Raw genomic sequence first — 131,462 nt, 5'->3', positions numbered from 1 at the left:
ACATCTTCAGCCATCAGTAAATAAAACCGTGCGTTCCTCTCTCCTCAGCAGAGCTCACTCCTTTACCCCACTGGATCGCAGTGTGAGATTAGTGCCATAATAAAATCTACTTTAATTGCAACATAAAATGCCAACTTCCCAGCAGGGAACGATTTGTTTGAATTGTTTGCAATTAAAACAAAGGCTTACATAAATTTCACTTTGGTTCTTTTCGTGCTCCGCGTCTGTAGATCGGGGCTGGATGCGATACAAGAACAAGATTTATGATAACCGCATTTATTTGTATAACAATTGTGAAAAGATGTTTTAAGGGGGTACATCATATATTAAGATAAAATAACTGTTTTCTGACCAGCACCGAGTCACGGCCTCCAACATGCCTCGTGGCAAAGTACAGCAGGTACTGGACATCCCCGTGCTCCACCTCGCATCCGCTCCGTCCCTTTGCATTTCAGATTCCTCCCACCAGCAGGGTCTGAAATCAGCCAGCCCGGAGCTGTGCGCTGCCAGCAGAGCCCCTCCAGCACCAGGGCCCTGGGGCTCCGCGTGCCCTCCCCAAGCCCTTCCCGGGGGTCGGGCAGGACGGAGCCCCCCTGCTGCCGGCGGGGGTGCAGGGGAAGGGGCAGCGCTGCTCACCTGCCGTGCTGGTGGGCGATGCTTTCCTGGGCATCCGTCTTCCAGGAAATTCAGACAAAACCCAGCATGGGACTGAAACTGGTGACTGTTTTGTGTTGTGTTTTTTTTTTCACGCTATTCCAATAAAATGTTGACATTTGAGCAGGGATTGGCAAAGATGTCATTAAATGCCCTTTTTACAGTGCTGTCATCTGAGATGTCCCAGCCCCAGTACCCCTGACTTTCTGCTTGCCCCTAGGGCTGGCCAAAGGGTGCTGCCTTTGCCCTTTTCCTTGGCCTCAGTGCCAGTTCCATGAGCTCCAGGCAGGAACAGGGCTGCCTCGTTTCCCTGCCGGGGTTGCCAATACACCATGGACCTGAAGATATGTTATGTAGTACACAAATTAAAATAAATTCATAAGTGTAGGCATTCCACTCATCGGTGTAACGGGAGGAGTGGGAACCAGAGAGCTCCTCCAAAGGGGATTAGCAGTCCATCGATCTCAAATGCCTGCGCCCATGGCACAGCCTATGGAAACCTGCTGAGAACTGAAACGGGCGGAGGGGTGCCTGGGTAAATAGTCCTGTTCAATACTTCCTAGGCCTGGCACGGCTCCAATTCATAATTAAGGATATTCTCTGAGGTCACAACAGGGAACTTTAAGTTTAAAAAATAACAAGTAAGTGGAATCCTTCTAATTATAGGCTCTGTTGATTCAAGATTAAACCACATGAAAAGACTGAGGAGAATCTGCTGATGCAGCATTTAATACGGCCACTAATTGCGTTGCTAATGCGATAGGACAGGGGTTATACTTTCTGCTTGATGTGAGACGTGCTGAAGAAAAGTGACCCATTGTGCCCAATTAAGTGCCGTGGGCATGACCACGGGGCTGGCTGTAAAGGACCAGGAGCTGCAACCGAAAGCGCCTCGGGGCGGGGGGAGCTGGAGCCGGCCCAGGCTGCTGCCAGAGCCGCGTCCGCTCCCCGCGCAGCTCCCACAGCCCTTGCCTTTTCTTTCCCGTCCCTTTCCCTAACACTTTCTGGGAGGTTTCTGGTTTGGGCTCACAAGGGGATGTCGCTTTGTGTTCAGGACAAATGCTCAGCAGCGGGGCCCCCCCGGCAGCCCCCTCCCGCTCAGCTCCCGGCCTCGCTCCGCACGTTCCCCAACGAGCTGCAGCCTCCGCACCAGGGCACACATCTGCTGGGTGAAACGTGCCCGACCAGCAGCCCGGGAGCAGCCTTTCCCAGCTCTTCCCATCACACTCAGCCTGCCCTGGCCTTTTCCTTCACTCGGGTGAGACCAACACCTGTGACACCCACACCTGGCTGGGAGCAGAGTCAGGCCGGAGCGCTTCGCAGCCACACGGATCCACACGCACACACACACACTTAGGTGTGCACATGTACCACGGCAGGGGGCTGGAGCAGGGTGGTTCTTGCAGCTCAATTAATTAATTAATTACCTTGGTAGAAACATGCCACATTAGTTCGAAGAATACAGTGAACAGGCATTAAAAACAACGAAGCCCAGCTCGGGTACAAATGCTGACCGCAAAGCGGCACAGAGCGGCCGGGACGGATGGGGCTCGAGGTGCAGCAGCGGCAGGTGATCCCCCGGGGTGAGAACAACGCTGACCTCATGAACCACGACCCCACAGCCTGGAGCACCCCGGGACTGCCTGCACGAGGCTGGTGGCACCGCCAGCCCCACACGGTGGACTTGATGTCACCAGTGCACTAATACAGTAATGAACCTGCAGAAACAGAGCCTGCCAAGGGAATCGGGAGCTCTAAAACGTTAATATTTGTCCAATAAGCTATTAAGAAGCATTATCTGCCTAAATAATGTTCACAAATAGTTTGACAAATATTTTTCCTTTGCCAGAAGTACAATTCTTTTGCCATTTTTCCTTATATATGGCCTTATTAAAGCTGCTCTACAAATGGTCACCCAGCATTTTTCGAATCACTTAGCCATCAGTCACGCTTTAATTGCAGCCGTGCCCTGCTTGCAGCAGCACTTTGGGAGGGCTGCGGGGCAGAGAAGTGCCTCCACCACGGGGCCGCGTGGCTGAGCCCCCTGTCCCCTCCCCAGGGACCTGCCTCGGGTGCCTTCCACACCACGGCTGCTGTTGCCCCCCTGCAAGAACCGATCCTAAGTGCGAAAGTCGCGATGCCACCCCAGCAGTAAAAAAGTAAAGCCCCAAAGTGCCCAAACCCCTCAGCTGGAGCCAGAGACCGATCCCACAGCTCTTTGCTGGCTGACGCAGCGCGGCTGCAGCCGGGGTGCAGCAGGAGGCACGCGTGGCTCTCACGGAGCAGGAACGTGGCTCCCAGGGGGGCTCGGGCCGGAGCAATTGCCAAAATCACGGCAGCGATCCCAGCCCCTGCCCTGCGCACCGCACCTCGCGCACCTCGCTGCCGCCTGCCCTGGCAGGGGCTCGCTGAACATAATGGGTCTGAAAGAGCTCAAAGCTGCTGGTCTAAATATATCATTGTTGCTGGGGAAATAAATAATAAACAGAGGAGTGATTATAATCTTGTGGTTTAATTGGTTCTCCTTGCTGCGGCTGGAGGGCCGTCCCCGGGTGTTTCAGAGGTCAGGCATTTCAGGTACCAGACCAGCAGAGCGCAACGTTAATTTAACAAAAAGCCAGCCAAATAAAATAAAAGGTGGTGCAGGCCAGACGTGGCACGTGCGCTTCCCAGCCCCAGAATATTTAGTACGGGTTATGAATGAAGCAAAATGAACGAGCTCTGTCTGAAAAGGCATGTGCAGAGTGGCCACAAGCCCCACCAGGCTGGCAGATAAGAGGTGGCCGCAGCCCCCACACGCGTTGTCCCGCGCCTCTCCCCTCACTGCAGGTCCCCGAGGTGCTGCAGGGGCTCGGGGCCAGCCCCGGGGCTCCGGGGGGAGGCAAAGCAAGGCAAGACAAGGCACACAGCACCAGGACCAGCCCCGTTGCACGAGGGCAGCTCCGGCAGCAGCAAGAAAAGACAACGCGAGCCAGAGGGGCACAGCGTGCCCCCAGCGCAGGCCCCGGAAAGCTTTCTTTTACACCCAAAAGTCCCGTGTAACGCTGATGTTCCCTTTGGCTAGTAGGCGAACCTGCTGAGCACTGGGCTGGCCCCGTGGCAGTGGGTACAGAAAGGGCAAACCGCGGAGCCCCTTTGCTTTCTGAAGGCTTTTTCTGAGGGGTGCTGAGCCCCCGGCCCTGCCCAGCCCTCCCCGCACCACCGCAGCCCCGCGGGAGCTTTCCCAGCTGCCCGCCCGCTGCGGCTTTTTGTCTCCTTCCTGAGTGCGTCAGTGAGTTTTAGAGCCCAGGTGCTATTTTCTAGACACCTTTGTCTGAGGTTTAGGAGCAAGAATAAGCTTCATTAACAGAAGGGAGGATTTATAATAGGTAATAGCTAGGTGCTACCTCGTGAGCCGTCAAACAGTTGTGCTAAATTACAAGCTGCTTTGCTGTGCTTGTCTTCAAATAATCAGCTCCTCGCCCAGAGAATAGGGCTTTAAATGCCTATTTTTTTAAAAAAAGTTGTTTCTAATTTTTATTTCCCAAAAGCTAAAAAAAATTGAATTAGCCCAAATGCACAAACTATAATTGCTTTGAGATTTCTGGTTCATTAGAATAATTAAAATACTATGCACTTTCTAAGCAGAACACGTCCCTTCAGCACTAGGTTTTCTCTCTCTCTCTCTTTTTTTTTTTTTTTTTTTTGCATTAACTTTCCTCAGTTTTACACCAGTTTGCCTTAAATCAGTGCCCTATCGAGATGGCTAAAATTTCACGGGTGCACCTGCTGCTTGGGCTCTCACTTAGCGACTTCACTCTCAGACATCCCCCAGACCTCAGGCAGATAAATCAGGGCCATGAAAGCGTTTTGCTCTGCCCCAGGTGAAGGCAATCTTTGGGACTGCTGCTCCAGGGCAGCTTTTCTCAGGTTTCCTGCAGGAGCAGTGCTCTCAGCCCCGGCACCTCCTGCCTGCCAGCAGTGCAGCTACTGGTACTGGGCTCACTCGGCCATTAAATATAAACAGCTATCAAAATAAAATTAAAAATTCCTCCAAGCAGCCTGTGTCTGCCACTGCAGCAGGCACAGCTGCCCCAGCCCCGGGCGGCCGTCCTGGCCACGGGGCTCTGCTGGCTCCGCGCCCTTTTAATCCCTGTTAAGAGCATTTTGTACACGGCCTGCTCTGACCCACTGACACGCTTTGCCATCTGAACAGGCAAGCACCACTTTTTTTTTTTCTTTTTTTTTTTTTCATGCTGGCATCACCTTCCTCATGGGCGCTTCCATCCACATCTCCAAAGCAAGTGTCAAAGTTGAAATGCTGCTGGGAAATACATAAACAAATAAAAGGGGAAAAAAATGGAAAACTAGCAACTGCCATTCCGTGTCCCATGTGGCAGATGCCTCTGCAGAAGGGGCTGGGGGTGGTGGGGCCCGGCAGGGCTGGGGAAATGAGAGCGCCGGCCCCAGAACTGCTGACAAACGCCTTCCCGGCCAGTGGAAAAAAGCTTATGTGTAATCAAGCCTGCGCCCGCATCCAGGGAAATAAAGTTTCCTTGTTTTGAGTAGAAACACAGGTTTGCTTTTCTATCTGTATCTGCTTCCTGTGTCCTGCAGCCGGGTTGCATTCACAGACACACAGCGTGCACAATCAATTAAAAGCGGCCCTGTCAGGAGGATATTTCTGGTCCGTGTATTTTATTACCAAGTGCTATTCCAGGCTGGCCGTGATTTACTGCGTGCTGCTCCAGAGAGCACTGGAATCACGAGTTTTGTGCTATTTCAATCATTTCTGCAGGTCAGCCCAGACAGACACCCCGATAAGGAGCTGGGATTGGGGTTTGATTTCCCCCAAAACCAGGCAGGTTTGGGAAGGAGCAAAGACTGCTGGCAGAGGTAGGAAGCAAGTGGCAAATAATCTCTGTGGACGTGGGGAAAAGCAGAAGCCTCTCTGCATTTTCCCATGGCAAGGGCAATGCTGATTTTTCAGCCTTGGGCAGTGGCTGCCCCCCTGCAGCCTGAGGGGTGCTGCTCCCACCTTCACACGGTGCAGCTCTGCCTTCGGTCACCGGGCTGTGGAACAGCAGCTGGGCAAAGCGCTGTGCGTGTGGCAGCTCTATTTCCACAACAATCCTCTTGTAACTGCTTGTTTCACTTGATGTCCTGGCACTGGTGTGGACGAGGGGTGTGGGTGTGCGGGGCAGAGCCCTGCAGTGACGAGAGCTCCTCGGGGAGCATGAAGCGAAGGCGGTGCCGCTGCTCACGGCTGAGCATCACCTGCAGGCCCGCACGCTGCAGGCAGCACCGGCCACAAACCAAGGGAAGGCTCAGAGATGCCCCGGGAACTTACACAAATCCTGCACGAGCTGTTTGGATTTGTACCGTGAAATCTCTCAGATAAATCAGAATAACTCCTCTTTAGTATTTAAACAGAGCCATCAGCTGGCTAGTGCGGGAACCCAGACGTGACAGCGCTACGAGTCTCTAATGAGCATCTTCCTCTCATCCCTCACTTCCAGCCTCTTTTAAGCTGTCAGCAGAAGTGAAACTAAAATAAGAGCCACCATTCTTCAAGGGAAAATTCCAGTGCTTCAAATGCAATTTACAAAATAAAGTGGCAGGCAGAGCCTGAAATAAATATAACAAAACTTCTGCTCCAGGCTCACCGAGTTCAGCCCATTCCCTAGAGCGGAGGCGTTTGTCCTGCTGGTCCCAGTGCAGACAGACCCACAGCTGGGTACTGAGGAGCTCACACCCAGCCGGGTGGCACTGCCACAGGAGGGGCTCATCCCTTGGGTGCCCAGAGGCGCTGCCCCATCCTGCTGCGTGCCCACAGCCCCCGGCCCATGCAGCCCCCGGGGCCGCTCCGTCTCCCTCCGTGTTAAGCAGCAGGGACCAACAGGAGCCCGTCTGCAGCCAAAGTGCTGGTGCTGAGGATGCAGCACCCACGGATCCATGTGTGCTACAGCAATAAGCAGAGCACCACGAGCTGCTGTGGAGCACGGCTGTAATTAGCTGTAATGGACTGGGCTGCAATTCAGAGGCCACCGAGCTCGGCAGAAGCCATCTCGAGACAAGACAATTACCAGGAGGATGTTTTGTCTGACTGCTGAGCCAGATGGGAATCTGAAAAATTTATGGCCAGCGTCTGAAATTGTTGCTCTTACTGAGTAATAGCCTGCTCGAAAAAAAAAAAAAAAAGAGAAAAAAAAAAAAAAATCAGCCCAGCCCAGCCCAGCCCAACCCAACTGGCCCCAGCAGCGCACAGGGACCTGCTGTGAGCATTACCCAGCCCTCTGGGTGCTCCCAGACCACACGAGCTGCTCCACGTCCTGCTGCAAAACTCCATCAAATCAGTAAAATACCACCAGGCAGCAGCTGCAGGTAGGATGTGAGGAAATAGCCTCAATTTGCACCAGGGGAGGTTCAGACCGAGTCTCGGGACGAACTGCCCAGGTGGTGGAGGCCCCGTGCCTGGAGGTATTCAGGAGAGGTGTGGATGTGGCACTAAGGGACAGAGTTTAGTGGGGGACTTGTAGTGTTAGGTGATGGTTGGACTTGATGATTTTGAGGGTCTTCTCCAACCTACACAATGCTACAACTCTGTGGTGCATGCAAAAGAAAGTCAGGCCCCAATGCTGATGCCGCTGCTGAAAAATAACACCGAGGTATGCATTTTTATAAGAAGGAGGTCCCTAAGTACTGTACCCTCTAAATGTGGGGATTTGGATGTTTTATGTGTTTGAAATTCTCAATTACACGTGGTGTGCTTTCTCTTCAGAGGGCAGAGACCAGCTCACGCCAGCAGCCCATGCTGGGGGACGCTGCTCGGAGCTGAAAGCCTCCGGCTCCAGCAGCACCCACGAACGCAGGAGGCACAACGCTGCAGGAGCTGCTCGGGATGGGGAGGCCCCAAATACAATCAAGGGTGATCCTGTGTGAAACATTTACCCATTTTTTTCTCCTTTCCATTGATCCTTCCTGTCCCTCTCCTGTAATCCTGACAACACATCAATTCAGGGAGCGTAACACGTCACCCAGGCAGAGCACGGCGGCGTTAAAGGCAGTCGATAGAGGCAGGGGGGATTTAAAACGCAGGCGGTGCCAGGCACGCTGCCCCGGCTGCAGCCAGCCGCAGTGGGGAGGGAGTGGAAAGGGGGCAGCTCCCCACCGGGCAAGGGGGCAAAGCCCCGGCACTGGCATCATTTTCTGGAGAGGCGAAGTCAGCGTCTGCCATCTGCTCTGCAGCGGCTGCTGGGACTGGACGAAGACCAACCCCATCTTTTACTTTATGGGAATAAACAAACGGCACAGATACTCACTATTATAATCCGAGGGCAAACAGGAATCAGTGACCTGCTGCTGAAATGCTGCCGTTGATCCCAATAGACCTCTCGGCCCTTTTCACCCACACCTCAAAGTGGAAGGCACGGCAGATTTCAGAGGCTGAAGCCAGCGGCTTTGCTGAGCTCCTCGTCCCTGCCAGAGCAGCAGCAGCCTCCTGATGTGCCCGCTGTGGCCTCAGTGGGTCAGTGTGCCAGCCACAGGTGTGTTAGTCCTGCGAGCCTACCAGAAACCTCGGGAAATCAAAAGAATTACCTTGGGCCCTTCTTAAGTGCCGTGCACATATGAAAACTAAGATTCGTGGTTGCTGGGTGTGGTTTCTGGATCAGCATCTTTGTTCCTCCCGGGGCTGTTGGACAGTCCATTTTTTTCCTCATGCCATATCTTCCCTTACTCCACTCCACAGCTTCTCACCATCTGACCACGGCTGGTGCCCAGACGCAGAGATCTCTGCTTGCTCTGGTCCCCCTTGGTCATGCAGGGGCCAGGAAGGATGGGGCAGGGCTGGGGCTGCTGCGTCCCAACACAACCGAGCAGGGGGCACGGGGCCAGGGAGCAGAGGGACCCCCATGCTGGGGGCTGGCAGGAAGGGGAGCAGCACTGCCATGGCCCTAGAAACTAGGAAAAAAAATGGACTTCTTCCTATTATTTTTTTTAAGACAAAAGCCCAGGAAATTTAATTACTGTGAATGAATCTTAAAGAGGTCTGAAATTTCAGTTTCTGTCCTTTCTGTGACACCACAAAGCACACAGAGAAGCGAAGGCCCAGAGGGTGTTTGTGGATGTGTGTTTGCAAGGCTTTTTTTTCTTTCTGTAGTCGGTTTCAAATGTCCTTCACTTCTCTTATTACAGGTCTTCTAAAAATATCAAATATAGCTCTTTCCCTCATTATATTTTAAGATACTCTATTTATACATTAATTCTTTCAAAAATAAAAAGTGACACATACAGCGATTCAGTCACTCAGAGTCTTTAAAATTATTACAAAAAGACAAGACACCCATTTTCACCAGTGTGCGATCGCGTCACTTCTACACAACAGTCTCTCTGCCCACAGGCTGCATTTTCTTTCAGGATTTTCTATTACAAAATATAATCATTTCAGCTCCTGACAGGGTACCTGGCAGGTCCAGCTCTGCAGGCACACAGGGCTCTTTCTCCCCCCCTAACTCCCTCTTAAAAACGACCCGAAACAGCGAGAGGTTTGTCCACGGAGGCACGAGCGTCCTTTTGGAGGCAGGCGCAGTGGGGATGGAGCCGAGGGGCTCCTCCTTTGTTTGCTGCAGGTTGGCTACACCAGCGATGGATGTTCCGGGGGTACGGCAATAATTTACCTCGCACAGCCAGCACTGCACAGACTTGGCACAGACAGACGACACGCCAGGCTGCAAGCACAGAGACCACCTAAAAAGCAACGGTGGCGAGTAGCAAATGCAGCTCCAAAATGGCACGAGAGCGGCCCGGGCATTCGCAAAGCTTGGATGTCTCCCCCTGCAATGTGCATTGGGAAGCGGAGATACAAAACAGCCAGTCAGACAAAAGAAGTAGTATTTATCTGGAGCTGCATCTTGCCCTCCAGGAAGGAAATGCCGGTTGCACAGATCACAGATGTTTACCCTGCATAAATCTAAATCTAAAAAAAAAAAAAAAAGAAAAAAAGAAAAGAAAAGAAAAGAAAAAGAAAAAACTTGAAAAAGTTGGAGGGGTTTGGTCCCAAATGTCCCCTGGTGGGGACCCGGCCGCCCCCAGCCCTGGCACCCGGTGAGGCTGCGCCCAGGCGGGGAGGGAAGCTGGGTGTCACACAGGACGCCGCCGCAGAGCAGCCTGCGGTCTGCTGCCAGCCCCGAGCACCTTCCCCCACCACATCGTGCTGGCTGACGGAGCGCGGGGAATGGCTGGGGAGCAAAGGGCTCCTCAGTGCTGAAGGCTCTTCCTTCCACCGGGCAGGATCCGTGCCGGCAGCTCCAGCTGCTGCTCCTCCGTGGGCAGCCTCACGGCAGCGGTGAGCGGCCAGGCGGGGGTTCACACTCTGTAGGCATAGCCCCCCCGAGCCTGCGGGCTGCTGCTTTGCTGCTTTCCTCGCTGCTGCAACAGCTCCGGACAGGGGACGTGGCCTTCAGGCACCGCCTGCCTCTTCACGATGCTGGGAGAGCCGAGCGACCTCCCCGAGCCTCCTGCAGGCCCGGGCGCCGCGGAGCACGGAGGGACCCGCGTGGTGGCATCCACGCAGCCGCCGGTGGCCGTGGCCGTGGGGACGCCCTCGGAGGCAAGGAGCAAAACGGTCTGCAGCACGCGAGCCAGCGCTTGCCATGGATACCATGTAACGCGCAGCGGGGCCGCGTCCTGCGCCCCGAGTTATAGGAACTCCACGTAGTTTTCGGGGATTAATCCCGTCTTCCCGTTGAGGGTCCCTTCCAACCAGCCGGGCTCCTGGGATGGGTGAACTTGGGGAGAGAAAGAGAACAAAGCGCGTTACCACACAGCCTGGCTCCACCGTGGGCTGTGCAGGATCTGTCCCGGCCGCCTGCCCCTTGTCCCTCCTGCCCGCAGCCTCTGGGCCCCCCCGGCCCTGCCCCAACCTAGTGTGACCCAGGAAGGGCTGGGGACAGCAGCGGGATGGGAGAGGGGTTGGGATTCTTATCCATGAATCAATGCAGTGACCAGTCTGCACCAGTACGGCAAAGTCCATGACCACTGGAGATGCCTGCAGAGGATTAGTACCACCTAAACGCACCACCTCCTGCCTGCCACCAGGAAAGCCCCTGGAAAACCTTCTCTAAAATTCCTTTGGCTTCACAGTGCCCCTGCCAACGTCCACCAAGAGAAAAGAAATTGTAAATGGTCTGTGTGCATCTGAGCAAGCCCTCTGGTCGCAGCAAATGGCTTGGCAAAGTGCTTTAGCGGAAAGTCATGTGAGTTCCAGCGACTGCTGTCCCTTAAGGAATCGCTCATGTCCCCATTTATTCCTGCCTGGACACTGTCAGATAAAGCGGGGCACGCAAACAGGTAGGGAGCAGAATTTTATTCTCTATTACAAAATTAGGAAACGAATGCAATGCAGCTTCCCTACAGGCCAGCACAAAGCCTTCGGTACCTGTCGGCAGCGGGGGCTCACTGCTTCCGAACAGGGAGCTCTCCACGGCAGGGGCGCCTGCAGGCTGGGAGCAGCCCCTGCTGACCCCGTGGTGCCCTCACCGCCCCCAGTTGTGCCCAGGGACACCTCTCCCAGCAGCACTGCCACGGGGGCAGGCAGCGATAGGTGCCCGAGGGCTGCTGGAAGCCTGCGTCTCACAGAGCTACAGCAGAACGGTGCTGGGAGACTCCAACACCTCAACGCTCGGCGGTAGGCACGGCGTGGGCACGGTGCGCCTCGCGGCACCTCACCTGCCCCGTCAGACTTAGATGCTGCCCTGCCACGTACAGCCTCAGGGAACCCTGAAGCCAAAATCCAGCTCTCTAAGTATTTCTGAGACCCATTTGCTGCCACTGGGTTTTGTAACCCCCCTCCAGCACAGTAATATTCTGGCCGAGCTGTTTCGAACTCACTTCCCCCAGCTAACGTGAGCCCCGGCTACGCTGCTAAGTGATTAGAACATGCTGTATATTTTTTCCCCTGAATAATCCATTGATTTTTATCTAGCAAACACAATGTATTTAATTCAAACTTGTTCCCCTACTAGCTGCTCTAATTCCCACGGGCTCCCAAAGGGGAGACCATGTTTATTTATGAGATATCTATGGTGCTGCTTAGGAAAAGTATTTTCTTGAATTCGCATGTATTAATTCTCTTCCCTTTTCTGCCATGTTCTCAGATATATCCCAGGGCAAAAGCAGTGCATGGGGTAGCAGTTTCCCAAATGACAATGCTTAGCATATAAAAGCCAAGAACTACTTGGAAAGTAGCAAGAAGACTTTTCTTTACGTTGGGATTATATCTAAACCAGAACTTCTTGTCCATGGGGCACAGTCTCTTTCCCTTGATGCAGGAAACAGAAAGTCTATGCTCATTAACGTCGTCTCCAAAAACCTGACTAATCAGAGGCCACCTATTCCAATTCTCAGTATCCAGAGGAAAAAAACGCTCACTACTTTTCCATCTCCCGTACGAAACATCACGGCAACTGCATAGAATATTTCCGGTGCTGGTACTTGGAAACTGATCTCTCCTACCCTGAAAACTATCAGGGAACGGTTCCCTGGTAAACGCTGCTGTCAGTCAGCCACCTCGTGCTGGTATGTGGCACTTCAGGTCACAGCAGGCACTTCGTGCTTGTGAGCACAGCCTGGGACACCTCGGCGTGCCCTCCGTGCCACGGAGCCACCTCCACCCAGGTGGCAGAGCGGGCATCTCGGCTCACCGGGGTCCTGTGCCCCACAGGGGACAGGAGGAGGCTCCCGCCCATTCACCCCCCTTCTACACATCTCCCCTAGGATGAATTAAATCACGGTCTTGAAAAAGTCGTTTCCACACTGAGCCTAAAAAAGGACTGGATGGCCGGCTCTTTTCAGCACGGATACAAAAAGGAAGGCAAGATACACCCTGGATTTAACGCCTGTTTCAAGCATTTCTGCTTTCTTCTTTCATGGGACTTCTAGTGGTGGAAATGGGATAGTCATTAGGCACAGGATTGAAAGGAAACCCATGAACTTTGAGTACAAATTATTCCCTGGGTCGCAGGAGGAAAACCAATAATTTGCAAAACTCGGTGCTAAAATAACCAATAGCCAACTGGCGTTCTCTGCAGCTTTCTTCACATTACTGTTAACACTGGCTCTGCAGTTTCTCACATCTCCATGAAATGAGAGATGCTGTCAGAGAACGAGTCCATTCGGAAGCACGGGACAGCCTCCTGCTACCTGCTGCCCAGGCTGGCAGCCGCAGCCTCAGTGCTGGTGGACACGAGCCCGATGGCTTCCCGCAGCGCTTCTCCAGCCCAAAGGCTGCCAGCGAGGGGCAATGCCACATTCATTAGAGGGACACGAACCTCACAGCATGTCACCAATGCCCCAGTTCACCCGCTGCCCTCCCACTGTGCCCTGCCCTTGCTCGGGGCTCAGCTCTGGCAGCCGGCCCCCCGAGACCCCAGCCCCAGAGCCGCCTGGCCCCGCTCCCCGGGGGCGCAGCGGGCACTCACCGTTGTCAAACACGGTGCCTGCCGTGAAGGAGAGCTCCGAGTCGTGTTCTGCCTTGCAGGCGTACAAAGCTCGCGCCTTCCTCAATGGCGAGCTGCAGAAAGAAAGCATTTACTGACATTAAAACCGTACGCTGGTCAATACACAAAAGCAGCCCCTTCCTGCTCCTTGTGGGGTCCCCGGGCCCCTGCCCTCGAGGGTTCCAAGGTTGCCACGGGGAGGAGCGAGAAGGACCCCGTGGAGGTGAAGCTCTCCTCTGAGAGCTCCAGGCCCGGGGCAGGAGTACGTGGAGGGCTGGCAATGCTTCGTGGGTCCCTGCGGGGAGGTGAGGGCTGCCGGGCAGGCACTGAGTGGAGGCGGGTAGCAGGGGCCATCAGCGACCCGCTGCAGACCAGAACAGGGAGCTGCCGAAGCCCAGCACTGCCGGAGAGCTCCTTGTCCAATTTCAGGAGGAAGAATTAGCACCTGGGGAAGGGTATTTCAAAACGGAAAAATAACTAAGTCCGTGAAGAATTTGCTGTGCTTCTTTAGAGACTGTAGCTGAAGACAAAAAAGATTTAACAACCATTAGGCTCCACTGGGAAGGAGTCTGCGTGCCCACGCTGAGCAGGGGAGCGCCTCAGAGCCGACGGGGACAGAAGTGGAGGCCGATTGCTGGCGAGTGCAGGGGAGGAAGGAGCCCAGGAGTGCACCCACACGGCAGAGCTGTCCCCGTGCCCCGGTCCCCCCCTGTTCATCCCCGGCCAGTGTCCCAGCAGGGGGGGTGGCAGCTGAGACACCAGCAGCAGGTCCAGACCGCGCCGTCTGTCTGTCCGCAGCCAGAGCCGCGTTGGGCTGTTTGGCTACAGCCTGCCCCAGCGAAGTGAGGGAAGTGCCCCCAGCACTGGCATAACCAGCAAGGCGCCACCATTCCCAGCCGGTGGTTTCGTGGTCTTTTCTCTTTCTGAGGACTACACAGCGCTCAGCTTTCTCAGGGTGGGCCCCGTATAACCGGCACACTCTCACCTCGTGGCGAAAGTGGTTCTTGCTCACACAGAAACCACAAACCAGGGGAGCTGCGAATGGTTTTGGTTTTGCTGTGAGCACAGCCCCTTAGTCGAGGCTTTTCCTATCTGAATTCCAGCTGCCTGATGCGAGCAGCAGCAAAACGCTTTGCAGCCTGGTATGGGCACTGCTGCCTAAACGAGGGGCCTGGGCTGCCTGGGAGGCTCTCCTCTCCTCTCCTCTTCTCCTGCATAGCGTTTGTGGAGACCGTCAGGCAAAAAGCCATTTTCTGGCTTCCTACCTCACACTGTTCCAGTTAGTGTTTCTCCTCCCAAAGCCCCATGCAGCACGCCGTGCCCCAGCCCCCTTCACCCACTGCGCTCGGGGCTGACACTGGTGCTGCGCCCACGCCCTGCGCAGCCCTGCCGGGCTTGCAGGGACCGAGGAGCTGGGATCCTGGTGATGGCTCGTGTTGAGTTTTTGCCTCCAAGCATGGCACGCAGCCAGCAAAGCACTCAGAGGAGTATCACCCATGTGCCTCTGTGCGGTTTCGGGGATGATGAGCCTCTCTCCCCCAGAGGAAGAAGGCTGTTGGGATGGTATTACACCGCTGTCAGCCTCTGCAGACGTGTACCAAAACACATAAATAACCCTGCCAAACAGGCAGACATTGTACAGGCAACGTGTATGGCTGTAGGTGTGGGGGAAGAGCTCGGTCTGTGCCTGCAATGCACAAACAGGTCTGACACGTCTCCCCACGAGAGGCTTTGCTGTGCCGTGCCAGGAGTGCTGCTGCGGGGACGAGGCAGCCCCTCGTTCTGCTGGGCCAGGGATGGGCTCAGGGGAAGGACACCCTGTCCGAGGGCACCACCCCGGCTTCCCCCGTGTGAGCATCCCCGATACCCACAGCACAGGCACCAGGGAGCTGCTCATGGTGCAGCTCCAGTGCCAGAAGCTCTGGGGCAGCGCATGTGGCAGCGAGCTGCACGCTGCAGGTGCAGGGCTCTCGCTGGTGAGTCCTCACCGCTGCTGCCCTGTGCGGTGCCAACCTGCTCCAGGGAACCCACCCCGGTCCACCCATGGCCTGCAGGATCAATCTGTTCCAGCAATGCCCCAGCGCCTGAGACATGGGCTAAATGCAGGCAAACGTCTGTGTTGCACCATGTCCTTTACCCCCCTTACATTCCAGCTAAGAAAAGGAGAATGGCCAGAAAATGTGGTATCACGGCATTTTACAGACATCTGCACCTCCCGGCAGCAGCTGGGATGACAGTACCTCGCTTACCTGTTGTAGAGACGAACGAAGCAAGCTGCAGGGAGCTGACATGGCTGGGCAAAACCCACAGAAACCACAAGCGACTCCATTCACCGTCAGCATGACCTGCCAGTGCTGACTGCCGCCAGCCTGAGCATCGCACGGCCCAGGGCTGCGTGTGCTGGCGGCACCCACCGGGGGCAAGCGGGTGCCACAGGGGTGCCAGGAGCCTCTCCTGGGGCAGGAGACGTTTGAAAGCTCCTCTCTTGCTGAATGCAGATAGCTGCACTAGGGGAGTTTGAGCAGGATGCAAAGGGGGAAGGGAGGTGAAGTGAGGGAAACCAAGTAAATTACACAGAAAATAGCAAAAGCAACAGAAAGCCAAGCAAATTCCGCAACAGACCTGATGGGGGATGAGTCGCTGGACGTAGAGGAGGTGGGCATAGGACTTGATGGCGCGGAGAACATGGGCCAGGACGGTGAGAGGGGTGACGTTGGGCTTGGATTCTGAGGGCTGCAAGACATAACCAGATACCTTATCAACGTGCAACCACAGAAACAAACAGCAACCGAGAGACAGTCAGACGACATCCGACGATAGCGAGTGCCTTGGGAATATTCAGAGCATGAGACACAGCTACGAAATGAAGTGCCAAGACCTTGGGAAACGTTTCAAGGCCAGATCTGCATTTCTCTGGACAACAAGAGCTGGATCTTCCAGTTAACCCCTGCTCCATCGCCACATCCAGGCGAGCCCGGCACCTCGCGTGCGGAGGGCTGTCGGGTTGCTCGCCACTGCTGCCTTCCCAGCACCTTACCTGCTTTGGTTTGATTCCCCACTGCTGCCAGAAAGGGCTGACTGCATTTCCATACCTGAATGAGGCCTGCGAGCAGCCTCCACGCTCCATTTTTATTTTGGTTGCTGCTGTGTCTGGCTCTAGAAGGTTCTTCTCTGGACCACCACCTGCAGTGCCAAGCACCGCTGCCTGTTTGCATGTCTCAGAGGGTCCCAGCTGCACCCCCTCAGCAACGAGCAAAGCCAAGGCAAGGACAACAAGGACAACCTGCCTTCTCCTGGCAGAACGAGGGAAATGAGAGAAATCAGCCGCAGGGCACTGGCTGCAGGGGCTGTGTCTGTGCACACCCCCTGAGCACACTGGGGTGCACCCATCATGGGGAGCACTGGGACCCCGCTGTGAACCGGCTGCTTCTGCGGCCACATCATTGGCTCACGTCGAGGTGACCGGTGCTTCAGTGCTCCTGTGGTGCTTATAAAATGGCAGCACTGTAAAGGTTTAATTGCTTTGTTTTCGTGTTTTACATCAAGGAGCTCTCTTCCCCTCATCCAAACTGCTCTTGATGGTTAGCTCTAGGTTCTCCGCTTCCCCTTTAAGCTCCTGCCGTCAGCTGAAGTCAAATCAAGTTACTGGACTAGCAATTGCATGCAGAAGTCAAGTGAGAAAAGTCTGTTTCCTGCAAAACTGTTTTATTTAGGTCATTTTCAGGTTCACTGAAAAGCAATTATTGTACTAAAACACCAGTTTGAGTCTGATTCATCTTCTACCGTTTGTACGTTTTTCAACTCATCTGTATTCTCCATCTAATTCAGATCGTAAACTCTGTCCCCGATAAAACACCAGAAAAAAATTCTCAGCACTGCAAATGCCCTGGAAAAACAAGAAGTTTTGTAAAAGCAATCATGATTGATGCCTTCGGGCTCAGAGCGGGGTGGCACCCCGGGTCAGCAGGCCTGCGGCCCTGCGGGCAGCCCCCAGCCCAGGCCGTCCCTGTCCTCGTTCCCATCCCTGGGACAGATGAGCCAGGCTGAGGCCACCCGTGTGGCTCCTCCACCCAGACACCTCCAAAACTTTAACAAAAAGATGAAGTCTCCATATAACGGGTGATGGGTTAGCCATAATCCTTCAGTAACTTTGAGATCCCAGCAGCAGAAGGTCGCCGCTCTGGGGCCTGGCGGGCTCCCGGGCCTACCCGGAGCTGAAGGGACAACTCTGTCGGTTTGGCCCAACTCCTAGGGAGAAGGTGGCCGAGTCATAAATACCCCACCACAGCTGGCTCCGAGAGGACACTACAGAAGGTTACATTTTTGGCCTGAACTCCCCTGCAGTCCGTATCTGGTTAAGGGCAAACTCTTGGCTTCTCTGCTGCCTGCAGAAGCCGTGGCACCGAATCGAACAGAAAGCAACCACGTCCCCGTGGAGCTACAGGCAACTCCTTTATTGCGTCGGAGGGTTACAGGTGTACAGACATACAGCAGTGCATCACAGCTTGCACCGAGGGTTGTCATACAATGGGCAGAATACTAGCAGGAGTCCTCAAATAATTCACCTCATATTTAGTGTTCACCCCGCTCCTCAGATCTAATCAACGTCCACATCATAATTATCGGTATTATATAATATATAATACAATCTTTTTGTATTTTTCTATCAAAATCGTCAGTCCTAGAAAAATAAGTCATTACCTGCATAAGTTAAGCTTTAACAAAGCTGCTAGACATTTGTGTTTACCATTTAGGAAGCCTATTTCCAACTTTTAACAGAAGGAGGTGCTACAAAGACCACAGAGTTATCCCAAATCGCAGAAATCAACCCTTGATGTGCCAGTTCTTCCTGCTGCTTTTTCTTTCCAGCAGGCATAGTTGTCTGGCGATCTGTGACGATGTCCTACCTGCCCTTAACACAAGAAGTTATGTAGCACACAGGGCAGGTAATTTGGTTTTATTTTATCTGTGCACAAGCATGCTTCTGCCCTCTAATGGAGAGAGCATGTTAGATCCATTTGAAGACATGGAGGGCCCAGTTCCTCTGGGCATCAGGAACCAGAACATCTCCGTCACTGTATTGCATGAGGAGCCGGTATTTTGGAAGCCAAAGTCCGTTGGTTGTTAATACCTGTATGCAACGACTGCTGGCTCTATGCAGCCAAGCTACCGTGCAAGCCTCTCAGACGGTGCACGTCTGCAGTGCAAATGGAACGAGGACGTGTGGGGTTAGCACCTGGAAGCAGAGGGCCTGCTGGCTGTGCCCTTCATCGCTCCATGGCTACTCACCATTCACGCAGCCTCCTCCATCCTGGTGATCCCAAAGAGCTCTTCAGAGGTGCCCGTGACCTGCTCCATACATGGACTTACCCTTCACAAGAGACACGGACCTCTCAGCCCCCAGCCCCTGCTTCAGCGAGGTTCCATCTTCAGGGCAGGATGAGTCCTAAGACAGCTTGGATGCCTCCAGCCGCCAGCTCCTCTTCTTGCCGGAGACAAACCCGTCAGGCAGACGTCCCCAAGGGACCACAAAGGCCCCAGGCAGGGCAAGACAGAGCAAGCAAACGCACAGCGTAGCCTTTTCCACAGAGGAGCTTTGTCCATGGTTGGGAGGAGCCCTGGAGCAGTGACCGAAACACAGCCAGGCTTATCCCCCTGCCGGCCACCAACACCAGCAGGTGGCCCTGCTCCGTGGGCAGTGGGCTCCGGGTGCAAGAGGACCTCTCGCTGGGTGCAGACGCCGGGCAGCCTCCACCAGCGGCCCCTGCTCCTCCTCGCTGCATGGTTGGAAGGGCACCCATCCAACTGCAGGGCCAATGGGACCACAAATTCCCAAGATGCGTTTTGAGATGAAATCATTTTAAAAGAATGCGGCTCTTGCTACTTGCAGAAGTCAGCTCTATCACAGCCTCACCAACTGCTCAGTCTACTCTGATTACGGTGCATAATGCAATCAAATGATTCTCAGTCAAATGAGAAGAGAATTACTTCTGCAGCGTTGCAGTAAGAACCTGGCTCTCAGGCCAGCCTTTATCTAAGAAGCTATCAATAATTTGCAGCAGGATTTTGGTAGCTTTGGGTTCTGGGTGGCAAAGAAAACACTCTCCATGCCCACCAAAACAACTGAGAGATACATTAAATAATGACATCATGCAGGTCCTTAAGTATGAAGATGATCCTGTTTCAGTCGGGTTACTCACAGACGAGATGGTCCCATGATGACTGAGCCACCTCTGCTCACCTCGTCATCTCCCTCTGTAAGTCTTTCCAGTGCATTGCCCCAGGAAGAACAAATGGACTTCTCAGGATCCTGCCTGAGCTGGCCCTCCCGAGCGCCTACAGACCTCGTGTCTGTGATGAGCACCAAGGGCTTATCTCCTTCCAGTCAAACACTGGCATTTATTTTCAAAGATACTGCTCAAGTATCACCTTGCTGAGTTACGTGATTGCAAGGCCTAAGTCCTGTTTTGTTGGATGGAAGTAAGCGCACTCGAGTGATCAGACTAAAGAGGCCTCTGTATCTGGAGAACCATTTTCGTGTAGGGTCCAATTTCCTTTCTGTTTCTCATGGAAATAGCAGAGGTGGTGATGGACTTTTTGGAAATGTTGGCTGCTGCCTGTTGTCTGCCGAAAGCAAATGTCATCTGGACCTGTTTTTTCCCTTCTTATTATTCTTGAGGACTTTGCGAGGGGCTCTCCCTGTTGAGTGCATAGTGGGAAACAAAACAGAAAAAAAAAACACAGCTGAGAACCAAAAATACCAGAAGCAGGAAACAAAGAAATGGCTAAAATTAGAGTCTTCAAAGCAGCTTTAGCCAAGCAGAAGCAGCAGAGGGAACTCCATCAGTCAGTAGCCCACAACGTGCCGAGGCTTTCACCTTTCCTTCTGGCCCCTTCTGCAGCCCCACGAGGCGCAGGGTTGTGTGAGGAGCCCAGGGGGTGGCAGCAGGACGGAGGAGGTCCCCAGTGCCCCTCGGGCAGTCCCCCTGCACCCACAACCAAGCAGGGATGAGTGGAACGAAGCCTCCTCCTCGCTTCCCGTGGCTGCAGCACATCTTGGCTTTCCGTTCCGAAGCTCAGCTTGTTGCCTGAGCATGCGAAAAACGCAGCGCTCCTTGCTTCCAGATACTGCTCTGCTTTCCAGTCGCTGGACCTAAAGAGCTTCTTTTCTACCCCCTTCTCATTACCTCTCTTTTCTCCCCCATTCTCAGCAGCCTGCCTGCCCAGACTGTCTCTGGCATTTTCTTTACACTTCTCAAGTCCTGCAGGCATTTACAGGGCTGAAGAATTCTTCTCAGCAGGGTTTCCAGACAGCTTTTGCTGCTTTGTTCTTTTGGCTGAGAGGACACCAGTTCCACTTAAAAAATGTTTACAACTTGTTTATTTTTGTGGAACTCAGGGCTATTTCTGGCACAGAACATCTAACATCTATGAATGGGCACAGTCTACCGATGAGCTAAAGCCCTTTGATGAAATCACCTCAAGAATAAACACAATATTCCCATCCTGACGTTACCGGTACCTGACTGCATGAAACTAAACCAAGAACCACCCACCCCTCGATCTTCTATTCCTATAAAACAAAGCTGCTCAACGTAAGGCTCTTCTCAAAGCTAACCAGAAAAAAATATTACAGCATCATTTAATGCCAGGGCTCTTCGACTTGCTAACACAAGGCCAAGATTGCAGCTCCCTGGTGGACACGGCTCTGTTGCCTAAAAGAAATGGGAGGCAGCTTTGGGCAGAGAAGCTCATGAAGTTCATGCAGCGCTGCACATCCCAGCAAAGCGCGGATTGCAAAGCCAGATGGGCTTGAGCGAGCAGCTCCCCAGGCTCTGGCTGTACTGCAGGTTAGTGATGGCACCAAGCACGATCCTGTACGTTACCATGAGCCCACAGGCTTCTGATTGGTAGGATTCTTCCTCTCTTTGGTGCTTTAAATGCAAGAAAAATGATGCCAAAGCTCTCTCCGGTAATATTCTCTCAGGAGCTAGCTTGTTGTATACAGAACTCGGGTGCAAATCAATGAGACTTAGGGAAATAAGCAGCCAAAATACATTGTGGGCAACATCACTTGACCAAATAGGTCCAAAACAGTTCAGCTTCTTCAGCATGGACTTTTCCCCATCTCAATTTATTATTTCCTCTGTCTCGATGAGCACAGCTTACGTGATCTTCTTTACAGTAATCTGGAAGTGTCTCTCTGTAATCTTCAAGACACCCAGCACATCGGTTTGTCCTGTCACTTTGCTGTTTGCCTTATTTCCCATAGAGAGAATGCTATGGCTGCTGTAGGAACGTCATACAGCATCTAACAGCTTTTCCACTTGAATAAGAAGAGAAGTTGGGAAGAGTTCTGCCTTTGGGGAGGAGAGCTGGAGGTTTTGTTGTCCCACTTAACAGACGTTGCCATTTCCAAACACAGCTTACACTCAGCGTTTCACAGTGATGCAATGACATTGCTGGTTTGGTGCAGCCTTCTGGCATGCAGCTTAGCGACTGATGCTACTGCTGGAGAAAGGTTGAGTGAATAAGCAAAGAATCAGCAATGGATGCATGTTCAGCATGACTAAGCGCAGGGAGGCACCGCGGGAGGAACCTGCTGGAGTGGGCGGACGCTGGCACAGCCCGTGGGAAGGTTTTATCCACAGCAGCGGGGTCCAGGCGGTGGGAGCACCGTGCTGGGTTGGTAAGGAGCAGCTCCTCAATGGGAGCCCAATTCCACATCCAAAAATCGGCAGTGCCACCAGCAAGTCACCAACCCACCCGCCACTGCTCCGATGGGAACGGGGAAGGCAGGGGACATGGGGAACACACGGGTCCATGCTAACACGGCTCCAGGGCCTTGGTGGCACCTAGCCCCCATCTGCATTCGCACAGAGGCTGCGCTTTCTGCTCCACAGATAACCCCTCCCTGCTTCCTCCCTGCTCAGAAGGCTCTCAGCAGACCTCACAGCCAAGCCAGCAGATTTCACGTTGAACCAAGTGCGTTCAAACTGTGTTTGAGCTCTGAAGTATTAATAGAAAAGTTGTGCTGTGCCAGTAGGAAGCCAAAGAGCAGTTTAGGAGGGAAGTGCTGGTAAATCAGGAGCCAGCATCATAGTCACATCTTTTCCACCACGCCACTGCTTCTAATTCATGAGGTAATTCTGCAAGTCTAGATGCATTAGTCACCAACAAATTGTACTCACACTTAAGGAGAACTCGACAGGCCTCCAGAAGCTCTCATTTTAATCTGGCATTCCATCCACTGCCATCTTACGTCCCCCAGGAAAGAAAATTCTCCCATCTGCCACCCCAGCTACCATAAGGGATTCTTGCAAAATGAAGGAAATTGAAGTCCCTGGGGGATCACAGCCCCCAGGTCAGTGCGCCATGACCTCCCAGCCTACTGACCAGCCTCAGCACCTCTGTGGGCAGTCAAGGTGAAGATGCCGCTTCTTCTCCCTTCCCGTTAATCAAACACAGTGAAGACAAACACATGCAATTCACTGTTTTTTTGGTAGGCTGTTTCTGCACTTCCATTTGGGACATTTCACGTGCTCCCCCAGATTCCCCTGAGGGATGCACCCACAGGAGGCAGAGGGGATTCTCCTCTCCTGCTGCTTCCATCCGTGATTTTCTACAGACAACAACAAAAGATGAACGGGGCACTCCTTCCCCTGGGATTTCCTTCCCTGCTGCCCGCCGAACCCAGCCGGGACCCCTCTGCCTCAGGATGCCCACGGCTGCTCCCAGCCAGGCCGGCGGCCTCACAGCACGGCGCCGGGCGAGCAGGGGGAGCGATGCCAGCGCGCGGGGGCCGGCGAGTAATTGGCCGCGGTTCTTATGCTACCGATAATTTCCCAGCTTAGCACAGCCCTGTCAACGGTGTCTGCACATCGGCTTGTGCACGGCCAGAATGCAGCTGGACGGAAAGCGGGCGAGGGCCAATTAATCGGTGGGCAGGATCCCTTACGGCGGCAGAAAGGGCCGCGCCGATCGTGTTACCTCCGCTTCATGTCGAAGTGGCGGCCTTACGGCTCCGGCTAATTTATGAAGTTAATTAGGCACCAGGATCTTCTTTCAGAGGGAGACAGGATGTCTTTGTGACTGAGCAGCCCTGTTCCACCCCCCTTGCCCTGGGGGGGAAATTGTCAGCTTTTTGCTGAGAAATCGGATCCCTCAGGAGGGGCACGGCCGCCCGCGGGGGTGGTCCCCATCCGCACCCCGCTCACGCAGCCCGGCCGCTGGCGATGGGGAGCACGGGGAGCACGGGGAGCACGGGGCCGTTTTGTGCCTGTGTGGCACGGCTGGGAAGCGGCGCTGCCTCCAGAAAGCAGTCCCACATTCGTCAAAAGGCTTTTACAAGGGAAAGTCTAGGCTGCATCCTCGGTTTTGAATTGAATCTGCCGGCAGAAAGAGGAACCAAAGAATGCATTCAGCTGTGGGTTTTTTTTTTAAATATTTTGTCTCTAGTGACGTTTATAGGTGGCAGAGAGACCTAATTTACTGCCATTTTGCTTTCAGCTGGCTCAATAAAACTGTTGGCTAGGATCGTGCTTGTGAGACTCGGCCCAAAAGAAGCCCCAGCCCAGCACGAGCAGAGGCACTGGAGGCAGAGCCGAGCTGTGCAGGATGGACCCGGCTGGACTGGGCAAGGGCTGCAAGGCCGGGAGAGCAGCCCGTGCACCGGGACCCCGAACCATGAACCAGAGGGGAGAGGGAAGGAGAAAGGCAGGAGAGGAAAAGGCGAAAAAGAAAGCAAGAAGATGAGTCTGAGATCTACCCATCAGCTCCTAACAGCACACACACTGTTCTGTTAGCTGCCCCGGGGAAGGCTTTGTTGTAGCATCTTTGATTCCTGCATCCATTTCCCCACAATGGCCTTAATGTATTTTCAAATACCGCTTTATTTGAAAGTGAAATTTCCATTAGCCAATATTTGTCTGAGGCAGTTTCTTTGAAGAAAATACAGCTATGCAGCTATCTCCACACTAATTATATGAATTAAGAAAGCAATGAAAGTGCAATGTCTGTATTTTCTTCCCCAGGCTTTCAAGAAAGCTGTCTTTTAAGCATATGTGATGCTGAAGTCAAAGGCACTTTTTTAGATCTCTTGGAGGGAGTTGTACAATTCTAATTTAATTCAGTTTGCGAGAAGCACCCTTAGATGTTCCCAGAGCAAATCACATAAACAGAGCAGTGCAGTTCAAAAGCAGAAACTTCTGAAAAGTCTCCTGGGAGGCAGCTCTGCAAAAAGCTGCAGAGAGCAGGAGGGAGGTTGGAAAGAGCTGCAGAGAGCCCTGGGGAGAGGAGCCTGTGAAGAGGCTGTCTGTCTGTCTGTCTGTCTGTCCATCTGCGAGGGCCCGCACGCCCTGCACAGGCAGTAACGTCCCCAGGAGCAGGCTCCAGTTAACTCCAAAGCTGCGGATTCAAAGCAACCACATACTTCATTCCTGCTGAGAAAAGGAAGGTAGGCTTCTGCGTGCATTAGCGAGAAGGAGGCTTGACCTGACAGATTATCTTTGCTGTAATGGATGACCATGCAGAAAATATTTTGACGTATGACTGATGGCTCACATGGGGCTAGCCACAAAACTGGAGACTTTCTTTGGAAGAATATTTGGCCAAATTTTCAAGTTCAATTTGTGGAAAGTTTCTAGTCCAGGAGCCAACTGAAAACTGAAAGAGCTAAAGCTTTGAAAAGTTGTTATGCCAAAGTCTTGGGCAAATGAAAAGCCCACACAGCAGAAAAACAGATAAACCATCCATCTTCGACCTTTTCCTCCTGCGAGCCCAAAGCAACAAGCCCACGGAGCAGAGATGCTGGGAAAGCTGGCGGCCTTTCAGCGCTGGACTTTTCCTCTCGACCAAGCAGCTGTAAATATCTCTCCTCAAACGAAAGTTTGTAATTTCCCTCTGCCCTCCCCAAACAAGATGACTGCTCTTGTGGCCTACAGGCATCTTTCTTTTACACGTATCTGAAAATACCTCATGGAAGCGCACAAACGCTTCTAAAATAAATCCAGGATTATTTAAACACAACATAGGAAAGAATTATGAAATACATACACATAAATATACATGTGTGCGTGTGAATTAGATATATGCAAGTTCTAAATCGTATTGCCATCAGCAACTGGGCCTCCCCCACATTTATCTGTGGAGCCTACTGAATATACTGCTTGTATTTTTCATGAACCGGGTTTGAAGATGTTTGCCAGACCCTTGAATCACTGCAGCTTATGGAGCTCCTAACTGCAGGCAGAATCCGGGACTCCCAAGTCAAAGCTGCTTTGCGAAAAACACACAGACACCCTTATAACAGTCTGAACCAAAAAAAATAAATAAGTCATGAGATAGCTGGAATATTATGTCATCTGGAATAAGCCAAGCAGCAGACTGGGAACTTGAGGATCTGTTCTCAAGCAGGAACACCAGGAGATCCTGCTTGGAGCTGTGAACGAGCCCTGCTCCTCCCGGGCCCAGGCCGACCCCATGGCCGAGCCACACAGCGCCGTGCCCCTGGGGCCGCCTGCCCAAATCCCCTGCCCAACCCACAGACACGGGGTGGGCACAGGGCAGTGCTGCTGGCACTGGTGCAGCTGCGGAGGACGAAGCAGGGCGCACGGTGCTGCTGCTCAGCGGGGCTCCGTGCCAGCCCCGGCCGGGTCGGGGCCCACCCCGCGGTGCCGCCCGGTGAGCCTCCACGGAGACCTCGTCCCTAGCCTCGCTCTCCTCGTGTTGTAGTGCTTCCCATGACCCCAAACAGAAGGGAACCAATGCTCGTTTGGGCTCACTTCACCCCAGACCCATACCAGATGCCGTACGTGTGCTTCTGCCGTCCCGCCGGGTACCCGCAGGGCCAGGCAGTGCCCGCCTCGGAGAGCCTTCCTCCCCCAGCAGCTCATCTGCAGGGCCGTGAGCAGCCTCCCACGGGCTCTTCCCCCATCCAGGAGCAGCGTGGTGGTACCTCACAACTCCGACAAGAGACACGAGCCGTGCCAGGAGGTGCTGAGGGAGGAGAGCTGCGATAATTGCGTGCCGTGGCACCGCCTGGATGGACGCGCTGTGAGCAGCACCGTGCCACCACAGCCCCGTGGGGACCAGGCAGGCCGAGTGTAAGAGCCCAGTCTCAGCCCACGACCACAGACAGGACAGGTCCAATATCTTAAAACTAAATTTAGATACAGCTTTTCACGATGAGCTACCACTGAATGCCAGGCTGGGGGAGAGCGGGTAAGCACACGGGCTCCTCAGGGACAGCTCTGCTTGACTGAGAAGAAAATTGCTCAAACAAAAGCCCCAGAGATGCCATTCAGAGAGACGGTCCCCAAGTGGCTGACAGGAAGGCAGGATGAGGGTGGGACCCGCCCCGGTGCCTTCTGCACCTCCAGTTGCCATTATTCTTCGCGAATATAAACAACGGCAGCAGAAGAAAGCGGAGCCACAAAAGCCTCTGCAAAACAACTGCGAGCGAGCACGAGAGAGGAACTGCAGAGGTCACGCAGGTTAAGGGCTCGTTTCTCCCCCCCGGATGGAGGACGGACGGACGGACGGGCGGACACGGCACGGCAGCCGCCTGCCCCTGTCCCCGGGTGGCTGCCACCCTTGTGGTGTGTCCCCAGGCACGGGCAGTGACCCGCAGCCAGCCCCGAGCCGCAGCCCCGAGCCAGCCCGTGCCCGCGGCGATGTGCGGGCGTTCCCCCTGCCGGCCCCTGCCCGTTTTGACCTCAATCTGTGTTTCCTTTTTTCATTTTGGAGCCATCGCGCAGCCTGCAGCTCCTGACCTCTGCCCGTCCTTCTGAAGCAGCACGGGGTAATTAATAAATGGAAAATGCAGCCTGAGATCACGAAGCGCGTTGGTTCCGCGCTTCGCTTACATCGTTTGACCAAAGGGATTATTTCAGAAATATTCTGACCTGTCTGCCTGACCCGAGAAACAAAGAAGGAAACAAAAGCTCAGAACTTCCCGGCCGGTCGCTGCTCCGAGGCTCAGCCTCTCCCACGGCCCCACACTGCAGCACTGGGGGCACGGGGAGCTCCCCCCCAACCTCAGAGGGCTTTGAGAAGCACAAGAGGAGCAAACAACTCGGAGGCACTCAGCAGCACGTGCACCTTTCTGCCCACCTGCAGGCAGCAGGATGAGCACAGCTTCCAGTGCCCAAGCTCGGAGCCCAGGGCTACCGGGGCTTTGCAGCAAATGCAGGATTTGTTTGTACAGTCGCAGCAGGAGGCTGCAGGAGGTAGTGCAGAGGGTGGAAAAGGGGAAGAGGCCTTCGATGTGGATGTTCCTGATGGCTCCCAGAGCCCTAAGAGGATCAGGACACGCTGACCAGGGCAGCACCACCCTGCGCAGAGCCCTGGACCTCCCCGTGTCGCTGCCCCTGGGGGCCTGCGTGCAAACCTGCGGGGCACGACCCTCTCAGCACACGTTTTGCTCCCTATTACCCCGAGCAGAAGCACCCAGCTGACAGGGATGTCAAATCTTTTTGCCAAGTCAGCCAGATACTATCTGATGAGCACACCATCGCTACCAACCATCGTCATTCCCTTTCCAAAGGTGTGAAAATGCAGCAGTGACTAACACGCATCTCCCAAGCAAGACTGGCCGGTTTCGCTGCACCCCGGCGACTCACCCGACACCCGTGTGGGGATTAGTGACTTCGGTGACTTCAGACATTTTCCTAGCCTGAAACCGAACACCCCGAGCAGCTGCCATTCCAGCGCCGGTGCGGTAGGGGTGGGATTGCGTTTGGGCTGCAGGTCGCAGCGCAGCACGCAGGGCACGGGGAAGAGCTGCTGCTGGCCTCTTTTTGGCCAGCTAGGCACCCGACGTAGCATACCCCCCTTATCTGTAAAAAAAACAAACAAAAAACAACAAACGAAACTAAAACGCAGCTGAGCACTCTAAGAGCCTCAGCTGGGAAGGCAGAAATGACAGCATTTGTGGCAGCAGCGGACAGACATGAGGACTGTCACCCCTAACCACGGGTTACCGCTGCACCCACGGGAAATATCTGCTGTGACAGGGCTGCGCCGGCTCACAAACCTTTTAAGGCTCTGTGGTTTATCGGAAATAACCCCATTCTCGTGGGCAGTTTTCTCCCACCTCACGCCTTCAGCTGGCTCAGAGGCAGGGCTCTGGGGCCGCGGCGCTCGCTCAGCCCTCGCACACAGCCCCTGCTCCGCGGCCTCGTCAGGCGCTGCTCGGAAAACGAAACAGCCCTGGCTCACAGCTCCTCTGCTGCGAAGGAAATAAAAGCTGTAAAGAGTTCCCGGGCATTCACAGCCGGCGAGTACCTCCCCGTGCTCTCTGTGCTCCTTCTGGGGGGTCCTGCCACAAATAAAGGCAGGCTCTCCTCGCTGCCAGCTTCACACGGCATCCCGAAAACGAGTTTTCCTCCTCGGAGCGGCGCCGGCCTCCGCTGCCCTTCACACCTGGCTGGTCTCAGTGCTGGCAGTGGGGTGGCACGGCTCCCAGGGGAGGCAGGATTTGTTCTGACAATAGCTTGACTAATGAAGCACAGCACAGAACGAGTTCACTTCTCTCCTGTTACTGACATCTTCACAAAAGTTAAAACTAATCCAACCCCCCCAGCCCCTATTTTTGCTGCCTTCTGCCCAAGCGGAGCTGCTGAATAAGGCTGCGTCACGTTTATGTGGTTATTTTTCAGAGTGGAAAAAGTGACATCAATTCTGCAAGGACCCAGCAGCATTTACAGATCCATTTACTTCTTGGGTGTTTTTGCTTACGTGTGTTACAAGTGGTAATTGCGAGGCTGTTTGCATTGTTAGGAGGTTATTTATTCCTGCACGTCCCACCTTACGCCCTTCAATACGCCCATGATGCTCCTGGCTCTCAGGCCTTTCGTTTTTGGGAAGGGAAGGAGAAATGTAGTTCAAGTTTTAACTGGGACGCCTAATGAAGATTTATTCTGGTCTTGTAAATCAGAAGCACATGGGAGTAGCTTCTCCTCCTTACACTGACTGGGCTATTTTTTTCATGACCACTGGACCTCAGATCTGCTCCTCATTTCTTTCCATATCCACGGAGGGCAAGAAATCGCCATACTTGGTCAATCAGAAAATAAAATAAAATGCAAACAGACATGTGACGACTAAATCCAAGTTTCCCAAAGCTATCATCTCCCTAAGGCCGGAGTCCCCAGGGCAATGAAGGTACGGGATCGCTCGGCCACCGCACCTCCCCAGGGCACGCTCCTACGGGGCCCTAACGCAGGAACTCATCCGCACGCCCTGCTCAGTCCAACCCCACGGACAGCAGCTCTGTTGGGGAAACCACCCCAGGAGAAACCCCAGTGCCCTGAATGACCTCAAAAACCCGCTGCCCGTAGGTCCTTTAGAAACAAGCGAGCGAGAAAATAAGCACAATTATTCCATTTTGAGGGCGCAGCAGACTACGCTTCCTTCATCAAGTAATTTTTCTTTCAACGTTCATTATTTTTGGCTTGGTTCGCACATAAAAAGCCGATTCCAGGAGCAATTGGTAAAGGCCTTGATATTGTGAAGGGAGCTCTGTAATTATCACCCCGACACAACCCGAGTGCACGCAGACAGGCACGCGAACCCTAGAAGGGATGTGAAAGGTGCCAAGCCCTGAACTCCAAAGCTGAGGAGCAAGGCAGCAGCTGCAAAGTGCTCACAAAGCCCCCCTTTGGCTGCGTGGGACAGCCACCCCTGGGGGACAGCCACCCCTGGGGGACAGCCACCCCTGGGGGACAGCCCCAGCACGGATCCCCCGAGGGAAAGCACGAAGGATTCACGGATGCCCTGCCTGGGCACGAGGGCCTCGAGGCAACTCCAATTCTGGCGTTTCCTTGTGCGTGCAGCCAAGTTCCCAGCCCAGGGGATCCCGTCCCGTGCCCTGCTGTGCAGATGCCTTCTCAGGTTTTTCGACAAGCAAAGCAAAGCCAGGAGGATCCTCCTGCGGGCAGGGCTGAGCCTCCTGAGGCCGAGGCAAGGAGGCTGCTGGCTGCGCCTCCCCCGAGCTCCGTGCCTGGTATTTTTGGAGCCATCCCCGCACGCAACCGGCAGCGCCGTCCCGCCCCACAGAAAAATGTGTATTTTTGCGCCTGCTCTGCGCAGGTAAAACCTCCTGCCACACCTCCTGCGACTCCCCCCGGCTCTAATCGCCGCAGTTCCTGCTCGTCAGGCTTCCTGGCTTCCCCCAGGCTCTCCCCAGGGCCCCCAGTCCCACGCTCAGCCTCCACCCTCACCCGCCGGCAGCCCCAGCCGCAGCCTCCGCTCCCTGTGTGGGGGTCCTAAGCCAAGGGGGCTTCTCCAGGGCTCTCCCGATTCACCAGGCAGCATTTTTGAGCAGCCAGCCTTGCTTTGGAGACCTCGTGTTTGGCTGCTGCAGCCGGGCTCGCCCTGCGCTGCCATGCCAGCAGACAGGGGGCTGGCGTGGGAGGGATGCCCAGCACAGCCGAGGCGCGTGAGGACAGCCTCTCCCTGCCCCCCCGCCAGAAATGGCTGGAGCTGCGGTGTCCCTCCGAAAGGACAGCCTCACGGAGCTGCTAAAATTAGCCCTGAGATTGAATTGCCCTGTCACCACTCGGAGAGCCAGGGAGCCACGTGCTGCTTGCGGTGCTCCAAGGAGAGCACCGGGCACGGCATGGCACAGCACGGCATGGCATGGCATGGCACGGCACAGCACGGTCCCCCCGGGGCTGGGGATGAAGGAGGGGCACTGCTGCAGTGGCTGTGGGATGCCTGGGGCCAGGGCGAGCACCACCTGGGCTAGCTGCGAGTTCCTGGTGCTCTCCCACCCGCTCCGACCATCCTGCCTGTGAGCTTGGGATGCAAATCTCCCCTTCTGAGAGAAGGCAGAAGCCTCCTGGACATCGTTTGCATGCTCCTACTTCTGAGCAGGCCGACAACTTCATGAAGTCGTGATGTAAAAATCCAGCCCATCTAGTTACAGGGTGAAAAGTCGCCTGGCCTCACCCCACCTTCACCACTGTCACGCACAAGAAGAAATTAGGATGAGAGAGCAGACCGAAACCCTCGCTGCTCCATCCAGCGCACATCTCCGGCATGCATCACCAGGCCACCAGAGCAAGGTGCTGGCTTTTAAGGATTTAAAAATAAAAAAACGTTCTTAAGTCTTATGTACTCTGTGATCACACAGTGTTTGAATACTTTCCCCGTTTCAGCTGAAGCATCTATCCGTGCTAGAAATACAGGCTTTTCTGGCTTTTGTTTTGTCATGTTTCCTAAGGAAGAAGTTCTCTGCAATGGCGAGGGTAAAGAAAATCAGTGCCTATTTAAAAGAATTTTTTTCAAATCCCCATGTGGGGCGTTGGTGGCAGCAGACAGCCAGCTCTGGTCCCTCGTGCCCGCGGCCGCAGCGACAGCTCCTGGCAGGGGACAGCAGCCCTGCTGACTCACCAGAACAACTCCCGCCCAGAGCAGTTTTTCCATAAAAATAAAACCAGCCCTAATAAATAAACGCATTCCCATCGTAAAACCCTGATTGGTGCCTGGGAAGGAAGAGCCTTCGCCCTGCAGCAAAACAATTTCCCTCCTGGCTCGCGACGGAGGGCCAGGACTGAGGAAGGCAAACCTGGAAACGAGCGAGTTCCCCCGGCCAAAGGACGGCGGTGGCACGCAGAGCGCGTCCCATGCAGGCTGCTCGCACAGCACCCGGCACGGCCACCCGGCCCCGCTCACGTGCAGAGATCCGGGAGAGCAGCCGGAGCTGGGAGGGACCCCTGGGAGGATCTGAGGAGCAGGATTTGGGCTCGGCCCCGCGCGGAGCAGAGCTGAGCTACGCACCAGCATCTGCCAGAGAGCCGAGAAGCTTTGGAGACAAAGCTCAAACTTCTCTGCTTCCACAGACGGCATTCAAAACTCTAAGCATCACACACTGTAAGGTCACAGGGTGTATCGAATGTACCGGTGCTCACTGCGGCAAAACAAAAGCAAGGCATCCCCCAAACCTGCCGCCTTAATGTCTTTGCTCCAGCAAGCCTTGCGCTGAGAGCAGCAGGAGCTTCACAGCCTTTGACACAAACATTGGCAGCTCAGTGAGAAGCTTGAACTTCCAACCAACGCAGCCTCTCCTGGCAGCACCCCGAGAGCTTATGCAGACATTGAGTTGGGTGCCCTGGCGCCCTGAGGGGCTGGGTGCCCACCACGATGACACGAGGGCCAGAGATGTCGGTGACCAAAGGCACCAACCCCATCCATCTCCCAGCGGCAGAACAGAGCAAAAGGCCCTGGTGCACGATGGCCTGCATGGAAGTGTCTTTCGCTGGTGACTTCAGACACCAAAAAAAAAAAAAAAGAAAGAAATTAAATTCTGGTCTGGGTGAGTTTTTAATTTTCTGACCTTTGCTGTTGTCACATTAGGGAAGGAAGCACCAAATCCAGGATTCCTTTTTTACTGGTACTCTCAAAGAGTGCCTTGTTCAGAAAGAAATCCTTTTTTCTTTAAGGAAGGAAAGCGGGGCTTCCCGGCCTGCTCACACCTGGAATTTTACAGCTCCTCAGCTGCAGGGCTTGAATTCTTGAATTCTGCCAGCTCCGCGAGCTGCTGCAGCCATGGGCCGGGCAGCTCCTCCTGAGCGGGTCCCGAGATGGGACAGCCCTGGCCCACGGCCAAAATCTTACAGAAAATGGTGAAGAATGCAGGAAAAAAAACAAACTCCTGAAGCTGGGCTCAACGAGGGGTCTCACGGGACTGGCAGAGGGTTTGGCAGGGTTTTTGAAGGGGCGCGGAGAGCGAGGCACCCTGACACGCTCCCAACTCCTCATTGTGGGCCCGGTAATTACAGGGGAGCACTGGAAACCCTCGCACGGCAGTAACAGATAATAGCAGCCGACTCCAGCGTACAGAGCTGCCCAAGGCTTTGCAAAGCCGAAATTTCTCAGCTGGTTAAAGAAACAGGGACGGCTTTATGCAGGCATTATTTGTGCAGCGCCACAGGGCAGCAGCGACAACGCCGCCGGGACACTGGCACCATTCAGGCCGCGCGCCCCAACCCCGAGAGCGAAGCCCGTGCACAGCCACAGCTCCTGCCCAGACAGCACTCCTCCTCCTCTTCCTCCTCCTCCTCCTCCTCCTCGCCTCTGCCCATCAGCACCCACATGGGGCCGAGGAGCCCTGCACCTCCATGGGCCGGGCACAGGGATCAGCGCTGCCACCGCTCCGACCGCGGCTGGGAGTGACTCCAGTGACCACCCCAAGCACAGCAGAGCAACCCCAACCATCACCAACCCACAGCCCTGGTGTGGAACCAAACCCACTCGCGCCAAGCCCTTCCTTGTCTGAAAATGTGTGCTCCGAGCACGCCCGGCAGCCCCCCTGCACACGCTGCTCCCCCCGGTGCCCCCCAGACGCCGCGTGGGGGCTGAGCCCCATCAGCTGGCTCGAGCCGGCTGCAAATACACACGTGGAAACGATCTGGGTGTTTAACCACCCCAGCACTGCAGAGGAAATGCAGCAATCAAATTTTCATGGGACTACAAATTAGGTTAAAAGCAAATATTTAAAGACAAACTAATGCGTTTCAGCAAACATTAAAACCCAGCAGCACAGATAAGTATGGGAACAGCATGGGCTCGTGCGGAGCAGACGCAGGCTGATGGGTAAGCAGGCACAGAGGCTGAAGAGACATCTATACGTAGCATTAAGGGAAAATAAAATGAAGTCAAACACTTCATTTCTCATTGAAAGATTGGATTACAGACATTTGAGTTACATAATTGGGGTCATAGAGACGAAAACATTTGCTTTGAGGTATTCACTTCAGACTTACTTTTTAACCTTTAGCTCGACCTTGACTAAAAGCTTGCACATTTGTGTGTGTGTAATCACTGGATGTAAGGAAAAATGCCCAATGCCACAAACGTTGCCAGAGGCAGGAGTGCTGCCAGGGCTCCCCTGCTAGGCACCGCTTCACTTTGCACAAGTGTCAAGGCCCCTTATGGGTGGCAAGCAAATGGTTCTGCTCCAGTCTGCTCACGTAGCTCTGGGTGACAGCAGGACGCCTCCGCTCCCCAGAGCCCCACACGGCCTGAACTGGTTCATTCTGCTGCGCTTCTTTACGACTTTCTTTAAAAAATAAGTTATTAGGAAGAGCAACTCTTGGAATTTGAAAAACTGCAAATTTGGCAAACGATTCTTTAAAGTCACAACGAGACAAGTCAAATAATTTTCTTCCCTCGGAGGACAAATAAACTAAAAACATCCTGCTGGGGGCAACGGCATGTGACCGACCTCCAGGGCTTCCACCAGCAGCACGGGCACGAGACCCGCACATCCCAACTCAGTTCAGGGCACACAACTCACGGCCTGACCGTGGCTCCTGCCCTGCGGGCGCTGCTTTGCCCACCCAACACCCTGCTGGGTGGGCTCAGCTTACACGAGGTGGGCTGGGTTTGCACGCAGGGCTTTAGGGGCAGCAGTGTGATGGGAAAGAGATGGAGCTGGTGGGCGAAAGCCAGAGCCCTTCTCCGCCCGGGCACTGCCAACGTGCACCTACCTTCGCCTGTCCCAGCGCCGTGGGGATGAGCCCCCACTGAGGGGCACGGGCACTGCACCCCGGACCCCGAACCCATCCCCTGCCATCAACCAGAGGGACCACGGCCAGGGTCACCGGCCCACCCGGCACCGGCAGCGTGTCTGCTCTTGGCGTGTGCGGGAGGGGAGGGAGGTTCTGTGGGAAAATGCGGCGGGGCCCAGCAGGGCCGCGGCAGGAAGGAAATTCCCCGCAGCAGAGCGGCCACTGGTGCGAGGGCTCGGCTGTGTCAAGTCCAGGGGACTTCATAAATAACTCGGCCGTCCCCGGGGAGTCATTGCTAAGGTCGCTATTTTTTCCCTTGAACTTTCCAGATGAAGGAAGCAATAGCAGAAGCAATGGCACAGATTTGGCTGGAGATCAACTGTACTGACAACAGTCATAGGATTTAACTCAGAAGAAAAGTCCTTTGTGTTTGCTGGAGTTATCTCCAGATGGGTCAAGCAGTTCAAACAGCAACGCGGAGCCCTGCTTGAAAAATATCCCGCGTGCTCAAAATAACCCGGGCTGAGCTCACCAGCAGACCCAGCCCGCAGCCACTAATCCCACCACTTAGGCAGAGTTAAAAATGCAGGACACATGCTAGGCGCCCATTAAAAATTAAAACGTTAAATTGTTTTCTTCCACAAACTGCTGGGATTCAGAGTAAGAAACAGCCCTGATTAAAGATTAAGGACGGAGAGCCTATAAAACACTAATTACTACCGTACTTACAGTGAATTTGGCCTGTTGGGTTTAATTACTTCTAGTTCGAGATCACTTGAGTTCAGGTTGGGCTGGGGAGAGCTGTTGGAGTTGAGGAAGCTGTTTGCATTTGAAGATACGACGGATTCCAGGCTGGAGTTGATGATGCTGTTCCTGTTCTCCTCTGAAAAACACCGAAACCCAAGGACCATCAGACACCACACATAGCTGCTATTGCTTAAAAAAGAGCATACAGCTGCGAAGGCATATGGCATCCTATTAATAATCCCTGCCCTGCTGGAAGCAGGGCACTATCCCACCAGATCCCCAGCGGCAGGCAGCTAGCTTACGGCCACATTTTCTGTGTTTTACATCCATATACAATTATTACACCACTTCTTTTTTTTTATTGATGCAAATACATTTTAAATGAATGATATTTTAAAGAATTATTTTATCTTAAGGCATTAATATCTTACATTCCCAAAGATTTCCAAAGTGCTACATACCCTGAAAAAAATTAGAATGCAAACTATATACAGGAATGAATGTCTCTGTGACTGAAATCAGCAACTACAGGGCCGAACGTTTGTGTGAGAGGCTAGGATAACACTTCGGAAGGAGGAAAGGACAGATCACCCAGTGACAGTTTATCTCAGCACAGCAATGCTTCGGCCTAGGACGTGACAATAACTACTCTCAGCCTTCTCTGGCTGTGCCCAGCATCCCAGCACAGCCTTGTCACAGACGGGACTGAGGATGAAGGGGAAGGGCTCTCCCCTCCATTTCGTTGTAGCTGCTCTGAGCGCTCCCAGCTCCAGCCCCGTGGCTCAGCCCCGGCTCTGCACCAGCCCTGGCACAGCACCGCATGGACAGCGGCTGCACCGTGCCCACCAACACGGGGACACCTCCCTGCAGACTGCCTGGGGGTTTCCTGGAGTTTCTCATTCCCTTCATCATGCTCTGCTACGAGATCTTATCTGTGTAACTTCAGCACCGAGGTGTGGAAACACTACGCATCCCAAACCAACCTCTGCAGCACGGGTCCCCTCCTCAGCTCTGCGCTGAACTACCCCAAATCACATTAACTCCTTTTCATAAGGTGCCTTTTCCATACAAGCAGCGATTGTAGTTGTAACTGGGAGAAGCAATGATCATCACTGAAGGCAGGGAAAGCAGCTCTGTCGCAGAGAACTGCTCCTTTCCTGAAAGACAGGCACCTGCTGGGAAGCACACCGAGTGCTACCTTCACGAGAAATCTTCCAGAGAAATTATTTTTCCTGTGTACACCAATATGATCAAATTGCTACTGAAAAACACGAAGGAATAAAGAACCCCTCGTTCTCAATCCCTTCAAATTATACGTATATATACATCTGCTTGCATTAGAAGGCCAGCATGCAATACTCATCTACGTCCTGTGCATGTTTAAAGAAGGATAAACAGCAAGAGGAAGCCCTGAGCTATGCGGAGGGTTAAGCCTGAGCAGAGAGAAACCCCTCAGGTCTCTGTGCAATAGCCTGGAAGCTGTGCTGCCTCGGGGACAGGGGAACATGGCATTGTGTAAGCCCTTTGCCACCGTTTCAAAGAAAAAAGATTACAAGAGCCAAAGGTTCGTGGGTGCCAGGGCAAGGAGCAAAGTCTAACGCTCCTCGTCACGCTCGCTCCCCGGGGTCACCGAGTTCTCCTGGTTCCTGGGCAAAATCAGAGCGCTTGCGGGCAGCAAGAGGGCCCAAGCTCAGCCCAGGTGATCTTCCAAAGCTTACACAAAGCCAAGGGTGTGATATTCATGTCTACAGATGTAAACAGGTTCCTGAAATTGCACGTCATTAATCTTGATCTCCAACAAGCTGACAGGGGAGCAGGTATCTCCAACGCTTCTCTGTCCCCTCCGCTGTTCCCGTGATGCACCCAGCTGGATTTTTTTCCAGGCTGCCACCGTCTGTGGCGTTAAAGGAAAACACAGACCTCTCCAGCGATGAGTCACACAGCGGATCGAACAACGAGCCGTGCTTTCCCTAAACCACGTCAGAAAGGCTCACAAACAAGAGAGATTTCCCCGGAGTGCTGAATTTAAAGATATTTATTGGCCCATGGTTCCCGGGCAGCTCCAGCAGCAGGTATGGGAAGGCTGTGCAGGTGGAGGAGCCCAGCTCGTGGAGCTCCCTGCCTGCCCTGCCTCGGCTGGGGCAGCGATGAAGCACGGGGGTGCAGGATGGGTGGAAGGAGAGCACCAGCTTGCGCAGGGGCTGCATACAAGCCACACGGGGCAGCACGGTGTCTGGACACCAGACAGCAGGTCCCCGCACACCAGCATCTCCAAAACCATGCGTCTGAAGGAAAAAACATGCTTCTGAAGGTTGCTTTCAGCCCAGCACCTTGGGGAGCTCAGGGTGAGGCTGCACTGGGACAAACGAGCTGTTTCTGCGTGGCAGCACCACCGCCAGGAGCCGTGCACCACGTGCATCCCAAACACCACCCGTGCCCATCAACGGGGCTGAGGCAACATGCTCACGAGAAGCTTCTGCCCCCCAGTTGTGCTGAGGGAGGCGTAAACCCTTTGGGATGGAAAAGATCATCCAGAAGATAAGGAGAAGCAAGAGCGAAGAAAAGCAGAGGCTGGACTCTCCAAATGTTGACCGGGGGACAGAGCAGCCAGCAGATGAATAAGAGAGAAATCCACCTGCCAAAGGACCTAAAACCCCCCAAAAGGCCAATCCACCTCAGTCCTTGATCTTTGCACCCAGCAGTGCAGGTTTCCAGGCCGGTGTGTGCCTGGCAGCCCCTGGCTGTGCCGACCTCTCCGACACCGGCCCCGGCAGCGCAGAGCTGCGCCTGCAGCGCCTTCGGCCGCGACGTCCGCTTGTTTCCAAACATTTTCTGCCCAAGGCTGAAGTCCGAAAATAAGCTCTGTAAGCCTAACAAATCAGTGTCAATTGCCTGTGTAATCTCAGACGCAGCTACCAGCCAACATTGAATTAAAGTCGCTATCAGCCAAGGAACTGGAAGTGTTTCATCTGCAGAGGACGGGAGATGAATGGCAGAATCGGAAACCGTGCCTTTATTTTATTTCCTCCTTTTTAAGAGGCTGAGATTGTGTTTTGCTTCATGATTTTAACAGCTTAAGTGAAGGACTTTTTGCTGTGGTACTTAATTTGTCCTTAGAGCTCCGGGAGCAGGGCAGCCAAGCTGCCACAGCAGCGCCAGGGCAGAGGAGCCGCTCCGAAAACTGCCCATGCAGAGGTCCCAAATGCCAGGTGCCAGAGCAGCGACCCGTGGCTGGGAACCCAGCCCTGGGGCACCTCGATAACCCTTACAGGGACCACGGAAGGGATGACAAAAGCACCCTGCATAACAAAACACGAGCAAAGGGCCAAAACACCGCTGAGAAGGAAAACCTGATAAGGACCAAAGCGGTGCATTGTTGTGTTAGCCCCGCTTGTTGCACAATATCCACTCGGTTCCTGGGTCACACTTGACCCAGGTCAGTTGTGGGCAAAAATGTGAGCATTTAACAGCAAAATTATCTTTGTAATTATCTAATCTGCTCTCTTGCGTGATCCTGTGTGCTGAACATGATAACAAAGCGTTACGCACAGCTTTGTGTGATGAATCTCAGTGAAAGTTTCAGAAAGATATTGTACTCCAAAGAACAGATATCAAATAATGGAAAATTCACTGCCCCACTTATCTCCTTCTTAGGGCTAAATTGCCCTTGGTATTAAAAAATGTGCGCTCTGCTTTGGTTCTGGACATGCCTAGCTCCAACTGGGGCTCTCAGATCTCGCCGTGCCCCTGTTTCAGGGAGCAGAGTCCTGCGGCCGGTGCCCCTGCTGTGTTCAGGGCTGCTGAGCCCCCTCCACCTCTCCTGACACGGATTTTGGGGCAGGAGCACCCAGCTGCGCGCCCCTCCTGCGCGGAGCAGCTCTCCGTGGGGCGGGCAGAGCAGGCGGCTCAGGCACAGACCCCGGCCAGCAGCGAGTGAACCTCCGAGCACCAGCAGCACAGCTGCAAACACAGCTGGCGCTGGGAAGGCTCAGCGCCTGCCAAATAACCCCAGGCACCTTGCTGCATTTAAGGACGGTTCGGACAAATCCCGCCAGCCTGCATGGCTGGAAAGCTGCCCCCGCTCATCCCGTGATGCACGAGCGAGCCGCGCTCCCACAGCCCTCTCACCACCTTCCAGACCGTGAGCAGCTGTGGCCGGGAGCAGGAAGAACCGTGCTGCTTGGGAGCCCCAAAAGCAGGGCTCTTTCTGTGTCCCAGCTCTGGACAGGGGCAGCCTCTGCTGCTTCTCCTCGGCCGCCCTGGCTCCAGCCCCTGCCCCAGCCCTCGTGCTTCAGCCCACAAACACAGGAGACTGCAGACCGTCAGGAGGAAAGCTGAGAAAATATTGCTTCTCTTGAGGGTAAATAGCTACAGAAATAAATAAACGAACTCGGTTCCTCTTCCAGGCAAGCTGAGGACAGCACACGAAGGACCTGGCAGCCAGGTGACTCCAGCATCTACCACACATCTGCTGAGTTATCAGCAAATAAACTAATTAGGCTGAAATTTCCCCAAAGCAGATGCTGATATGCAGGGCTGCACTGACAGCTGGGGTACACGCCATTTCCAGCGTACATGTCGGTACCACCGCCGCCTCCTAAATCCACGCGTTATTACGACATCCTCCAAAATGGGAGTGCTTGGACCTTAATGGGAGCTCAGTCAGAGGCAGGGAAGCGCCAGTGTTTGGAGAGTCAGGAAAGCAAACAGCAGCCTCTCTGCTACAGCGAGGGGGCGAGGGGCTCACGCCAGCCTCGCGCTGCCCCCTCACCGCCCGCTGCCAGCCCGGCTCCTGCCCCTGCTGCAGCACTGGGGATGGCCGGGGACAGGGATGGCCGGGGACAGAACAAGGTGAGGCAGCAGCGTGGGAGGTGGGAGGGCACGCTGACTGCTTCACCTAAGTGTCTGGAGCCAATTAGTGACAGGACTGGAAAGACGATCTCCAGCATTTTTCAACTGCCGGGGTACCTAATCCGCGGAAAAATGCAGAACCTCCTGGCTGAGCTTGTTGTGTCTGTGAAAGGCAAAGTGCCCGTGGGCGTCCAGAGAGGATCGTCTGCGGGCTCTGCCCCACACACTGCAGGGCCTCGGCAGCTGGGGACAGTGGGGACGGGGGCCGTGAGGCGGGGAAGGCTCCGGGGGCCGGGGCAGCAACACCACACCGCGCCAACGCAGCCCCCCAGCCCTGCTTACAGCCTGGGATGCCAGGCAGTCTTTGCACTCCCTCTCAGCACGACAGCGCAGGAAACCGAGGCACTATCCTCTTACAGGATGCACCTCTCCTCGGTACCACGGCAGCTGCGTGTCGTGGTGCAGGAATGGCCAGCTGGCCGTGAGCAGCAGGGCAGGGGCAGCACTTACGCTTCTCGTTGGGCTGCGCCGTGTGGAAGAGAGTCAGGGGCCGCTCGCTGCACGAGGGGGGCTTCGAGTCCGTGCTCTTCTTGCGAGATAGCAGCAGCTGCGAGTTCGACGGTGGGGTCTCCGGCACAGTGTTAAAGATCTGTTAAAAATAATAAACAAGTTTCCTTGGCATCGCCCGCTCGGGAAGAACAGCGCCCCGCTGCCACACCAAGGAGCAGCATCGGCAGAAGACCCACAGAACGAGTGACATTTGGGTACAATTTCCTAAGTTCTACGTTTCTAACGTTTGCACTCTTGCATTGTTGCGGCATTTGACAGACCCTACAGTAGGCTTTTTGGTTTTCAAGGCTCTGCGGTGCCCTTGCAGGTGTTCGTGGGAGAGCGCCCGGGGGAAGAGCAAGCAGTGTGCGCCTGTCCTTGCCACAGGCTCGGCGCCCGGTGATGCAAACCAGCTTGGGAAAGTCTTCCCAGCTTCCAGCCACAGCTGTCAGAAAACTGAGTAATCACATTTTTCTCAAGGGGATGGAATTTTTAAACTGCATGAACCTAATGAGCACCAGTTCTGTTTGTCGTTGATATCTGGTTATTTATTGTTTTTCTGTAACCCCAGGCTCCAACATCAGCGTTCAGCACCAGTTCTTCCAAGGTCTCCGTTTGCAAAAATCTCTGAGACTTCCGTGCCGTGTCCGGCTGTGCCCAGCACCCCTGAGAGGTGCCCGGGGCTGCCCGGTGCTGAGTGGCCCTGCTGGGGTTTGCCAACAGGAGAACTGCTCCTGAGAGCCACCCGCTGCCCCCTGCCCTGGTGGGTGCTGCCCCAGCAGGCAGCAGAGCTGCAGGATGCCGCTCACCAGCCAGAGCGAGCCGCTGCCAGGAGCTAATTGCTCTTTTTCATGTAACAGCAACATAATCCTCAGGCACACATGAGTAAACCCTCCGTGCTGACTCTCACAAATAAATGCTAAATTGCCAAGATGCTTTAGCCAAATATTGTAATGTCACATCTCTCCCAAACGGCACGGAGAGGCAGGCACGGCCCCTGGTATAAAAACTGACAGACTGTTCTCAGCAAATCCAGCACCCCGTGGTGGAGGGCACCTCAAGCAGCGCTCCAGGCAGCCCTCCTGCTTGCGGGTGCTCGCTGCTCGAGCTCCACGGGTGTCTGGAGCCCCGGCGCTGCGTGAGGCCGAGGAAGCAGAGAGGGGTCACCACGCACAGCTCCCCGCATGCCCCGAGACCGGCACCGCTACCACGAGCACTGGAGGCTGTGCATAGCTGGACACGCCGCAGACAGATGGAGGGATTATGTAGCTGCGGCCGACCTTCCTCCCGGGGAATGAGAGCCCCGCTGAGCTCATTCGCACATTCCTCCCGTGCCCACGGATCACCCCCAGCACCACCAGCCCGAGCCGTGCTTTCTGCAGGCAGCCCCGCTCGCTTGTGCCGAGCCTGCCCACAGCCAGCCCTGCCCCGTGGGACCTGGGGACTGGTGGCAGCCCCACTGCTCACCCCAGTGCCATTTGCTCACCTGGCTGTGCCCCCTGGCAGCTGCTGGGCTCCAGGACCCGGCCCCGAGGCTGGAGCTGTTCCTTCTGCACCGTGCAGGGCACGGGACCCTCTGCAGCAGGCACCTCACTCACCTGCACTCTGCTCTCCAGGCCCAGAATGGCCACTTTCTGCTATTAAATGCTTTGCAAATTGCTTGGGAAAATGATGAAGTGTATAGTCAAAATATATGAAAATGAAATGTATAATCAAAGCAAATAAATGTGTTCATTTGTGAATGGCATCTCACGTGATGGCTTCCCACAGCACACTTGAAGTTAAACTTCCAGGTTTTTGTGTCCTCTTTTTGGTCTTCAGTCAGAGAAGGTATATCTGCATTAAAATTACAGACTGAGTGCCTGAAACCAGCCCCAACTTATAAGGAGCTTGTGTTGCTCAATGCAGCTGCATGAAACGGTTCAACTAAAACGCTTCAGCGTGTGATATCTTACCCCCTCCGACCCACCACAACCAACTCTATTTCAGTTACAGTGTCTGACCAGCCCAAATATTCACCCTCCAGACTGCCCACACCTCCCCTCGTGCCCGTGGAGACACGGAGATGCTGCTCCTGCAGGAGTGTCCTGCGTGCCACTGCCACCACCGCCTCCCCTCCGCCGCCCTTCCCCGCACGGGCTTTGATGTGCTCGCCTCCACTCCAAGCGCTCGCTTTACAGCCTCCACTTCACTCACTGACGCAACTGCAATTGTAAAGGCTCGGTAAATATGCTGCTTCCTGCTAGGTTATAAACTTCTTTTATTAAGCCACAAGGTCTTTTATGCCTCTCGTGCAGCACAGATTAAAGCCCTGAGGGCTGCACCAGCCGGCTGTCCTGGGCTGGCACGGCTGGGCACTGCAGGACGTGGCTGGGCACGGATGGACATGGCTGGGCACTGCAGGACACAGTAGGACACAGTAGGACACAGTAGGACACGGTAGGACACGGTAGGACACAGTAGGACACAGTAGGACACAGCAGAACCACCACAGCACCTCTCTGCTGCCCGGGGAGGGCAGGGCTTGGAGCAATGCCGCTCAGTGGCAGTGGCACGGCGCTGCCTCCCGGTGAAGCAGGAGTGCCCCAGTTTCTCCGGGATGCTTTCCAGCCCCAGACCTCCCACTGCTCCATGCCCACCCTCCCGCCTCACCTCAGAGAGGGCAGGGAGAGCAGCCCCACCGCAGCCCCCCAGCACCACCAGGAGAGGAGGCGCAGCAGAGGCAGGGCTGTGCCAAGCGGCCCCTCGGCCACCTCGGGGTGGCACGCAGCACCCCGGCTGCATTTAACTGCTCGCGACAGGGGAAAGCCAGTCAATAGCTCCATTTTAAAAAGCACCAGCGCTCATTCTGAAGGTCCACAGAGGGAGGAGTCTGAGGGCTCAGGGAGCCGTAAGATAAATAGTTCGTTCCCGAAGTGACTTGGCCAGCGCTACGCGCCCGGAAACTGCGCCGGCCTCCTCGGCAGCGAAGGAAACCCCCCCAGCCAGCCTCAAAAACTCCCGCTCCACTTCCCCCAGCCGAGGCATCGCTCGCATAAAAACCCCACTCTTCTTCACCAGAAAGTTTGTCAGGTTTGTTTCAGTCTCTAATTTAACGAGACTCAGCGAGACGTGTTCCTCGCTGTGCATGCCCGTGTTATAACTCTCCCGTCCCAGAGTCCAATTAACGGAGAGAGCGAGACAGCTTAACGGTCAGACGGGGAGAGGAGCAGCCAGGATTCATAAATTACATTTACAGCCCTTGTGCTCGCTCTGTCTGATGCAAGCGGGAACTTCGCTGCTCCACAGCCACAGAAGGGCCAGGCACCGGCAGCACCCCGAGCACCGGGAGCGGGAGGCTTTGGGAGCAGCCCCCACCCCTGAACGAAACCATCCGAGTGCTGCTAAACCCTGTGCTCCGCGGCTGCTCCAGAGGATGAGGAATCTGCCCGCTGACCTCATTATCTGGAGCTGGTTATAAACGACGGCCTCCCAGTGCTGACGACTGCTCCCGAGGAAGCGGTCCCCAGGCACGCGCGGGGTCAGTGCGCTGCAGAGAGCTTTGGTGCTGGGCACCCCTTACCCTGATCTCTGTGAGATGGAGAAGCGCCATGCCCCCTTATCACGAAGAAGCCAAAAAAGGGGCAGGTTGGGTTTCCTTCCCAGGTCAGAGGAGCACGATACCAGAGCACACAGACGCAGCCCCAGCTCCGCCGGTGGCACCGACTCGCCCCAGGAGCTGGCAGAGCCGGGAGCTGCCGCGGCAGCTCCAAATGGACGTGGGACAAACTTCATTCGAGGGCAACTAAACTGCTGCCAACAGCGCTGCTAAAAACTGTCGCTAATTAGAGAAAGAATAAAATAAAGATGAGGTGCTGAGGGCTTTGACTTCGGCATTAATTCTTACCACTGAGTAAGGCTGGCGTTTGGGTCCGTGCAAGTCCCTGCAAGGGCTGGTCTCTCATTTGTCATCACTACCGTGTGCAGAAACAATTCAGCTGGTGAATCTTTTGTCTGAGGGAACGTCATCAAGACAGCGTATTGATGTCTTAATTTTGTAACACTTCAGAACAATGGCCTTTTCCGGAGAGCTATACAAATAAAAGCTTTGGAAAATAAAGTGGATGGACAGCCACAATTTTCAGAAAATTAAATGCCACCAGATGTGATAATATTTCAGTATTGCTTTCTGCTAACATTTAATTTTTAAGTCAATTTATTGTCGATTTTTTAGAAATATAGTGTTAAATAGCACTCTCTTGAGTAACTAATAACACACAGCATCCTGATTTTTTTAGAGGATACCCCCTTGGTTTGCTTGTCATGGCGACATCCGGAGCCATAGGAGAAAAGTCATTTTATCCATTTAAAAATATACAAGGGGTGTGTGTTTTATATCACATCATGCCAGCGTACTGCATCCACGAGCACACACAGCAAAGGCTGACAATCGCTAACGGAGGCATCTCGCTAAGGAACGACTCCAGGCTTTGTCCATTCGCTGGGAGGTGCTGGGCAGGCGAGCAACGGGCACGTTTGCTCCAGTTCAGCTCTTCCAGGGTTCCTGTTTGCTCTCTTGTAGCATCTGGCATGCAAATGGTGCGGCCGCTAGGATATTTTGTCCCCCCCCTTCCCCAAGCCCTGACTCTACACCACCCCAATGCTACTCCACACTTCCAGAAGCTCCGGTGTCAGTACGGCCCCTGGGAAATAACCCAAAGTGCAAGAGTTCCCCCTGACAGCTGCAATTACAAAGATAAACGCGAGGCCTGCGATAACTCCATGCGCAGAGACCTTCTCAAGGAGAACACGCCCGAGAAGCCCTACGAACAGCCTGGCTTTATTGGTGCTATTGCGAGGACAACCACCCATTTGGATCCGAGACCTGGAAACCTGTAAAATCCCCAGGAACGATTCAACTCTTTGGATTGCACACAGAGCTTAATGGCCTGTGCCGGAGGCTCTGGCAACGCGGAGCAAGCCGTAATTTCCCAGCCGTTCCGGGAAGCCTCACAAAGACCCCGTTCTGCTGATCACCATCCCAAACTGCGCCTCGCTCCCGACACGCACCCAGACACCAGCCGGGGGCACGCTGTGGGCAGCACCAGCTCTGGGTAACAGCACTGAGATGGCACCATCACTGCGTGTCCTGCACTGCCTGCCTCTGCCCTTCCTGTGCCTGTGGGGTGGGTGCTGTGCCCCACGGGTAGCCCCAGGGGGTTCCTGCAATGCACAGCAGTGAGCAGAGCAGGGTGACTGCCCCCCCGACACCTTCCCCACGGCTCCAGCGATGGGCTAAGCCTGCTGGAGGGACCGTAAACAAGCTGCCAGCAGTTACTCAGACCAAGCAATGTCATCACCAAGCTTTTGTTTTTTTTTTTTTCTTCTCTTTTTTTTTGGTTACACAATGACGACAGTAATTTTAACAGGAGAGGCATCCCACTTACCTGAGGGAAATATAATGTAATACCAGACAGTTGCTGATTGCCAGGAACCATTCAAATCAATTACATTTTCCCTGCGAATGCACTTAATCATAAACAGTGTCTGTGAGTCACCAGCGTAAAACAATATAAAGCACCAGCAGCACCGGCACAGAGGACTTGCATATTGCTAATCACCTACAGCAGCTCCCGGGGGGAAACTTCACTGAGTTCCAATCAATTCAAATTAAGGAATACACTGAAACGAAGCAGTCCTAAAGAGGGAGCCGAACCAGCACCGATGCTGAATTTAAAACAGATTTTCCTCCCAGTAGTTGCCTCTTGCCGTCTTCCCTTCTTCTTGGGATCATTTCCCAAGAGCCCCTCGAGAAATGAGGGCAGGGGTCCACAGACATTGTGTGTGCAGCATCCTGGTGCCAAGGGGCACCCGTGCCGCTGTGGGCAGTGAAGGCACCATCCTGCACCACCAGCACCCGCTGCACGGGAGCAGACGGGGCGCACGCACTGCACTGGCCCCCCCACAGCTCAGCAGTGACAGCAGCACGTAACCCAGCCGCAGCTTCCCCCTCCCGCTGGGGCCATAAATTACTCCCCAGGCAGGGTGATCATGGCAGCGCTCGGCAGCCCTGCGCCACCAGGTGTAATTCTGCTGGGGAGCGGAGATGAGCACTGCAGCCCGCACAGACACGAGCACTGCAGAAATCTGTCATCGATTCCTGCAGGTGCCGACTGATGGCAGGAGGCTCGGTTCAGGAGGCTCAGTTCAGGAGGCTCGGTTCAGGCAGAAGAAGGATCTGTGTGTGACAACCTGCACCTCTAGGGACCCCCAGAGCTCAGCGGGGCCACAAGCAGGACGCTGGGGATGCAGCCAACGAGCCCGTCACCACCAAGCAGCAGGCACAGCGGCGAGGTTCCCCTGGGCCACTGCAGGGCCACCACGGAAGGACAGAGAAACAGCCACCGAGGGCCAACACGAGGCTTTGTGCCGGGTCGGTGCCTTGCCCACAACCCCAGGTTTGTTGCTGCTGCTCGCACGCCCCTCTGCGTGGCAGCTCCTAATTAAGCAATCACCGCCATTGCCCCCCACGCAGAGGAGAAGAAAATAGCTCCTCCGTGCTAAATAAATACCGTGGCGCTTATCTGCCCGGGGAGGCAGCTTCTCTGAGGACACACAGAGCACAGTGTCCCCATCCATCCCCGCTGGTCATGCATTTGCTGCCCCTCGGCAGACCACGCACCCCACTGACACCCATACCACACATGCCAAGGACTCAGCCTCACACCTTTGGTGTGAAATTGGGGGTCAAACGTCTCCAGAGCGAGCCCAGAGCCCTGGGTACCTCGCAGCACCCAGAACCAGCTCCTGCATCCTGCAGCTCCCCAGCCCACGCCGCTCTCCCCCCACGGGCACCCAGCGGCACCGCGCGGGGAGGTGTGGCACGGCGTCCCTTTGGCCGGGGCACCCGCAGAGCGCGGTGTTTGTGGTGATGCACCTCACTGCCTCCAGGCAGCACGGCGTGCCTCTCCCCACCAGCCCACGTACACGCAGGCACGCTGCACGCAACCTGCCAGCAGTGCTCGGGTTCACAGCGTCAGCAATCAGAAGCCCCAGGACAGAGCTGCAGTGCTGCCGGGCAGCGGTGCCCCCACTGCCCTCGGCAAGTCGCACTCCTTTTTTCAGCCAGAAGGCACAGCTCAGTACCTGCTCCAACCCAAACCAGACCACAGATTATAAGAAAAGAGCTGTTTGAGTTTAGAAGAAAATGGATTCTTTTAGAGCTGCCATTTGCTGAATCACACAGCCTTCCACGGGCAGTCAGCAGGCTTCTGCACCACGCTGAGGGTGGCCAGCTCCCTGGGGGGCGCAGCGAGCTCCCCGAGGGACAGACAGCGCCCCAGGGGGACATCCAGCTCCCCGGGGAGGAACAGGAGCCCCCAGCTGCAGCACAGCCCGCTGTGGCGCTCGGCTCCACTGGCAGAGCCCAGCAACAGGTGGGAGCATCCCTGCAACCACAGCCACAACCGCATCGCAACGCAGGGAGCGACCCTGCGGATAAAGCCAGGACTTGAACAAACACAGATTTAGTCAGAAAAGCAGGAACCAAGCCTAGCCCTTCGTGGCTGCCGGCCACGGAGAGCAAGGAGGGCCCCGGGAAAGTGGGCTGCAGCTTGCGGAGAGACGGATTTGTTTTAAGAAATGAACTGCGCTGAAGGAAGCACGTAAAGCCGTTACCTTCTCATGGTTTTCTATGAGAATTTCAATCACAATGTTCTGAAACTTGATGTCCATAATGGCAGCGACTGTTTCCTCTTGGGGTCGAAGCAGAGTTGGCCCAAACACCACACCCAGATTAGCAACAGTCATCAGGTTCTGCTTGTGGTTATTTGCAACTCTGCAAAACAAAAGCAATGCAAGAAGTGGGTGATAGGAAGAATCAGAATGGAAACCCCCTCCCCGCCTCATGGCTGGCACCAACCTTACAGTTCTGTTTGCGTTTCTGACGCTCCTGGTGAGCTCCTTGAAGGCTCAGCCATGTGGAAAAGTACAACGTTAACCATTGTGTTACTGGAGGCCCCGCAGCCTCAGGAATTGACTAATCCCATAAAAACCCCAACGCTGCCCTGGCCACCGAGTCTCATGTTGCAAACCACTCCCAGGAAAACATCTTGAATCATTAATGCTTGAAACCCTTCTAAAAACAAATTGTTGGACCTCTGACACACGCTGCTCTCCAGCTGAACGAGTGACCTAATATGTTCCAAAATCCAATTCCTTCTCACCCATTTCAGCCTTCGCCTTCCCCAGAGGTCAGCCCAAGCGGAGCAGGCTGCGGAGCGGAGACCTCGCGTCACCAGCGGGCGCGCGCCCGTCCCCGCCCCGGCCAGGAATCCACCAGCCAGGGATCCACGGACACCAGAGCCTTCCCCCCCGTCATCCCTATTTTTATGTCAGCGAGGATCACGGCCCGTGGGAGCGCAGCAGCTCAGCAAAACAAAGCAGCTCACGCAGGACCCGGCACCCTGCTGCTGGGCGCTTTGGGGGGTCCCCAGGAGCAGCTCTTGGCACTGCGAAGCATCAGAAGCACGGCTCAGCCCCTGAGAGCACTGGCTGCCTGCGAGGTGCTGCGGGGAGCAAACCCCACCACGAGCAGCGGGGAGCCCAGATGCACGGCTGCCCTTTGGCAGGACCCCGACCTCCTCGCCTGGCACCGCGGGCCCTGGCTGAGCCGCGCGCCCGCGCCTCGCCGCGCCACGTCACGCACCGACACGTGCGAGTGACACAAGGAGGCCTTGCGGTGGGAGCCCTGCAGCCCTATCTTCGCAAGCCTTTTTTGTGGTTTTCTCCTGACCTCTTCAACCAGGAAACTCGGTGACTTCAGGCTGTGCTGACACACAGCTTCAGCTGACACGTTTTTGTGAGCGCCTTTCCCCCGTAGTCTTTCCGTCCCGTTTTCCCTGGAAACACGCGCTAGGCGAGCACATCGTGAGCGTGAGGTTCTCAGATCTTGCTGGATCATCCCAGGATGTTACTGCCATCAGCCTTGATTACTGATCGCAGAGCCAAGACGATAGTGCTCGTTTGTGTGCGGGTGTAGCTTATTTCAGCACAGCGTAAACTAGGGCTGACTTAAAATCGGCTTTCCTCCTTTTCCATCCAAGTCTCACTTGAGTCAGTGAAGAACTCTTCATTCCTCACCCCCAAACAAGGCTCCTCGGGCCGTAGAAGAGGATTTTGTCACCTAGGGGTGCTCAGGGTCACCAGAGCTGCCCCAGCTCCAGCCCTGTTCGTGCCAGTGCGTGCTACATCCCTGGAGACCCCGCAGAGGCATCACCTCCACCAGCACACCGAGCACCTCCTGGGCTGGGCTTACAACCTTCCAAGGTGCAGAAGCCCCAGTGAAGGTCCCCGGGGTGTGCTGTAGGACCTCCCTCTTACCCGTAACCTCCCCCAGTGTCAGGAAGCCCTGAATATTTTATCACCAGTGTCTGAGAAATCTCCTCTGTCAGTAAACGGCGGCGCTGCGGGGATGGGCTGCCCCGGCGGGAGGCTCCGGTTACCCACACGCTGCTCTTCCCATCGCCGCTCGGTGAGCGAGGGCACGCCACAGCACGCACACAGCGCTCACAACACCTCCCCTCGGCGACAGACCCAGCAGAGTGGAAGCAAATCTGCCTTAGGAAGTCACAGCCTTGGGGAGCGGAGAGAAAGGCAGAAGTCTAACAGGAAAAAACCTGCTTGCTTACAGGAAAAAAACACCTACTTGCAGAGGGATGTAATTTTCTTTCCCTAGTGTCATCTCCCCAGGAGAAGCGCCTACCTTGGCAGTGCCCTGCTCGGGCCCTCGTGTCCCCACAGCCACGTCCCCAGGGACCCTCACTCCCTGCCCCGCACTGGGGGCACCCCAGCCCCATGGGGCACCCTGCAGGAGCCACCCCTCCGCTCACTCCAACACCCGCATCCCCCGCGCCGTGTCACGCAGCTCCAGCTCCACACCTGAACACAACACCAGTGGCAGGCTACAGGTTGCAGTGCCGTGCAGATAAATCGAAGCAATGTTTCCAAGCCTGCTCCCCGCCTCCGTAACGAGACATTTACCAGCGCCGATGAAATATTTACACTGCAGCAGTATCACACATCCACATGCTCCCGTTTGGATTTTGAAAAAATGCAGCTGAAACCGAAATAGTTTTGAAAGTCCTAATAAAATAATAATTCGAATGATCTTCTGTGGTTGCTAAAACAATGTTCATTTATATAAAAAAAAACACAACTGAATTGATCCAAGTCTTACAAAATTAGGTTCCTTCATTTCTCATTACCGTTATCACGTAATACATCACTCTAATAAATTGCTTTGTCATTGACTTATTACCAGGAGGCAGCTGTACACAGTCCTGTTAATTATTACAGACTAAAGCATTAACGGCTTCCCAGCGAGGGCAGGGTCCCGCTGCCCCCGCAGCAGACCTGGCTCTGCCCCAGCCCCCAGGAAGCCCCCCCGGTACCAGTGCCAGCCCTCGGCCCCGTGCCGCCGCCGGCACCACGCTCTCCTCTTTGCCACGGAGCTTTGACTCCGCGAAGGGTGAACGACATTTTGCAGCTGCACGGGGCTCGGTCCCTTCTGGAATAAATCAGGGTGGCACATGAATTTCTGCACTGTAACACGGGTACTTTTCCACTAGTAACCTTTATAGTGCTTGGTTACTAAAGCTATGCTACAAAACATGATTCACCTTTCACATCCTTCAAATTCCACATCCATTATCCACATGATGATTTACTATAAATTATACCTCTCCATCATCCTTTGTACTAGCAAATAATGCCCCAGTTTCTAAAGACGGGGTGTTCTCATCCCAAAGTGTCCCTAATGCTGGTGCTTTTCACAGATGCTTTTCTGCAGGCATCGTTAGTTCCATTCCGGAGCTGCCCTTCAGAAGGTTTCCAAGTATTTCCTGTATTTTCCTTTTAACCTGCTGCTTCTTCCTGGCCCTCAGTGCACTCTGAAATCAATTGCACTAACAGCAATTTAGATGGGTCCGTTTGCAGTTCTCTCGCCCTCCACGCTTTGCAGAAGTCCCCTCCAGCACAGATGGGAGGTGGGAACCCAGAAGAACCTCTCGAGCAGCGCTCGGTGCTTGCAGCGCACCGCGATATCGACTGGCTGCTGGGCATTGGGTTTGGGGCTGCTTCCCCTCCTCTCAGCACACGATGCCACTGCAAGCACCCAGCACACGCAGCTGGACCGGGAGCTGTGGGCTCACACCGCTGCTGCAGCCCCCAGCAGCGCGGGTCTCCTGTGCCCGCGGAAGGCCGGTCACTTCGCATTCACTCGCAGAAAAACAGCGGAGAGGGGAGCAGAGTAAATCCATGTTGTGTGCTAAATTAGATTATGCCTGGGTTGCTTGGATACTGTATAATCACCAGCATGACCAAACATAATTTAATACAGAGTAATTGGTAGTCAGGCTTCAGTGCAGAGAAAGCTTACAGGAACAGTAAATATTTCTGTGCTGCACCGGCTGGAAGCCAGCAGCAGGTAGCAGGGGACGAGCGCAGCGCGGCACAGCGAGCGGTGGGGGACGCCGTCCTCGCCCTCTTTGCTTTCACAGACGTCAACGATTTCAGGTCCTCCAGCCTGGCCAACACCTCCCATTTGCTCTTAGGGAAATCCAGTTAAAGGATTCATTTGCCACCCCAGCAACCCGCAAGGAGCCCGTACTGCAGGGGCAGCCCCACGCACCGCAGCCAATGCCATGCACAGAGTGAGGCGACAAACAACGCTCCCATTTCACCTCCTGAGCCATGAACTGGCATCAGCGGTGCTGCCTAACACTGGTGGACACATTTTGGCCAGGACACAAAATTACCTCCATCAGTGTGCAGCCCTGAGGGCACCAGCAGGCAGCCCAGCCACAGCAGCGCCGTCCTGGAGGGACGCCGTGCCCCCGGACCTGGCACCGCTCGGCACAGAGCTGCTGCCCTCCGTGGCTGGAATTATTTTGGGCACGCATTTTATATAAAATGTATACACGCCTCAGCCAAAGAGTGTTATTATTAGTTCGAATATCTTCCCCGATTCAGAGAAAAATCTCTGAGAAAACAAACATCTGAAAGGGAACAAAGGCTAAGTCCTAAGTGTTTCTATTTCCATACCTGGGACAAACCTTTGAAAACAAAGTGCTTGTTACGGCTGGCCTAGCGAGACCTTATAGGATGGAAAATAAAGCAGCTAGTTCGTATTGCTGCAGGACTAAATATATTTTGTCTCTGCCACCACCAGTAAAGCTAACACGAAAACCCAATCATGCAGAGGATTAGCCATCCGAAAATTATTTCGGCCGCTATAGGCAGTTTGTTACAAATTAAATGGGCGCGTTTGACGCTGGAGATGAATTAAAGACAAAAAGCCCAGAGGATATAGATAGCACACCGGGTGACAGCAGCACCTCTGGATTTAGCAGCAATTTGGGGGTGAGTAACTCAGTAACTGCACGAGCTGCACTAAACCGCGCAGGCGAGGCGCAGCCATGGCAGAAGCTGTTCCCACCAGGGCTGCCTCGCAAGGAAAACCCTGTCTGGGTAGGTGTGAGGCTGAGGGGCTCAGGAGAGGTGAGGAGGCAGCAGGGGGTTTGCAGGCAGCTCCATTTCCATGCAGCCTCGCAGGCAGTGTCCCACCCACCACAGCTGCCCCGTTTCCATCAGCCTGGTCGGGGTCGCGCACGCTCCCGGACAGACGGCAGCGCTGCTACAGCCCGCAGTCAGCAGCATTTATCGGATAAGATTTAATGAGTTCTGGGAAACGTTCCTGGGTGCATTCGAGTCCTCCCTGCGCATTACCGAGCTTAATTGGGCTGCAGCTGATGAGCGTGTAGGTGTAGGGCCGAGGGGCCGGGCCGGCTGCCACGCCAGCACCCGGATCCGGGGAGCAGCAGCGCAGGAACCAGCGGGTGCTGTGCTACGGCACAACGGCTGAGAGCTGCTGTGTGCAGCCACCTCCCGGTGCCAGGGCAAGGGATATCGACGGCACCACCGCTCTGTGCTGAGGGCATCCAAAACCAGGGAAGCCCTAATGGGGAGTTTTGTCAAAAGCAAACTTGGGAACGAAACAGCTTGAGTTTGGATACTGCAATAACTGCAATAACCCTGGAAGGGTTTTCAAGTTACTGAAAGGAGGTGTTTTAAAAATCAATGCTCCCCTCCTGCAGTATCAGAAATAGAGGAGACGAGAAACAGAAGCTCTTCAGCAAGTACCAGTGCAAACACCAACACCACCCATAGCTCACCGTAAGAGAACTGGAAGAGCCAAGCACCGCGGAGGCACACGCAGAGAACCACTGAGCGCCACCGGCTAAGCTTCAGCTTCCAGCCAGAGCACGTACACACAGAAGGGATGTGTTCACAGGCTGCATAACTGCGATTTATCCTGTCATGTTCATTAAGGCCTGGATGTGCCTGGGCTCTTCTGGGCTGCTCTTGGATGAGGGAAGCCCTACGAGGGCTGGTGGAGTTTTGGGGTGCTGGACGGGCGCACTGGGTGCCCGCTCTGCTGCCACGCGGTGCCTGCACGTCCCCAGCAGGCAGCAGCAGGGCCTGGGGCAGGGGCACGGCCCCGCTGTGCAGCCCCAGCTCCCTGCAGGCTGACGAGCCGCACGGCATCACAACTTGCACAGCAGAGTGAAGTGCGGACAGCCAAGTCCTGAGGAATGCAAATGGAGGCCAGCAGATCCAAAAGGAGGACAGATCACCAGGGAAATACAAAACCTCCCAGCAAAGACGAGGAGGAACTTTCTGAAAGCAGTTGACAAAGCACTCCAGGACAATGCTGAGAATTAAGAAGGGTTTTCAGCAAGCATCCTCACGGCTCTCAGGTTTCCCCGCTCAGCTAGGACGGGACGTGTGCCTGCACGGGCTCTGTGGGATCTGACTTGCTCCAACAAGACTCCCTTTCTCTCCCGGGTGAATCTGGCCACAGCTGGATGCCTGGGTTCACTCCCAGGGAAAACAAAAAAAAAACGCTCCTATCACACTGAACAGATGCACAGGCCAAATGTTAAATTCAGTATCGGTGAGCCCAATCAGTGTGAATACCATACATGCTGCGACTTGCAAGTAAAACTCTGGTGGTGCTGCAACGCTCCTCCGATTCAGGCTTCCCAAACCCAGCAGCCTCGACTCCTGTAGTAAAAACTTCGGGCACCACGAGGAGCTGCCACCTCGCCCATAGGCACACAGCCCCCGTGCTCCCCCCACAAACATCACGTTTGGGGAAGAGACGGCACCAGGTGAGCGCAGTTCCCACACCCCCACCCTGACCCCGAAGCCTCTCGCTTCTTCCTGTAATTTTGTGTGCACGCACAGCCCCCATTTAGAACTCCAGTCAGTTCTGCTCAGTGACCTCGTTAGGATAATAGCAGCTATTTGACCCATTAGGGACAAGCACCACGGCAGGGTTTTGGCCAGCTCCACGGCCCCATGAGAACCGTGCTGTGCCTCCCGTGCCCCCAGTGCCACCACCTCCGTGGGCACAGGGGCAGGTTTTTGGCTGAGAACAGGAATCGTTGAAGCACAGAACATCCTGAGTTGGAAGGGACCCACAACGAGCATGGAGTCATCACAGGCGGTGCAATAAAGCACCAAAAGAGAAAGAAAATGTTAAAAAAAAGTGCAAGTGCCTCAGTCGCAGTGAAGAGGAACAGAGCGGGGTTTTACCTTCTTTCTTCCACCTGAGGAGTAGTTTGGAGCACTTTCTCTTCACAAACACACAATTAGCACCTTTCCCCAAAAACACTGAAACAGTCCATATGGAAATGGAATACAGAAATCTACAGCTTTGTAAAATAAATTAAAATCATGGTTAAAAACAGCACATAAAGTGCTGAAAAAGCCACCTGGATTTTGTGCACCTTGCCATGCACGCGTATGGGCATAGCCACGCGCCCCCCACAGCCCTTCCTCTTGTCAGGGCAGCAGCTGACCATCAAACTGCGACACCCTTCCACGGAATTGCATTCGAAGGGCACAAAGGCTACTCAGCTTAATAAACCAGCCTGCAAATCCCCTGCCCCAATGCGGGGTGGCCGTGCAGGCCATGCAGTGGCGCACCTTACACCCCCCGCAGCGGGGTGAGGCAGGCCAAGGGAGCGGGGTGAGGAAACGCGCTGCCAGCAGGATCTGTGCTGCGGGCACGGGTGTGCACAAACAGCCTGGGGAAAGCAGGAGCAGCTCCCTCAGCCCACTCCTGGTGAGCCGGGCATCACCCAGAGTGCCAGAGAATCTCCGGTGCAAACCAGCTGCTTTGCCCGTGTGTGCTCCCCCATCGCCCCTGTTATTTGACACGAAATTTGTGGTTGCAATTGTCAAAAATTTGTGGTCGCAGCTCGTCACTCGGTCCTGTGTCTGTTCCCCAGAAGGGGCCACCTAGAGAAACCCACCACAACGCCCCTGTGCCCCCGTGTCCGTGGGAGGCAGAGACAGCGGGGAGAGACGCTGGCTACAGACTGGAAACCTTCTGCTCGCTCTAGATTCAGCCCGTTCCCGCGCACAGTTTCGGTTTCACTGCGATAAACAATAAAAAAGAACCCAGATAATTATGTGCTAGCAACGACATGTGCCCCGCAGCACGGAGCTCCAGCCTGACCCCACCAGCGGGGTGCCCGCGGGGCGGTGTGGGCGCAGGGATCTGCGGCCGAGCCTGCAGCACCCCCGCTCTCGTTTAGGGCACCCTTATCGCATCCAGAGGGGTGAGTCTGTGTGCGATGGAGATACAAGACTTGCAAAGGACCTGATAAGAGAGATGCTGCAGCCTCCAATGTGTTCCTCTGCGCTAAGAACCGGGGATCCTTCAGAAGCAACGTGGAGCAAAAGCGACTAGAACAAGGCGAGCAGCTGATCTCATCGCAATCTGGTCTTAGGAGGTGAAGAGTTCATTTGCAGAAGTAGAAAAAAGCCTTCTGCTAATTTACACATTACAGGAAGCCAAGCACAAGAAGCACAGAGAACACCTACGTTTTTGCTTTTTTTTGTTTCTTTTTTAATTCTGCAGAACCTCCTATTAAAAACAAAACCAGACCAGTACGGGGCTGACAGAGCTGGTGAGGGCGGCTCGTGCCCGGGGCGCCTGCACGGCCGGTGCTGCAACCACTTCCCAGTCTCGTCTCCAGGAGCATCCCGCCTCTCACCCTACAGTGCCACCGAGCAGGAAGGCTCGGGCAGTGGGAAAGGATCCCCCTCACCTCAAGGCAGAGCAAATAGCAGAGAGCAGGGATTCGGGGCCCCACCACTGTGCCGGCTGCGAGGCATGAGGGCAGCCCGGCGTCGCGCTCGCTCACCAGCCACAGCATGAGGAAGGTGCCCATCTCCGGCCACATTACCAATTATCCAGCGGGTTGCTGTGCAGCAACAGAAAAAAATGGACCCGTGCCATTTGCAGACAGACGCAAGACCATATAAGAGAATGCCTGCAAGTGCTGGAGAGGTTTGAACATCCACTGACCTCGTTTAAGTGCTTCCTCTTCCTTTACATGGCCTCAACATACAAAGGGTTTCTGCGGGAGGCAGGAAAAGCACAGAGGGAGACTCCCCCGTGTCTGAAAGGCCCCGTTGTGCTACATGGACTGCGTTTGTTTGGTTTTGAGAGCGATGCCTCCACTTCCATCAAGCATTGCTGCACACGCACAGCCCCACGGGTCTGACCGCGCCGTGCGGAGGAGCACCGAGCTGTGTTAGCAGGAGCGCCGCTCTCCCTCCTCCCGCTCCCCGCTGCGGTTCGGTGGCCGTTTCGGCGATGCCCAGGTTCGGTTTACTTGAGCAGAGTTGACCTTAGTGGGAGTTGAACAGCAAATGCACAAAGATTTCAGCCTTTGGCTCTGGAGCTACATTCCAGTCTAGATCTGCAGCTCGAGTTTGCCGCATTTCCACGGCACGTCTGCTGCCTTCAGTGCCCCGCGTTACGCCAGGGCTCGTACCTAGCAGGAGCACTTCTGGAGCTTCCCCCCAAAATCCATCTTGCCCAGGAAACAAAACCCCTAACAAACTGTGTTAAAGGTATCATTTCTTCAGGAACCTAATACAAAAACGAAGAAAACAAGGGAGGCTGAAACATTACGACAAAAACATGCAGATTTCATTAATGCTTAAAATGCGTGTGAGCCTGGAGGAGCCCGAGAGCCAGCAGAGCCCCCGCCGGAGGCACTGTGAGGGGAATACGGCCCTCTGCGGCCTTTGTCTTCCCATCGAGCTACAGGTGGTTCCAGTTAAAAGCTGTAATTAAATTAGCCATGCAACATGGTTGCGCTAAGATTTCAAACTAATCTGCAGAGCAATCTCTCCACCGCTGCCTGCGTCCAACACTAAAAATACCCCAGAGTTACACAAACCCACATCTGATGGAAGAGGACGACCCGGAGGATTTCCCACTGCTCCCGGGATGCACGAGTGAGGAGCGGGTCCCGCGGGCTCCCTGCACCCAGCGCTGCCCTGCTGCCCATGGCCTCGCCTTCCCAGTCCCCCTCTCCCCTGCCTTTAGCAGGGAGCCAGCTGAAGTCCTGCTGGGTTGGGTTGGGTTTGCTCCCCTCTAAGGAAAAAAAAAAACAAACCCAACAACAGATGACTGGCTATATTTGCTAATAACGTCAAAGCACTACAACAAAAAGGATTTTTATCGATCTTCATGGGCTTGGCTCCAATTAGGAAGAGGACAATTTAAAAGAGTTGCTCAGAGCTGTAGTTCCAAAACCAGGAAGGAGAAATACAAACCCTGCCCCCCGCGGCACACAGGAACGGGGCTGTGTGGGCCAGGAGCACCGGCCAGGATCAGCGGGCAGCCGAGGTTGGCGCAGACCCCAGGGGTCATCTGCCCCAGCCCCCAACCCGAGCACAATGCCCCAAGCAGGCTGTGTGGGACCATGCCCAGCTGGGTTTGAGCATCTCCCCTGATGGAGACCCCACCGCGTCTCTGGAGGCTCTTGCAGCGCCTGGCCTCCCTCCGGACGGAAAGGCTTTTTTCGTACGTTCAGATGGAATTTCCCACGTTTCAGCTTGCGCCCGCTGCCTTGGCTCCCGTACCACATTCATGAGCTCCTGGCGCTCTTGCCAAGTATGTTGCTGCTTTGCTTTTTTTTTTTTTTTTTTTTTTTTTTATCGTGATCAGTCTAAATTTTCTTTCTTCCTTCCTGTGTGCTGGTTCACACCTTTCGCCATGTCCACCAGGGTACGCAGAGGCAATGCACGCCCCTCCACCAGTACGCACCCCTTGCCCAATGCAAGCAGCAGACGATGGTCCTGGTGCCACTGTGGCTGGGATGAAGCTCCAGGGCTCGCTCTCTTCGGCATCTCATCTCAGCCTCTCCCTTGAATCGCCAGCAGTGGCCACAGGCGAGGCAGCGAGCTGCTTCGGATGGGACCCGGGTTATCCCCAAAGGGCAGCGCTTGGCCCAGCCCGGGGCACAGCACGGCACTCTGGAGCTCATCCCGGCACAAGAGCAAACACAGAAGTTAAACAGAAACAGGCTGGTGGCAAAGAAAGTGTACTCCATCCTTATTGCAGCGGTGTGACAGAACTTGTGCCTGTTTGTGACCCATGATGAAACACTCGTGCAGAAGTGCCTGATGTGAAATGGTCCCGGGGCAGGAGGCCCAGCAGCACCAGCAGGAATGGCTCCGGCTCTAGCTCGGCACCGGTGCAGCAGCACCCCTGTGCCAGCTCCCCAGGCACCAGGACCTGATGCTTCAAACCAAGGCACAAAGCAAAGGGACAGAACGGGAACAGGAACAGGAAAGAGGAAAAAGGCAAAACCAGGACGGACGGGTCTCAGGCAGGATTCTCCCACTTTCTGCAAGGGAGAACATGCACATGGGGAGCCACCTTGCAGGTGACCTTCACAGCTTCCTTCACAAGAAGTCCTGCCTTCCGCAACCTACGCAAGTGCCCAAATCCCGTGGGCCACTCAAGTGCTCCAAGTCCTCCTGAGTTCCTAGCCACAAGGAAGCCGAGCGCTGGTGGGGTCATGAGGGGCTTGGGGCTGGAGGAGCCCAGGCACTGCCCCGGCTGTCGGCAAAGCCCCCGTACAGTGCCGGGCCTGGGGGGCCCTGGCAGCACCACAGCGGGCTCGGGAGCGAGCACGAGGCACTGACAGCACTTCCGAAGTGAGGAAGGGGGAGCAGCGGCAAGGGAGGAACGCTGCTTAGATTTTCCATGCAAGGTCAAGGGAGCTTGCTCGCTATTTGCTTTTGGCAGCCAAATCAAGCGAAGAACATATGAGAGAAGCGTATCTTAAAGGCCTCAGAGGCTAGTGGAAATTTCCAGAATGTCCTGGACAAGAATGACTTACTGGAAGTAATACATAAATCAAGCAAATGAATAGTTACCAGACAGCAGCATAAACAGCTGCCACGGGGATGAAATCAGACCTGCTGTGCCAAGAGGCGTCAGCCTCATCGCCTGCTGCACCTTCGGGGGGAAAACGGGGAAAACAACCAGAGGAAAAGCACATTTCTGCAGGAAGCAGCTGCCCCGGTGCAGCGCCGGGCGACCCAGCGGTTCCCGAGGCCGCCGGGCACCCAAAGCGCCGCGGTGAGCACCGTGACCGCTGCCAGCGAGCCGGCCCCAGGGGATTCACATGGGCAGCAGCCAAGGATCGGGCTGCTCTGGCGAACCAAACCAGACACCAGGCTCTGCCTCCAGGGGAGACCCTGGAGGATTTTTTTCTCCCTCTCCTTTGCCAGCGATGTCGTGAGCCCCCTGTCCTACGCTCCTCTCCACATCCAGCCCTGTGTGTCCTGCCGGCGGGGGCATCACTCGCTGGGTCGCAGCAGCCGCCCCGCAAGGCTGGTGGAAAGCATCCACGCTGATAAGTGGGAAATGATTTGTGCTAGAGATAGCAATCACTATCATGTTGGTTAAAACACGTAAAGTAGAAAACAACACCACAGCAAAAACAAGGGGAACTAGTCACTGCTGGCCAGGCCACAGCTGTGAATGATGAAAGATAATTAATTTTCGCTAAACACACGTACACACTTTTCTTCTGCAGCCTCCTTAATTGCTTTGACCTTTTGCCAGGAGAGGCACGGGTGCCTGGGGCAGAGGCGGCTCAGCTCCAGGGCTGAGGTACCAGGCGGAGCAGCAACGCATGCAGCGAGCCCAGCGCTGAGCTGCGCTGACGGGGCACCAGCACTGACGGACATGGCTCTGATCACGGCAGTCAGAGCACACGCCTCAGGTGTTGAGTTATGTCCATGCAAAAAAAAATATATATATACATCCAAATTCTTGAAAAATAATCGGTGTAAAACCCTCGTGCTCTGCAGCCACAGAGCATCCACTCCTCCCGGAGAAGGCACGTGAGAGAGGACAAGATGGCGGGGCCGCCGCCACAGGTCGCTGACAGGACGGGCACCTTCCCGCCACCCGCCTCGGCCCTCGGCACGGCCGCCCCCAGGCTGCGCGGCGCTTGAACTCGCTTTAATTATTTGGCAAGGGGAAAAATCGGTTTCATCAGAGCTGGCACAAGCCATCGATAAATGCGCATTCTGAAGCGAAGCGCAGACGTTCCTGGAGATAGGTGCCGGGCCAAGAGGAGATAGCTGCAGCACAACAGCTCCGAGCCGCGCGGAGTTGCTAGGTGACGGCTGGGGACGGCCTGCCGCAGCTCCACAGCCGCCCGGCGCCTCGCCTCCCTCCCTCCTCACCCAGAAAAGGTGACAAAACTCCCCCTTGGAGGCATGGAGAGAGCAGTCCCACGCCACATGGAGCCCAATGGCCGGGGCTGTGGAGGGCACGTGCTGAGCTCGGGCTCCTGCACGCTGAGAGGCTCTGGTCCTGCTCTGGCTGCTGCTGCACCCGGGAGAGAAATAAACACAGATTTCTAGCGTTTTAATTTGAATATTAATGGGGATTTTCCTCCGCTCAATAGCAGTACGTGGCTCTTCCACTTCAGTATCAGCACAGATCAAACCTAGCACCGCACGTCAGGCTGCAAAACAAATACAGCAGCCGGGGAAGCTGGACCTGGACCTGCTCGCCCCTGGGGCTGCTGCAGCGCGGCTCCCACACCGGCACCGGCACCAGGGGGGCCCCTGCTCGCTGCCTCGCACGGGCGGTGGAGATGTGTGCAAGCAGCTCAAACACGGCATTGAAACACAGAGGGGAAGCTTTGCTGCACCACACACTTCCCCTAACATGTGTGCTCGCTCAGTGAACTCACGTGTTTCTTTGCATAAAGTGTTCATGCAGCTTTTTAAAACGTCTTTTTTCTTGTTTGTAAACTAGGGACATCAAGAGCACTCTCCCCAGCCATCTCCTGCAAACACCAAAAGCTCCAAGAAGTGGCAGTGACTAAGCAGTAGTGACTTGCAACCAAAACAGCAAGAATAAGGAAAAGACAGGTACTGGCTTTGCCTTTTAATTCTTTAAAAGACGTTTGATTCTGGCCTGAGACAAGAGAAACCACACTATTTTTGAGGCCATCCAGAACTATACCAGGTTCAACAGATGCATCCTTAGAAATCCCCTGGAAAGGTTGAGGGGCTGCGGGTGCTCATTGGGACTGCTCCTACTACACGTGGACAGGCTTTTCGGCACAGATCCTTTTGAGAAAACATCAGAACAAGGAGGTCTCCTATGCTTCAGGAACACTAAATCACAGCTGGGTTTATCACAGAAATCCTGACAGGGTGAACGTGGCCCAGGAAGGAAAATTAAAGGTTTCATCTACTTGTGGGTCAAAGATTACCATAATAATACCAAGTTTCCCTGGAACCAGTGGCTGGAGAGGAGAGGAGGAAATTCGCAGCATGAAGTTACTGATGGAGGAGCACTGACAGAGATTGCTCACGCTCTGGTTTTACAGGGGATAACCGCCTGGACACCTGGACACCTCAAGAGGCAGTGCAAACAGGCTCAAAGCTGCAGCAAGAGGTCAGCCTCAATGCGACCAGCCTCATTTTCTCTTTGCACACCCTCCCATGCCTGTCCCCGGGACCTGTCCCCCACCTCCAGCTCTCCTCTCCCTGTGAACACCAGCGCGGTGTCTCCCCGTCGGCACAGGGGGGGACGTGGGGGTGCTCGAGCGCCTCTCGCCGGATTCCAGCGCCCACTCGAGCACCCACTCGGCGAGGGCCCGGCCACCATGGGAAACCCGCGGCATTTCTGTCAGCACTGCTGCACAAGTGCTCTGCTGCAAGGGAAAAAGTGCACTACTCAGCCACCTCAAAGCGCTTATCCTGGCTGATATTTAATTTGTATTAATAATTGCCAATTTTGAATGTATCGGCTGTGCTAGCATGGTTTTATTACCATTACTCATGGCAGCCCCACGCCAAACAAGAAGCCTGGTTTCCCTTTTCACTCAGCAACAGCGAATGTACAAACCAAAAAAAAGAGATGTAACACAACATAGGGCAGATAGGCTCTCTTTCTTTCTCTATTTGACCAATACAGATTGTGTTCTGTTTTTAGTGTCAGAGATCTCCACAGTAATACTGTGAGAAATACTTTTTTAGCTCATCAGATAAAAATGCAAATCTTGATTATTCATACATTGCTAAAAAAAAAAACAGAAAAAAACAGAAACAGCTGAGGCAACCCCCTCTGAGAACTGCAGCCCGGCTCGGTGGGGGCAGGAAGGGGCCCTTTGGTTTCACCACACCAGCTCTGGGCACCCTGTGTGCAGGGACGGGGCAGCCCCCAAAGCCTGTGCCCCCCTCCGGAGCACCCCTCCCCAGGCAGGTCGCCCACGCCAGGCCCCGTCCTGCTGCCACGCTCTCGCTCTCCAAACGGCTTCTGCAGATGTGAAGCTTTATCTCCGGTTAGGATCGAATGCAAGGTCATTAACCCGGCGGTACGGCACCGCAGCCTGTACAACAGCAACAAATCCCAAGCCACGCTGCTCCCACGGCCAGCAAGGTGCTCTGGGGTCACAGCAGCCCCAGGGCACGCAGGCAGAAGCTGTGGGGTGCGGGAGCAGCGGGTGCGGGACCAATGCAGGAGAGCTGCGGGTGCTGCCCGTTTGTTCGACCTGTCCCTCCAGGAGCAGCACCAAGCTGCAGGGCCTGCCCGTAGGGACACCCCAGCTGAGACCCTACACAAAGCCCCCCCATCTCCACCACAGACACGTCCAGGAGCACCCCGAGGAGCTCAGCAAGAGCTTTCAGCCCTCCAGCCCCACTGCGACAGAACAGGCTCTTGTTCCAGCGGCTTCCTGCCTTTCTCCGGGATAATTTTTTTCCCATTAAACAACCACTATGAGCTGTTTCTCTTCCCAATATGGCAAGCACCACTACGCTCATTGTTTGTTTGTGTTTTGTTTTAGTTCCTTCCCTACTAAAACAGCTTGAAACCCATTGTATTACCTGCCTCCCCCTCCACATCTCACACTTGAATACCACCAGGTTTTCCTTTAAATGAAAAGCACTTAAGCAGTTACGAGATTCCTCGCACATATTTGGCTGACGGGAGTACCTGGAACTCCCTATTCCTTGGCTTCAGCCTGTAAATGCAGAAGGTTTTGAAACTGAGATCTAAACCAGCTCTTTGGTTTTTAACAGCCTAGCCGGGGAGTCCATGGAACAGATACAAACACATGTCATAAGAAAGCATCTGGAGTCGTTTTTAAGCATATTTCAAGTATTGTTTATTATTTTTTTCTCTTCAACAGATAACTTCAGGTTCTCCCAGATTTATTCTAACTGGTTATGCCAATTAACTCATTCACCAAGGTTTCCAAGCCCTGCCTAATCCCTCGTGCTCACACCGCACCGGAGCGAACGACGAGGGCAGGTGCGACCCCGCAGCCTTGAGGCTGGCACAAACACCTTATGATGCTTTCACTTTTTAAGCACTAATCAAAGGTTTCCATGGTGACCAGCAGGAGCAGGAAGAAGATGGGAAATTATAGGTCAGCTCTATCACTGAGAGCAAAAAATTTATTCAACTCCTTTGCCCTTGAGAAGTTTCAAGGTGACCTAGAAGTATTGACTAACTGAGCTGCACAAAGGCAGAAAACATGCCCCAGAGCAGTATCCTATCGCTGCCAAGAAATAACTTCCAGTCCTTTAACACCAGGCTTGATCTGAACCCCAGCGAGGAGCTTCACCCCGGCAGTCGAGCCCACCAACACGCCACCAGCACCCGCACGGCCCCGCGGCGATGTAGGTCAGCGGGACAGCCCAGCGCCCCTGCCACCCACGCTGCCCCGGGTACCGATCCCCATCTCACGCACACACAGGTTTCCATTTACTCGTAAACCAGATATGACTCAACACCAAACACACACACACACACACACACAAGGAAACTTTTTTTACCACTATTAACTTTCAGAGGAAGTGGAAAATGGAGAGAAAAACATATCAGTCATATACATACTTTGCCAAGTGGTTCATGAGCAAGTGCAGCATCTGCCTGTTTTTCTCCGGGAGCCGATGAACAAGGCTGTGGATCTCTGACACCCTGGATTCCTGATTCTCCAGTTCTGCATTGGAAATAGAAGATGATTTATCCCTGCATCAGAGGGGTTATTATAGAAAAAGGCATGCTGGCCCAGAGAGCAACACTGACAGACATCCCAGAGACCCGAGGCTCCCACTCCCTAACTCCAACCTACACCCAGGCACGCTGCGGGTATTCTCCACAGTGTTTTTTCTCTTTACCAACTCCAATCAGTTGTTTGAGAAAGGAAGAAACTAATGGGCTGAAACAATGAGCTGAGAGCAGATGCCAGCCATATGAAAAGCCAGTTGTGATCAGGAAATGGGCTGGCTGTAACCAGAGTGTTCCTCCAGTTTCAACAATGGGAAGCATCAGCACATTCTCATCCAATGTGTTTCCAAGCACCGTAAGAATGTGCTCAGCACAACGCCCGGAAAGATTTTAGCATCTGGTCTCAGCAGGCTGGTTGGATCTGCAGGTGCTGGCAGACATGCCCCAACGGCCTAAAAACAGGATCCACCAAGGAGTCCCCTGCCCTGACCCCTCTTCAGGAGGCCACCACCGATGTGACCACCACCCATGGGAGCCTCCTAACCCACCAGTCCTCACCTGTGTGCACCAGGCTGTAGCAGCACAGAGCTGCTACCCGACAATTACCTGCTCCCATATTAAAGCATCCTCCTAGAGCAAAGGAAAGCAGCACAGACTTCTGAACCGCAACTGATCTAACCAAAGCACCGGAGGTGTTGTTTGAACAATGGCCTCGCTCATTTTGGCAGCTGATGGTCAGAGAAAGAAATAACTGCAGCACCAGTTAGTGCCATCAGCCAGCTCTCCCCTAGCCCCGCACTGTGTGTTCCCTTTGTACCCAGTAAGTCCCAAACAACACCCTGCCCCTTGCATCTCCATCCTTAGTCTGCTCTCCAGGATTTAAGAACAAGGGTTCAGTGGGGGAGCAGCAGGGTAGAGGTTATGCTCAGCTGCTTGCAAATTCTGTTCCTCCTTCAGACTGATGCCATCAACATCAACAAACTCACTTGCTGCTTTGATGAAGCTTCTTTGAAACTGGTACATCATGAGTGGCCCCGGAAGCATTCTGGAAGATAAAAAGGTAACACAGACAAAACACAGCTGAGCAACACAATCGCAAAATTGCAGAAATAAAGCTTTGCTGTTACCATAAAGTCAGCTCTCTTTTTAAAGAGCAGAACTAAGCAATAGCAACTCCAATAAATTCCTTTCATCAGAAGGCTTAAGACCTGCTAAAGTACCCTCGGTTTATTCTTCCTCCCTTTTCAGTACCATACCAACTTCGTTTTTAATTTTGGCTGTTCTTCACTAACACTGTAACACAGAGTTTTAGTGCAACAGCGAGCCCATGATTTCCAAGTAAGTTTAAAAATAAATTAAAAAGAGAAACAAGCCTAGTCATAAAACTTTAACAGTCGCTGTTCCCATTATATTTCCAATTCTCCCCTCCCCTTGCACATCCTTTCAGTGGGACATCTTGGTGCTGGCGACGTTCTTCAGTGCTTTGCAAACAGTTCAAACACTGGAACAAAGGTTGCCAATCAAGCAAAATTATGTAGTGTTTTGTGATTTTCTAGGCTGAGATCCACCAAGCTAATTATACTCATCACTCTAATTGGATTTAGCTTCTCTCTTGTTCTCTGCATCTCAAAAAAGAAAACCAAACCAACACAGAACAACAGAAAGCAAAAACCTGCAGTCGCGACAGGTAGAAGCATGTTGTGGATAATGAAATGCTGACTGCTGCCAACAAACTAACATTTTTGGAAGATAACCCACAATGATAATGGCATCGGCTTTCATACAGAAATTATTACTGAAACGAAGCTAAGCACCCAGTTCTGTAACAACTGCTCCTTACAGGAGCGCGGTGCTCACTTTCTGCCACACACTCATTAGGCAGAAGCCTACTGCGAAAAGCTTCAGCAGAAGCTGAAATCAAGGCAGGGCACGCAAGAATGAGCTTTTTTAATTACGTCTGTATGATATATGCATTTTCCAGAGAGCTCAACGTATTCCCCACATCCTACTCAAACATGCTGGAGGGTCAAGGAAAAAGCCAGAATAAATTCTCTAGCAGCAGTTTCTCTTTCATTTATATTAAAGTGTTTTTGTTAAGTATCAGCAATAGTAGGCAGTAACGTCCCAGATCATTGCTGAGTTTGTCCTGAAGCCTCACGACAGACGAGCCTTTTCTGCCTTACCTCAGGTAAGTTTTCAGTGCACTAGTAATGGTCTTTATCTCCCATTCTGCACAGATCTCGGTTTCTGTTTCAGTGGCTGTTTTTGGATCTAAGGAAAAAGAAAAAAAGAAAAACAGTGAACCAAAGTGATGATAATACCAGCTCACACCACTCCAGCACCAGCAGAATAGAGCCAGCTGTGTGGGAAGATCATCACGTCGCATTTTCTTAGCTATTCCAAACCCCAGTGACCACAAGCTGTTCCCCAGCAGACACTTCTGCTAGGAAGCAGAATTCGTCACCAGAGACGGGACACACTCACTTGCATGAGACAAAACAAAAAAACAGGAAAAAAAAAGAAAAGAAAAACAAAACATCAACCATGAGCAACGAGCCTGGCAGTTGGACTGAAAGCGTGACACTGAACAGGGTGCAGGAGGCTGGGGTGGTCAATGACAGCAGTGACAGCAGTGCACAAACACGACACAGACCAAGACAACCACAGATCACCCCAGGACTCAGCAGAAAAGTCACAGCCTCGAGTGAGGTGCGAGGCATCGCTACAGCCTGCATGGACACGGGCACGCAGCAGCAGCAATGGTGGTGGCACGGCCTTTAGGGTGGCGGTGAGGCTCCTGGGCCCCAGTGGGACAGAGCGGGTGGCAAGGACAGGTACCGGTGGGCAGGGGCAGGGGCTAAGTTTGTTCTCCTGCCCGAGAAGAGCTCCTGGAAGTGGCAGGGAGGCTGTGGAAGGCCGAGCCACACGCCTGCAGTGTGGATTCACAGCTGCCTTTCATTTGGACGGGGAGGAGGCAGCGGGGCGGCCTCACGCAGCGCCTTGGCACAGCTGCTGCCCGGGTGCTCTGGGGCTTAGGATGCTCCCATCGCCTCGTCTGCAGCCCCTGCGGTGCTCTCATGCCACCCCCGAGGTACGTGGGGAGCAGCCAGGCCTCATTATTGTGGTGGTGTTAGCAGGGAGAGCATGGAGACACCCGGCCGGTCTGCGCGGGGTAGGGCGGCAGCAGCCGGGGCTGGGCGCGGCAGCGCTGCGCTGCGGTTTGTTTATTCACCTCTGGCCTCTTGATGTCATCCTATTCTGCTCCTGCATCCTCTCGGCAGCAGCAGGCTGTTTCTTGCCATCTTTGTTTTTTTCCAGCACCTGATTCACCCTCCTCCACCCCACAGCTGCCCGCAGGCCCGGCGGCATCTCCCTGCTGCGAGGAGAGCCCGGCACCGACAGGGAGCGACCCTCGAGCCGCCTCCACCAACATCACCAAGCACCACAGCACTGCAGAGACCCAGCCACAGGCTCAGCCTGCAAAAAGCCTCCTAGTGCTTGTGAGGAAGGACTCTGAGCTACAGGTGACGGGCACGCACCGCGGCATCGCCGCCCTGCAGGGACACTTCTCGGGTCCTTGTTTCCCCCGCTAAGCCGAGGAGAGGGCTGAGCTGAGCTGCTGCCTCGCTCAGCCTGCCTCTGCAGTTTGAATTCCCAGCCCTCCACAGCTGTGTTAGATGAAAACATGAATGGATGACAAAATGTTTCCTGGCCATAACTAGTTCCGTGTGATAGCTTCGGCTTTGACAAGCAGCAGCAAAGGATACCCAAGAGAGGCAGGAGCTACGTTACGGGATGCTGATGTTGGCAATGCTCAGCTGGTCCCAGCAGCTCCCTGAGGCCACCTCCAGCCGAGGCCAAGCAGATGCTGCATCCCAGCCTGCCGAGCCCTCCAGCATCCACGAACCAGCACCTACTGCCCGACAGCACCGCTGGCAGCTCTGCACCCCCAGCCTTGGAGCTGGTGAACCACACATCCCCACGAGCCAGGACCAGAAGTGGTCTCTTTTTATTCCTCCTTCTTTAAGGAGGACTGACTGGAAGCCAAGCTCCCTGCCCACAAAACCGGGTCAGTAGGGAGGTTTCACCTCCATCTCACCAGCCGTGCACACCCTCGCACCTTTACCCAGCCCTGCAGGGCACGGCGGACCCATAACGCCACCAGTGCCCCAGTGGGGCTGGGAGCAGTGCCAGCAGCCCCCGGCAGGCTGCAGGATGGGCTGCCCCAGCCTCTGCAGAGGAGCGTGTCCGTGCTTCCAGAGTGACGGCTGCTCTTGGCAGCACGAGGCTGTTCTGGGCCTCCCTCTGCTCGGAGGGAGCCTCCGGAGCGTCTCTATTTTTATTGTCGAATACTGCAGCATTCTTTTCTCCATCTCCTCCGGGGCCTTTCCTTCCTTTCTGCATTTTTCCCCTCCTATCTCCCCTTTTTAAAATTCCTTTAAAGAAATCAAAAAAACGTGCAGCTGCTCCGCACGGTGTAAATACGAGGCTCTGGCCTAACAGCGTGTTCTTTCCAAACGCCGACCTGAACCAACCGCTGTGGAAAGTCTGCTCACAGGAATCTGCGCTTTTCTGCTTCTCCCTGTTTTTTGCAAACCACCAAACCAGATCAGGAAGCCAGACTTGTTTGCACAAAGTTCCAGAGCGAGATCAATAAGGCACTATTTTTACTGATTTCTGAGAAAACACCTTAGTGCTCTGACAATGAGCGAGCCTGTAGGACAGCAGCGACCGCTCCCTTCTCCGGCACCTCCACCCACGGCCGGGCCCAGGCTCCACGGGCTGTGGTAGCCCCAGCGGCCACGCTCGGGTGGCTGCTCGGCGACCAGTGGGAAGCACCACAGCGAGGGGTGACACTGGTCTGGAGTCTTTGCTGATGGCTGGACACAGTCAGCTCAGAAATCACCACGAGGTCTGCACCAACAGGCCCGGCCACGGGGATCTCGCACACACACGTGAAGGCTCAGGGTATCGAGACTGAAAACCTGAAGGAGGCAGGAGCAGGACGCGAACACGTTACATCCATAGGCATAAACGCCTCATTTCCGCCCTGCTTTGATGCTGCCTCATGAATTCTCTTTGCTAACACAGCCCTGCACCTCACAGCCCTGGAGGTCTTGGCTGCAAGCACGCAGCTCCAGGCAAGCAGGACCCAGAAACACGCACGGCAGGAGCCTACACCCACCAAGAGCACTGGGAAACCTCTCCAGACCTCAGGAGAAACAAAGAGCAGGCCCTTTCCGTGATATGAAACCACAAAACCTCTCGTCAGAGACTGAGCAGGAGGCAGGGAGGCACTACAGATACTGCTACCGAGGCCAAGCGCTGATGCTGGATACAGCCGCCAGCACCATCTGGTCCCATGGCTTCAGCTCAGTGGGTATTTTTCTCTTCACAGACACGTATAATGTGCTTTTGAATTTTAAAGCAATAGGTAAACATAGTGTAATTTTAAAACTAATTAAAAGAATGCACTGAATAAGAGTTAGGATTTCCCTCAGGGCAAAGGGTTTATTTTAATTAAAAAAAGCATCAAGAGGAGCACTTGAAAAGTAAACATTTAAGAAATGTATATTCACACTAAGGTCACGTGTCTCACATTAATCACACAAATGAATACTATCCTTCCTCGTCAATGCCAAGGCAACTTCCCATTGTACTACCTTTTTAAGGAAGCAATTTTAACAGATTAAAGATAAGCCTGGTATCGGGAAACAAAATAAAAAATAAAACCAAAAAACCACAACTTTCTAATAGCAAGGTCTTCGCTGAAGTTGAGCAAACAACTCAACACAGGATGTCTTTTGAAAAACTCATCCAGGAGTTTCCAACCATGATTCACGAAACAGTGGGTGAAATTCTGTGGTTGGTCTCGTGCAAAGGCTCAGGGCTGATAATCAGTCCTCCCTCACCCTCAGGTTTATGAGTCGGCAACAGTTAGCTCCGTGGGTTACACATGCAGCATCTGTCTCCCAAGCTAGAGATGGATGCGGCCAGCACCAGAAGCTAACTGCTGGCTCTACAAAAGGAGATTTCCACATGAGCTGGTATAAATGTGAAATAGCGCCCATAAAACACCCAACAGGCCAAATTCAGTTTTAACCCTGGAGTTGCTTATTGCTGTAAATTACTAATCTGATGTCTCTTAGCAGATACAGAAAAGGATAAAGCTAAAGAAAGTGAAAAATTAACTTCCCTAAGCCTTTTACTCCAGCAGAGTCTGGCTGGAAGGGCCACCCGCCGCAGCAGCCACCCCCAATGGCCCCAGCTCCAAAAGCACCCCATTGAGCCCTGTCCCTGCCTGGAGCCCGTTTTTAAGGAATTTCTTCATCTGTTTCCAGGGGATGGAGAAAGCTGCTGCCATAGGACAGCTGGTTTCAATTCCTCACCAATTTCTCCATGGCAAGAGGAACTGCCTGGAGCACAACCTCATCACCCAGCCGTAATTCTCACCCACACTTGGATGGCTGGAGAGGTTTCCAAAACAGCCGTAGGACCCCCTTGATCCCAGCAGCTACGACCTGTCAGAAGCCTCACTCACCACCCCGTGCTGCTGCACACTGGGAGCAGCGAGGAGGCCAGGCCAGACGCCGTCACGCTCCGCTTATCCTAGCACCGAGTCACAGCAGCAGCTCTGCGTGCTGGGAGCTGCTGTCCCGTGCGCCCACACTTCAGCCATAAACCCGTCCACGGGAGCTCCAACTGACAAACTTTATTTATTTGCTGGGTTTTGTCCTCAGTTTGACAGCAGATGGTGACGGTGAAGGTTGGAGAAAGGCAGCTCACCCCGCCACAGCTGCCCTGCGTCTCGCAGCTCCCGGTGGGACGCACACCTCCCCGATTCCCCCGGGTCTCAGCGAGGACCAAGAGCTTTGCCCAAGCCCCCGAGCTGTGCTGCAGCTCACCCCGCAGTGCCTCTGCGCCACGGCTCAGCCCAGCGCCGTGCTGACCTCCTGCAAAACGCCTCGTGCCAAGGGCAGTGTCGCTTACATCAGCCGCTGCTCGCTGAAACCTGATCCTTTTGCCATTTAAACTGTATGTGAATCGCTAACGCTGCCCACATTCATTTCTAAATATAAGGGAAACCCGAAGTTGCAAGCAAAATTTGGCTTCACAGTTCACGTGGGCTTGAGGCAAACACGAGCGTTTACGCAGAGCGGTGCCGCTGCCTTCAACTCCTCGAGGGACAGGAGAGAACAAAAGGGGGATGACAGCCGATGCGCCTCAGTGTGACACTTGCTTTACAGACCACCTGAGGGCTGCCACTGTGTGAAGGTGATTTAATTGCCGGTGATTCGGAGAAAGACAGGGAGACCTGGGTTTGCAGAGTCCCAGGGACTGATAGCAGGGGACATCCCCAAAAAGGATGGCACTTCGGACACCCACTGGGCACGCACCCGCCTCTCGTCAGCCCTCCAGCACCGCCAGCTAACGAAGACACGCCGGGACAAAGAGAAACCACTGCCTATATATCACCGCCTTATGAGACACGAGGTCGACAGCTGAGTGGCTTCAGTCGCTGAGCAGATAATGGATGCTGGACGGGGTCCAAAATTCTGAATCCCTCCCAGCTCCGGAGAGCTCTTAAACCAAGCAATTTTTGCCATCTGTCACAGCCCACAGCCTCCAAGCAGAACCCACACAGCCGCGAGGCTGCGACCCATGGGGTGAATTATGCCTGTGTGAGAAGAAAACAGGTCGAGGTGCTCTGCTGGCCCTGGAGAGGTTGCACACCGGCGTGAGAGCCACGAGCAGAGGACCTGGCAGGTCAGACCTGCCCACATTACGGGCACCCGGCCCCCAGCCTATTTTTATCAGTGGGCAGCAATGCTCTTTAAGTGATGCTCTAACGCAATAGTGCCAAATGTGTGTGCCGTGGCTTATCTGCTGTACTGGCGTGGCTAGCAGGACATATTCACATGCTCCAGAGCCTACGCCAAACTTCTACTAATAGAAGAAAAAGAGGCAGTCGCTAGCTCTTGTGACTGCAGCTAACTTTCCAAATGCCAGAGCGTAACTGATGCAGACATGTCCCCGTGCGTCAGGCAGGAGCCAGGGACTGTGATTTAGAGCCTTACCCTTCTGTTTCCTAATGGTCTCGCTGGATTATCAATTTTGGATAGGTTAGTGCTGACAACTGCTACAGCCACCAGGGGCTTCGCTCAGCGAACACTTTAATGATGGGAAAAGAAACAGGAGTTGGAAGACGAGAAGGAAAGATACTGAAAGTGAAACACAACGGATTAAAACTTTTTGCGAGGAGAAAAACACAGAGAGAGGAGCACTGGCATTTTGTGAAAGCGAGGAAACAGAAGTTACTTTGCAAAGGAACGACACTAAGCAAACGAAAAGAGGAAGAAGACCACAAATGTCACTCATTTGTCCCAGCAAGCACCAAATGCATTCCTAAGGCTGTTAACAAATTATCAGGCATTTATTTCCTCGTTACTGCACCTATTTCATACACGGTTCTGCCAAGCCTACGAAGCAGGAGGCAGGACTGGAGAAGCGCAGCTGCTGCTGCTCCAGCTCGAGTGTGTGTTTGCTCAGATGTGCCTCATCCGTGCCTAAATGCACAAATTCCCCCAGGGCTGCAGCTGGGGGATGCGAATGCCCCCTGCTAGTGCTGAGGACGAAACCACTGGCTCGGTCACACAGAGCCATAACTTCAGCACCAGCACTGCTCGCACACAAGGGCCTAAGGAGCACGGGTGGTTCTCCTGCACAGGCCAAAGCCTGGAAAGGTGGTGAAAAAACAGAGCCAGGAGAGGGAACGACTCACATTTCTTTTGAAGTGCACCCACTAGGCTACAGTTAACGCAGACGCTGGGCTGGGAGTCAGGCTACAAATTCTGCACTGCAGACCCACAAGCACAACCCAACGAAGAGCTCTGCAGGGTCCCGGGGTGATGGAAACCAGGCACCACGACAAGGACACGCCAGGAACCGTCAGCCAAAGCAGCCCCAGACCTACCCTGCACCAGGGACGACCGACAGCTTGCTGACAGCCACAAGACCTGTTTGCTCCTACACATTTTGTGCTCAGCAGAGGCCTGGGGGGATGCTGGGTCAGAGCTCAAAGGCCCTGCGGCCTCTCTCGTGCCATCGGAGCAGCTCAGGGGCAGGGAGAGGTTTCTGAGAACGGCTGCACACCGGGGCCATGCCAACACGAAGCTCTGCCATGGTGTGACCTGACACCTTCCCTCCTCCCCAGCACCCAGACCCGCAGGACCCAATGCCTCAGGCACGAGGGGATCGCATGCTTGAAATGCCTGTGCAAGACTGTGTTAGAACAGGCACGGGAAGGTCCAAGGGGAAAGTCAGAAGAGCCACAGGCAGCATGCAAAACAGAAGAGAAAACAATTTTAAAATATTCTGGGAACAATGTGGCAGGTATGAGATCAAAAACCAAAGCTTTCAGTTATTTCTTTGAAGATTTTAGTTGCATTAGGGAAGGCTGCCAAAATTCGTAGTGCATGTGAGCGGGACACCAGTGACTGCACCAGACCTTTCAGAGCCATGTCCTGCGTGAGTCCTACCTTTGTAACCTGCCAGTGGTGCCCTGGGACCTCCCGGCCTCTAACAGCATGTGGTCCTAAGAGCACAGTCACCACGATTAGGTACCCAGCCAACAGCCTCCGTTCTTGGTTTGCAAAACTTCAAAGCAGCAGGCTACTCGCCTTGAACAAAACACGAGACACTTACCCATTAATATGCTCAACAGCTTTTGAACTCTAGAGTTTACTCCGACGATTCGATAGAGCCCTTGCTCATTGATCCCTGGAAGAAATAAAGAGTTTATTAGGAGAATGTCAAAAGAGCTACTAACATTTCTTTCATTTCTCCAGCTTCCCTAATAGCAACAATAATTAAACCCTCTCATCAACTACACACAAAATTACAGAAGAGGGAAAAAATGGGTTTTGATGTTAGGACTTTCATGTACTGATTAAAAGTAATGCCCCAGTTAGCTCAGGAATCAAAGACCCGAGGCCACCTTGCCACCACCCCGTAACAGTGAGGGAGCACGGTTGCACCACGAAGGATCTGCACTCAACATGTAACAGCGAGGCAGTTTGGGAAAAAATTACTGTGCCAAGTTCTTCAGGTTGAGGTTTAAGACATTTACATGTTCTTCACACGTGGCCTGGAAAAAGACCTTGAGCCAAACTACTTGCTACAGCATCCAAAGGACTCGGTGATGGATGCCCTCTTTCCCCGAAGCACCTCAGACGGGGTTGCCTAACCTCACAGGCTGAAGCTCTCTGAATTTTCCTTCATAACTGCGTTCGCTTTGTTTGGACTCATCTACCCCTTTGTTTCCTTTTGTGGATTGGGGTTGTTTTTTAATTTATTTGCTCTCACACGGCTTCTAAAACTTGGCCTGAACGTTACAGAAAGTTGCAGACAGTTACAGAAGCATGCAGCCCCCACTGCAGGAATGCTGACAGAACTGCTGCCACTTCGGGACCCTCCTGAGCTGACAGGTTCCTGCGATGCCTCCTTCTTACCTATTTGTGCACACACAGGCAGCAGCTCTCAGAAACGATGGAGAGCAAAACCCAGGCTGCACCCTGAGGGGCTCGGGCACCCAGCCTTTGTGAGGGGAAGGGCTGAAACACACGCCTGCTGCCCCACAGGAGAGGACAGGCTTTGTGCTGGCAGCTCACGAGGGCACGCTCTGGGGATGCCTGCAGCTCCCTCCCCTCCCTCCACCCCGCAGCAGTGCAGAGCTCCCCGACTCAGCCCCATCCCTGCTGCTTGTTAACTGCTCCTGGGGGGCTATTGAGCCATTATCAGGTGTGGGATCCGGGGGGTTAATGAATCATTGCTGGTCATGAAAAGAGCAGGTAAGCAGTCGCTGTGCTACGAGCAGCTGCAAGGCCTTCCCCCAAACAAGACCATCTGGTGAGCGGCTCTACCTCTTGTTTCAACAGCGTGTATGCATTTCTTGATGATGCTGAAGCCGATGTTGTCCAACTGGGCGGCTGGAAGGGAAGAGAAGAGAGAAGTGATCAACTCCTGGCCGAGGGACGGCTTCACAGCCATCGCTGCCACATCACCACGCCAACAGGGGGAGGAAGGAAAGGGGGATCGGGGAGGAGAGGCACGGGGACAGCAGTTGCACCAGGTGTAACCCCTCAGCAGCCTCCTGTTCTGACCCCGCACCTCCCGCAGCCTGCCGAGCAGCACTGCCCCAGCTAGGCTAGAGATTTATGTCTACAGCTGGTCAAAATATTAATTTAGGATCAAGGTGAGCTATCCTGAGGAGACCTTTGTCTGGAAACACCAGGTTGCTTGGGAAAAAAAAAAAAAAAGCGGAATCATATTTTTGGCATGACAAATCCTTGAAAGCAGCACACAAATCAGCCGGCTTCAGCTCAGAGCCACGTAATTCCTACAAATCCTCTGAACTGTCCACCCCGCTAACCGAACCGCCGACCTGCCGCAGAGGTGGCTGCACCTCGAGGCCAGCTCCACCACGGCACACCGGGACAGCCTGCGGGTTGGGTTGGGGTTGGGGTTGGGGTTTGGAGCTCCCTCCCACGCTGCCTGGAGCAGGGCAGGGGCACCGCGGGGGCTGGATTTCTTGCTGCAGCTTCTGAGGCGTTTTTGTGCAGATGAGAGTTTTTTCAGGGACAAACCGTATGACAGGCTAGAGCACGGAAAAGTGCCAGTAAAAGGAAAAGAGAGCTCAAAAGAACTGGGGAAGAAAGGTGAAAGAGAGGAGGAGGTAGATGAGAGCAGCAATAGCTTTCTGCAGAGGAAAATGGAGTGCAGAAGTCAAAAGAACGGCAAAGGAATGGTAAAAACAGAAGGAACGGATGGCATGGGGAAGAGCAATAGGTGCTGGGTGATGGGAACAGATTTTACTCTGTCCAAAACCAGATTTTGTTCCTCTGTGCCCAGCAGGAGGGGACCTGTCCCAGGGGAGCAGAGAAGCAGCCCTGGGCCGGCTGGTCCCTGTGCTTCTTTCATTAGCACAAGTGAAGCATTTATTTAGGACAAATTAGGATGTGTGCAAGGCAGCTCACTCTGCCTGAGAGTCAGATCTGAAAGATCCGTGTTAATGCGATGTAAAACCCAATTAACTCATGCCATTGCAGGTCTTCCCATTCAATTTTAAGGGGTTACTAATACACGGATACAAATACCTGCTGGAAGGAGATTTACCCTAGTCAGCTCTCCAGTGCTGCGTGGAAAACACCGCCCACAGGCAGCAATTTGTCACGAAAAATTACTTCCCCCTAGACAATGGTCTGGGCAACCCTGTGCAGGGCAGAAGCCCCTCGGAGGGTTGGGGAACCCAGCGGGGCTCCCACTCCCCGTGAGCTGGACACGAGGGGACGTCGTGCTGGAAGAGACACGACAGCACAGCTTGGAGCCCAGAGGAGAGCCCGGGGCTGGCAGTGTCCTCACGGCAGGGCACAAGTGATTTTATTCCTGTCGTTCTCCCTGCTCACACCATCGACTGGAGCACGGATTCAGTGCTGGTTCACAAGGAGCTGCCAGCTCGCTGGCTGCCGCTGGCTTGCATGGTGCCACCCCTTCCTAATCACTGCTTTCGGGTTCTCTGCCGGTATCGTTACTGGCCTGATGAATGGCACAAAAACCTGAGACAGTGAAACAGCTCTATTGTATTTTTCTGGGCAAGCACACCGGAGCGCCGAGCCAACATAAGCGCTCATGCCGGAGGCTGCCCGTGCCGCGGGACGTGCAAACATCCCGGAGCTCCGGGGTGCTCCTGGAGGCTCCCCAGCACAGCTCCCCGCTGCGCTGCAGGAACAGCACAACTTAACGCACCACCGAACAACAAGACACCACTGCAGCACCTCAGATCACCGAAATCCACAGCCGTGGGGGTGTTTGAGGAGCCAGCAACTGTGGGGTGGAAACTGTGCGGGCAGAGCTCAGCAGGGCTCGCTAGTGCGGGCTCCGTCCTGCCCCTAACCCTGGTCTTTTGCTGTCCCTGTGCGGTGCTGTCCAGCCAACACAGCTCGCCATTTCAGGCTCTCTACCACACACTTCAAGTGCCAGCCATCCCAGCAGTTTCCACTCAGTCCCCAGCACGCTTGGATTTGAGCACAAGACCCTTACAAGCACCAGGTCTCCTCGCCGCGTGCCCCTCTCAGAGCCCGGGGCTGAGCAGGAGGTCAGCCCGCACCTCCCGGTGGTGCTCGGTAATAGCAGCCCTGGGAAGCAGGAGCAGCCCCTCCGGATGGAAATGACCGAGCATAATCCTCCCAAGTAGATGAATAAGCTCTTCAACTCGTTGCTGAGCTCTGGATCAGGAAAGGTCAGGGATTTATTTGCAGTAGTTATATCCAGAAATAATATCTGATTAAATATCCAAAGTGCCTTTATTCATCCTTAAATTTAACTTTTAATGAGCATCATAAAAGCTTGATTTCCCCTCTCACAGAAGCAGCTTCTCTTTATCTCATTCATTTACCCAATGATTCAGTACCACACCAGCACAGACCAAAGGCAGATCTGTATCTGCTGCGCTCCCGATCCCCACGCTCGCCCCGCTCACCCCGGCAGCAGAACGAGGGGCAGCCCCGAGCTGCCACTCGGCACCACCGCCAGAGCCAGGCAGATGCAGGCAGGTGTGGGCAGCAGGGCCAGGAGCCCCCAGCCCACGCTCAGCCAGATTTAAACCCTCGGGGAGCTGCCTCCTGCCATCAGCTGCGGCCGGGGAACAACAGAGGGAAGGCAGCAGCAAAGAGCAAACTCCCAGCTCTGCCGCAGGGAAGCACGGCCCATCTGCACTCCTCACGGCAGGCAGCCCTAATTCCCCGCCTAGATATTTAAAGCTGCCTCTCAGTCCTTAGAGGCAGTGGGTTCACGGCAGCTTTTCTCAGCAGAGGCAGTATTTTCCTCTGCTCATGCACCCAAACACGCTGTGGGGGCCAAGCCTACAGCCCTTCCTCCTGCGGTTTTTCTGTCCCTACAGGCCCCCGTTCCCCAGGGGACGGATGCCAAACCCAGCTTCCAGCCCACGATGCACACCTCGTGCTGCTCGCACAGGACCAGCACTGCAGTGCAGCCCAGCAGAAACCTTGTCCATCAGCAAGGTGCTGCACACACACGCACTGACCTGACCTCCGTCTGGCATCACATTTCCAGTGCTACTGAGCTGGTCTCATCCTGTTCTATTTTTGCCTACAAGATTATTTCTATTTAATCCATTAATTCTTCTACTTTACGCTGATATGGCATATCAGAGCATCGGGAAGGGGGCAAGAAGACGGTCAGCTCTGTTTAGCCTCAGGCAACCTCGCTGGCTCCAGCTGTGTACGCGTCGGTCACGGCACTGCAAGGTCAGCACGGGCTCTTCTGCACACCCCAGCACACGTCCGTGCCATATAACAGAGTGCCGTGATGAGGATGATGACATGAATTCTTTCAAAGACTACTGTGGTGTTCAGAGCCACGGAGAGAGAGAGAAAATAAGGAGTGAAGACCAGAGAGGAAAGTTTTCAGCCTTAGCTCAGGTCTCAAGCTAGCAGAGAGCTGCCAAGCCACGGGGAGGACCGCAGGGTGCTGCCAGGGCTTTTGATGGGGTCCTGAGCTAGATGGGCAACCAAGTGGGTATGAAACGAGGGGAAAAGGGTGGGGAGCAGAAGGGAAAGGAGTTCTTTGGTGCTTCGCCATGCAATATGCACAAACAGCCTAGAGGATTTGTTTCCGCAGAGCAGAGCAAGCCCTCCTGGTTTGCGAACCGGTGCATCTAAATTCATCCAGCTCTAGCGGTTCACTGATACCTGCTCCCCCCAGCACTCTGCACTGCTTCCTCCCAGCTCCCAAAGAAGATTAAGATAAATCACCCGGCAGGCTGATGGCCATCTGGCCACACAGCAGGATGTAAAATCCAAAAGCTCTGTAAAATTAGACAGTGGCCAAAAAGCAGACCTCGCGATAGTGCTCTGAATCTCTTTCAGCCTGCCATAAGCAGGAGCAGGAAGCAGAGTTATATAGGTTTTCAGGGTCAGGAATTGCATCCGGACTCCATTCAATCATTACACTCATTTCAAGTCCTTATAGGAAGCTCCTGTATCAAGGGCTCCGTGGCACGAAGCCAGCCTCCGAATCAATCTGAAGTGTAGCTCGTGAGGCAAGCAGCTCGCTACAGACATGGTTTTAATGAGTGCTAAAGCAGAGTCAGATGTCTGAACATACCAGCAGCAGCCCAGCGAGAGCCGTATGTGAAAATAATTGCCACCAGACCGCGTAGGAGCACGGCTACGTAAGCAGCCTTCATTTCGGGGTCCCAGCACACCCTGGTGGGCAGGGTCTCCCCAGCACAAGATCGGGATCGCTCTCATTTTTAAGATGAAAATTGACATGGAAAAGACACTGAAACACAAGCAGCCCAAGGACACCCCGCAGGGCCACCCGGCTGGGCACGGGGCCCTCCTGCTGATGGCAGTGCCACCAGCTCAGCACCCTGTGGAGTGCCAATGCCCCTCCAGCACACGCACCCGTCCCAAACTGACCCAGGAAAACAACCTCTGTGCCCACAGCAGGCAGCCCTGTGCCGAAGGAAACCCTAAGCAGGCATTTAGGAGCCCCTACACGGGATCTGCTGCAAGCCTGGCAGCTGAAAACCGGGATTAGACAACACAATGACCCTGGGAAAGCCACGCACGCATCCAACTCGAGCTGTTCGCAGTTACCCAAGAGCCGCCAGTACCCTGCAGGATGACTCCAGCCTAAGTCACCAGCCCCACGAGGATTGCTGGCTGACAGCACCGAGATGGAAAGGTCACAGTTTGACAAGCACTTCTTTCAGAAGCAGTAATTGCTTCAGCGATCCTTCCTCCCCGCCCCCAACCCAAATGTTTTCCCTGCTTTTGCATCGCCCCTCAGAGCAGTTTACAAAATGGTTGTTTTAAAAGCTGCCGAGCCAAACCGGCACACGCTGTCCTGGCACAGCCAGGGGCCGGGCACAGGGAACACGCGGAGCGGTGGCAATTAATGGCCAGACCAGGACAGAGCTGAGTAAGTCCCGTTCTCTGTCCCTAAAAAAACTTATTTTGGTCCCCTGTAAAATGGAGAACACTCTGAGCTGTTCCAGGCAGGCTTCGTGTTCGGGCAGGGCAGGGTCTGAGCCGCCCTCCCCAGGCTGAGGAGCGCCCGGGTCCCCTCCACCACGAGGACAAGGTGGGGACCAGCGCGGAGGGGGGAAACCACATCGCAGGGAGCAGAAACCAGGGAGGGACTGCTTCATGCACGGGCTGGAAATGGGCACAAGGAAAATTACCTGCAAATTATACCTATTATTGTGAGAAAAATGCTTCTACTCAAGATGAAAATGCCCTGTCTGAGGCAGCACAAAATGGGCTATTTACTGGCCATCAGCGCGGGCCGGGCTCCTGCGTGACCGATGGCTTGGGGACAGGGGAAGGATCGGCTCCGAGCACCGCAGGTCGGGGGCACGGCCCAGCTACGGGTTTGGAACCAAGGGCAGGAGAGCTGGGACTCGCTGCCACTGCTCTGAAACACACGCTTCTCAACCCAAGTCTTTGACTGGCTGAACTACGATAAACACAGCCTGTTTTTTCAAGGGTTGTTGGTGACAGCGCTGACTCGGTGGGACCTCTGTAGTGCTTACTTTATGTTCCAGCTCCCCTTTGAAAAAAGCAAGTTTGTTCTCCAGGTTCTGGCCCAGCACGGCCAGCTGGTCACTCCAACTGCCCCCTGCACCGCTTGCTCATGAAAGTAACCAGCCCCGAGGGATGCCAGCACCTGGGGAGCAAGGGAACCTCCCAGCCCCATTTCCCTGAGCAGGGGCCCTGCCACCCTGTGTGCCCGTCCCCAGCTGGGTGGCTCTGTCCCGGGGCCACCCTGCAGTCCCCAATCACCCTGCACCCCATCCCGGTGTCACCGCCACCAGCAGCTCAGCCTCCCCGCCGGGGCTGCAAGCTGCACGGCACAGACCCTTCTCGGGGGCCCTGCTTACAAAGGGTACTTACTGCCTTCGCTTTGGTTGTCCTTGTTCGAGTTGTAGACCTGGAAAACACAAGAAGAAAGCCTTATGAAGACCTGGCTGCAGCTGGGAAGGCACCGCTGACCCACCTCGTGGCCCCTGCTGGTGGCAGCTTTGGGAGCAGCTGCCCCGGCCCCACCAGCCAGGTCCCAGGGCCAGCACAGGCGTCAGCAGCAGGCTGCCCCAGCTAAAACAAATTCTCAAAAATAGGACAAATAGGACAGAATAGGTGGGAACGGAACCTAAACGGGCTTTAAAAGAAAAGAGAGATGGGCATTCCTCGCTTCCTTGCAACACGTAAAGGATACAAACCTCGGAGCAAAGCAGGCAGCTCCTTCCCTTCGCGTCGGGAGCACTGCAGCAACATCTGGCAGGCGCTGCTCAGGCCAGGAGCAGCCCTCCCCACTCACATGCACTTACAGTGAATAAACGAGGCAAAGGGTAAGAGGAGAAGAAACATGAGTTCAGGGAGGACAAGAAATGCTGCAGGATGAGCCCCCCTCGGGCAATGCTGTGACTCCAGCCCAAGCCTCTCCTGCCTCCAGATACCGGTGCTCTTCCTCCTGCCCTGCCCCCATTACAGCTTGGCTACTTCAGGTTAGAGCAGAGCTTCAGTGGGTTACAAGAAAAAGGGGGAAATGACAGCAGAAGGTTTTAATCAGTTTATTTTAATCAGTTTAAGCACAATTTTAAAACCTAGCATAATGAAAAGCTGTAAGGAGATCAGCCTTCGGATCCAAAAAGGTTGCATTTCTCTAGCTCAGTAGATGAAGATGTTAAAACAAATAAAATAAAAAAAAATCCTTCATCAACCCAGAGCTGAAACAAACACACACGGCACTCGGTCAGCATCACAAGCTGGAGCTGAGCGTGGCAGCATCCATCAGAACAGGAAAAAAAGCCTGTGTGGGCCGTTAAACAAAGCCACGGGCGTGCACACCCTTCCTCTCCCAGGGAACAAAGCTGGGAGCCCCCTTCCACAGGGACCGAAGCTCGGGGAACTGATTTAATCACATGCTGCGGCCAGAAATAGCAAGCGGGGAAGGAAAGTTTCCACGGGCGATGTTGACAGCAACACAGCAGCAGCAGCCACCACACATCGCCCTCCCCTGCCGTCGGGCAGCTCCCGGCCCTTCGCACCCGGGCACGAACGAATGCCAAGGGCAGGGGATGCACGAGCTGCCCCCAGAGCTCCCAGCGGGGCTGTCCTGGCCAGGACGTGCCCCACAGCCCCGGCAGAAGCAGAGACGAGGGAGAGGATCCTGCCCTCGGGAACGGTGCCGGTGGTGCCCGGACAGGCGCTGAGCGCGGCACCGCTCGGCTCGCTGCGGGTGCCCCAGCAGCAGCTCCAACCCAACGGCCCCTCAGCCCCAAAGCAGCCCCAAAAGGCTGTGTGCCATACTCCTGCTGTGAAGCCACTTAACCAGATGCCCTCCTCGGAGTTAAATAAAACCCCACAGGGTTCCTGTGCTCCCCGGCCTCTCGGCCCCACCGAGGCTGCAGCCCCACCGCTGCGGTGCCGGGGCGGGTGGGAGCAGCTCCCGCTCCAGCTGCACGTGCCAGTCAGCACGGCGAGCCGAATGAGGAAACTCCGTCAGCGTTACAGACAGCTTTCTGTTCAGATATCTCCCACAGGTTTATTTTTACCCCTCGGTGCCACGCACCAGCCAGGGGGCGGCAGGCACTCGCAGGGTCCATGACCCAGGGAGCGCCCCTGCAGCCACAAATCCTACAGATCGGCTCAAAACCCGGGTACAGTCATAGACCGACCCCACTCTGCTTGATCCCCCCCTCCTGAGATGTTTCCCGAGGAGCATCTTCCCTCTCCCACTCCCAGGGGGCCCAGCTACGCAGCGGAGGACAAAGTGGAGATTTTGTTTGCAGGAGGAAAGTGCATCGCCCCACATCTGGAGACTGGGGGATGATTCAGCAGCAAACACAGCCAGTCAGCAAGGGAGCTTTCCTCCAGGAACTGCGTTTGTATCAAGAAAATAAAAATAAGTGAAAAGAGGGAAGGAAATACACAGCAGGCTCCCCCGCCAGCAGCGCAGCCTCGCAGCCCTGGCCACGAAGTCAGCTTTCTCTAATAACACTTCCCCCCAGCTCCGCTGCCACCCCCGAGGACCTGCTGTAGGAGTGGGCAGAGCTCAGCTAATTTCAGCTCACCAGAGGCTCGCAGAGCACCCGGCCCTCCCTGGGGACCCCGCTGGCACTCGGAGCCCTGCAGCTTCAGACCCCACAGCTTCGTCCACCGGCTGCACCAGGTCACTGTCCCCAGGGCCCCTGCTCTCAGCATCCTGCTCTGCCCAGCCCAGCCACCTGCCCTTGCTGAGCATGCACCAGCTCCAGTGCTTGGGGCATCAAATATTTTCCATTTTTCTGGGTCCACACGGGTGTCAGCCCCCTGCTCTGGCTCCTGACACACTTCCCAGCACGGCTTCATTGTCCGCTGTCCAGCTCTGAGTTAGGGCACGCAGCGCATCAGCCGCAGGAGAAGATGTGTCTGCCCGCAGAGCCGTTCTTGCAAGTTGGTTATGTGAAACCATAGAGATGTTGTTAATCATCAGAGACTGCTCTTTAAAAATGAGAGAGGACAGACACGGAAACGCAATATGCTTGTGCCATTAACTGCCAAGTGTGCACACGGCATAAAGGAAATTTCACGCAGAGGTCAGCCGTGCGGCCATAAAGCAAGGAGGTAGCGCCGTCCTCCACCCATCTCGCTAAGGACAAAGCCTTTACTGCCCATTGAGGGTTTTAGGTCCATAAGGACAAACCCTTTTGCCACTGCCAGTGCGCGAATGCCCTGACACCACCCTACAACATTGAAGCTGTAACCAAGCCTCAGCTCTGTAACGTCCTTTCCTTTTCCAAAACAAACATTATATTTTATAAAAAAACCTTTTGCTATACCAAAAAGCATTTGCTTGGAGGTGAAGGGCCAACACACTGCGTATCGCGTGTGGGAATATTCGGTTATAAAACTCACCCAACTGGGGCTAGTGACTAACTTGGAGACAAATCCCTACCCTGCGGCGCTCCGCTCGCTTTAAAAGTCATTCTCTCGCTAATTATTCCCATTTGATCATATCTTCAGAGCCAAACTATCTTTACCACGAAGTTTCAGAGGTGATGGTAATAGAAAAAATATTTATTAGCCTAATACAGAATTTGCTGGAAGCCTTGAATTCAGTCTTCTGAATTCATACTGAAGACGGTCAAATATCCCGAAGAAAATTGGGTTCTATCTTTCTTAGTGGCAGCTACTGCTTGCTTAACTTCAGCAGTCGTGGCTATTTGGAGGCTTAAACAAGGCCTCCTTAAGCCACCTTTCCGATGTAATTTTGAAAAATTCTGAGACTGATCCGTAAAGTAAAGCGGAGGCTTTTAGGTTCTATGAACCGAATTCTCCAGATTTTACAACCCGATCCTACAAAAAAGGCACATGTGAGCATGCAAAGAGCCAACAGCTAACAACTGCCTGCCTGTAGGTTGTTTAGGGTGAAACTTTTGTGGGCAAAGAAAGGGAAAAAAAGAAGTAAATGGGGTTTGGAAGGGGAAGTAAGAACAGGAGATGTTGAGTAATTTTATGTTCATTTCCTCATTTCAGATTTCACACTGGTTTGGCCATGATGTCTATTATCCTCCGTGATAAATTAACTATGCTTTCATACGGCAATTGCATGTTTGCACACATCGTTTCTATAACACAACTTCATTCCAGACACAAAACAGGTTTCCACTTAAGATCCAAACTGCGCCAACCAAAGCCGTAACACTCGGAGGCTGCACAGTGCGCGGGCACAGCCGGCAAATCTGTCAATTCAAATATTGGAGCAAGGTTCTGCCTAAATGGCCGAAAACCAGATGAAAGAACTGTCTAGCTTCTCAGAGGCACAGAGGTGAGAGGTAGACAAAATTTATAGAAATCCTTAACCAACAGCAACGTCAGCTGTCCTGCTCTGTAGTCACAGACAGAGGGACCTCCACTTGAGAAGGAAACCATCATTTCAGTTGCCTACCCCATGTCCTGGCCTGGAAGATGCCTCCTTGCACTCCTTTTACTGGTACTGAGACCTACTCTTCAACCTAGACTTTGTATTTAGACTAAAACTGACTGTCAAAATTGGCCAGTCCTGCCAGATTTCCTTGGTCTCCCTGGAGGAGCGCAGTGTTTGTAAAGCCATGAGCAATAGAAGGAAATGCTGCAATGTTATGCAATTTCCTTGTGATTCATATTCAGAAATCCTCAAAACAACCATGAACGAGTTTTTCAACTTTGAGTTCAGAAGACGAAGAGGCCAAAAATGTATAAATAGAATTCATTATGTTCGCTCAGAATTGGTAGTCCAGCTGGCTTGCCAGCCACCCAAGGACAGGTTTTGAAGACACGGAGAGGAGAACCGCAGACATTTTTGGAACTTCTTATTAAATGATCTGGGGAAATAGTTGGAAAAAACAGCATGCAGGCTGGCGTCCAGCTCGGATTTGCTCAGACAAGACCTGGGTCAAAGTACATGGCGCAGACATTGGCGCGGCGCAGGGTGGTGCCTGCAGTCCCCCAAGCCACCAAGCAGCCGCAGCACCAGGGCTCGCCCAGCCCCGCAGGGGGAACGTGGTGCTGGGACCCCTGCCCTTCATCCACCTGTTCAGTGCCCCTGCAATAGGGTGCTCCGATCATCTGCTGGGAAGTCTTTCCCCTGAGCCTCTCACTTGGATGCTAACAAAGCACCAGATCACTTCCCTACAGTCCAGACCCTAAGGTCCTCATCCCCTGCAGAGCATCAGGGAAACTGAAGGGCGTCGAGCTCAGCCCCAGAGAATTTATTCCAATTATTCACAAAGAGCTGAAAGCCTGAGAAGCAGCAACCACTGAGCAAAAGGCTTATGAAAATGCCTGGACAAAAAAGCCTCTGGGACGATGCACAGTGCTCGGGAGCTCTCAGGAAAAGAGCAGAGAAGACCAACTCCAGCGTTCCCTAAAGCTGTGGTAGCACACAAAACCCTGCTCTGACGAACTACAGTGGAGACACTGTAAGTTACAGGAGGTTTTACATGGAGATCTTGGGAAACTCAAAATGATTTCAAGAGAGTAAAACCTCTGAGAATTGTTTAGCACATATTCAGCTTAGAAGATAAGGCATTACTTTGTTTTTACCGTTTCTGTTGCCAAATACTCCATTATTTCACAGCAACTCAAGAGAAAAAGAAAGTGATAAAATAGCAGCCTAATTTTAGTACAATAAGGATGGCACATTGTCCCTGATTGCAAACAGCACGAGTTACCCACTCACGTCCTCAAACTGCTGTCGAACACAAGCAGTTTCAGGGGCTTCTGAGGAAGGCCGGTCTGTGGGGCTGTCCGTCTCTCCTGGCCAGGCACGTTATTGCTCACTTTTATGCTCATGTGCCCAGTATTGCATTTCTACCTCGTCTTCTCCATCGTACTGCTAAAACCAGCCTTCATGAAGATGGGCAGCCTATGGTCTGCTATCCTATCTCCCACGGTGGGCTCGGGATTGCCCAGAGCTGGGTCGGAGCCTCCAGACAGTTCAGGCACACCTAGGGAGGGGAAGATCCCTCGTACCCGACTCCTGCAACAGCAGGTAATGGGAAAGGAAGGAAGAGAGAGTAAAAAAGAAGGATTAGCACAGGCCCATGCCACGCCGGGCAGGATCCTCTGCACCTGACACCCGAGCGAGCTTGGCACGCTGCAGAGGAGCTGTGTTGGGACACGGCCCAGCAGCAGGATGCCAGCAGAGCACAGAGCAGGAAGGCTCATGTACAAAAAAGCATATTTCCTTGTTAAAAGCAGGACACCTGGCAACCTTGATGAAATCAGCCCTTGTTTCTGGCTCTGCCTTATCAACCCTGTTCTATTTTTGTCCGAGAGCCAGGTTTTCATACTACAGGCAGGATTTTCAGAGCTAGACTACACTGTGTTGTGGCTAGAAATAACCTTCCTTGCTCTCTGAGCCAGAACGATATAGATAGGAGTAAGATCTCTCCCAGCCCACATCACTGCAAACCTCCCTGCAGGGGGAAGGGAGGGAAAAAATACGCCTTGCTTCCAAAGCAAAAGACTTGGCAGGGCAGCAGAAACCTGCTGCGAAATGCTGGTTTATGTCATTCAAACGAGGGCTGTTCATTTGGAAGAGGGTGGCCTAGGGTCCCTGGCAGCTCCTTCCTTCCTTCCTTCCTTCCCTCCCAACCTACTGTTCGACGCTGAACTCAGGCGTTGCAGGCAGAGCTACCGCCCCGGCGCGCTTCCCTTCTCCCTCCCCCTCCCTCCTCCCGGCACAAATCTCAGCCCCGAGCTCACACCGATGCCCGAGTTTGATTAAAAGCAAAAAAACATCCATCAAAGCGAAGCATCTGGGGGCCTGAATCCTCTACACGGGTCTTGCTCTTGTGCGTCTCGGCGCTGAACTAAGCGATGGTTCTAATTAAAAACAAGCCCACGTTTTATTACAAGTGCAGGCATTCCCAAGAGCCTCCAAAGCCGAAGCCGACCGGGCTGCCCGCCAGCCATCTGGACTGCTTAGCTCAGCTCGGTTATATAACCCGCCGTGTTTGTCACCTCGGGAAAAAATTACCTGGGTCAGCCAAGGAAAAAACTACCTGGGTCACACCGCCAGCCTTCCGAGTCTGCAGGTCAAAGGGAAACCGAGCAGCAGATAGCTTGGAAATCAAACCAAAAAAGAAAAAAAAAAAAAAGAGGGTAGGTGGAAGCAACAGGCACAAAGCACGTTAGCCATACAGTAGCCTCTAGAACAATGTAACTAAAGGTCAGCCGGTTTAGAAAAATACATTTTTGGAATAACTGAGGCGCTTAAAGCTTCGCAGCGTCTTTAAGCAAGTCCAGCGGAGCAGCTAAATCCAGATCGCTCCAGTGACTGATAAAAAGTGAAAATTTCTGCTAGTTCAACAGCTTTCCCTTAAGTTTTCTAGGATGCTTGAGCAACAACTTGCACATCCTCCTCCGCCAGCTCTGTGCTGGAGCCCAGCCAGCCTCGCTCTCCCCCTCTCCCGCGAGCACACACGCCCTTCCTCCTCCCAACGTCTACCCATCAACCAGAAGCCTGAGCACATCCACACCAGCCTAATTTTAAATGACACTGGCACCTTCGTTTCTAAAGTAACTAACACAGATGTGCCTCACGTTCCTGCCCTGGGGGAAGAGGCTCCTCGCTGCCCAGTTGCTCTGAAGGGCTGGGGGTTGGTGCCACGACCACAGCATCTTTGTGGCGAGGCCACTTCTAGCCCTGTGCTCGTGCAGCCGCTGGGGCAGGAGGCTGGGCTGGCCATGGGGCCGAGTATCCCTCAGTACTGACCATCACAGTGCTGCGGGGTCTGCCTGGGACAGCAAAGCCAGGACAGCATGGGAGAGGGGCCCGGAGTACAGAAATACGATGATCAAACCATTCCCAGTATTGACGGGCAGGCTTTCATCTGAGGCTGCGGCTAGAAGAAGGACAAAGCCTAGGTCACAGCCCATGCTGGGACTGTAGAATGACAGTAGACCACTATTTAAAGAGGGCAAGGACCTTTAAAAGCAGGCAGTAAAGGAAGTGATTAATTTTACACCTGACTGTACAACGCATCGCCTATTTTAATTTTTAATTTAGTGTAGGAAAAAAAAAACTACTCTAATGGCCCACTGAAACTGGCAGAGAAGTTTGTTCTACTAACACAGAGCTATTCTCTGAATTTCTAGATGATTCCTGAATCCTCTGCTCAAACACTCCTAAACAGAGGTGATATGAGCAGAGAGAGAAAAGGCAGGAGATTTTCTCTTTGGCATTTCATCCCCACTGAGCACTTTGTGCCTCCCCGCAGAGGCTGCCAGCAACTGGGCAGATGCAGCCTAAGGGTGGGCAGCTGGGTTCAATCAAAGCAGCGTAACGAAATCGCTCGATGCCACCACCCAGCAACCATTTCTGAAGCTCTCTCCCCTGTCCGGGCCCAGACTCATGAACAAGTTCACACACGCCAGCTGATCTGTCCTGTTCACACACACACACACACACACACACACTGCTTGTCGCCAGCACGCAGCAATTCAAGATCAATCAGCCATCATTCCCCGGGGACTCTGCAAACTCTCATTACCTCCCACCACCATGCTCACCTCCTGGCCTGAACCAAAATGAAAGAGAAACACATCGTGCTGCAGCAGGCTCTGCGGGTATCCCGCACAAAACACAGGTTTGTGCAGGGTCCTGTGAGCAGACCTTCGCTCACATCCCAGCCCTCCTGTCCCACACCCTCCGTGGGTATCAGCAGTGGCCAAAGCTTCCCCAGCAAAACCAACATCATCAGCTGCTCCCACCAGGAGAACAAAACCCAGCTCATGCCGAAGGACCAGCCATCCCACTCCCCAAGCAAAGCCAAATGTCTGTAGCCTATTTTGTGCAGTAAGATCACAGTGAGAAGTGCTGTGGTGAAGCTGGCTACAGCAAAGAGTGCATTAAGGAAACGATGAGGCATTCACGCACAGAGATGACAAACAGAAACAGGAGCTGCTGTTCTGCTCCTGGACTTCCCAACAACAGTGCTAGAAGCAGAAGAGGTCACAAACTTTCCAGAAGTGGGTGTGATAGCAGTTTTTGTTTTATAAAGAAGTCTTTTATCTTCTTTAGATGATCTAGAATGTTTCTCTCGGTATTTTTCCTCTTTATGACCCAATCAGCTTTTTTAAGGAAAGGACAAAAAACTGACATCTTGAAGCAGCAGCGATTCTGACTCAGAAAGCTATCAAACACTGAAGCAGCATTTGTTGGAACCATACCTAAAAGCCTGAAGTCAAGCCTTAAGACCTCAGTGGCTTAAGTGCTTTAGAAACAAAATAAAAGCTTATAATCCTAATGTAAAGTTATTACCCATAGGCTTAAAACAGGTTACAAAACAGGAGAGGGAGAACAAGGGAGCTGTGGTCAAAGTACATGTGATACAAAAACTAACATGGAACAGGATAAATTATCACTGCGCTTGACTCCTTAGGATCCTTTTCTGCCACCCTGTCCCCAAAAAGGACAAAGGACAAACGACAAGCAGACTTTTTCTTGGCCAAAATCCTTTGTCGTGGGACGCAGAGAAGCCAAGCAGGCACTTTGCTGGGCCAGGTTCTGCTGGCAGGCAGGGGGCTCGCCACCATGGCCCCCAGGCACCCGCTGGAGCTGCCCACACGTTGCCCACCTCCAGCGAGACAAAGATGCTGCTGCCAGAGGCACTTCAGATGCTCCCAGGCAGCCTTGGTTCAGGGAAAGTTCACTGGGTTGTCTGGGTTGGGGGGCAGTAAGAGGCAAAGGGAAAAAAGCAAACAATAGAAACTTATAGATTGAAAGAGTGCAGCGGGGAAAGATGTCCCATTCAGCAAAGGCAGAGAGGTGGAGAATCAGCAAGTGGAATGAGGCAGGTCATGGAAAATGGAACAGAAAGAATTTGCCATAAGCAAACAAACCCAGAGAGGACGAAGGCCATGAAGAAGCTGCAAGATAAAACATATGCTAATAACCAGCCTTCTCTGGAAGGCCTGCAGAAACACACATTTTTGTCAGACCAGCATGAAAGACTGCAAGGAAAAAAGCTGAAAAGATAAACATGGCCCAAACCCTTGAGCATCAAAGGAGTAAACATGATGCTCACTCCCAACATCTCACCCGCATACAAAGAGGCTCTCCCATGCAAAGAGAAAACAGCTGAAGACCATCACACCTGTAGTCAAAGATACTCTGGATGAAGATTTTTCTATAATTTTAAATAATTAACTTCCTTCATTAACTACTAAACTGAGGTGCAATTTATGCCCAGCACACTCGGAGAAAAACACCACTGATGTTTATTAACAACCAGAGTGATCGGTCCCCAAGTCCTCCTGAGTCTGATGCAGCAGCAGTCGTAGATACTGCACCCTAGGTGGAAACGCTGGCCCCCACCTCCGTCACAGACAGTTTTTCAAACATTGCTGGAAACGGATACAGAGCTAATGAGCACGGTACACAAACCGACAGAGAAGAGGCAAGTGACCTCCAAGGAGTTGGAGATGAAATGAATTAAAATGATAGAGCAGATTTGCAGCTTCCAGTTCGTTATGATGGAATACGAGAAGGTTGGGAATTCGTGCGGTTGGTAGGTATCCAGCTGTCCCTCCGTGGTGTCTTGGGGGTTGCAACTGAAGTCCTTCAAGTTAATTTATTTTTTGAATGAGCCAAAATGACAGGAATGCCGAGGTTGAAAGCACTGGATTGAGTTCAAAAGACATCATTTCCACTGGGAAATTAATCTCTCACCATTTTGCATAATTAGACAAGGAAAATGAAAAACAATTTCAGAAAGAATTCCCAGAAGCCATATCTGAGGTGGAGGCGGGAGAGGGTGCCGCGTATTGGGCAGGAACGCGAGGCTGGGCTTTGTTGTTACGCTGGGGTTTGCTATAAAAACACCACGTTGCGTTTCCAGAGCAGAAATACTGAACCAGCCCCAGTGCCGCCGAGCAGCTGTCGTACAGGGAGCGAGGCCGAGGGCTGGGACCAGGGGCAGGGCTGCTGCAGACGCCTCTCCCAGCGCCATGCCATGGGCACACCGGGCCATGGGAGATCCCGGAGGGGCTGAACGTGGCTGCCCAGCAGCCTCGCTGCCCATTACGGGTTATTTCTCTGCTGGTACTGCCACCAAACCAAATCAAACCAAACCAACCACCACCGCGGGCTGGCCCTGAGGAGGGCACGGGCCCCGCCATGGCAGGCTGCCCGGCCCCCCACCACAGGCCCCCTGGCACAGCCTCAGCCCTTGGGCAGCCCAGGCCTGGGCCCCCCAGGACACCCAGGGCCAGGAGATGGCAGCCATGGTCACCATGGCAACCCGAGCAGGCCTGCCTGATGGAGGCTGGAGGGGAAGGACCCTCGGTGCCTGGGGGGGCAATGCCAGGCCGTGCACATTTTGAAGGTCTGAGCTCAGCCCCGCTCAGTGCAACCGAACGCTGCCTGCCCCCAAAACCATCAGCTGCTTCTCTCAGGGGAGCAGCAGAGGAAGGACAGAGCAACGGGAGAGGGACGAGTTTTTCATCTGGGGCCGTGCCAAGCTCTGGGGGCAGACCTGGGAAGCGTTTGTTTTCCCTGCCCCATGCAGCAGGAACTGCCCTGCCCGAGAGCCGGGGCAGCAGGAGCAGGGCAGCCCGTTCTGGGCACCCCGAGACCCGCAGCCCCCCACCCACACGGGCTGCCCTTGCCCTGGCAGGGCACAAGTGCACTGAGCGGGCTGGTCTCAGCTTGCCATCTAGTGGAGGGCGCCCGCACGGCGTCCCCATGCCTGCCCTGCTCCATTTTGTGCCGTCCCCACGCTTGCAGCACTGGAGGATGTTCAAAGAAAGGAGAGCCTGGTGACACCGAATGCCCAAGCACTGACCACACCACCTAGCCACCGGGCGTCCTGGGGCACTGAGGGGCCACAGCCACCAGGACGCGGTCAGAAGCCCCATAGGGTGCTGCAGAAAGGATAACAAGTCCTTCATGATCCCCCAATGTGTCTGCTCGCCCGGCACTGCCACTGACTGCAAGCCCGCAGCACCCGGCAGCATCAGACCCCCCCGAGGGAAGGCTGTGGAGGCTCACAGCTCAGACGTACCAACCCCACCTGCACCTTATTTCATTAGGCTACAAAGCTACAGGCACATCACAAACTCCAGGCGATGACCTACAGCTACAGATGGGAGACGGGTTTCAACTGAAGGTTAAAGTGTTTGGCCTGGGCTCAAATGGAGGAAGAGAAACTCAGGACAAGACATATGAAGTATGGTGCTGCAGTGGTCACCAGGAATTGGGCAGAGGGTGCTCCTTACCCAAGCAAAGGATTGGCACATCTATACAAAAGAGAGCTATTGGCAAAGGGCTGCCAGTGTCCACAGACCTTCGGCACCTAGGGAAGGCCTTAAGAGAGTTTCAGTGTCTCTGCAATATCTCAAATGTCATTTAAGAGAGCCTTTGTGGATCTTGCCCTCCGGGCTTTCATTAATTCAGCAGTAACCACTTCTGAACTTCCTGAGTTCCCAGCGCTGACAAACAGCATCGCAACTCCAGCCGGGCCCTGCCCCTGTTTGGGAACATGAACACGGCGTCTCAGCACCCAGCAGAAAACACAGACACCGCAGCTATTGCTCGACGTGTCCCCACAGCTCAGCAGCTCCACGCAGCCCAATGGCCCCACAGCCCGGTGTCCTCACACAAAGCAGCAGCCAGGACTGCACCTGGGAGAGCGGGGAACCAAGAGATGGTTTGTGGACCCCAGAGCAGTGAGGTCCAGGAACGGCTTTCCAGAATGGGAGCAAAAACCTTGTTTGCTTTCTGGAGGATGGAGACTCGTGGCACAAGGACCGAGTCAAGTGAGTGCCACTGCAACGGGTCCAACTTCAGGCAGGTCCCAGGACCAAACCCACCAGCCTCAGCAGTGCTGCCTTGCTGAGTTACCAGCCTTTAGCCTCCCACAGCACGCAAGGGATTTGTACTCTGCTTGCCTTTGCAAATGTGCAGAACACATAAAAGCAGAGAAGGAAAGGAGAAAGCCCTGTTTGCGTGTCTCCATTGCTCACCAACTCCCTGTGAGGGCACAAGCTGGAACCAGCTGCCGGTCCCCAGCTGAAGGTGCCCTTGGCTTTACAGCACAAACAAAACCAACTCCTAGGTGAAATGCTTGCTGCATTTTTATGCACTTGTATTGCTTCAAAGAACCAAAAGCAAAACAAAACAAATCAAGCAAAGGGCAGCACACTGCAAGCAGCAGAGCAGCACTGCTCAGGTCCCATCCACGTCTTATTTCCTCTGACAGGATCACAGGATGTTGCATTTGCCTTTTAACACTATCTTTTCCATCACCACACAAGGCTATGGACAATGTATTAATCCAGCTCAAGAGGGATGTAATTTAACATGTTTCATATCCTCAATCCTCTGCTTACCCTTACATTGCTAGGCTGACTTTCCTGAAGAAATATTTTTGTGTCCCAAACGCTTCCAAAACCAGTACCCCACTTCTGCCTGCATGGACGTGAGAATGATTTCTAAGATTACGAACCTGCTTGGAAGGTAATAGCAGGAACTGCTGACACCAGCATCAATTTTGGCTGGCATGCTCACTGTAGACTTGGCAAGCAGAGCCACAACCTTACTAAAATGCTTATCTTGTTCGGTTCTTTGACAGAAAGCAAACAGCCTAATTTGCGTCTCTGTTAATCCTACAGCCTACCACAGCCACCAGTATGAGCCAACACAGCTTTTATTCTTGACTCAGTCCCCAGTCAAGTTTCAGAATCACTCTGGCCTACACCATATTCATTCGCAAACTGCATCACCAAAGGAAAAAAAAACACATAGGAAACTCATCCTGAATATCTTAATGAAAATGAATGCAATTGCTCTGTTACGTAGTTAACATTTTCTCCTATTTCCAGCCTCTGTAACATAAAAGAAAACCCAAAGTCAACACAGGGTTTTCAGCCAAATTAATTGCAAGTGGTAAGAGTTAACAGACTGATGATAGCTATCTGGAGTCTGCTCTGACTGTAAGATACATAATAAATCTTTTCAAGTTGTGACAAATGTCTTGGCTAATGTAGCCCACATTCTATGTTGAGATTTTACTAAAATGTAATACAACATTTGGTTTTAGTTTTTTAATTATAATTAAGAAACAAACTCCACTGCACTTTAATCTCTCCACAGCCCGAATTTGCACATGGAATTACCGTCTCCGCCGTGCCAATCTTTCCCACACTCAATATTCAAATCAAAGGAAACCAGACATTCTTTCCAGTAGGGGTGTTTTTGGTTACAAAATTATAGTCAAAGCATAGAATGGATGCTTCTAGGAGTCCAAACATTAAACCCTTGTCTCTTGCTCAAGGAAATCTCCGCAGAGTAGGTAACATCCCACACCCTCACGCCGCAAGATAAGAACTCAAACAAAACAGACCAACAGCTCCACTTGTGAGAGATCAAAAGAGGATAACTGAGGACGAGGAGCTACCTTGTCTGTCAACACACGCTGCCTCCATCAGTGAAATGCCTCTTGCATCCATCTCCACAGAGGCTTCATTCCCATGGCTCCCGCGCCACACCTGGCAGGCCGGGTTTAAGCGCCACGAGCACTGAAGCGCCACGAGGTATTGCATTAAGGCGCAGCGTTAATGAGCAGCAACACTGCCTGACGTGCTGGATGAGCAAGCTGCTCGAAGCTGATGGGCACGATAGGGAAGAATAGAAATGTGCAGGTGGCAGCATGAAGACCTCTGTTTTTTGAATGGGTTCACGTAATCAGATTCTGGAACAGGATCATCCAGGCAGTGCTGCATCTGTTACTCCATAGCCCCTTTCGCATGCATAGCGCCCTACAAACGCTCAAAATCTCTGGCTGCACTTCTGCAACCCTATCCTACCAGACCGGCTCCACTATTGTGCCAAGCCCTGATAGCATCAGCAGGTCACAATGCAACTGGATGACTGTATTCGTGCAGCTCCAGCTGGAGGTGGCCGAGTTTCACATCCCTGCAACTGCATTCTGCAGCGGAGGTGAGGCAGAGGGAAGTAGGTGAGCAGGCTAAAAGAGGACAAGGCTTGATGCCAATTATGAGCAATTATGCACATTTAGTTAGTGAAAGAACAGAAAATATTATCCTGCCTCTGGATGCCTGCCACCACAGATCCCAGGTAGGGGTTAATTTAGGAGGGGACAAGACAGTTTGCATGCTGGAGCTGGAGGGGCTGGCGTGCCTTACACAGGGCTGAGTGCCTTCCCCCTGCAGCTGCCACAGGACAGGGACGCTCGAGTTAATAGCCAAGGTGGAGCAGGCTGGCTCTCCCAGGCAAGGCTGAGTGATAGAAAAAGACAGCAGGGGTTGTCCTGGGCACGCACTGCATGTTCTGTCTCCTTTTTGCTTCTGTGCCTGTGTCTCCCACAATACTGGTTCTTGGAAGAAGGTGTACATGTGCAATTTTGTCCTAGAAATGTTGTTTCACCCCAGGGAGTGGCAGAGAGGTGTGATCACCATCAGCAGTAGGTCCAAGCTCCACAGCACATGCCCTGTAAGGAAGCGAGGTCTGTGCAGCGTGGAGAAGGGGCTAGCCAGCTTCGTGGGGACCCGACAGCAGCCACCTTACGAGGAAGGCATCAGAAGGACAGAGACAGGCTCCCCGAGGCAGTGCAGGGCCGAACAGACAGGAGGTGTAAACTCAAACCACAGACAAGGCATCAGGAGGAACTCCCCTCCAGGGGGATGGCCAGGCAGCAGAGCTGGAGCCCCGGAGAGCTGTGCCAAAGGTCTCCTTCCTCGGGAGTTTTCAGTTCCCCGCTGGATAATGCCCCGAGTAATCTGCTTAGAGCAGGAGGCTGGACGAGACACCTCCCAAGGTCTCATCCCATCCCAATTACCCAGTGAATTCCCTATTCCAAGCTAAGCCCTGACCGTCATCCTCACTGCAAGGCACCGCCGGGGGTACCCGGCAGCACCCTCAGACCCAGCCGATGTCTGAGTCGCTGCAGGTGTGTCAAAGCAAGCCTGGCACGCGCCTGCCAGCCCGTGTGTGTCCGCGTGGGTTTCACGAACACTTCTTTGTGACAAACCAAGGACCTTGCCGTGGGTGGCGGGGAGGCTCTGGCTCAAGGCAGCAGCAGTCTGTGGCCGTGGGGCTGTGCTGGAATCTCTCCCAGCAATGAGGCAGCCCGCACAGCTTCGGCACGGCAGAAGCAAGCACAGCGAGGACGGTATCGCTGAGAGCTGGGAACGGGCTCCACTCCTCCTCTCGCACTAGATCTGCAGTTCTCTGCAAGACGCAGCAACGCCTGCCAGATGAGTTGCAGGACTCAAAAATCCCTGGAAATCTACAGCGTATTTTCTTCCACTGCTCTTTTTGCCATGTTTTCCTTTCAGCACAGCACAGCAGCGTGTTTGTGCTGGCCAAGCCTACCCTCCTCCCTTCCACCACACCTTCAAGCAATCCAAGCACAGGAGATACAGTATTACCTCAAATATTTAACCAAAGGATTAAACTATTCTCTTGGCAGGAGGCGTGCGCTGCCCCACGGATACAGCTCTCGCGCCGGCTGGCAGGCGCTGCGTGACTGCGAGCTCTGCAGCGAGCTGCCCCGGGCTACACAACGCTCTCCGTGCTCTTCTCCAGTGCTTTCTCTCTAATATTTGTGCTCACCGGCTCCCGGCCATCCATTGCCTCCATCCAAAGCCTTCGGTCCTCTTCCGAAAGCGCCTGCATGGTGATCACGCCAGGCCTGCGGAGAGAAAGGGAACACCGTGAGTAAACTGCAGGATGGAAAATGAAGATGACAGAGATAAATTTTCCACGCGAGGGAGAGGGAAAGATGATGATCTTCCTCACCGAGCCCCTGCAGCACGGAGCTGATGCCAGCCTTACCCCTGCAGGGAAATCCCCGCAGGTCCTAAGCAGGACCAAGAACGGCGCAGAAGGCATCTCCAGCAATCAGCACACATTTTCAGTGCTTTTAGAGCATAACAGCCACTCCATAACACGAGACAATTTTGCATTTGATTTCCCCCCAGAGAGATCACCTGCATTGGAGCTAAGCACGTCCACGTAATGGCCAAGGTGAGGAAGGCAACCGAGCAAGCAGGATGCCCCCACACCCCATGTCCCACCACCACCTAAGCACAGGCTCCAGGGGGACCTTCCGCTGCATGAGGAATTTCAACACTTTTATCCCCAAAATGCTCATGTGGTGTGACCATCTCACATCCCTGACCCTGCCGGTGCTCCCACACTGCCGGTTCCTCTGCTCCCTCCCAAGCTATTTTCAGAGGCGTTAACACAGCACGGCTGCTGTTTCTGCAGGAGGAGCACGGACACAAGCCGTGGCAACAGGGAGGACGCAGGCAAGGCCAGCACGACCAGGAGCAGCTATCGGGGCCGACCCCACAGCAGCACTTGTGAGGTTTCATCCACGGGAAGTGCTGCAGCACAGACCTCCTGGGGCTGCAGTCTCCATCCCCGCAAGGCGCAGCCGCCCTGGCCACGCAGCAGGGAGATGGCCAGACCACGGGGGGTCAGCCACCGAGCTGCCGACCACTAAATCCCCAAAAAGTGGTAAGGCCTGGGAAGAGGGGTATTTCCAACCTGCGCTTTCCAAAAGCGATTCAGCAGGAGGACGAGAGCAGCAGGACCGCTCTGTGACAGCCGTTCAGCCCCTGATAAGAGCTGATCCTCCGTCAGAAGAGACAGCACTAACAGGGGCTGCCATGGTGCTGGTTTTGGCCCCTTTTCTACTGCTTCTAGCAGTCCGTATGGGAAAGGAGCAAAGAGTTAACACTCCTCCCTCGCTGTGCCCCCTGACCGACCAGACAGCTCGCTCGTGGCACCCCAAGGCAGCTAGCACGGGGTCCCCAGCAGCAGCAGTGTGCTCAGGCTCGCATCAAGCCCAGGTCCAAGTAAACCAGCCATAATGTATTTGATCTCCGCTAATCCCATTGGTGAGTCAGTCAATACTCACCAGCTTAGTGGTTTGGAAGTTTACTCATTCTGAAGGGAAGAGGAAACCACTTAACCATCGCCCCGTTTGAGGAAGAAAGCGTTCAGCATCCAGGGCTGAGTGTTTTCGAGACGGGGAGCAGAGCTCCTCGCCCTGCACAGCCCGGGTGGCGCAGAGCAGCCGGAGCTACCCACGGAGGAACAGGAGCACTGGCCACGGGCTGAGAGCAGCTCCTCTCAGAGCAGCTCCTTCATGGCAAGAGGCTGAGGCCGAGGCCACCGGGGGCTCAGCTGCACCCCCGGCCAAGGCCCAGGCCTGAGCTGGAGGCGCTGCTGCAGGGGGCACCGACAGCCCCGGCAGAAAGCCCTGGCCGGGCTCTAGCTGAGACTCGGGCAAAGGAAATACGGGGATTCCTGTCTCTCTGGCTGAGACATTAAAACAAAAGACATTTAAAGCGTTCATTTGAGTAAGCTTGATGCTGGCCTCTCAGAACAGCGACAAGACTCCAGAAAGACAATACGGGTATCTGCTGTGCCAGGCTCCCTCCTGCACAGGACAAAGGAGCGATAAGGTGGCGATGTTTGCTCTGCCTCCGAGCAGATAACAACTCTTTGGGCTTCACTTCAAAGTCACACTTATTTAGCAGCATGCGGGGCGGGGCTGTGAAACTGAATTAAAAAGCTATTTACATTGCAAATAGCTCTGCATTTCCTCCCACTGCGTTCATTGCCAGAGCCTCCATTGCACCACTTCCCGAGCAGAGCCACCGTCCTGGCCCTGATGCCTGCAGGACGCGCCCCGTGCATTATGCCCCGTGCATTATTGATCTGCGCCGTGCCCAGGGGTACCTCGCACTCGCTGTCCGGGCAGGCTGGCTGCAGCGGGGGCAGCATCCCCCCGACAGCATCAGCAGCAAGCTCTGAGTGCCTGCAGCCAGCCCCGTGTGCAGGGGGTTCCTTCCAGACCAACCGCTCCCCAAGGTGCGCTCGCTAGATTCTGGGTATTTTATGGCAAGATGCCGGGTATCTCGGCCATTCAGGGCAGCGGCTGAGACAGCAGAGGCCCTGCTCTGACTTGCTCTCCCAAAAGATAAAGAGAACTCATCCATCTCCACTAACACACGTATCTGAACTCCGGAGCTCTTCTACATTCCCCCTCCCGGCAGCCCCACAAGCTGGAGGAGCCCCCTCCGCCCGGCGGGACTGCTCCCCACAGGCAGACGGCGGCGTCCACGCAGCGGGAATCCTTCAGGGATGAAAATACACAAACATGAACTTTTGTGGCAAACGAGATAACGAACCTGCTGACTCATTACTGGAAGCTGCACCAGACTTTTCAGCCGCCAGGCACCAGGAGGCCCTTGGCCTTCTTTTGGGATGCAAGGAGGGGACTGGGAAATTTTGTGACCGGTTTCTAAACTGAGTAATGCGGGAGCGAGAGAGCATGGAGTAGAGCACGGCAAACATTTTGCAAGAAAGCTTATTTTCGATATGCTACAATCTAAAAACTAAAAATATTTTTCCATACGAGACCACACAGGAAATTTGAATTTTCTCAATATCTCTGCTTTTGAGAAAAACAGCCCGCGTTTAAGGAGCTATGACTAAGCGCGCGGAGAAAATGAGAAAGTCCCATGGCCCAGAAAGACAAACAAATAATGAAAGCAATAGGAACAGATAAGAACTTTCAACTCCTGCAGCAGCTTATCACACCAAGACAATCAAAAACGGTTGAAAGACAAAACCCGAGCAGGGATTAATAACGGGGCCTGGAGGGCCGAGCACGGCGCCGGGACCAGAAGTTTCCAGCCTGGGTCTGCGCAGAGCAGCGCGCCCACGGGCAGCAGCCAGGTGTGGGCCTGAAACGAAGCGTGGAAGGAGATGAGAAAAGCAGGAAGGAAGGGGGCTCTGCTCCTGAGATCAGGTCTCCCTGGGCCGGTTACAAGATGAGGCTTCCCCTCCCAGGATGCGCTCTCCCCGTGACCACGGAGGAAGGCTCGCGGCACGGCCGGCGTGGGTGCTCAGCCGCAGGGGCACGGGGCTGGGGGGAGCAGTGGGGGAGCCCCCTGCGAACGGCTTTGTTGGAAAGGTCACTGGAAAGGCGACACCGGCAGGGAACAAGTACAGGTTGTATTGCACGTGCTGTGCGAAGCTCCGCTGCCAGCCGCCGGCCTCTGCACAGCCCGGCACGGGGAGGCGTCGGGAGAGCCGCCGGGCTGCGGGCAGGGCTGGGCACGGGGAAATGCACAGAGCCAGGCAGCGTGTGCCCAGAGCAGGGCCAACACCAACACACCTAGCTACCCAAAACCATCTGCTCGGTGGAAATGCTTGCAGCAGGTGCCTCGCAGCTCACCCAGCGCGGTGCCAAGCATTACGCAGCCCTGCGAGCACGATGCCAGCCGCTCCGGGGGCACAGCGGAGGCACCCGCAGCGATGGCACAACGAGCAGGTCACTGCCTTGTGAATGACTAAGAGACCAAAACCCCAAAATGCTGAATACCTCCTGTTCCCATAAACACCAATTGGTATTAGAAGCACTTAGCTTCTGGCCCTGAGCAATGACCTAGATTATCCTAAATTGCACAGCCTTTGTCATCTGCCAGATCAGCTGCTCCTCCTCCTACGGCTTATTTGGCAAGACACCGGCTGTCATCCCTGTTCACCTTGTTTATAAAACTGATTTAATGCGCAGAGACTACAACTAGGTTTAGTTAGGAAAAGGGCATTAGCAGTACACCACGCTATCCGTGGCACAGGGAAGTATTTCAGCCAGACACTACAACTGCATTCTGGGGCTCGTTTCGCTGTAATGGTATTTGATGTTTTCTGAACACAGCACTAAAACACCCCCTAACTTCCCACAGAGAAAATCAGAGCTATGTGCAAACGCAGTGTTAGGGATTTCTTAGCCTTTCCCCCAAATACCTCTATCACAGAGTTTCAGCATTCAGCGCTGGGAATTCTGGAGCCTGCTCCCTGCCAGACAATAGGAAAAGGAAGCGGTGCTGCGATGACAGGCCAGGCTCAAGACTTTCAGTTCTGGAGCGTTGAATCATCTCTGGAGGAGCCGAGCACGCATTCCTCCCCCCAGCAGACAATAGCTTCTCTGCCTGTTATTTAAAATGGCCCGAGCCTGCAGCCGGCCCGGCATGCCTACCAGCTTCCCAAAATGCACCGCCGACAAGAGCCGGCTTTGTGCTGAGGGATGCAGCACGGGAAGAACCGGCCGAGGCTGCCACCTCTAGGCTGCGCGGCTCCAGGCTGGCGTGTGCGGGGCCGCCTCGCTCCTCTCCGCCTTATCACCGCGGCACGGGGCTCGCTCCGCATCCTGGAACACCTTTCCCAGTTGCTATCAACGGAGCCTGAAAAGCTACTCCAAATTCATGGCAAGGGGAGATAACAGCACTTGAATGAAAAGGGAAATTTCATCAGGAAGCTGCACGCGTGCACGGTTTGTGCGCGGCGTTGCTGATACGCCAGCACAGCGCAACTGCGTGCAGGGCTCCCGGAGCCCCCTCCGGCAGCAGGACAGCCCTGACCCAGAGCCCCACCAGGAGCCCCTTGGGAGGGGACAGTGCAGGAGCACAGCAGGGCACGGGCAAGAAGTATCTGCCACAGAGCCATGCAGGGGGACATGGCCCCAGGGCCACCTGCAGGGTTATTTGCGGGTTATTTGCTGGAGAGTAAGAGCAGAGGCTTTGGACACGAGTGCCAGGCAGCAGCGATGTGGCCTCTCTACCAGCACAGACATCAGTGGGGTTTGTGCTGTACGGGCGCAGGTTTCAGCCCTTGGGTTGCTGACCCACGCCTGCCCCGGGAGGCACAGCGCAGCCCAGCAAGCGTCAGTCCACGTGCTTCACAAGGGGCAATCCGATGCATCCGTCCATCACAAGCAAGTGACGCGTAGAGAAGAATCTTCCTGCTCTCTTAACCCATCCATTTCCAAGCAAACCACTGGAGAAGTAGCTTCCACCTTCAGGAGAGGCACGGTGGTGGCTCTACTCAGCCCTTTCCGTCCCAACAGCACAGACGCAGGCAGCACGCTCAAAACCAGCCCAGGTCTCCCAGGCTGGGTCAAGGGAAGGTGCCTGCACGCACCGAGCAGTTACAAAACACTCGGCTCCTGCTGGACCTTGCTTACAAGCCTCATTTTCATTGTAAGCTACATGCAGAAAAGGAGAAAACTGCTCTAAGTCAAACGCAGCACATGTGTGAGACAGAGAAGCATCCTGGGGATGCTTGCCTTAATCACAACCAGACTTCCAGCATGGGGCTGAAGAACAAGACATCAAGTTTCTAACTTCTCTATTAGCAGAGACAATAAAAAAGAAAAACAAAAACAACAACACAACACAAAAAGCCCGAGACCAAAGCAGAAAACAAGCAGCCCAAGACAAAAAGCCCTCTGCACACTCCGCCTGGACGGAGCTGCAGCCAGCCCTCGGTCACGGCCGTGCCACCACCCGCGGACCCCAGCCCGTGCCCCACAGCACAGATGGGGGGCAGCGCCCAGCCCGCAGCTCCTCTCCTCCTGCCTTAACCACGCTGGGAAGCACTCCCGTGCTGGGCAGCCTGCGACGAGTTTTTATACCAAGAATACGCACAGTTGCCTGCACACTGGGCGGAAAAAGCAGCCTTTCGGTTCATGTTTTCTGCTCGCGTGGCTCTCAGGCAGGGGAGCCGGGAACACGTATGTGAAATGAGCAATTTCTCAGGTTTCCCCGCCTTCGCCGCTCCCCTGCCATTATTTACATTTAGCAGGCGCATTTCTGGAGCAGCTCTTGATCCCATGCCTAGCAGGCTCCAGACATCAAGGGAAGGTTCAGCCGTCTCTGAAAGCACTACAGAAGAAAACTATTGTGGTGGCTGGCTTCTCCTCCTCCCTGTTTTATTTTGATTTTCACGTTAAAAAAAAAAAAAAAAAAAAAAAAAAACACTCCTCAGGGCATAGGAAAAAAATCCCAGCGTCAGCAGAAATCCTGCAGCTTCCTGGAGGAAAACGGAGCTCCAGGGAGCGGGCAGCAGCCACGGGGCTCTCAGCACAGGCCACGCACCCCCCCATCCCCACGGGCAGAGCCACAAAACACGGGCTGGGCCGGGCCAGACGCAGCAGCTACCAGCCAGCACCATCCAACACACCAGCTTTTAATGAGCTTGGGCTTTCTGGAGCCCTCCTGGGCATCTGCAGGACAGCTGGAACGGGAGCAGGCACAAACCTGGGAGGGCACAGATACTCCGTGACTTTGGAGCATGCTTTGGGAAAGCAGGTCAGCTTCCTGCAGCGAGGAAGGGACGAGGCAGTAACACCGCGTGGAGCAGCAGCACCAGCTCGGTTTTGATGTTTATGTAGGGAAGCCATGCGTGGTGCTAGCTGGGCACAAACGGGCTCCCATTCCTGGGTGCTGTGGATTGAACCCACACGTCTGCCTGGCTCAGCTGCTCAGAGACAAATCGCGTCAGAAAGCATTTTACTCCTTTGGGGAAAAAGAAACAAATTGGAAGTGCCCAGAGGTGTGAGCTGGGCTTCCAGCGCTGACCAGCCACAGCACAGCGGCTGCAGCCCGGCCCCGGCACAAAAGCCAAAGTTATTTCAGCACATACCCAGCGCTGGAAAGAGGCACCCCAGCCCTGCCAAGACACATGCAGCGTGTCTTTTCCATCCGTGTGACCATTTACCCTCCACGGCCAGAGCCTGCAGAAGTGCTAAAACACCGTTCAGTTCAGAACGAGCAGAGTAAACTCGGCACCTTGTAAAACGAAGCGCTAACCCAACACCCCGCGAGCACCTGGCTGCGAGCACCGGGGAGATGCGTGTTTCCACAGCCTAAAGCTTTCCACTCGCAGAGGGTACGACCACAGCAGCAGGCAAACACCCAAGCTGCGCGGGAAGCATCCAGGAAAGCCGCCTGCAGCCGGGGGCAGGCACCGCGCGCCCGGGATGCACCCCAGGCTGCGATGCCCCTCGGCACTCACCGGTCGACGGCTTCCACATCAAAGCAAAATCTCTTCTCGATTGAGTCGGTTTTCCGCCGCGTGCAAGATTTGAGGATAACAGCTTCGTCTTCTCCCTGAGAAGAGACAGAATCGCAGGTAAGGCGGAGAACAGCCAACCGTGCGCCTGCCCCCAGCGCCCACCGCACTCCCCGTTACCGCGTTCAAACCAGAGGGAGCTTCGGTAACACCAGCAACGCATCGCCTGCTAGAAATGTGTAATTACACATCCCAAATGAGGGCTTGTCTTTCCACCTTTGCAGACGTGGTTATTCCAAAACAAGGAGGTGTCCCTTCTGAAGGCACGCGGTGAGCTTCATGCACCGCGTATCGCACGGCCCACGTTTCGGGCAGGCAGGGAGCGTTGGACCGCAACTTTTGGGCAAAGCTTTATTTTCCATTGCTGAACAATGCCTCACAGACCTGGCTGTCAATTCTCACTCCAGCGCTGGCTGCATTTTTGGCAGCGTTCTGCACACACAAACCCCTAACGGGAGCAAACACGTCTTCAAATGTTTATTATTTAACAAAGCAATGACAAAACCGTCCTCCCATCCAGGCATCCGCATCCAAGCCGTGCTGGATTTCCCCACGCCGAGCAGCAGTCGGACAGGATCTGCGTGCACTGCTGTCCTCTGCTGGAGGAAGGCCCTCCTCGGGCCCTGCCAGCACAGAAAATTCTCCCTTTGCGATTTTTAAAATCCACCGATGACTCAATAGAAGATAAATCCTGCGCGTGTTCCTGGAGACGGCCGCTTCTCTGTGCTCTCCGTGCTGTTCTAGACGACACCTTGGCTGACCACCCTGTTCCCTGACATCGCCGTTTTCCAGGAAACCTATTTAGGGCCCCAGCAGGAACTCGGGAGGACAGCTCGGAGGGGTCTCTGCAGGGCTGCTCCCCATGGTCTGGCACGCTGCCTGCACCCTGCCGCTCACCGCAGGCGCGAGGCTGCTCCCGAGCTGCCCTGCTCCCCCCGGTATTTGGGGAATGCCCCGCTTCAGAGCCGCTGATATCAAACGATATCCGACGCCAGCCGCAGCCCCAGGCGTGCTCGTGAGAGGCTGGCAGCAGCAGGGACTGCTGTGACCCACGTGTGGCTGTCCCCTCCTGCAGCACCGACCCCGTGCCTGCAGCGCACAGACCCCGGGACACCCGGCCACGGCGCTCGCTGGTGAGCTGTGTGCAGCCTGCACGGGGCTGCTCAGCACAGGCAATGCTTCAGGGGGAGCACAGGGCACGAGACCCAGCACAGTGCTTACTGCCAGGATGCTGCAAGCCTCCAGACCTCAGGAGAGCAGTGCCAGAGCGGGCGCCCGCCCTGCACGAGGAGGGCACCGCGGCGTGCGGCAGCACCCACACCCCGGGCACTGGGGAAGCCGTGAAGTGGGCAGGGACCACATGAAATAACACACAGCAGCTGACGATTACAAGGCTGGCATACTTGAAGGCTAAGTTATAATGAAGATGCTCCGAGGCAAGAGGAAATTCATTTTAGAACTTGCCCTCCTCCCTTTGCCAGCTCCCTTTGCCAGCAGGGAGCCACACAGAAGCCTGCAGAGCTGCCAGAGGCAGCTCCCCTGGACGGGGACGATGCTCGCAAACCACCACAGCTGGGAACACACTGGGGGGCTCCATTGTTCCTGCTTTAGAGGAGAGGAAAGCCAGACCCTGCTACAGCTGGGCTTACGCTGCCCGGGAGCGCTCCCCCTGCACTGGCACACAGGGTCCGAAGGGAGCTGCACGCTCTCCTGCAGCTCTGCCCAAAAGGAAGCAGCTTTATCGGCCAAGCCACAGGCAGTGGGGAAGGAGCAAAACAACCGACAGCCTGCCTTCCCTGCTCCTGCAGCAGGGATCAGGGACCAGGAACCGGGTGGTCATGAGGGTGTGTGTAGCACGGCCACTGCGCTCCCAGCACTGCCACCACCGCCTCTGCCAGCAGCATCACGGCACGGCCAGGGGGCACGGCCACACCAGAGACCCCACGTGTCCCCAGGACACATCCAGCTGTGTGCCGACACTCACCGCTTTTCCTCCAGATTTCTGGTCGAACGGCACCATCGTTATCCGCTTGGATTCCCGCTCGTATGTGCAGTAATGCTTCACCCAGGCCGTACTGAAGTGACCTGCAAAGCAAACGCGGTTTTTATTCCCAGAACTAGGAGGGTTTGACTGCTCTGCCACTAATAACCTGCAGGTTTAATGATCATTAAGCACAGCGGGGTTCTGTACCTGTGCTTCTCGCTGTACTTCACCAGCGGAATAAGCACTGCCACCCCTTTTTGTTCAGGGAAGAGAAAGCAGACCTGGCAGGCACTGGGCAGGGATGCTCCCATACTCACACCGCAATACCCCAGCCACTGGGCCAGTCCTCCCCTCCCAGATTTTGGGGTCTGCTGAGCTAACTTCCATGTCCCCCACTCCAACAAACCACTTCTCCCCACGCCCCTTCGCCGCATCGCCCTGGTCGCCTACGTTTCTCCTGGACGTAGAGATAACCCTCCATCGTGTTAGGGCTGAGGTTTTTGTGCTCGTGAGGGTTCTCCTTCATCTTCTTCATCAGCGATTCAACCTCTGACCTTGTTCCTTCAAAACGGTTTCTTGTCTGCAAATCAAAACAGAAATGCAGGAGCAGAGCTAGCTGGGGAGCCACCTTCCCGTCCCTTCTTCCATTCAACTTCAATAAATTCTTAACTTTTTTGTGAAAATAAATAAACAGAGTGGCACAAATCCAGGCCTCAGGTGCCTATACCCCTTATGCAGAAAGTTACACGACTGCATTTTTCTGCCGGGACTGCTGGCAGCAGGACCCCGGCACTGGGTCAGCACAGCCCTCGCAGCAAGTGGGACCAGCAGAGCCCATGAACAGATTTTTTTTCCCTGGGCCTGGATTTAATCTAAAAGAAAAATATTACAGCAATTGGCAAGTCACTTGCATTGTAAGTTTTCTGAAAAAGATGCTCCAAAATAATGAAACCACTCTGAGTCCTTTGTCAAAAAAGAGGATTTCTCTAACACAAGAGGGAAGCGCAGCTCGCCAAACGCAGAGCCCTGCACCCAGCCCATGTCAGGCTCACAGGCACCACGGGCACGCGTGGCCAGGGCCATACAGGGAGAAACACCACCTCGCAGAGCCCCACCAACCATGCCAGCAAAAAGCAGGGCACTTCCCATGAGAGGCTGTGCTGTGACACACTCACAGAGCGGTCATGGAGCGGTGCCTGCCCGCCAGCCAGCTCCAGGGGTCACCTGGAGCACCAGAGGGAAGGAGCTGCCCCTCGGGCTGTGCCTGTGGCATAGCACTATTTACCAAAAGGAACTTCCTTTCAGTAATGTGGTGGAACACTTGGCTTCATGGCACGCACAAAAAAAGGAGAAGGCCTTCAGTAAGATCAGCGAGACGTGCGAGGTTTCTTGCAGGCCAGGCGGGCACAGCAGCAGGGGCACTTACGTTCTGGATGCTGATGGTCAGCTCCGTCTTGAAGTCGCTGAAATCCTTCGCAAGCTCGTAGCCATGGTGGTAGAAGGTAAAAAGCCCCTGCAGGAAGGCCAGCAGCTGCATTGGGGTAAAACGAATCGAGACCATCAGTCTTCCTCGGGGACTGCCGGGGCAAGCATCGCTGGCCCTTGGCCAGTGACAGCCACCCAGCAGCCCCACCAAGCCCCTGCTGCAGTCAGTCCCACTGACCCCAAGATACCCAAATCCTCCTCCTCTCCCCGCCATGCCCCTCCGCTCCCAACAGAGCTGGCTCTGCCCTAACAGCCCCTGCACAACCACAAACCGAGCTCTTGGGCAGCCAAACCCTTGAACTTCTGCTCCCAAACACAGACGAGCAAACCCCCCTGCCCAGGACCCCGCTCCCATTCACACTCTCACTCTGCTGGAAGCCAGGAGGTGTCAGCAGAGCAGGCAGCCACAGCCACGGCCACACTCCCCTGGCTGAGTTACTCTCCACCAGGAGGGAATTACTCCTTGCAAGCAGCAGGGGAGGTTTTGCATTTCCTAGAGAAGCTCTAAACGGCCTAGAACTGAGCAAAGGCAGATCCCAGAAAGCCCATTTTTAATCTCTGTCACTCCTGAGCACTTTTTCCCTTGTGAGCATTACAGTTCTCTCCAGACTTTATTTTTTTGCCCTCAGTCAAGCCTCTTCTCCTTTTAGTTGCCAGCAGACCCCGTGGTCTGGTCCATTACAGCAGAGGTGTCTGCAGAACCAAACGCTCTGGGTGTGCATGGGGCCAAGCTCACAGCCCTGTGCCCAGCACCGAGGGGCTCGCCCAAAGCACATCTCCTGCTGCCTCCCCCAGACCCCACGGGGGGCTGCAGAGCCCTGGCTCCGTGGTACCACGTCCCCCAGGACCCCTCTGTGTGGGACGGGGAGGGCTGAGCGCTCACTTACAGGTTCCACGAACTCGAACATCTTCCTCTCCTGGACCTCCTGCACCTTGAAGACGTACTCCAGGGAGACTTCGTAGAAGTGCTGCCGCACCAGGTCCACCTGGCTGTCTGCCTGCGAGCACCAGGGGGGTGAAAGAGGAAAAACAAAGTCAGCGCTGGCTGGGGGCACGGCCAGAGGGCACCTGGGCCTAACGGGGACGGGGCCGTGCCGAACGCAGAGCCACCACGGGGCTGGACAGATGGCACAGAGATTAAATATAAACCTGAGGCCCACGAGCAGGCTCCTTCTTCAGCTGAAAAAAAGGGGGTTGATGACTCACGTTCTCACCTCCCCGACAGCTGGGTAGGAAAGCACGGGTGAGAAGTGAGAAAAAGGAGCAGCCGCCGCGCACCCGACTGCGAGAGGAGGCTCTCTGCTGCCTGGAAAACCACACACAGGGCAGGGCAGGAGGCTGCCGGGGCCTCCAGCACACACCACGACGGGGTCACTGCTCAGAGCCACCCCAAACAACGCAACCCAGCCCGGGGCACGCTGCCCCAGGGACCCCTCGGGGCTGCACACCCGGAGCCCTGCCCGATAAACGCCCGCCTGCACGTTCACAGCGCCTTGCTCCTGATTTTCCCTGGGACACCGCTGTGAAATGCAACATTTTCCCCGTGACCTGCCACTTGTGCTGGGTGTCTGCGGTGCAGGGGCTGAGACATTTAACAAATCGAGCTCTGAAAAGCAGAAAATGTGATGCAATGAAGTAACTCTGCCAGGAGTTAAATGGCATGTTCGCCTCAGCGTGTTATTTAGCTGGTCAGCAGCCAAAGCAGCAGAGAATTCCCATGGTTTCCTCCTCTCCTGGCGTTCCTACAGCAGTTGCACATGTGGCCACTATCACCCTCCAGATGTGGACAGCAGGAAGAGATTAGGAAATATAAAACACCCAATCACCCGGACACAAACCCTCATCTCTCAGCCGTCAGGGTATCTAATGAGGCTTCAGGCTGCTAATAAACGGCCGGGGTTGGCTTTCCTGAAACGTTTCCATCCCACCAGCGACTGCTCCGTGCACATCTGCAGGGGAAACGACCCCAGCTCCTGGCAGGCAGCAGCTGGCCCCAGCCTTTGCAGAAAAAGCCTGAGATAAAGTTTGGGGTGGAAAATACCAGCAGATGGCACCAGCAGCCAGCACTGCTGAGCACGCACCAGCAGCAGCATCCTGCACAGCACGGCACGGCACGGTATGGCATGGCACAGCACGGCATGGCACAGCACGGCATGGCACCCCACCACCTCCTCCAAGGGCAGCTGGGGACACGCCAGCACCCTGCCCAAAATCAAACCCTGCAGGGACCGGCCAGCCCTGGCAGCTCACGGAATGCCAGGCGCACAAGAAATGACCAAAAACTCAGCATTTACCAAGTAAGCAACAGCCCCACAAAGCAGTTCGGAAGCACTAAGCCTGGTCGCCCTTCTCACGAAGCTCAAAGCCAGCGCAGCCACTTCCAGAGAAGGGAAACGAAGACGCCCGTGATTTGCCGGGGCACACAGGGAGCCTGCAGCAGAACCAGCTCCCTTCTGCTGCGCTCTTTAATTACAAACTGTCCTTTTTGATTGCTATCCATTTTGGGATCTCTCTGACTTAGTCACCAAAACAGCTCTGTCCCCTTTGATTAAGGGGAAAACCTGCCACTTGCAGCCAACGTGAGGAAAAAAAAAATAGTTTACAGCCAAGAAAACCACTGCTGTACGCTGCTTAAAGCATTCAGAAAGCTCAACAGCTACTGGCAGACATGGAAAACCAGAGGCTGCACTCACCTCCTGGAGCTGGGATTCCTTCTTCTTGGAAGACAAGTTCAAGTGCTTTTCTAGGACACCGCAGTACTTCTCGGTCTCCTTGTCGTATTTCTTTTTGGCGTCCTACAAAACAGAGCAAACGGCGCGATGCTGCGCCCCACGGCACCGTGCCAGCGGGAGGAGGCTCCGTGGGACCCCTTCCACACGGGACCCCTGGCTGGGAGCTGCCCGCCCTCCGCTCAGCCCATCCAGCACAGGAGCAGCCCCAGGGATTTGGGGCCAGGCGAGGCCCTGATGGCCAGCAGGGCAGCCAGGGAGGCGACCCCAGTGCCAGCACCCTGCTCGCTTCCCATCCCCGGGCAGCGGCTCACGCCGGGTGCCATCAGCAGGACACCGAGACTCGGATGGTTGTGGGAGGCAGATGTCGGCCCAGCCCTGTCACTGGGAAAAGCCCGTGCGAGGCAAGGCAGCTGGGTTTATTTTAAGTTTGTTATAAAAAGTGATAGCAGCCCTGCGGCCACACCCAGGGCAGACAGGCTTTGAAGAGCCCAAATTGGACGGCAAACGGAGGCAGCGGCCGCGCAGCAGCTCCCGCAGAGCAGCTCCCTCGCCCTGCGCCTGCTCCTCGCTTCCCACCAGGCTGGGCTCAGCCCTGCGCCTGCTCCGGCAAACTCTGACCCCGATCGGCACCAGGAGACGAGGCTGAGGGTCAGGCCAAAAAAAGGGTGCTGTGCGAGGCCACCCAGCCACGGGACATTCAACCGGTGCCCCCAGGGCGGCTCGCACCGAGCCCCTGCCCACAGCCAGGCAGCAGAGGCGCCCCTGGGCTCCCTCCCCGACACCTCCAGCCCCGTCTCGCTGCCTCCAGATGTGGATCTTCTGCAGGATCCCTTTTTGTGCCTTTTTTTCCTTTTTTTTTTTTTTTTTTTTCCAGCTGCATAAACCAAGTCGGATCGGCCCCGGGACAGGGCACTCTGCTGCCATGCGAACGCTGCCCCAGCCCGCTGGCACGTGCTTCTGGCGGGCAGCAGCAGGTTGTTATAACAACAGCAGAGCCACAGGCAGCGTCTGTAATTCCAGAACAAAGGCAGGAAAGAAAGGCCGGCAGGGACAGCCTGTCCCACAGCAGCCTCAGACACACGGGTGTGTTCCCGGGTTCACCCGGGGCTGCCAGAAGCCACCCAGAGCTGCAGCGTGCCGGGAAGGAGGGAGCACGGAGCTGAAGGGTTCAGGGACCTGCGAGCTCGTCTCACAGAAGGCAAATTCTGGTGCGGAGGAAGAAAAAAAATCGCTGAAACTGGCACGTGATTTTTGGCCTACGGCTCACGTCGGTGCATGACTTGGCTGCAGGTGGATTGGGAAGCACCGAGGCAGCTTCACAGGGGCTGGGCTGTCCCTGAGCACCCCGAGCCGTGCCTCTGAGCCCCGGCAGAGGCTCACGGCCGAGGCCGTGACTCGATGCAGGAGCCACCCACCTTAGCGGCGCCGATCTGCTCCTTGCGGAACTTCTCCAGCGGCGTGATCAGCACCTCGCTGGCGTTCTCGATCTGCCGGGCACACACGGGGAAGAGTCACCCGCAGCTCCCCGGGCACACCGCGCGCTCAGCCCCGTGCCCAACGCCCCCAAGGACCCCCCCCCCACAGCCCCCCGTGCCTCGTCCTCCTCCCTCACACCCGACTGGGCTCCGGCAGGGACGCTGCGCGGCGTGCCCCAACCCTGCTCTTCACCCCAGCGCACCCTGCGATGTTTCCAAAAGCTGAAAAAGCTCTCGGGGCCGTACCATGCGCATCCGCTCGTCCTCCAGGTTCCGCAGCACCGTGGCAAACTCCTGCAGGGACTTGGCTGCAAGGGACACACCGAGAGGTTCAGCACGTAGCAGCGCTTTCTTTTTTTTTTAATTCTGAGCATCCCAGTAGCTATAGCAACACATCTCCAGCGCTCGCCGCCTCCCAGGCTGGCTCTGGCTGCCCACCAGCTCCGTGGCAGCACGAACCCTGCCATGCTGGCTGCTGTGGGACCTGGGAGCAAGGGGGTTGCCCTCAAACCTCGGGGGAAATAACGCCCAAAGCAGCTGCTCAGCATGGGGGTGCCTTCCCAGTGAGTTCACTTGACTCCCAGCCCCGCTCGGATGGGAAAGCTGCTTGTGCTGAGACCGGGCACAACTCAGCCTAAAGCCCTAAAGCAATCCCGGCTCCCCGTGTGTCCCGCTGTGTTCCCACCCCCTGCACTGCCCAGCCCGGGGGGTTTGCAGCAGACCGAGGCTCCCCACGCAGCGGTGCCCGCCCTCACCTATGCAGATCTCGTCGTCCGTCTCCGCGTCACCGATGCAGTTGAACTTGAACTCATTGAGGGAGTCGGCGAACTTGCGCTTGGCTGAGGAGAGATCTGCCGGGAGACAAAGGGAGAGGGGAAATGGGGGTGTCAGCCCAGGAACAAGCCCACCGACCGCATGGCCCAGGTGGGCACAGGGTCCCAGCCAGCAACCCCCGGGGGGACCCACTCGTGGGGGTCCCTTCCTGCCCCGCACACCCCCGGGATGGGCTCTGGGGGTCCCGGCCAGCACCCCCCAAACACGCCACGGGAGAGGCAGCCCCAGCTTCTCATCGTGACAGCTTCAGGGGACCCCGAGCCCAGCGCCCCGGGGTGAACACAGCGGGTGACAATCCCATGGCAGGGCCGGGTGGTGGCACCGCTGCCCCCAGGCCCTGTCTGTGGGTGTTCCAGCAGAGGTTGATTGCTTTACGAGTCACAGCCTCTCCGAGAGCTGAATCCTATTAAGTTATTACTTCAGTGACCTGAGCGGATCCAGGCCTGGCTTTCCGGAGCAGCCCCATAGCCCTGCGCACGCACGCGGCCCCGGGCACCGCGGGGCTGCCAGCTCTGCGGGGAGCTCGCAGTGCAGCAGGGCAGGGCCTCCGGGCACGCCGACAGCATTAGGATGCTGGCCTGCTAAATCCCCTGGGCATTTCTGCGCTCAGCATCCCCAAAATCCAGCCAGCTTTTCCCTTTCCAAACACCGATGGAGAACGTGCGTGCACGTAAGGACCACGTCCCCCTCAGGCAGCCGCTGCCAGAAGAGAACCGAGGCAGAACTGGAGCACTTTGCTTTCCCTGGGGGATAAGGGACCTTAAAGCTTTCTCCGAGCATTAAAGCTGCTTTCCTGGTGCAGTCCACGAGCAAAGCTTTGCCCAGCTGCCCTCACACAGCTCCTGAGGCAGCAGCAAAACCGAAATGCCAGCAGGGACAGGGCCGGGCAGCAGCAGGGGCTCGGCTGCTCGGGGACCCCCAGGAGTTACTGAGGGCAGCAGCGGCACGGCCCCCCCAAACCTCCCCTCGGCAGCTCGGGGGCTTCACCCCGGTCCCCAGGAGCCCCGCAGCCTCCTGTGGAATGGCAACAGAGCAGTCATTAATGAGATGACGTTAATGACTCAAGGAGCCACTTCCTCCCCGCCAGCTCCGCGCTGACCCCGGGCCACCCGGCCAGGCTCACGGACACCCAGCCCCAGCAGCTGCCTGGGCAGGGGCACCCCAAGCCTGGAAGATTTTCAGAGCGATGGCCCCCAGCACGTATACATAGAGGGAGGGGAGGCTGACGGGGAAGGAGATAACTCCCAGCGTGGTGGTGATAAAGGGAAATCGCTCCCAGCTACTCGCTGAGTGACACCACCAATTCACAGGGTGCTGCAGCAGCTAAAATTAGCGGCAGGCTGGGCCAGGAAAGCAGATGGGCTGCACGGGATGGGTTAGCCCATCACATCCTCGCATCCCACTGCCCGTCAGTGTTTTAGGGAACCCCCTCGGCAGCAGGACAAGCCCTAAGTGCACCGCGAGGGATGGCGTGTGGGGAAGGGCAGGGCAGGGCAGGGTGCTCGCCCCTGCACAGAGCTCACTGACAGACACTCGCCTCCCCCCGGGCTGTGGGTGAGCAAACAAAATCCTGCAAAGGCTCAGGAGGAACTTCTGCTTTCCCTCGTGAGCCACCACGCAGCTCCCCACGCGCGTGAGTCAAAGCCGCGCTGCGCCAGTTCTGCTTCCAGCTCCTGGCTGGCTGCACCACCCGGCCACAAAATCACGCAAAAACACCACGAAGCCAGAAAAATCCTGCTGCCTGAGCAGCACGGCTGGCCTGGGGCCTGAGCACCACCAGATGGTGGTCCCGGCACGGCCGAGGCTGCTCCCCACCAGCTCTGGAAGCCGCGTGGTGGCCGAGTGCCCGCGGGGCCAGGAGCTGTGCACCCTGCAGAGCCCCCACGGTGCCCATGGCCACGGGAGCCAGCCCTGCCTCCATGCCCCAACACTACCTGTGTCTGGGGAGGGGGAAACACCCACGGGCTGAGCAGCACCGACCCCAAATCCCTCTCACCTGCAGGTAACGGGTGCAGCCGGGGCTCGCCTGCCCTCCCCTCCCGCGCCAGGCAGGGAAGGCGCCCGCGTGCCAATGCGGGTCAGCGCGCTCACCCTCAGAGTGCTAAAACAATGGCCAACTCTGCAGTCACCGGGTTTCCGTGCTGTTCCTGCCTGTCCTCCCCTCTGCTCTGGTGCCCCACGCTCTCCCTCACCTGCTGCGTTCCCCCTCTCCATCCCCACCCGGTGCTGCAGGCAGTGCCGTGCTGTGCCATGCCCCGAGGCGCCCCGCTCCCCGCACCCGTTTCAGGAGGAGGATCCCTTTCGGAAAGTCAATCTGACAGAAAGCAGGCACGAGCATGAGCACGGCATGCCAGAGGTCCAGCTGCGTAACCACGGCAACGAGCAATCTAAATAAAATGCCCTTTTAAAAGTGATGTATGGGCTCGTTACTGCAATATAGGGTTACCAGCTCAAACGGTTACGGGAACAGCTACAGTAGCGCTCCCCGTCCTGAGAACTCTGCCCTTCCTGGAGGAGGGTTACGACTCGGACAGGGTGCCAAAAGGGAGAAAGCTGCAGGCAGCTGGGGACGAGGGACGGGGAAGGAGCGGGCGGTGACACCACCACACACCCCGCTGCCCAGGCAGGGCGTGAGAGCAGCGCCGAGCTGCAGCGCTGGGGCGAGAGCCCGCGGGTACCAGGAGCTACGCGTGGGGCCCCCGGTGGGACACTGATCGGGGAGGCTGAACCACAGCCACAGCCCCACGCACGGCTCACATGCTGCTCCGAGTCCCTTGCGTAACCCCGAGCTGAACCACAGCCAGCTCCCGGCGGCGTTCACCCATGGGGTGAGCTCCCCTGCGCTGCCTTCGCGCCCGGGTCGCAGCAGCAAGGCCGCCGGTGTCCTTCGAGGCAAACCTGCTCCGGTCAGGTAACAGCAGCAGAGCTTGCACCCGTCTGCACGGCCTCATGGCTCCAGAATCCAGGCTCCTTCCAAAATGCACGGGGACCGGGAGGACAGCAGCCCGCAGCCCCTCTCCTGCCTGGCGTCCCCGTGCCCCTCACGCCCACTCCCCCCTTCAGCCCTCCCCGGGGTCACCTCCTGGCCCCGAGCACTCAGCTGCATCATCCTTCTGGGAAGCAGCTTCTGTAACCGCAAGGGGACTGAAGTGTTTGGTTTTGAAGCCCTTCCCAAAGGCATTTGGAAGCGCTGCAGAAGGCCGGCCCCACAACCAAGGCGCTCTGGTTGCGTAACCCCGGCCGTGCGCACCCTCCCGGCGCGAGGAAAGCCCCGTCCCGGGCACGGCCCCGCTGCTCCGTGCCCTGCAGAGCTGGCACCCCCTGGCACATCGCCCTCGGGGCAGCGGGGCGTCCCAAAGGGGCACCACAGGCAGGTGAAGGGACCAAAGGTGACGAGGGAAATTGGGGATTACGGGGCAGATCCGGCAGGGCACGGGGACGCGGGAGGCCGGCCGCTCGCTGCGCCGCAGGTTCAGCGCCCGTCCCCTGAAACACTCTGTTCTCACCCAGAGCGGGGTTTCTACACTTCCTGTGAAGAAACTTGCTTAATAATCTATATTTAAAGCTGAATTGGACAACAGGAACCGCGTCGCCTGCCCCTTCCTTCCCCCGCCGCAGGGAGCAGCGGGCTCGTCCGGCTGGGCCAGGCCCGCAGCAGGGACCGGGGGGTCCCTGGCAGCACGGGAGCTGCTTCCAGCCCCCTGCCCCCTGCCCTGCTGTCACTGCCACGAGGAGCATCCCTCGCCCTGCCACGCACACCCCTCACCCCACGGCACAGGGGCACCGTGTGCCTGCTCCCCGTGCCAGTGCCCGCACCCAGCCCGCTCGCTGGCATCGCAGCGCTCGCTTCTGACAGCCCCAAAGGCTCCCCCCCGACACGTCCCTTACAGCTTCTCAGAAATAAAAGGGAATTGCATCTTTAATAAATTGCATCTTTAATAAATAATAAATTGCATCTTTAATAAATTGCATTTACACTCAGTCCACCTTCTGGTTTTAAAAACTGCCTGGGCACAAGCCCCACGCGGGCACCCCTGTGAACGCCGGGGGTCTGGGCGCTTTGGGGCTGCCCCTCACGGCCCTACAGGGGGAGGAGAGGGCTGAGGGGAGGCGTGTGGCTTGCAGTAAAGGCAGGCTGACCCCACCAACAGCCCCCTGCTGCAGCCACCGGCTCTGGCTGAGCTGTTTAAGCTGCGTGGAGGCCCCGCTGCAGCTCTCAGAGCAGCTGGGACACGTAACGGGGGAGCCCGTGTCAGGCTTCTTGGGACATCTCGAGAGCAGTTCCCTTGGCAAGGAGGCTGAAGGCATCGCCAGGAATTGACCCCGCACTAACTGGGAACCAGGAGGCAGAGGCCAGGCACCGAGCCCGGGCTTTATTCACACCCCCTGCAACCAGCCTGAGGGGAAGGCACCCAAAGGCACCCACGACCTGTCCACAACGCAGCGGATCAGCAGAGCCCAGCGGTGTCCCCGTGGGCCACAGCCCCTCGGTGCCAAGAGCAGAGACGTGGGAAGTTTGGACGTGCCAAGCCCCAAAAAACCCAGCGCCCTGTCCCCGGCAGCAGGGAGGTTTCAGAGCGAGGAGCCCTGGGCGGCCGAGCACGCCGCGCTGCTCTCCAGCCCATGCATCATCATATGCCTCGCTTCACACACTCAGAGTGGATTCGTACGGCAAAATGTTTGCCAGAAGGACAGAGCACCCATTGTGGGATGAATGGGACTATTGACCGGGCTCAAACAGCAGATCAGATTTGAGTAACACGCTGAAGACATGAATTATTTTCATGGTATTTTAAGAGATAAAAGTTCTGCGCTTCGTGAAAAACAAAGTCAGCCTTTGGCAGGCCCGCCTGGTTGCACAGCTAAAATTACTCCCCGCTCCCCCCCCGAGCCAGCACCCCGGCCACGTCAGCGCCCACCCCCAAATTCCTGACGCTGCGGGAGCGCTGCCAGGCCGGGATGCTTGGCAAAGAGGCGCCCGATGAACGGCACCAAGGATCCAAGAGGGACGAAGCCAGGAGGACGTCAGGGCTCCAGGCAACGCTGCCGGAGCTCCGGGAAGGTGAGGGAGGTGTCCTTGGAGCACGGGGACAGCAGGTCCTGGGCTGCCGTGGGACGGGGACCCCGCGGGAAGCTGAGGCAAGGGGAAGCTGGGTTTGGGGAGACTGATCGGTAGTCGGAGCCCTCTTCCTTGCCCCGAAGTACCTGTGCCTTTTCTGAACTCCACCAGCCCGAACCTTCTGCAGTTTCGGGGCATTTTGGCCTGGTCCAGCCCCTGTGCTCGCCACGCTCCGGGCACGGATCTGACCACAGCTCTCCGCCCTTCCTGCGCAGCTTTTCTTAGCGCTTGTCCGTGCGCTTCCCATCACACCGACATCACTGCAGCAGCTCTGCTGACACAGATTTTGTCCCTCGGTGGACAAAAACACAGGGAAACCAGGACACCCAGGGTGGTCACTGAGCTGGTCCCTGGGGGCCTGGCATGAAGGGGCACTGCTCCGAGGCTTCCATCCGTGCGGAAATTTGCCTCTCAGAAATCTGCAATAATCCCTTCATGAAAATACATTTTAACACTTTGCATCGTCTGGGATCTCTTTGGAAGTCACTCCTGGGATGCAAACTGCACTTATCGAGATGATCCTCGCCACGGAGCTGCCAAAGCCTGGTGGCCGGGGAGGGAGGCACAGCTCCGTGCAGCCCGGGAGCTTCAGGGCTGAGCAGTCACAGGCTCCACAAACCGCAGGGGATTTTCCAAAGCAAACCACGCAGAGCACACACCGCTCGCAGGGCACAGCTCAGCCCTACCCTGGCTCTGCGTTAAGGAAGTTATTTAGGGGGGAACCGAGGCACCTAATGGGCTCCACAAACACCCGGTTCAGAGGCCCGGGAGCAGAAAGGACAGAGGTGCAGTAGGGCAGGGGCGAGGGAAAGCAGCAGAAAACCAGACAGCTTGAGCAACGCCAGAGCAGGCTGTGAGAGCTGCGCGCTGCTGCCAGGCAGGGCAGAGCAATGCCAGCCGCCTCCTGACGGTCAGCTCAGGGAAGCAGCAGGCAAAGCCAGGATGAAGCGATGCAAACGGCCCCAAAAGGGCTCTGTGGGCACCCAGGAAGAGAAGGGGCTGGAAGCCGGGTCCGGCACTGCGCCATCCTCGGGCTGAGCGGCCCCACGACGCGGGGTCTCCACCAGGAGGGGACGAGCGCAGCCACGGCACAGCAGCAGCAGCCCACGCACCCGCTGGTGCAGTGCTCTGGGAAAGCAGCCCGCTGCTCCCGCTGCGTGTAGGATGGGGTGGCCGCATGGGGACCCCCCAGCAGCACTGTCCCGGGGGCTGGTGGCCACAAAGCACCGGGGTCGTGCAGGGTGCGGGGCCACCCCGGCCACCGTGCGGCTCGCGTGCGCGGCAGTGAGACCGAGCAGAGCACATCGCTGCGCCTCCCCACCCAGCTACCAGGGCTGGCACTCTGCCCCGTGTTTATTTTCGTTCACATCCTGGTGTTGTTTTATAGCAGAACTCCCCCCAGGCCCCTCCTAACCTATAATCCCCTCGGTAAGTGGCTGCTGGCAGCGAGGCGAGCGCGGGGCTGAGCGCGCTGGGCTCCGAGGGGAGGGCGCGCAGGTGGGGGCAGAGGAGGGCTGGGAAGAAAACCAAACACAAGCGTCCAGCACACCCGGCACAGGGGAGGATACGCCAAAACGGCAAAGGCGGGTGACAGCTCAAGTGCCTGGAGAATTCGGGGGAGCGGCAGGGAAATGGAAAACCACCGCCCCGTGGCACGCCCCGAGGCAGCCGCCCGACAGACCCCACGGGGAACAGCACGGGGCTAACGGCACCAGCAGGGTCAGCAAAGGCATTTGGGAACAGCGCTGCTGCGAGGACAGCAACACGGACAGAGAGTGGCCACCGTGTCATTCCTGCTGGCTGGCTGTCAGCCCGAAACTATGAAAGACATTTCGAGCTCGTGCCGGCAGCGGGGGGTTCGAGGGCTGCGCCTCCCCCTGCCTGCGGGACGCCCGTGCCCTGCTGCCCCCACAGCCACCCCTGCGCCCTCTCCACCAGCTTTCCTCAGGTACATCACGGGCAAACGGGGCGGCTCCGTGCCCCGATGTGCAGCAGGGGCCCCGCACAGCCCCAGCCCGCTGGCAGTGCCAACAGCATCGGTCCCCCGTGAGCACGTAAAGGCTTCACCACTGCCCTGGGCACAAGCACTGACCCTCGGGGGCACGCACCCAGCAGTGTTGTGCACAGCGCCGTCGGATGGGTCACAAAAAAGCACCCAGCGCGTGGGCAGCAGCCACACTGAGCCTCTCCCCCATCCCTTCCAATGCCAGAGGAGAGCATGCACATCCCCGGCCGCTGCAGCACCTGCTTTGGGCCTCTGAGCTCCTCCGTAATTACAATTCCCCCCCTGAGCCCTTTCTGCTTCTCCCCTCTCCTTAAGACCTGGAAGGATGACCTACAGGAACAGCGCAGGTTACTCTGCCCTCATTGCCACAATAATTCATTGGCTGGAGCCTGGAATCACATTTCATTAGAATAAAACGCTCCGTCTGAGACGGTTAATCAATGTAGAGGACACTAATCCAAAAGAAATTTGCTCCTGCCCAAGTTAATAACCATTAGCAGCGCAGACGGCCGAGCGGGGCAGCCCGCGCACCGTGCCGGCCGTGTCCCCATGTGGGGGGACAGCCCCTCGCCAGCCCCCAGCCAGACACCATGTGTGAGCCCCACCGAGCAGATTACCCCAGGCAGTAGCCACGCATTTGGATTAGTTGGTTATTAAACCTAATTAGTTAACAGCCAGCCCAGCAGGGAGCCTGCTTGGTTTCTCAGCAGGCAGGTGCCAAAACATTGGGGTGCCTGGGGGGGGAAGGGGTCTGAGCCCTTCTGGTGACACCCGGGAGCTGTCACCCCCTGCGGTGGCACAGCCCCACAGCAGCAGGTGACATGGATGGAAATCTCACCTCCAAGGAAGCAGCTCTCGGGGGCACATTTGGGAAAAATAAAGTAAAAACAGCAGATAAAGGATAAGCGCTCTGCTGGCTGCAGGATGACCTGAGGAACAGGGCATCAGCCCAGTTTTGGTCCTGGGACCCCCACACTGCCCAGGGCCGGGGCAGGGTCCCAGCAGAGCAGGGTCGGCCCCACGCCCCCGGGCAGCAGCCTCGCAGCAGCCTGCTTCCCCTTCCTCCCCGGGAGCCTGCGGAAATCCTTTCGCCTCCGCTGCTCCTCCACCAAAGAGCAGGAAAAAATCCCACCGTGCTCACAGAAATGTCACCAGCGAGTGAGTCAATTTTTCCCTGATTCAACAGGGAAAAAAAAAAAAAAAAGTAAGAAATTAACCAAGTGCCAGCAGAGGCATGGGCACAAGGAGCGGCGCAGGAGGGAGCCGGGGTGACCGCCGTGCCCAAAGCACCGGGGCCACAGGTGGAAAGGGCTGGAGATGACACACTGCAGGGAGATGCCCCCATCGCTCAGGGACAAACCCCGGAGCCTCTGGGTCAGGAAGCAGCGACCCAGCACAGCAGCACCTGCGGCCCTTCTGCCCCCAGATTTTGGGAGAGGAAGAGCCGCACTCCGCCCGCCCCTCAGCGCACGCGGGGCGAAGCGGTGCCGGCCGCAGGGGGAACGCAGGCGACGCCACGCAGCGCCGGCTGTGTGCTGGTATTTCTTCTAAAACATTGCTAAGCAACCAGCATCCGACGAGGGCATCCTTCTGGCCAGACACCGGTTCTGCTACAAAAAAGCAGTGAACAGAAATCTGTCATTTCGAGTGCCGGTGGAAAGGCTCGCCCCAGCTGGCTCACAGGTAACCCCGCGGGCACAGAGCCCCCCTTCTGCCTCCCCCAGGTCCCGCAGCAGGGTCAGGAGCCACTAAAGAGATCCGAGCACGTGGGTGTGCGCCCAGACGGCCACCACCCAGCACGTGGATGTGTTGGGGGACAGCGCAGGGCCACCAAGTGCCAGCCCCGGGGCCGGCAGAGAGGCCCCGCGGTTCCCGCTGCGGCACCGACCGCGTGCAGGCGAGGCTGCAGCTCCCGTCCCTGGAAAAAAAAAAAACTTCGTGTTTTCCAACAGTTTTATGAGCTATTTATTGCCTGCCTGTAGATAAACAGTCTGTATCTTTTGAAAATAGCTTCTTCTGCACTGCAGCCCGGAACAAAGGCAGCGCTTTTGTCTCTGGGAGAAGCGCGGAGCCGGGCCGGGGGGGGAGGCGCGGGGCAGCACGCACCGAGCCCCCGGCTGGAAGGGGCACGGGGACACGCGGCACGGCCTCTCCAGCCTTAACCAAAGGTAATCAAAAAGGAAAAAAAAAACAGCACCAGGAGCCAAAAACAAGCAAAGCGACCGCACCACGGAGCTGGTGCACGAGCTGGCTGAACCCCAGCCACCGCCAGCCCGCGCCGAGCGCCGCGTGCCCAAGCGGAGGAAGCGACATCTGCGGCCCCTTCCTCAGCGCTCCCGCGCCGCCGGCCCCGGCCCATGTGCGGCGCAGCCTCGCACGCAGGGACCATCTGGCTCGGAGGCTCGTGTGCTGCGCGTGAACCCAGCCAGAGACGAGCCTGGCACTAACAGATGTCCCCTTCCCGCGCCGCACCGCGCTCAGCGCCCCGCGGCGCGTCCCAGCGGGCACGCAGCCCGGCCAGCACCGCCACCCGCAGCCCCGGTGACCGCCTTGGGGAAATGGGGATGGGATCGGCAGCTCTGCTCCCCCACACACCCCAAAGCCATCCAGGCTTCGAAGAGCCCGGGAAGCACCCCAGGTGCACGCACCCACAGCCCACAGCGGGCATGGGGCCGTCAGGATGGAGCAATGAAGACAAAGAGGTGGGAGAGCGCTCCCGGCACGGGGGGAGCGTGCCAGGAGAAGGGAGACAAACAGCCCTGCTCTGCTGGAGCGGCCGCGCCGTGACAGCTCGCTCACACGCGCGGAGGAGAGGGGAGATGATTCACGCGGAGCAGCAGTGAAGCGAACAAGCTGTGCGGATCTGAGTACAAGCTCCCCCTCGCTTTCTCTCCACTCCCCACCCACACCGGGTCACGCTAAATCTATTTATCACGCCGCGTATGAAGCTGGCTCGTTTGGCTGTGCTTAAAATTGACACGTCAGAAAGAAAAAAAAAGAAAGAAAGCGGCGATGAATACCTGGCACAGCAACATCCTCCTGCTGGGTGAGCTGCTGCAAGGTGCCAAAAGGAAGCTGAAGGGCTGCCCAAAACGCTCCGAAGCAGAAGAACCCCAGCTCGGGCTCTGTAGCATCACCTTTGCCGCACCTCGCGCAGGCCAGCTGCGTCGGGAGCCCCTCGCTGCCTCCTCTGCTCGGGCACAGCAGGGCTGGTGGAGGGATGTGAGCCCGGACAGGGCAGCCCGTGCACCCAAAAAGGCTGGGGCTGGCAGGGGGGCAGCACAGAGCCCAGACCTGGGGCTGGGGAAGGGTCAGGCACCGCTCCTCTCATTGTGGGGAGAAGCCCACGAGGCAGGAGCCGAGGAGCACGCGGTCACCTCTCTGCTCTCGCAGGGGAACCCCAGGGGACCTCCACCAGCCCGGATGGGACCCACGCTGCGTGCCCAGCTGCCACTGCTCCATCCACCTGGACGGAGGGATGAGCCCCGACGGGGTGCGGGGTTTCTCCAGTCGAGCAGCAGGTGCTGGCACTGTGCTCCAGCCTTATCTCGCTCGTGCCGGGGCGCTGCCGCTGCACTGCAGGGAGGAGCCGCAGCTCCCACCCAGCCCAGAGCAGCTGGGGCAGGGGGAAGCACAGCCCGCAGAGCTGCCCGAGCACCGCCAAGGAAACAGCATTTCCTTGTGCACGTCTTCAGTGCCATCATCAGTTGATGCCCCCAAACCACAACGCCCCTCCTGCTGCCCGCAGCGTGCCGGTAACGCCGTGCTCACACCGCTCGGCACCGCGGGGCTGCTGCTCCCACTGGCACAGCCACAGCCCTGCCGAAACTGCCGTGCAGCCAAGTGCACTGAGAGCACAGCCAGCAGGTGCCTGGTGCTGCAGGAACACCAGGCAGCCCGCCCAGAGCCCCTCCAGGAGAGGTCCCCTCTGCGCCCACCTTCAGCTTTGGATTTTCCTCCTCAGAGCACCAGCTTCCTTGCTATGCTGGCTCTGGCAGCGCAGTCAAGATCGTTTCAAAGCAGCTCGTGACTCCCCAACCCACCCCTGCCACCACCCAAGGGCTGGTTTTAACCTCTCCTGCTGAACCCCTGTTTGCAGGGCACCTCGCCGTGCCACTGCCACGTGTGGGGACAGCCACTTGTCCCGACAGCATCACCGCAGCGCTGCGCCGGGATGCGCGCCTCGGGTCAGAGCTCTACATGAGCAAGAGCTCTGGTAATGAGCTGCCTCCCTGCAGGATTTAAGAGGCATCGTCACAAATGCAAACTCTCCTGCTTGTCCAAGCCCTTCTGCTCTGCAGCTTCCTCCTCTGGCGTGGATGTGGGGCTGGATCCAGCCACCCCCGGCGCAGCGATGTGCCTTGGACGATGCGCAGCACCCTGCCGCGAGTGGAAGCATCTCCAGAGCAGGAGCACATTCCTGCTGCTCACCTCCACTGGGGAGGCAGAGGAGGGGCCTTTAGGTTGTGCTGGAAATCAAGCAGAGCGTTATTATTGTTTGTGCTGCACCTCATTTGAATAAAATCCCAGCCAGGCCCTTAAACGCGTGGCTCCACAGGCCGTGCAGGTCATGCAAAGGAGGCAGGAGCGCTGCGGCCCCGGTGCCGCCAGCAGGGCAGCTCCCCCTGCACACACCAAACCTTCCCCGCAGCCTGCAGGAAGGACGGGCAGGTGGAAAATCCCTCCTGACACGGCGGAGCCCCGAGGCTGGGGCTGGCTGCAAAACTGCACCTTGGCTGGACAAATGAAGCAGAAAAATCAGAGCCACTCAGCTCAGAAGAAAAAACAAAGCGCCACGTTTTGCCGCTCGGCTCGGTGCCGTGCCGGGCTGGCAGGGGCAGGGCAGGGAGCTGGGGGGGGGAAGCCTCGCAGTGCCCCACGCCTGCTGCTTCCCACAGGCTGCACAGGGACAGGGACACGGTGGGGGAAGCAGAGGAGGCAGCAGAGCAGAAAACCCAGGTTTTAAGCCCTGAACCGTGCCCAGTTCCCTGCTGGCCGGGGGCAGGGCTGTGACGCAGCGAGGTGGGGGTAACGTCCACCTCCCAGCTTCTGCAGATGGGGTAACTGGGACGGCCACCGGGCTCCTGGAGCATGGAGGTGTCCCAAAGAGTAGCACATCACCACAGAACCAGAGACGCCCGCTGCTGGAAACCCGGCGAGCAGGAACCTGCAGCAGCACCCCAGGGAGATGCAGGGGAAGCGGCCGGACTTCGAAGCACGAGATCCCCTCACCTGCTGCAATTCAGCTGGAACAGGAGTCGAGTGCCCGACAGAGCTCGGGCACCAGGGCAGGACAGTCAGCAGGCAGGGTAGAAGCAGCAGCTCCTGCCGAAATCACTGCTCGGTGCCTTTCCAGGCATTTCCTTATTTCCAGAATGAGCCTTGTTTATACCAGAAGGGAATTAATCGCTCAGGTTAAACAATGGAAAAAAAAGTTTCACTTTTGCTTCCAGCCAAGCTTCACCCTGGGGCACCAGCTCCCGTCCCCGCACGGCAGCCCCCTGCGGAGGAGCAGCACGAGGAGCACACAGCTGGGGAGGGCTGGATTTTGGAGGAGGTGCTGAGAAACGGCACCAAACCCGCACGGCACCGACCCCGGCACGCACGGCCCAAAGCTCTGCGTGCCGAGGAGGAGGAGGAGGAGGAACACAGGCACCCGTACCCCCTGCGATGGCAAGGCCCCAGCTCCGTGCTGCCAGGAGGAAGCCCCGAGGCCGGGCAGGGACCAGTTTGGTGGCTCCAAATTCATGCTTGGGTGCTGGCGGGATGGAGCAGAGCAGCCACACAGCACCCAGGCGGCTCAGCACGGGGCTGCCATCCCCGGCACGGCCCCGTCCCCAACCCACACACGGTGCCCGAGGAGGGGACGAGCCCATGGCACCTCTGGGCCTCCTGGGTGCCGTGCAGGGAGCCCAAAATGCACCCAACAGGGCCAGAAACCCAGGGTCAGGCACAGGGATGGCCCCGGCCACGGCCCAGGCTGCCACCAGCCCCTTCCCAAGCCCCTCGGCACAAACAGCACCCGCGTGGGGCCGAGCTCACCAAGGGACAAGGGGGTGAAGCTGGCACCATGGGCACGGCCCCTGCACACCTGTAGGGGCACGAAGGGGTGAAAAACATCCCCGGTAGTGTTGGTCACCACAACTCCTGTGCCAGAGACCACGTCCCCCGGCCTGCAGCCTGCCAGGCCGTTATCTGTGCCTCACTTCAGGTCTCTGCGTTTGCGAAACTTTGTGAATAATTTATGTGTGGCATACAGGGAGAAAGAGGGACGCGTTCCGCTGGAAACCAGGTCGCTGTCGCTGCCAGCGAGCAGGAAAGGCAGACAATGGGAACGGGGACAGCCGCTGGCTGGGGAACGCAGCGCGACAGCCCCACAGCCGCTCACGCTCCGGAGGTGCCCCAGACATCACAGGATATTCACCAGGACCAGCCCACCGCCACACGAGGTTTGTCCCCAACCTCCCGGATCCCTTTTTTTAAATGAAGTTCGGAGACGCTACGAGGCGGTGTCACCCCGTCCTGCACCTCCACGGCGGGCGGAACCAGGGTGACTGCACAGCAGCTCTCCACAAAATCCACGCGGGGACCCCCCGACACGCAGCACGGTGCCGGTGGGGCCGTGCCGGGTGCTGGGGATGGAGCCCCCTCCTCACCACGCACCCACGGCACCGACCCTGCCCCGCCGCCCCTCCCCGCCGCAGTCACGCTTCCCTCGCGCCCAGCGCCTGTCTCGAGACAAAGAGGATGTGAAACGCTCACGAAAGCACAAGAGGAAGGAAAATGCAAGAGGACACTGCCAAGACCTCAAGAAGTTTCGGTTTCAGGCTGACGCCCTGTGCTGGGAGCCCAGCCACCAGCCGAGCCCCTCACCCCGGGAGGGGAGCACGGTGGTTTCGGGGCTTTGGGGACCCCGAGCCCTGCACGCCCTCGGTGCTGACACCCACAGAAGGAGCCCAGCACGCTGCCCACAGCCAGGCTGAGGAGCACGAGCTGCTTGGAGGCACCAACCGAGGGCTCGGGAGCAGCAGCACCCATCTGCCACCAGCACCAGCTGGAGCTCCCGGCGAGCTGCAGCACCACGAGAGCCCTGCAGGGAGAGAGATGCTGAGCCGGGGGGGCCGCCAGCCCTCACCCCCAGCAGTGACAGCCCCACAGCCCCACTCGGCTTCACACCTCCGTGCCTCTGCGGGAGGAAGCGGTGACCGGGGCTGGTGCAGCATGTGGCTGGTGGCCGCACGGGTAACCCACAGGGCAAGAGCCTGCCCAGGGCTCCAGCACAAAGCCGTGGGCAGCGCTGCCGGCCCGTGGCAGCACGGCTGGATGAGGTGCTCCAAAACCAGAGCCAGGTTTGGGGTTGATGCTGCCGTGCCGTGCAGCACGGGTGCCGTCACCGGCTCCTTGACAGCCTGGCAGCCCCTCGCAGGGGCTGGCATTTAACGCCAGGACGGATTGAAGGCGGAGATGCGTTCACGGAACCGCTCGGGTTGGAAAATAGCTGGAAGATCACCGACAGAGCCCAGCACCGCACCCGCAGGGCTGCAGCACGGCCCCGCACGGCGCCCGCTCCCCGCTGCAGGCAGCGAGCGCGGGGGGACCGGGAGCGGGGGCGGCAGCGCTGGGGGCACCTGCAGCTCCTGGGGGGACCCCACCAAGCCCCCAGCAGGGCCGGGCAGGGCGGCAGCCCCCGGGACAAGGGCCGGGCAGCGTGCTGCTCTGCAATGCTCCTTGGAAAACGGAGCAGACCCCACAGCCAGCCCCAGCCCCCAGCCCCGCACACCCCGAGCTCGCCCCAAACGCGGCGGGGGCGCAGCGCGGGGTCCCCCGGGGAGCATCCCCCGGGCCCTCCCCGCCGAGCTCCCAGCCCCGGGGGGTGTGTGGGGGTCTGGGGGGGGTTTGGGGAGGTTTGGGGGGGTTTGGGGGGCCCGCCCCCGGCCCGCACTCACTCTTGAGGGCGGCGACGAGCGACTTGGCGTCCTTGATGAGCTCCTTGATGAACTTGTTGGTCTTCTCCAGCTCGGCCTCGTGCGAGCGGAGCCGCTCCCGGAACTGCGGGCTGTCCAGGCAGCACTCGCTGAACTCCAGCGCCGGCAGCCCCATGGCGCCGCAGCGCGAGCCGGCGGGGATGGACCGATTCCAACAAAAAAAATACCGATAATAATGACCAAAACCGCCCGAATTACCCCCAAATCTAACAGCGGCTGCAACGGGGCTTCCCCGCACGCCTGCTCCCTCCGGGGCCGGGCGGGGCCGGGCTGAGGCCGGGGGTGGCGGTGGCGGTGGCGGTGCCGGAGGGGTCCCGGAGGGGTCCCGGAGCCGCTCGGTGGCCGCCGCCCGGGCAGGGTCGGGGCTCGCGGCTCCCGGCGCCGCCTCCCCCCCGCCGCCGCCGCCGGCCCGCGCCGCGCCGCGCCCCCGCCCGGCCCCGCCCCCCGCGCCGCGCCCGGAGCCAATCGGCGGCCGCGCGGCGGGGCCACGCCCCCTGCGCCCGCGGAGCCAATGAGGGGCGGGGCGGGGCGCCGAGGCTCCACCCACCGAGCGCGGGCTCCGCCCCCCGGCGCGCCAGCACGAGGGTGGGCGCGAGGCGGGGCGGTAATTAGAGGGGGGGGATTGTAATTAGCTGGGGGCTGTGCCTCGGTAATTAGCTAATGCAGCCCCGGGGAAGCGCGGGGTGCGAGCCCTGGGAGCACCCTCCCTGACCCCAGCAGCACACGCCTTGGGCTGCTCCTTCTGCAAGCGCCCTCCCACACCACCCATAATTGGCTTTTTTATCATTATTTAATTATCTTTTTCTATTTTTCATAGAACGAGCTCGTTCCAGCACCCGCCACTGATACTTGAGGACAGTAACTGGGTTTGTAGGGCGCTGCCCTAGGGGATTGCAGTACCTGGATCTCCCCCACCCCCCTGCAGGAGCAGCAGGCTCCGGCTGCTCACACGCCCGAAATCCCTCACACTGCAGCAGAGGCAGCGATCAGCGCACCAGACCAGCGCCGCGTCTCCCCTTTTCCTGCTTACACAGCACCCGGCGGGCTCCCAGCATTGTGCCTGAGCCGCTGTGCAGCGGGGGGGGGGGGGGGGAGCAGCGACAGTGGTAACCCAGCCAAATCCTGCTACGACTGCATCCAAGCTGTAAGAGAACACCACCAAAGAGGAAAAAAACAACAAACTTCCATGTCCTCCTCCCTGTGGCTCAGGGCTTGCATCCCTCGCTGTGGTTGCCTGCTTCTGTTTGTATTTTGTTGTTTTTTAAGCAACCTGGTTGTCCTACACTCAGGTGGGTGCTGCACAGGGGCCCAGCAGTGCTGCAGCCCCCAGTGTAGGACTGGGCAGCCCCCAGCCACCTTCTCTGTGCCTGCAAACCTGAGCTCTGGCTGCCCACTGGCACGTTCTCCTGCTCACTCATCCCAGAGCTAACTCGCCTGGGGAGCGCTGTCAGCAGAAAGCTAATCCAGCGTTAAAAAGAAAAAAAATAAAAAAAAAGAATAAAAAGGTTTTCTACCTAGCTTGGCTCACTCTGGGATCAAATAACAGCCCTGCCAAGGCCAAGCAGGAGGAAAGGAGACTGTGACAGCATCAGCCCCACTGCTGTGCATCCCTGCACCCACACGGGCTGGGGCAGGCAGGCAGCTCAGTTGGGCAGGTTCCCATTTCTACCACAGCAGGAGCTTCCAGGCAGATCAGCTCCCTGACTGCATCCCCCTGCCACCCTCCTTCTGCCCGTTCCCCATGGCAGCACAAACCGGTGTCATGGGGGGCTGGGGAAGGTGGGAAACCACCACTGATGGGACTCCCAGCACCCAGGCTTGGGCACACCGAAACCTTTAAGCCCCCGGAGATGACAGCAGGCACTTTGGCCGTCAGAGCCCAGGAGCTGCACGAGAGGCTGCTTGGAACTGCCCCCAGGCAGCAATGTTCAAGGTCTATTTATTGCACGACTTTATTACACGCATCTTTCTTGCTCTCAAGGATTTTTTTTATTGAACCAAGCACAGATGAAGCATTGTATCTGGAACTTTTTTTCCCCCCCCCCCCCATATAGTACATTGAACCATCACAAGGAATTGCACAAATTCCCCGTTGTAAACCAAAGGGCACGTACTGACCTGTTGTACCGCCAGCCT

General features: G+C 55.7%; 1 protein-coding gene across 4 annotated transcripts; it reads right to left on the bottom strand.

Moving 5' to 3' along the window:
- Positions 1-9,954: 9,954 nt before the first annotated feature.
- Positions 9,955-129,726, bottom strand: ARHGAP26 (Rho GTPase activating protein 26). Of its 4 annotated transcripts, none has more exons than XM_082771543.1 (23): positions 129,288-129,726; positions 114,139-114,234; positions 113,630-113,691; positions 113,324-113,395; positions 111,870-111,971; positions 110,064-110,174; positions 109,118-109,222; positions 108,142-108,271; positions 107,692-107,792; positions 105,651-105,745; positions 98,388-98,466; positions 82,178-82,214; positions 76,121-76,186; positions 74,904-74,978; positions 67,382-67,469; positions 66,185-66,243; positions 65,085-65,190; positions 48,449-48,608; positions 40,754-40,892; positions 35,375-35,528; positions 15,753-15,863; positions 13,113-13,204; positions 9,955-10,421 (listed from the first exon to the last, which is right to left on the bottom strand). In XM_082771543.1, the coding sequence occupies exons 1-23, from the start codon at positions 129,439-129,441 to the stop codon at positions 10,333-10,335; spliced, it is 2,283 nt and encodes a 760-aa protein (XP_082627669.1). In that variant the 5' UTR covers positions 129,442-129,726; the 3' UTR covers positions 9,955-10,332. The 4 variants fall into 4 exon arrangements, with proteins under 4 accessions (XP_082627669.1, XP_082627670.1, XP_082627671.1 ...); XM_082771544.1 differs by having other exon boundaries at positions 109,118-109,204; XM_082771545.1 differs by lacking the exon at positions 15,753-15,863.
- Positions 129,727-131,462: the final 1,736 nt, after the last annotated feature.

Source organism: Aythya marila (genome assembly GCF_965140915.1).
Source record: "Aythya marila genome assembly, chromosome: 14".
Classification (NCBI taxonomy): domain Eukaryota; kingdom Metazoa; phylum Chordata; class Aves; order Anseriformes; family Anatidae; genus Aythya; species Aythya marila.
Note: the sequence above shows the minus strand (reverse complement) of the source record. Positions and strands in the feature narration are given on the sequence as shown.

Coding starts and splice junctions, on each gene's coding strand:
- ARHGAP26 (XM_082771543.1), bottom strand. CDS start 129,441: ATGGGGCTGCCGGCGCTGGAGTTCAGCGAGTGCTGCCTGGACAGCCCG. Junction 74,979..76,120: donor ACACGCTGTTGAAACAAGAG/GTAGAGCCGCTC, acceptor TATTTCTTCCAG/GGATCAATGAGCAAGGGCTC. Junction 67,470..74,903: donor GCTGTTGAGCATATTAATGG/GTAAGTGTCTCG, acceptor CTTTTTCCTTAG/ATCCAAAAACAGCCACTGAA.